The sequence below is a fragment of the Pteropus medius genome, unplaced genomic scaffold (genome assembly GCF_902729225.1).
Source record: "Pteropus medius unplaced genomic scaffold, Ma_sr-lr_union100, whole genome shotgun sequence".
Lineage (NCBI taxonomy): Eukaryota > Metazoa > Chordata > Mammalia > Chiroptera > Pteropodidae > Pteropus > Pteropus medius.
The window spans coordinates 2,145,528-2,289,706 of record NW_024351735.1 but is presented as its reverse complement, the minus strand read 5'-3'; the positions used below and the strand labels follow the sequence as shown (position 1 = coordinate 2,289,706).

Below are 144,179 nucleotides of genomic sequence, written 5' to 3'. Positions count from 1 at the left end.
CGTGATCGACAAAGAAATATATTTTTAAAAAGTTAACCGTGGCTTCAACAAATCCAGGCAAGCAACCCAAATTTCATAGGTTGTTCCACATGACAGGAGCCCAGGCTTCATTTATCTTGTTACTCCACCCGGTGGAGCCTTGAGCTCATGGTCCAAGATGGCAGCATCTTCCTTCCACGCAGCGAGATGAAGAAAGATTCTCAAATCTGCTGCACAATATTTCCACTTACATCCCTTTGACTAGAATTTAGTCACAAGACCATACCGGATGTGAAGGGAGATGGGGAATGCAGCATTTATCCTAAACAGCTATATACTGAGCTAAAAATCGAGAATTCTATTACCACCAAAAAAGGGAAGAACAAATATTGGGAGAAAATGAGCAGTTAGTGCCTTCCTCTCCTTGACCTTGCCATTATCCAGATGAAATAGGGAAGAGAGAACAGGGAATAAATGTATAGCAACATATGTACTAACTTTAGAAACATCAGTGCCCATGGTTAGAGGTTTGGTCCAATTAGCATCTGGAGTTTCATAGCTTAGGTAGACTGAGAACTGACCTTTTAGAAGAAATATGTCTTTTCGATGACCACAGTCATAGCAGCAGGAAAGGGGGTGCAGGGAGGGTGTAAACAGCAAGAGGACAGCAGGAGGGTTCAGGGACAGGTGTTAGGCTTCCAGGAGAGGGGGAGGAATGGAGATGGAGAAGGGAATACAAGCAGTCAAAAGCAATTATTATTGCCTCGTTTGTACCACCGTAATACCTGAATGTCTTGGTTTGCTGATACCCACCTAGTTCATTTTAGCTCCACCTCAGGCATCCTTACCTCCCAGAAACTGTGCCCCTTGGCCTCACATGCCAGACCCTGTCTTTGAGGCACACCAACAAAGGATGTTAGTCTGAGAACTGAAGAGCAAACCCAGCTTAACTGAGGCTGCCATGGCAGAAGACTGAGGGAGTAGACCTCAAACAACAAGGGTCTCAGACGAAGTCTTCCTCCTGTTTCTACTATTAACTTGTTGTAATCTTCAAAGAAATCTCCTGGTTTCTCTACCCTACATTTTCCTATTTATATAAATAGAAATAGTATTCCTGCCCTTTGGCCATGGTACTAAAGAACTTAAAGCTCCTTGGAGAGAGAAAGAGAGAACGAGAACTAGATCTATAGATAGATCCACCTATATATAAATAAAATATATAATACATAAGATATAATATTGTATAATTATAGAATACATAATATATACTTAAATAATTCTGTAATTATATAGCATATAATAATATAATATATACTTATAATGATATATAATTATATAATTATAATTAATATATAATTAGTAATTAATGATACAATATATAATATATTGATAATATAACTAATTTATAAAAGATGTACTTTATCTCTATGTATTATATATTATTATTTCTACTTACATAAATAGGAAAATATGGGAAATCTATATACCGTATATAATATACAGATTATTTACACATAATATAAAATAGTCTCAAATAATTGTCATGGTTTCAACTAATCTATAACATGAACTAAAGGTTCAATAGAAAAATTGGCGATAGAAGAGAAAACTTGAAGGAGTCCTACACCTGCCCTCTCCTTGAACCTTCACCATACTGAGGCCGGTTTCATGGGGCTTCGTTAACAGTTCGAGCGCTCTGGTTGCAATGCAGGCTTTCCTTAGCTTATGCTGAGCCACGAATGAATTCCCCTCCATACACATTCTCTCTGAGAGAAGTCATAAGTCACTGAAATAAGTTGTCCTGCAAAAATATATGGCTCCTACAACATTGCAGATGATTTGATGCTAGGAGTCCAAGGACATAGCACAGAGATATAGCACAAAATAAGTATCATAGATTACTTAGGGTTTTCATTGCACCAACCCATTGCAACTAAAGCTAATTAAAACTGTTTTCTATACTAGCCAATTCTGCTACTGCACCAGTCACCACTCTTAGCAAAACCAATTATTTAATTTCAAAAAGGAGAATCAAACACTAGAGAAGTGTTGTTCTGCCTGGAAAATCACAACACATTCTTTGATTTATAAAATAAATAAAAAGAAACAAACAAAAAACCCATTGTGTACCTTTGTAAACATTAGGCAAAAAATATATTTACCTTTTCTTTTGAGAAATTACTAAATTTCGTTGTTGTTGGATAAACTGAGTATTTTAGGCAGCTACTTTAGTTGGTATAAAAATTTGAATATTTTGAACTTATTCAGACTGTAAAACCCAAAAGTCCTGGTACTGCCCCTCCCCCACCATGTCTTCCTTATGACTTCAACCTTTCATCAGCGAGTTGTAGCTCAGCACTACCAAGGGGAAAACATTCAACTAAAAGAAAACCATAATTTGTTTTCTGTCTATATTTCCAACTCAAAATAGGGTCTCAGTAAGTGTTATTTACTATAATAATGAAAAAAAAATTACTCTAAGTTCCCCAAATTATATTTCTGTAACTGAGAGACATCTGAAAAGGGAATAAAACATGAGTTGTTTTAGAAAGATTAATATGAAATTTTCGATCGACACAAAAGGCAGAGGATACTCCTAGGTTCTTGTTATCTTGATCAATGTGTTCAGCTTCCAGGACTATCAACCCTGGAACCAGAAACACTTACTCCCCAAGACAAATCTGCTGTCTCCACACTCACCATGAAAAATTTGATGACCTCTTCTCAGTCATGAACATGCGAGCTCTTCCCAATCCCACTTTCCAGGAAAGAGCCATGCAAATCAAAAATGGAAGAGGCTGTGGTCATCGTTTCACCTTTTACAAAACTTCATTTTACAAGTAAAGAAATAAAGACCCAGAGATCCAAGGTCACAGAGCCAATGCCACCTCTCCTGGAAGTCAGATAGGAAGAGCCCTCAGGCCCCTACAGCCAAAACTTAGTCACTCCAATATTTCCCCTTTTGAAAAGATGATTACAGAAATGAGAGTGGATCTCTCTTGTCACCTAGCCTATGTGCTTTGAAATCATCCATGAATCCATTCCACAGCCTTGTGATGACAATAATTTTAGCCTGCTGAAGGCCCAATAAAATTTGTTTGCTAGTGGAAATGGTACTAAATGACTTCCAGTGAGTGAGAATGACTTGCCAAGGAGACAGAGGATGTCAGGCAAGAAACATGCGTTCATGGGGTCACAGTCTCCCTACACAGAACCCAGAACTAAAGAGCAAAGGGAAGGCACCCGCCCAAATAGGGTAGCAGGTTAGGCTTTGGTATAAGGTTTCCTTCACACAGGTTGTAGGGAAGGAGGAGCTCACGAAAAAAGAGGGGTTTGGGGATCTACCCCTCAAAGATCCGGCAGGGCTGAATTTGAGCTCACAGATCTTCCCAGCAGCCCAACGAACCCAGAGAAGGTCTGGGCAGGACTGGGAGGTTGGCCTGGCCTCCAGGTTCCAGTGCCAGAGGTGTGGGCAGGAAGAAAGGAGGAGGCTCCTTCCATCTGGCTCACCTCCTCCCCTTGCAGCTGCTCTCTCTCTCCCACCCTGCCCTGCTCCACTCCCACCTTTTTCCTGGTTTGGGTTCAAACCTTAGCAACTAACTCCAACAGCTAACAACACCTGCCTACTCAAAATCCCAGCATACAGTCAAGGGACTGGCATAGACTCGACTATTTTGATACAGCACCTTTTGTTGAAGCCAAGATGGTTGTGAGAAAGAGGGAGAACACAGCTCAGTGGACAGGCTCCTGGAGACATGGCCGCCTCCCAATCTCGCCTTTGCATTTGCTTCCTCAGGACCCCACCCACCGCCCCGGTCAGTGGAGCACACAGAAGCAGGTGGCAAACATGGACTCTGGTAGATGTGTGGTGTGCTCACAGCAGACTCAACGTCCTTGCAGGTTTCTTGGCACTTTACAGCCTTTTCTGAGCCAGCGCCTCACAGGAGCTTGCTTCCTAGTGCGGGATCCAGCCCCTTTGGCATAATTGTCCAGGATCTATCACTCCCCCCACGAGAACTAGGGGCCCTCATTTTCTAGGTCACAGAAGTCACTGCCTGCACACCTCACTGACAGCAACTCCGGTCAGGTCACAGAGGTGCAAAGTACAGAGAGAGGCCCAGAACAAGGAGGTCTGGAGGAGAAAAATCATCACCCTGACAATGGCAACAGCCAAAAGAAGGATTCTGGGCTCCTCTGGAAAAAAAGTCTCCAGATCTAATCACTTACTTGTTTCACCCAGGACAAGCCAAATGATACCCCATTTTCACGCAGCTCTCTCTACATTCAGGTTGGTCTTTTGGTGCTAAAAATAAAAAAGATATTTGTTGTTGTTATTGAAATGGCTACTGAATGTTGGATTTCAAATCACGAGAACTTTCTGTGATCAAGTTCCTGACCTCAAGGCATCTATGTTCTAATAGATAAAATAAGCAACTATAGGTAATATATACATAGCTGGTTCATGCAGCTTCTTGACACTGGGGATATAAGAAATGCCTATTTCTTACTTTTTTAGTCAAATTAAATATAATGAAACCCAACTTTCCAGAGGTGATGAAAAATCTAGTGTCTGTCATTTCAGAAGGCTCTTCCTCCTTCCCATGAGCATAAGTACCCATAGAACTTAAATGATCCAAAATTAAGGATACCGATTATTGCTCCAAGATAATATATACTGCTTTGCACCTAGTCCAGGATGTATGTTGTGTGTATTCAATGGCAGGCAGTTTTGTTCCCTCCGCCATGCCAAGTTCAAACATGAGGGAGAGTCCCTTAATTACTACTGTTTATGAAATTCGCAACCCTCTTTTTAGCCCTGAGGAACTTAGCCACTTCCTCCTCAAACTTCCAGCCCTCGGCTTAGCTCAAATCGCACCTCTTGGCCCTCTATGTCCCACAGCCCTCTCATAGCTTCTTCACAGCTCTGATCACTATCCGGAACTAATGAACTTATTGACCATCTATTGGTTTTCTGTGTTCTTCAGAAGAACATAGATTCCATGAGAGTAGAATCCTTGACAATCCTATTTGCTGGTATATACTCAATGCCTAGAAAAGTGCCTAGCACATGTTAGTGACAAATATCTATTGAATGAATAACTTAATATGCTAGGTCTCCAACCCCTTCCTTTTCTTATACTATCCAATGTTCTTCTGCTCTTCAAAAACAGCATAACTCAAAGATGAAAAATGGAAAAGTGTCTCATTCTTTCAAGCTGAGTCCATAGCAAAAGAAAACTCAAGTTAATTTTTTAATCAATTATATATATACAGATATATCTTATTACATACAGATATATCCATAACGTCAGTATTATTTTAAGGAAATAGATTTGACCACATTATGAAACCGAACTGAATTCAACAATTTTCAGAATGATGATTTGGACTTGGTTGCTTTCACTTCTTTTTGCTACCCGACCAGCCAACAAGCAGTGAAAAGAATATATAGAAGAATGAAGATACAAATGAGTAGAATACTTCTTGTCACCATCCTAATTTCTCACAGTAAAGCCCCTAGAATTGAATGGTTTCATCAGGTCAAGAGGAGTAAGGAATCTACCAAGACAGAAAGAGCCCAGAATCTCAGCTCATTGACTTTCGTAAGAACTTCCCAAACCACAAGGGGAAACTCCTGCTACGCAGACGTACATATGTCTATACTCTATTTCTAACAGCACCAATGGGCCAGCTTCAGTGTGGGGCCCTAGGCCTGGCCACAACTGACTATAGGGATTATGGTAGAGAATAGCTTGGTATCATAAAAAATAATAATAAAGTACTGATTATTCAAGTCTTGATGTATGATTGGAGAGTAATGTGTTATGGAAGACAGGAAGAAGAAGACACTTTCAAACTTATGAAGTGGTTAGTTTAGAGACTTAGAGAAGAGTAGAAGTTGAGTGTGCAGAGGGGAATAACCCTACAAAAGCGAGCCTCGGTCAAAAGGAGACTACGGGGAGGGGTTTACATCAAGAGACTGGAGCCGTCTGGTGGGGAATATTGAAAGCAACAAAGAATTATAGTAAAAATCAGTGAAAATCTGCTAATGAAATCAAATCCCAGAAGTGGTGATCGGAAGAGACCCTTTATTTTTACATATAATAAAATTAAGACCCAGAAAATTTAAGTGACTCGCTTAAACTGAAAGAACTAGAAAATGGCATGATTAAATTGGTCACCCCTGGATATGATTTAAGTCCAATATGAACCAAAAAGTGGAGAAACTGGTTTTGAAGGGCCTCATTTGTCAGGGGATTTGTTGTTCACCCTAAAACTTTTAACTGTTGCCTCTCCCTTAACCTGGTTAATCTCTGAGATTACACAGCCCGATTCTCAGCTATTCATTACAACTTCACTGCCTGGCTTGAAGGATTCCCAACAAGGAAGGAAGCAGAGGCAACAGCACCTATCCTAGAGTTAGGATTGTATTCTTGACCCCACCCCTTATCATTAGTGACAAAAATGAGTTCCAAATAAACTTCTCTTTAGTCATAGCTTAGATGAGACTATCCTACCTCCACTGCAGAAGAATTATTAATATTTACTTTGTTCTGATTTAGTTTAGGAAGAGCTGTCTATGGGCCTGAAATTTGCAGAACAGATCTTCTGTAGACATGCTTTTGTATACACGTGGGCATAAGTTTGTTTTAACACAAGTAGAGCATGCAGGCTATTATGCACAGAGGTGTAAACACCATTACTTATTTCAGTAGAGATAATCTCTGAGGCCCAATCTCAAAGGTAAATACAAATAACCAAAAGAAAAAGAAAAAAAAATAACTTAAAACACTCAGGATTCTTAGCTACAACCCATGAAATCCACTCAGGCTAGTCTAAGCAGAAAAGGAACTTGCTAAAGAATATTAAACAGCCAACAAATTTACTGGGAGAAGTAGAAGGCCAGGCACCAAGAATACAGGAGCAGAAACAGCACCCAACTACATTGTGGAGGCTTCCAGTGAACTACCCATGATGCATTGCTCAGTCCCTATGCCTCTTGAGACTAAACGTTAAAAAGTTCCACCATCGCTTTCCCCAAAACTCTAGCTGTCTGTCACCATGCTAGCCAAAAACTCCATTCCACCATGAAGCAGAACTACTATGCATTCACCAAAATTCATAACTAGATTAGATTTCTGTTACTGCTGGTTGTGGCATATGCCTGAGTTTTGGCCAACAGAATATAAGTAGAAGAAAAGTGTACCACCACTTCCACAAAGAGACTATAAAAACCTACAAATGGTCCTTTCTTGCCTCTTCTACTGCCTGAGTCCCTGAGAGACCAACTAGAAGGCTGCTCCACCAAGAAGTCCCACAGTGGACTTTGTATGGCTGAGAAGTAAATGTATATTGTGTGTTTCAGTGTTGAGAATGAAATTTATTTGCTATAGCAGCTACTGTTACCCTAAGGACACCACTCACATTGCTCACTTCTAAATTAAGTCTTAGATGGGCTCCATCAGATTGAAATAATCTAGGTTATATGCTGCACCCTAGCTGCAAGAGAGCCTGGAGATACAAGTTTTCTGACATCATTCTTGTGAAAGTAGGATTCTAAATGTGGACGGTACCAAAGCTTCGAGCAGTGATAAATGAAGCATAATCCCTATATAAAGGAACGGTTCACAGAAAGTGAAGCCCAAATGGCCCAAAAATCTATGAAAGGATTATCATTTCACTAGTCATAGTAGAAATGCAAGTTTATAACAAAAGACAGACCATTTTATAATCATTAAGTTGCAAAATTTTGTAAATTACTTACAAAGTGGGTAATGATGTGGAGAAATGGGCCCTTTCTTATCACCTTGGTCAAAGTATAAATTATGACAACCATTATGAAGTGCAAAACTGGAAATTATAGGATAAAGTTAAAGATTTACATGACATCACAACCCAACTAGTCTGCTTCTAGACATATATCTTAGCAATTGCGTGTCTTGCGCCAACAGATCAATGCTTTGTCTCAAAAGTGACACATATTGCTTTTGCTTGCATCTCATTGGCCAGACTAGTCATATGCAAGAGGCAAGGAAGAGTATTCCTCCTACGTGTCCAGAAAGAGGAAGAAAACTAGAGATCACTTAGTACTTGAAATCTCTACCTCATTTTTCAAAGAACATCAATGTTGAAGCCTTTCTTGCAGAAATCAGCAAAGAAAGCCTGACTATTATCTTCTCACAGTGCAGAGACTTATTGTCATTAAAGGATTACAAGAACTTCTTATTGAAACAGAACCCGTAATTGATGAAAAGAAAATTTTTGTAGAGCTAAATTTAAGGTACAAAGTAAATTTAAGTGATAAAATCAGAGTGATTCATCTCTTGCCCAACTTATACATTCAGATAATCTGTGATGACATTCTGCCATCTGTTGGATTTGACAGTCCCAGTACCAGCAGGTAAAACCACTTCCCAAGAACCCTTGATCAACAGTAACAGTACCTTCTTTATTTACTATGGCCCATTCCAGGAAAGCATTTTGATATCCGTGTGTTGGAAAGCAGCCAACAGGTAGCAATGATTAGGCCTATAATGGGTACAGATACAATCATCCAGATAGTCCAAGTTCAGACAGGTCTGCACTGTTGAATCCACGCAATCCTCTAGACAATTCAAGCAAATAAACAACAAAATATCTGCCATTTACTTCTATTATAATTCAAATTAAGGTGATGTTTTCATACCAATACCTAGCTTAATATCTGTCACATAGACGCTTGGTAAATGTTTGTTAAGTGAATGGTTAAATCCATCAATCAATGTGGATAATCATATGCATACCATTAGTATTTGGTTTGCAAAGTAAATTCCAGGATAAACATGCAGCCAATAAAATCACTACCAGAACTAAATGGTTGTATATGCAGAAGGAATTTTTGTCCAAATGCCAAGGGGAGATGGAGGAGGAAGATGGGAAGTTTCCCAGCTGGCATGACTCTATATATCCCACTGCCAAAGGAAGAACAGAGGCGGAAACGGATCTCTGTGCCAAGTCAATGAATCCAGAGGCTGAGATTTCATTCCAACTCTCCTCATGAATGACTAAGGGAAATCATTATTCTCTGTTCCTGTTTTGCCATCTTAAACAAGCAGGGTGAGACAGAAAGGGCTGAAGTTCTGATCAGCTTCTCAGATATGCAGAAAGGAAGAGCTTATCTTGCTGAATAATACTAGGATTCCAGCTATAAAGGCCCAATTTTTCTGCTTGACTTGGAAATTGAGGTAAAGATCCATGCAGAAAAGGAGTCACAAACTTACCCATGTAAAGTATATACACACCCCAAATATAAGTAATTTAAGTCAAAATCCATCTTGATCTTTGGAGGAAGTAGTCTCTGAAAAAATTTCAAGAGACTGTGGGAGGATCGCAGGCCAGTGGAACTATCTAGCTATTTATGAGTACCTGCACTAGGAAGGTGAGGGCAAGAAAATAAATAGACGTGGTTACTATGACAACAGCAAAGGCAAGAGTGGGAGGGCGAGGGGGAAGGGGAGTGGGAAGAGGAGTAAGAGAAAGAGGAGAGGAAGAAAGAAAGAAATGGAGTTGAATCTAAAGATCAGAAAGCAGGGGCAACCTTTCTAAAGAAGACGATATTTCACCCAAAGAAATTCCACCAACTATTCCATTCTTCTATTGAACTGCGACAAACTAATTCCTTTAAACCACTCTTTAACTATCTACTTCATCTAAGTTTGGCCTCTATCTTCATCATCACCACTATAAACTAGAATCTCACTGAGATGTACATCCTAACTCTATCAGTTCTGCACTGCCAAGAGGAGACAGAAGTCTACCCATTTGAGCCAATTCATCTCAAAAATAACACTAGTATCGATATGTAGGAAATGTCTACTAAGGCTCTGAATTGGCTGAGCACTTGCTGTCCACAGTGGACCCCCTCATCAGCGGGGGATACGTTCCAAAACCCCCAGTGCATGCCTGAAACCATAAGTATTACAGAACCCTACATATAGTGTTTTTTCCTATATCTACATACCTGTGATAAAGTTTAATTTATAAATTAGACACAGTAAGAGATTAACAACAATAACTAATAATAGAACAACTATAGCAATATAGTGTAATAAAGTTATGTGAATGTACTCTCTCTCCAAATTCTCTCAAAATATTTTATTGTACTGCACTCACCTTTTCACTTAAATGAAGCATTTTACGGCTTCCCTTTGGCATATCCAAATTGCCAATATCATTAATTTTGCACTTTGAGGCCATTATTAAGTAAAATAAATGTTTCTTGAATGCAAGTACTACAATACCGCAACAGCCTATCTGATAACCAAGGATACTAAGTGACTAATGAACAGGGAGCCTCTATAGTGTGGAAACGCCAGACCAAGGGGTAAGTGATGTCCTGAATGGGATGGAGCAGGACCTTGCAAGATTTCATCACACTGCTCAGAACAGCATGCAATTTAAAACACAAACTGTTTATTTCTGGAATTTTCCATCTAATATTTTCAGACTGCAGTTTGATCGCAGCTAACTGAAACTGCGGAAAGCAAAACCATGGATAAAAGAGGACTTCTGTATATATAAAGGCCAATAAATAATTTACCATGTATGAAGAACCTTGTTATTTAACTTCCTTCAGCAGCTAAAATTTATAAGTGACTTCTGGAGCCTTGATTTGACTTGAGGACCTCAGTAAGCAGCAGTTCCTAGAGAGTAGAACTGTTAAGTCAGTGTCTCCACTGCTGGTGACTCATGGCACCAGGTAGTGACCTTGTTTTCTGCCTCCAGTCCCACACGCTCTGGTCAACTCCTTTGTATGCAGTAGTGGTGGACTTTTGTATCAGGATGACTTGCCCTATCTGGCTTAGCTCCAAGGATTATTCATCTAAAGTGGAGTGGCTTAAAGACAAAATCAACTTTCGGAGTTTATTCATATTTGCTGGATTTTGAGGCTCATCTTGAGTTTAACCATATCTTCTGTTTTAGTCTGCTCAGGGTGGCATAACAAAATACCACAGATGAGGTAGTTTAAAAGGCGGAAACATATTTTTTCAAAGATCAGGAAGCTGAAAGTCCAAGATCAAGGTGCCAGCATGATTGGAGTCTGATGAGATCTCCTTTCCTGGCTTGCAGATGGTGGCCATCCTATCTGTGTCCTCTCAAGGTCTTCCCTCTGTGTGTGTGCAAAGAGAACTATAGGAATCCGCCCTTGTGACCTCATTTAACTTTAAATGCCCTATCTCCAAATACAGTCACATTGAGATTTAGGGCTCCGACATATGCATTTGGGAGCTTACAATTCAGCCTATAATATACTGAATTAAAAAATCATTGTTCCCCTCATCTTAGCACCCTCTTCCATACAGCCCACAATCTGACCCTAACCTATGCTTCCACTTCAGGATTCAACTCGTGGGTTACTTTCTCTGTAGAAATTACTCTGACTTCAATGCCATTCCTCTGTTCTCCCATAGCTCACTATGCTAAGCACTCAGAAGGGAGGGAATAGGACGCAAGGTCTGAGTGGCACAGGTGTGCAAGGCCTGCCAAGGCTTGCAGATAGAGCAGGAGTACCTGGAAGAGCCCATCCCTGCTCTAGGACATGAATGCATACAAAGCAGTAGTCAGCTGCCATGGTAGGCAGCAAAACCCATCCATACAACAGACCCTTCTTGGTTGATTTTTCTGGGTATTTGTTCTGTACTTCTATTTTGTGAGATGAAAGGTTCTATTTGTTCATGAACTTTATAAATATCAATATGATCAACCTAGCTATTAGTGCTAGAGCCCTTCTCTGGCACACAATGTGTTTTTCAATTAATTTTACAGACATTTCCAACCTTCTTCTAACTACATCTACTCTATAGACTAGAAAAGCTAATTTTTTTCCTTCTCAGCCTCCCTTGCAGGGGTGTAGCCAATGAAATGTAAATAGGTGCATGTTTAGGACTCTAAGATTGATGCCAGCCCATGATGGATTGCTTATATCAACTTCACAGTGTACCCATTTCTAGGGTTTTCTAGCATCACAAAGAAGAAAAAAGGAACTACATTTTTCAGAATTCCCTCTCTCCTATGGTTCTGAATTCAAGTTTGCCATGAGAGACATTCACCTGAAATTTAGAAGACAGAGGAGGAATGAGAAGCCATCATCTTTCAGAGACAGTAGCCAGCATGTCAATGGCAGATGTTGGTTTGAAGCAGCTTCCAGAGCCATTAAGAACAACTCACTTTGCTGATTCAGATGCAGATAGTTGGTAGGAATTTTGTAGAGGTTCTTGAGATTAGTAGTAGTTTGTAAGCTCTGAGCACCGCCCACTTTGGTGCTGTATGCTGAGATCATCAGTAGTAGATTTTTCTCACCTTCGTTTCCCCAGCCCTTCTCATGGCTATATAAACATCTAATTCCATGTATTAAAATGTTTCGTGTTTGTGATACATTTTGTTTTCCTGGCCAAATCCTAAATGACATTTGAACACAGATTTGATGCCTGGAGCTACAACAGTTCTCTTGTGATCATGAGGAAATAACCAATAGAATCACTGAGCTACTAAATCAATGCAAGAAGCCCCCTACCTCAAGACTTTCCCTTACTGAGAAAATTAAAGCCTGTTTGTTTAAACCACTCTTGGCTGGGTATTCTATTTGTAGCCTAATGCAATACTTCAAATCTTCCAATTTTTCAAAAGAAAAAGAGTTATAATTAAAGATATTCAATTACTTTCAAATCTAGATCTAGCATATGTTAGTGTTTATTAGCTTAATTTTCAGAATATGACATTTTTTTATTTTTAAAAAAATTTCCCTTGCTGGTAGCTTTCTAGGCAGGGTCCGAAAATATTTTTAAAAATCCATCTTCTATTGTTATAGGAAAGAAGAGAGTAGGTGAGACAGCTTTTAGGTTGAATACTTTCTTTTTCTGTGGTTAATTCCTTTCATCTGGGGAAAGATTATACTTAGCAGTACATTCCAGAGAATTTCACCCAAGAAACATGCAACTTTGGCTGAAAGATGAGAGGTCTCCCATTAGGGTGCACCTAGAGAGGAATGGTTGGTTCACTGGTGGCTATCTGGATCCTTCTAATGTCATGAAGGTCTCACTCTGAAAGTTAAACATGTTGTGGACATGTTGAAGGACAGTGAGTGAGCCCACTGCGAGTTCATTTTGTGAAGGCAGACATATCTCTCAGCAAAGAACTCATCCTTAGGGATGAAAAAGTCATGTGTATCTGCTTTCTTCAAAGACAGTGGACCAAAGTGGCGGAGAAGAAGAGATTCTGAATACAATCTGAGGAATGTTCTTTGACTTGCTCCCCTACACACCACCTTTCGCCAACCTCTTAGTCACATGATTAAATTCTGGGGAGATAGAACTGCAATAGAAAACCAAAAATAAACAAAAAGAGTGATTGTTTTCATCAGTGATCTTGGCAAGTTAAACAGCAACCTTGGGGCTCATTTTTCTCATGTGCAAAATGAAGGTGTAAAATTAAAACCCCTTGCAACTTCAACATTTTATGATTATATAATATAATTTATGAACATTCTCCCTCTATTGGTTTTCTTTGTTAAATTTCAGAGAGGGGGGTTCATCTCTTCTCTCTGCTCTTATACTCTCCACACACACCTTGCTAAGTGGATAGTTATCTTTTCCAGTGGGAGCAGAAAGCAGCAACAGTAGTCATCATTCTTCTTCTTACATTGGTCTTTACGTAAATTATTCTTTTCTACCCATCATCATTGTGTTATTTTGATGGGCCCTCATGGGAGACAAGCCTCACCTTTCAGCCAAAGTTATGTGTTCCTTGGGTGAAATTCTCTGCAATGTACTGATTAGTGTAAATGTTTTCCCAGATGAAAGGAATTAACCACAGAAAAAGAAAGTATTTAACCAAAAAGTTGTCTCACCTACTCTTTTTTTTCCTATAACAATAGAAGATGGATTTTTTAATATACTTTCAGACACTGCATAGAAAGCTACCAGCACACAAAATTTTTTTGAAAACCAGAAAACATCATATCTTGAAAATTAAGCTAACAAACATTAACATAAAATGGGTAATATTAGTTATCAACTGAAATATCCCAATCTTATAGATTACAAATATATTTGTTCCTTGGCCCTCAGAAGGGCACATATAAAGATAACTGAAGTATTCATCATGTACTAATGATGTGCATTTATCATTGGTTGAGTTGTAGTCTCTAAAACATCCAGAAAAAGGTGAAATATTAAAATGTATCTATCTTATTTTCAAGAAAAAGAGTTTCCTTTCTAGACTGTGGATCTATAAAATAAAGGAATAACCAAACTCTCACAATTCAGTAACAGAATCTCCCAAATCATCCAATTCCTTATTCTGACTCTATGGATCAAGTAAACATCTGGTATTAATTTAGTTTTATGAAAGAGGTAATATGCTATAAGATTCAATTACTGGGTGATATCAGTAAAAATGGCAGAGCAGGGAAATCTAAATGTTCATCTCTCCATAAAAGCAATAAATAAACTGGCAAAATTTGTCAGAATCAACTTTTTCGGAATGCTGGAATTCAATTAGCATACAGCAAATAGGGGACACTTAATCAAGAAAAAATAGCAAGTCTCAGGAGGAGAGCTTTGTGGCTTTTTTAACTTACTCTCATCCCATCCTCCCCCACAGCCTGGCAGTGACCCGGGAGAAATCAGCCCACTTTCACAGTACAGGTACCTAGTACTAGAAGCAGCAAAGCAGACCTTATCCTTAAAGATTGTAGTTGTTTGTTTGGACCTGTGTGGTGGTGCCCTGAAGAACTAGTTCAAGGGGTTTGCCTTTATTTCACATAATACAGAACTTTCCCAGGGATGGGGCAGCTATCTAGATGGGAAGGGCTGGGAGGAAGGTATGTCTGTTTAAAACAAAATATATTAGCTGATGCCACCTAAGGCAAGGGATAAAAGTTGTAATAAATAGTAGACAACTGAAACACTCGGAAAGAAATGCTTTAGAGAATAAGTCCTTTGAAAAGCTCCCACATACTCCTAGGAATCTAGAAGGCCACACACATACCCAGGGCTGGACACATGCTCAAAAAAGATCTGAGAAAGCGCTAAGCTCTCACAGGTGGGAAATAAAGGCTAAAACCGAGTTGTGAACTACCTGGGTAAATGTTGAAAGCATATGCCCCAACACACACAGCCCATCTCCAAAGAATGGGAGATTTTTGTTTCAGTTCCAGGCATTTAAAGACATTTCTGTCGAATCACTGGATGACCACTAAACTAAGAGAGCAGAAATTTCAGTAGCCATGCATGACAAAGAGTACAAACTTTATAAAATTAGTTCAGAAAAGTCACTAAATAAACAACTACTACAATAATCAGCAACAAAATACCCTAGGGTAATGGGGAGAATCTGATTAGCAGAGTTGCCACATTCTAATACCCAAAATGTTATGTTTCAATTAAAAAAAAAAAATGACAAGATGTGATAAGAAATAAGAAAGCCAATAAACAGGAAATTTTTAGAAAGTGATAGAAACTGTCCCTGAGGAAGCCCAGACATTGGACTTACTAGACGAATACTTTATAAATACTTTAACTCTTTTAAATGTTTAAACAGGCAAAGGAAACATGTACAAAGAACTAAAGGAAATCATAAGAATGATATCTTATGATCGGCATCAGATAGAGGATATCGATGAACAGCTAAAAATTATAAAAAGAAACCAAATGAAAATTCTGGATTTTAAAAACAAAATACAATTATGAAATGCAAATGAAAATTTCAATATCACTAGTATCATTAGGGAAATGCAAATCAAAACCACAATAAGATACTATTTCATACCCACTAAGATGGCTGTAAAAAAAAAAATAAAAAGGAAAATGACAAGTTTGGGCAAGAATATGGAGAAATTGGAACCTTCAGACATTGCTGATGGAAATGTAAAATGAAGCAGCCACTGTGAAAAATAGTTTGGTTGTTCTTCAAAGAGTTAAACATATAATTATCACACAACCCAGTAATTCCATTCTTAGGTATATACCTAAGAGAATTGAAGATGTATATTGAAATAAAAACTTTATAGAAGTGTTTATAGCATTACTCATTATTCATAAGTCAAAGGAGGAAACAATTCATATATCATTAAGTAATGAATGGATAAATGAAATATGGCATATTCATATAATGGAATATTATTTAGCCATAAAAAGTTTTGCCATATTGATACATGCTACAACATAAAGAACCTTGGAAACAAATGGAAGAAGCCAGACAGAAAAGGCCACATATTGTATGATTCCAGTTACGTGAAATGTCCAGAATAGGGGAATCTTCAGAGACAGAGAGCCAACTCGTGGTTGTTGGAGGTTGACAGGAAGAGAAAATGGGGAGTGGCACCATAATTGGTATGGAGTTTCTTTTTGGAGTGATGAAAATGTTCAGTCAGAGCTAGAGAGTAGTGAAGGTTGCAAATTCCTGGAACTCCTTGATCTTCTCCTTCCAAAGCAAAACCCTGACTATGCATGGATCCAATATCACCTACTTCTTCCGTGCCTCAACCAGAAACAGTAGTTATTGATAAAGAAAAACACCCAGTTAGGCATTAACAGGTCAAATTCATAGCGACCGATCTCAAATTTATACTCAACAATGCCAGAAATATTCCTAATTTTCTTCACTAAACTCCTCTCCCACTTGCCATTATTATTCCATACCTCACCTCTCCACTAAAACTCTAAATTCCTTCTTCCCTTTTACCCTCTGCTGCTAATCATTCTCATACTTCATAAAGAACACAGAGCCCACCATGCCAAGCCTCTCGTAGTGTAGCCGTCAATCCTCTGCTTACAACTACTTTCTTCTTTTTCCTTCTACACAGAGGAAGTGCCTTCCCCTTAATGAAAGTCATATTTCTACGTGTCTGCCCTGAGCTGAATAGTTTTTCCACTCAGAGTGTTACTTTACAACCAAGGTGTTAATTATGGCATTTTCTAAGTGATCTAGTTTTTTTTTTTCTTTTGTTTTCTTTATCACAGAAGTTATCGCAGATTACTTGTATAATTTTTTAAAGAAGAATTTTTTTAAAAATTACCACCCATGGTCATCTAAAAATTCTGACAGGCTTGGAGATGTGGTAATACACCCTTTGTCATTTAAGTCAACATTCAGCCACCATTTGGTTTTGGGGTAGGAAGAAAAACTAAATCCTGCCATCCAGGAAGCTAGATGAGCCAAAGTCTCCAGGAGATCATATTAAGTGCTACAGAATGTAATAACTATGTCTTGACAGGCCATATATCTCAAGCCTCTCCCATAGCCCACTTAATTGTTACTAATTTTCTAATTTACCTTAATCATAAAAAACTGAGTTGGAGAGATTACCCGATGATTGGACTCTAAAAGAGGAATGAATTCAAAAGGAGTCAGACAGCATTTGAGACGCTCGGGTGTGGGAGGGTTCACAGAGCCGCTTTTCTAGTCAGTGAATCACAAGTCAAATTATAGGAGAAAATGACAGGAATTTGGTTAAATTCCAAATCCCAGTGTCAGAGGTTATTCATCTACCCCAAAGCAGCAGCTCTCTGTTTGACAAGGGATGTTTCTTCTAATTATGTATTGTTCCCTGTGGGCCACCAGCAGGACCTTTATTTTTCTCCAGTGATTAATCAGCTATCCAGTGTTAACAAGATCAGATCTAGAAGTATGTAAATTTACTCTCAATTCTTTCTCTTAATCACTCAGCAGGACACCTTAGGAGCTCGCTAATGAGGTGCCCCAGCCAACTAACAAGCTAGCTGGCTCCTATTCTTAATGATCACTTCCAAAATGGGATTTTATATCTCAAATACATAGGCCTGTGCAATACACCGAAATATATAACTTTTCTGCAACTTACTGTTAAACTTTATCTAAATTAGGCAAAGTTAAAACTGAGTGACCAAATTACAATAAAACTAAATGCCCAGCTAATGGGAAATTCGACTGGGCACAAATTCAACACTTGGGGACTTTTCTATTTCCAGTAACTGAGGCCTCATCTGTACTTCCATTATCAAAATTTCATCCTTCTAATGTCTCTTCCTCTAACAACTTCAAAATAGGATTCTTACTCTAAAGCAAGTATTAGATTGAAACTTATGAAATTGCCAATATTTGATGATTTGTAACCTATAGTCATGGCAACGTCATACAGTTCAACCTAACACACAGGCCCTCAGAGGTTTTTTTGAATGGGTTTGAGCTTTTTGAGCATAAAATAAATAATTATAATAATTGCAATAGGTAATATATTATTGAGATCTTTCCATATCCCAAGCATTATGCAGATAGATAGATGATAGATAGATAGACAGATAGATAGATAGATAGATAGATAGATTGATAGATGATAGATTCACTCATTTAACACTTCACAACACTTAACACTCTCATTTCACAAATGTGAAAACTGAAGCATAAAAAGGTCAAGTAAGTTGCTCAAGGTCACAGACTGGCAAAGGCTAGATTCAAAGACAAGTTTGTCTGACTACACAGGTATTAACCACTGCACTGTATTTCCTGCAAAGTTTCTATAGATGTTAAGTGGGGAAATAAAGTAAAAAAACTCACTCTGGTTTCATATGCCTTAATAGCCATTCGAACTTCTACTTTTTCACTTAGACTCTATAAAAGATGAAGTTATGCATAGGTACTAATGATGAGTCGATTGTATGAAACAGGCCTCTTAAATTCAGGATTTACAATTTTGATAAGCTCAGCTACACTGTATTACTTTGAATTAAGAATCTACCCTAAGCTTTCCATAGGGTTAAGAGACTAGAAAATAGAAGCAGAGAGAGCACATATACAGGTACATGTGTGCTTATACACTATACATCTGTGTGTGTGATATGTATGTAAATCAGACTGTGATGACATGGTACAGACAAAGACCCTTGATAGATTAAATAGAACACTGAAGTTTTCTAGTTTTATTAATAGGATTCAATATTCTGAAAATATCTCCCACCATTAACACAGAGGAACACCAGGTAAAATATCTTTTTTAATGTATAACTAAGCTCACAAGAAAGTAATAGTAAGTAAATAGAAAGTAAATTTCCAAAGGCCAAAAATGAAGAAGTTACTGAAAACCAGATCATTATATGAGAGTGCTGATGTGGCAGCTAACCTGGATTGATGAGGTATATTTATACCAATCTAGGGAATTGGGTATCCCACCCTTTTTTTCAAATTTGTGATCATATATTTAATCGCTGTATTCCTTTATTATTCTAATAGTCATAGGATCTATAGTAATGTTCCTTCTATTCAACCACTTTTAAGCATCAGAATTCCCATTTATTAAATACAGACTGATCTAGAGAATTGGGTTTTGATGTGCATATGGTGCTAAATCAAAAAGCCTTGAGACTGTGACAAGTAGGGTCCTACCCACCTTCCCCTCCCTTGCCCCCAGATATAGCACAGTGAAAGAGTAAACTAAAAAGTATCTCTCTACCAGTATAAGGAGATGGTTGGAAGCTTGTCTCTTTTGGCCTAGATTCTGAGTAGGGGGGAAAAAAAAAAGGAGTTTCCACACTGGAAACTCAATTATAGGTCAATGTCGCAAGAGTCCAGGAACTTCCAAGCTAAAAAAAACAAACAAACAAAAAAAAAAACATGGTAAATAAAAAGCGCAAGAGGAAAATAGGAAGAAATCCAAATATGTTGTAATCACAAAAATATAAATGGATGACATTCATTGATTAATAGAGTATCAGCTTTTTACAAATGCAGGGACAAGCTACTTACCAGAGATACACTTGGAATACAGGAAGGTTGAAGCTAAATATGTAAAAATATATAGAAGGTAAATATTATCAAAAATGTTGATATAGCTACATTAATATTTTAAATAAAATTTTAAATCCAGAAGAATTCCTAGGGGAAAAAAGGGAGTCATCTCATAAAGATGAAACATATACCACCAAGAACATATAACAATTCTTAACTTGTACTCAACTAATAGCAGTCTCAGAATACAAAGTTAAAATAGGTAAAATTACAAGAAAAATATTTTTAATTTTTTCTGTCTGCCAAGAGAGATTTAATCAAAATACATCAGCAATTGATAAGTCAAATGGGCAAAATAAAATGATAAGGACATAGAAAATTTGAAAAATAAAAATGTAACTAACAAGCTTGATCTAATGAATGTGTATATCTAGATTATTATATATAATACAAATAATATATCCTTATATTGTAATTATCTATTTTAGGTGATTATTATATAAATAGATATCTATTAGATATAGGTATTATACAGATATAGATATTATATACATGTCTATTATATAAATAATAGATAACATAAGTATATAGATAATACCTATAATAGATACTATAATATGTAGTGAGAAAGATCTGAGATATAACAAAACTTTAAAATTTTATAAACCTGGGTAGTAGATACAAGGATATCTAATATACTCTTCTCCATACTTTCCTCATATTTAATATATTTTGTAATAAATTTTAAAATTATTTTCACAAGAAAATTTAAAACTTAGCACTGAGGCTGACTTCCCTGTTTTGGTCTCTACAGATGTCTGACACAGAAAAGAGAACTAGTCCAGATGTTTACTGCTTATTCCCTTCCACCAAATTTCCAACATAAGTGATATTACTACCAAGAAAATATTCAACTGGGATGGGGAGGAAATTAGACTAAGAATGTACTTAATAAGGTGTATATAGTGTAAATTAGGGCAGATATTCTCAACCCTGTTTCCTCTACAACATATTTTAGAAAAGTCACATTTGAGACACACTTCCAAAAGAGGTATTTTTTTATTAGTTAAGATTGGCTATGGGTTATGCACAGCATCATTATCTGCTGATCTGTCAGTGTAAGTCCATCTGAGACACACTTCCAAAAGAGGTATTTTTTTTAGTTAAGATTAACTATGGGTTATGCACAGCATCATGATCTGCTGATTTGTTAGTATAAGTCCATCTCTTTCTCTTCATCATAACAGGGAAAAACAAAACCCTTGACCTAAAGTTTGAAAATAACAAGCCATTGACTTTGGACATCTGACCTCCTGACCAGACTAGACTTGGAAACCAGTTCTATACCTGGCCTGGGGCATGATTTGTGAGTACTGGTGATGACTTCTGGATAGGTCCTGCTATCTCCTTTCTAATTCCTCATTCCCTCCTACAACTATAGTTTTGAGAGCATATCATTACCCCAAAGGGAGACATGATAAAAGGGCAAATTAAGGACTCAGAGAAAAGATTGAGAGAAAGAAAAGAGATGTGACCCCCTCACCCTAGAACCAGTACTTAACAGCAGTGGTTAGAAGTGGAAGGAGAGGTACCGCGAGAAAAGTTTACTATTCCATCTTTCCTCTGCCTCTCACTGCTACCTCCCGTGCTATACTACCAACCCCAATCATCTAAACTCCCCCGGACCTACCCCATAATAGTATGAATGAAGAAAGAGAAAGAGTAGCTCCAGGCAGGAATAAGAGAGAAGTGAGGGAAACAGGAATGATGGAAGGTGGGAGAGACAGGCAAGACAGTCCCATGAAAGTGGACCATTCCCAAGAGGCCGGACACATGTAGTACATAGTGGGCTGGGTCAGTGTAGGTAGTGGATTATCAGATGGGCCAAAACTAGTATAGGATAAGAAATTTACAGGATAATTATTTAAATACTGATGGAAGCTACTTTCACAAATGGAGATCGAAATTCATACTTTGCAATGTTCAGATTTTTTTTAAGACAAAAGAGATATCCTATTTTCTAATGGCTTGTCCTATTAGAACTCAAAATTTTAATGAGTGTTTCTGATGCTCTTGAACAAGTACACATTAATTTGAGGAAATATGGCCACTTAAGATCCTAATACTTGTTCCAATGGAGCTTTGTCTTAATTTGAACATAAACACACACAAACATGCACCCTGTATTCTTTCCTCCTAAGAAAAAGAGGTTTCTGTAAATTCTTTGAAATCAAAGTAACCATCAAACCTCTCCATTCCTAGACTATTCTTCCCTTGCATGCCCAAGCTTACATACAGGATGAAGCAGGAAAGAAAAGCAAGGAGATAAAACAATTTTTTTCAAGCTTCACATTATTATTTCTGGAAGGTAGTGTTGGAACGGAGGCTGGCAAGTCCCAATTAAGATCTACAGAGTGAGCTGACAAGCTGGAAACCCATGAGATCCAATGGTATAGTTCTAGTCCCAAGACTAGTAGACCCAGGAAGAGCTGATGTTTCGGTTCAAAGGCAGTCAAGGAGAACAACTTTAAAGCTTCACCCCTTCTTCTTTCCCGTGTGCCCCGCATCTGGACAAGCTGATAAAAGTCTGAGTGCCCCACCCCCAGCACCAAAGAGAGTTCTCACCCCAGCTCTACTTCCTAATCGCAATCAAAATCCATTTCAAATCTGTTTGAGAGGTCTGCCCTCCTCTCCCAAGAGACCTCAATTATGAAAATATTAATTTTAGACTCTCTTTTGCATGTAAGGCATCATTGGTTTCGACACCCAAATCAAACTTTGGATGATAGTCCATCTGCCTCTGCAAGGCCCATAACAGAATATATTTAAAATAAGTGATTGTTTACCACTATATTTGTGAATCCAACTGTAAAAATAATAAACAATATTATCAGTTTACTGATGCTTAAGGAGCTCCCAGGTTCAAAAGAAAAGTTCATCTTCCCAGTTAGACACCCTACTTTCAAAGACTTCCCTAACTATAGTTTTGAATAATCATAGAAAGTAATTTGTCTAATTCGTGCCATTGCCCCTTCCCTGGTTGCCAAAGCATATATGATGTGCTGTTGCAGAAGAACAAAACTGGCATATGATCAACTGCTTAATCATTCATTCATTCATTCATTATGTACTCATTGAATGCCTACTATGACAGTATTCTGAGCAGTGTGGATATAGTATAGAACAATATAGATAAATATCCCTGCCCTTGTGGGTTTTATATTCTGTTAAGAAGAGGTAGAAAAAATAATAAATTAGATGTTGGAAGATAATAAGTGCTATGGGAACACATGCAAGAGTAAGGAAGATGCAAAGTCCTAGGGCAGAAATGGGAAGTTATATATATTTTTTGACTACTTTCATTCATTTATTCAACATTTACTTAGCATCCTCTTTGTGTCTGAGAATAAAATCAGGGATGAGTTCACAATCTGGTGAGAGGGACAGGAAAATTAGCCAAAGAAGTACAGGGTGTTCAGTGTTAGGATGGATATAGAGCTGAGTACCATGGGAGCCCTTTTTTTTTTTTTAATTAATTAATTTTTTTATGGTGACATTGGTTAACAAAATCCAGTAAGTTTCAGCTGTCCATTTTAACAATAGGGAGTTATATTTTAAATAGTAGTTTGGTTTCACCTAACATATTTGGTTTTCCATTTGCAGGCCCAACCTAAGAATGTACTTCTCTACCATATTAAAGTTAGGAATAGTCATCTGACTTACTTTGGCCAGTGAAGAGCAGAAATAACACATATCATTTCCAGACAGAAGCTTTGAGTAGTGCACAATTCCCCACATGCCTTCTTCTGCTGCAGCAACTGCAGAACATGCCAAAAGGAGGCTTCAGATCAGCCAGAAACCCTGAGTAACTGTGATGAGCAGAAGCCCCAGACAATGTGTGTAAGACATTTTGCGTGAGCTACTTGTTGATTAAGTTAGCGAAATTTCGAGAGTTTGTTATGCAGAATAACCCAGCCCATCCTAACCTACCATCATGTAGGTAGTCAGAGTAGACCTAAGGTGACAGACAGATGATGGTGTGGTGGCTTCAATCTGAGTGGCAACGGTAGAAAAGATGAGAACTCAAAGATGAGAATCTGGATATATTTTTATGTATAGAAAAGAATTAAGTCTTATATGACTAAAAATGTGAGAATGGTGACAGCAGACCACATTGGTTCTAACAGTATGTCAGAAACATCTTGCGTAAATAACTCTAATATAAGCAAACCTTAAATTCTGGCAAGTCTTGGAAAAAATAATCTATCTAGTAGGTCTACAACAGCATATACAACCCACTAAGTAATAAAAGTAAAAAACGAGAGTTCCCTACCCATTTTGTATAGTGAAGCATTACTGCCCTCTAGTGATGAAAGAAAAAATTAATTTAGAAAAAGCTAGAAGTGGCAACCAATGTTGCAAAGAAATACATACCTTAAAGTTTTGGGTTCTCTGTGCCATGACAGGCTATTTTATAGCAATTTTTTATTAGAACATATCATGAGAAATTTTATATTAGATAAAATAAAATCTGACATTGCTCTTCAAAGTTATCCATCATTTTCAAGAAAGCAAGAATCCTCAATGGTTAAAGTACCATGATAATTGTAGGTATAAGAATTAGTAGTATTTCTAGTGATATCAACAAACTCAAATCTTTTCTCGTCATCCATAAATGATGATGAAGTTTAATGAATATAGCTGGACATTCTCGAATTTAGATTTTTGGTTGCTTTTTTTTTTAGTCCATTGTACAAATGCAAGATGGTGGCAAACTTCCAGGCTACAGAGTGGCATTTTTTTTAAGTCATCTTCCAAAGCTTAATGTGAAGTATTAGAGAGATGTAGCTGCCAAAAAAGACTGCAATAATAATGCATCCTCATCAAGGAACTAATGTATCCACTGAACTTTGTACTGGTATAACCAGTATGATTTAATCAGCTTGAGGAACAAATATGATTGCATCTATTTTTCTAATTAAACTGGGCCAGAACCCCAATATTTTAGATTAGTTGGAGGTATACTACCTCTCAAGGAACCTCACTTCTTACCCCCACTATCCAAGAACCCCAGGGACATTGTCCAGAGTAACTGAACATATTCTTTAAATGCCTTCTGGAAAGCGATTTGAAGATCTGATGCATCCACCAGAGACCAAATTTTCAGCTATCGCTGTTCTTGCCACATGCCGAAAACTGGTCTTGATGTATTTTCGCCGTTCCTTTCAGTCCCCATTCTTTCTTGTGCAGGTCATAGTGGTACCTTCCTCCTAGACTTCCCAGATTATAGCTCCCTGGTTTGAGACCCACACCATCAGCCATTCTTTCCAAAGCACACTCATTTCTCTGTGGTAAGATCTGCAGCAATTCCAGTTCCAGACAGCCACAAGCGTTATAAATCGGAACGATTTCCCTTAAGATCATAGAATCTGGTAATAATCCCAAGTCTAAACTCATCCTGCCCTCCCTCAGTAAGTGCTCTCTCTAATCCAAAAGGTACTATTCATGAGATACTCCAAGAGAAAGATGTTGATACATTGTCTTCCAATATCCATCTTGGTCTCCAAGAAAATTACTTAGTTCATCTTAAGCAACCTTTGATTTCTACACATTAAAAAGTATTAAAAGAACCAGAACCGGTGTTCATCAAGCCAGTTTTAAATGTCCTGTTATATACTTCCCAAGAGCAGTGGATGGCTACTTACCGTCTAGTTAAGAAGAGCCACAAAGATCTGCCTCAAGGGCTGTTTCCACCCACGTAGAAAAATGGAAGACCATGTTTAAATGGCAGCTCCTCCTATATCCACATCCTAATTTCATTCCAGGTGCCACATTTAAGCATGGATCTTATCACTCTTAAAATATATCCTACAAATCTAAATACATATATTAAAGATCTAAACTAATAGAGTGTGACTCTATTGCTTGGGTGGGGTTCCATCCTCTTTGTAGAGTGACATAAACACATGTACTAAAGACATCTTTGGATGTTCATTACTGCATTGTTGAAAATAGGAAATTTTAAAACATGGCAAACATCAGTAAATAAATAGGCAGATTATGCTATATCCATGTGATGGAACGTGATGCAGCTATTAAAAGAACAAATCTATTCTTTGTGAAAAAAATTGCTAGACATGATATTTCTAGTACAACTGCCAAAACAGAAGAGATTACTTCTAGGTAGAGAGACCACATTGAGGGGAGCAGAGGAATGGCCATAAGTAGTGCAGATAGACTTTTGTTTTTCTCTTTATATCTTTCTAAACTATTTAGATGTTTTACAAAGAACTTGTATTACTTTTATTTTTAATTATGGAATATGTATAATTATAACTTAAAATTATTAAAATACGCATAATTGCAAATCAGCTTAACTATATAATTTAAATAAATGTAATTTAATCTAAATAATTTAATATTCATAATCCTGAATGTTTTAATGTAAGGAGAAAAAAATGTCTTTTTCCCTCTAGTGTTATAAGAAAATAAAGATTGTGCTAGGGATAAAAAGATAATTACCAAACCCAGAATGATGACCAGATGATAGACCTAAAAACTAAAGAACTGATTGAAGATGTTTTGGATGTCTACCTTGGGCAAAAGACAGATCTATCTTCAAATATGTAAATTAGGAGAATTCCACTTTCAAGTAATTGAGGACTAGATGATTTGAACCAGTTCTATTACACAGGGAAATTAACGATACTGAACAAAATGTGAAGACATCTTCCTGAAGGCATCGGAAGCTCACCAAACCATGAAGATTTACTGTTCCTGGGCCCAGGGGAAAACCAGAGGTCCCTATAAAATACGTGGGGATAGTTCATTGCTGTACTTCATTCACTAAGAACTGAGTTTCTTAGACATAATGTAATGCACGATACTGTAATGCTTAATAAGGCATTCTGTAAGCCCACATATTGTGTATTTTACAAGAAGCATTTCAAGTGAGGACAAATCCAAACCTAGAGTAAATGTCTATCTTCATGACAATAAACCATAATAGAAGTGGTTTAATGTAATCAGGGGGACCAATTCCCTGGTTCCCTCAGGGAATGGAACCATAACCAGAGCTCAGTGTTAATCTCTGCTGTCAAAGACTAGGCACTCGGCAGTGGCTATACCCAGATCAATTTCTGTTGAGTGAAAACCTGTTGCTGAGTCTATGAATAACCTTCATTCCCTTTACCATTGAATTAAGAGTCAAAAGTGCCTTCCAATTTAATCAGATCGAAGAACATATTCTAGAAAACCAAGAACCAATTCAAAAAGCTCATCAAGATTCTATTTCTTTAGAATCACTTCTGATACCAAAAACTGTAACAGAGTTCAACCAGAGAAACAGAACCAGCAGCAGATATATATGGAGGGATTTATTGGAAGGAACTGGCTTACACAATTGTGGGGGCTAGCTAAGCAAGTCCAAATTCATAGGGTAGGCCATCAAGGGCAAGTGCTAACTCTTCAGTTGAAGCTACCGTCCATGGGCAGAATTTTTCTTCTTCCAGTAAACCTTAGTTCTGTTCCCCAGGCCTTTTAACTGATTGGATCAGGCGTACCCCAAATCATCAAGGATAATCTCCTTTAAGTAAACTGACTGTACCTGTTAATCACATCAACAAAATACCTTCACAGCAATACTTACAATAGTATTCGATTGAATAACTAGGGACTATAACCTAGCCAAGCTGACACATAATACTGGCCACTAAATCCTACTAAATCAGAAACTCTGGGGTAGTGCCAAGCAATGGGTATTCAAAGCCCTTCAAGTGATTCTGATGCTCCTTCAAGTTTGAGAACTTCAGGGCAGGAAGAAGTAATATTTGACCCTTTTCCCTAAGAAGCTCAGCATAGTAAAAAAGATTTACTTAAAAAGATAATTACAATGTAATGTACTAAGTAAATAGTAAAAGTGTGTACATCGTTTAAGGAAAAGCAATAGATAAATTTAAGCCAGTCTTGGAGGATAGGCGTCAGAATGTAAGAGATTTCTATTGAACCCTCATGTAAGTAAAACTGTAAAGCTGGTTTTTAGCTTCTTTCACCTCTTTCTCCTTTTTATGTTCTCTCTCAACAAGGCACACCAAACTCCCAGTCGAAGTAACCCACTTTCCTTAGGTACCAATCCCTATTGTGGGTCATCGACTTCCTAATGGGACCCAGTTCCACTGTCTTTTATTCTCTAAGTCTAATATTTTGGAGGCGATACCTCAGAATCATTTCCATAAATAAGAAATGTAAACATACAACAGATAAAGAAGGAACACTGTAGTGGGAGTGGGGTAAGTAGGTCTTAAGTCCTACACATTCAGCTTCTTTTCCTCCCTTCCCTCCAAGTAGCCTCTGAAAGAGCCTCAAAGAACACCCAGGATTCCTGAGCAGTCTGAAAGCTGCCAATTTAATCGACTTTACATTCTCATTAATTTTGCATAATTCCAATGACCTGCAATAATGTGTTCAAAAATAGAAATCTGAGCATACTGTTTTAAGAACATCAAATTTAATATGCAGATCAATATAATCAGCCCAATCTACAGTTTTAAATTAACATTTTTACTTTGCTTTCCATGTAAAACATACTCAATGCAAGATTATCAACTCCTGTAATAAAAATAAATAAATAAAACCCAAAATAAGCAAATAGGGGAAAGGCAATAAACTGATTTTCTTTCATTCCATATCTTTTTACTAAGGAGAAATGGGGTAAGGATTTAGTGCAACAAACCTAAGGAAAAATATGTTTCTTCTGTGACATAAATTAAAACGTCTACAAGTTTTACTGAAGAGGGATAGTTCTATTCACAGTACCCTTTTGACTACTCCCTAAATCACATTTTTAAATATAAATAAAAGTTTGTTTTTCAATGATTCCTAAAAGGTAAAAATGAGGCCCTTGGATTATAGCGCTTAACTAAAACAGATTATACAACCTTTGAAGATTAGGAGGCTTGGAGATTTAATTATTCTTTTTAAAAAGAAATTTTTTTAGCAGAGGCTTCCTCCCACATCATTTCTAAATTATTTTTTTGAAAACATTTACCAAATGACTGGTAGCTGAGGCAAGATTACCATGGGTAATTATTGTTTAGGGAAACAGAATTTCTGCATAAATTCCTTTTCCTTTGGGAAAAAAAGTTAAAAAGTAACATCAATTTGTGTCAAAGTGTGTAGAAAGAATAAGAATAAAATCTCTTGGGTTTTTTTTTCCATCATTTTAATGCAAGACTGAAAAAGACTGCTACAATATTTGAGATTCCAGAGAACTGCATGCTTTTGCTATTAAAAGACCTTTGATGAAGCATCTGAATTTACCTCTTAAGAAATGTATATGAGGATTTCAAGAATTTTTGTCAGCACACAATCATTCACAACGACTTTCTAGATATTTATTTTTTCTACCTTTTCCGTAAAAAGGTAATTTCCTCTTCTAGCACCCCAGTACCACTGAAGGATTCAAAGCTCCTGAGTTCAAAAGTGATCAAAACCCACAGGTTAGTTTAATTAGTAGTCCAAAGCTAATTCTTAAATGTTTGAAGAACAGCAAACACCAAATACCAAATAGATTATTATTGTTTCTATGAGATAATAGCTCATCAACTAAAATCAGATCGAAATTTTCTGTACTCAGTGTCTATTGGTCATTCTTAATGCTTTTCATGGCATCACGGGTTTTAGAAATTAACACATTTTCAGCATTCTATAGTAATTATCACTTTCAAAAACTGTAATAAACATCTGCATGTTACACTAAGATACAATTTTCCACATAAGCATTTTGTCATATTATCAACTCTTATTAGTCTCCAATAATAGAATACAAAAATCTATACAGGACAAAACACCACAGAACTTTTGACTTTCCCCCAGCTGTCAGCAGGTAGCACTTTTTTTTTAAGAGAAAGTAATGAAAAATCAGAAAATTTGCATTCGATGTTTGACTTCAACTTTTTGCTTTCTTATCGTCTTCTGGTACCACCATATCCTAAATGAAAAGAGTAAAATTTATATTAGTTTTTAAAAATGCACTAGAATTGTTTATAAAATTATAATGGTAATACATTTTATTGTTAGCAAATGAATGAGAGAAACATGAGGGAAAGAGAGAATGAGCACCTTGGTGGAACTGGGCTATGCAGGACACAGTGTATTGCTTCCCCACAACAGCCCTTACCCATCATCCAACCATCAAGTCTACTAAACTCACATATCCTTGAAGCAAATAACTGTCAGTGAGGAAACCAAAGATGTGTTCTATGGTGGCACCAGTGTGGTACAGGCAACGAGCAAAGTCTAAGCCAAAAAAAAGCAGGGAGGCCAGTGGAGCCTAAGTCATGTCCTATCACCTCTCACAACTCCAACAGTAAACACAAGTAACCTGAGGAAGAGTTATCAACTTTCAAAGGCACACACAGGTGCACGTCCTAACATAAAGGTTACAAAATGACAGTGTTCCCAACTGGAAAGTTTTTTTTTTTCAGGTTTTTCTTTAGGTTATTTGGTAGTTTCATGATTTTCTTTATGTAAGTCCCATATATTTCTAGTTAATATTTATGGTTTTTTACAATTTTTGTTTCCACTGAGAATGAATTTTCATTTGTCATGTTGTGCCCTATGTAAGTTATAGTTTTATATATTCTCTCAATCACTACACCTCACCTTTTCTCCCCAAAAGTAACCGCTATCTTAGCATATACCACCACAGATTAGTTTTACTTATTTTTAAACATGTATATTTATAAAATATAAATGCTGTAGTTATATTGTATATATTCTTTTGTTTGGTGTTTATTGGTGGACCTATGCACATTATTGCACATAACTGTTTACTTACTCTCACTGTTGTGTAGTATTCCACAGCATAAATATAACTCAATTTACTCACACATCTACTGCTGATGGATATTCCTGTTGGAGGCTATTATGAATAGGGATGCTATGAACACTCTTCTACTTACCTTTTGGTGTAGAACCATATGCATTTCCATTGCTATACATCTGAGAGTGAAACTGCTGTGTCTTGGGTATGTTTATGTTCAATTTTAGTAGGTAATACCAAACAGTTTTTCAAAGTAGTTGTATCAATTTATATTCACACTTACATTTCAAAACATGTAAGTATATTCTATCCATTTTAAGAATTAATCATTATTCTATAATTTCCCCCTGCTGAAGACAAACTCAGTCCATAGCAGTATATTACTGTCTCATTACCCACTACCTCCCATTCCTTGCTAATTGGCTAGATGTTTAACTCCAAATTGTTGTTTTTTAATATCATTTCTTTGTGTTTTGCAAAATGTCCTCTTAACAACTACAATAAACATTATAATCAAATTTTTGACAATTACTTAAAGTATGGCTCAATACACTTTTTATAGAGTTTTACTGAATTTAAAAAGTTCAAACTTCTACCTAGAAAAATCTATTTGAAAACTTAAGGGATCCCTAGGTATTATAGAATTAAACATACATAGAAAAATCCAGGAAAGTTTTAATTAAAACCTTGGTTAGTGGTAGAAATAAGTATAAACCAAACAAGTTGTATATTTTTTTAAAGAATATTCAGAGGAGAGATAAAATAATAATTTCAAATTATATTTTAATCTCATTATTTCTGCTATTAATATTTCTTATGAGAATACCAAATAAAACCACAATTGCTAAATATATAATCATCTTCTCAAGTTCCAGAACTACTTCTATATTTTACTGCTATGTAATAGAAACTTTTGTATTTTTGCTCTTACCTGATGCCGTTCTTGTTCTTGTCTCTGAGCTTGAACATGCCGAATAGCTAGCTGAGCCTCCACGAAGCGGTGAGTTCCACATGCTGGAGTATGAGGAATAAGATGGGTAGTGCCATGAGTCTGAAAAGGGTGTTGCTGCTCTATAAAGACATAAGTGTGTCAAGTATTTTTCTTGTGCCTTTAATTTTTAAATATCTTCCTATTCCAAAATTATTAAGAAGAAAAAGTCCTTATCAAATGTTTTTCCTTAATATTCTAGTATATTAGAGTTAACATGAAATAAATACTATCTTATATTTCTGATATTGTTATGGTCATTGCCACAGGAAAAGATAGGGATAAGGACAAAAGTCTTTTTCTGTATTTGCACTCAAATAAAATCTAAATTAAACTACCAATAATATTGAAGATATTCCAAAATCTGGCTCTAAGTCTTTCTAGCCTTGCTTCTATCATTCTCCTACCAAAGAAAACTAACCATTCTCCAAAGGTTGTATTCTTTCTTGCCTTCTTATTTTCTCATATATCAAATAAGCAGTCTTTTTCCTATCTCATATTATCTATAAGGATGACACAGGAGGAAACGCAATAAAAGAAAATAACATACACAATATTGATCAAAGCACATAAAGTGTATACCTTCTTCATTCCCAGAGAATCTAATAGGGTAATGTCACTGTAATTTATTTTCCTTAGCAAATCCAGTCAAATTGTAAACAAAACAAAGAACTCTGAAGAAAAGTTGAATTAAAGACCAAGTGAGATAAATGCAAAGCCTACCTATTGCTGCCAAACAAATATCCTAATATTCCTCCAGTTCCCAAGCCAGTCCAGAATCCTGGTCCTGAACTTTCATATCCTTGTTGTCCTGTGAAAGCACTGCCAAAACCAGAAGTTGCACCATACGGTCCTAGAAATAAAAATGATTTATTATGTATCCTCATTTAAACAAAACAGCCTACAAAACCAGAGATAATATGACATTTCAATTATTTCATCTGTACTATTTAAGAATACTCAGTTCTCAACTTATAAACAAGTTGTATTCAAAAAATCTAACTAAGTAGCACTTTTCCCACAGACATAAAACAAGAGGGATATATTTTATGATTGCAGGATCTTCCTAAAAGGGCACATTTGCTCCTTAAGATCAGCTAGTAGGTGACATTCCCACTTGTCAGAGTTACTTTCTGCATTGTGAACATCTCTAAAAGCTTCAGGTGATAGCTATACTTGAGTGTCTAATGGAAGAATCCAAGTGGAGGCAGCCAGATATTTGTATCATTTGAGAAGTCAGGTCTTAAAGGGACCAAAAAAGTATCTTCTTCTCAGAGGAAGTTTTATAAAATTTACGTATAATATACAGAAAGGAAAGTGTGCTAACCTTACATGTACAGCAAAATAAATGTGTATCTATGTACACACGCATGTAACTACACACATCGATAAAACATTTCTAGCACCTGGAAGCTCCCTCATGACAATTCCCAAATACTCACCCACATCAGAGGTAAGCATTACTCTGATTTCTCTCACCATATTTTAGTTTTATCCATCCCTGAACTCTACAGAATCACACAGTAGGTACCCTTTTATGTCTATGAGAATCAACACCACTATTGTATATTTTGGGTTTTGGGGTTTTTTAACTGATGTATGGTATTCCATTGTGTGAAATCACAATTTGTCTCATTCTAATGTTTAGGGACATTGTATTGCCAGTTTTTGGCTATTGTGAAGAAAACTGCTATGAACATTCTTGTGCATGTTTTTTTAATGTACATATGCATGTATTTCTCTTAGATGTGTATCAAAGAATAGAACTGTTGGGCCATAGGGCAGGCATTTGTTTAGTAGGTATTGACAGTTTCCAAAGCATTTTACCATTTTAACTCCTACCAACAAGTTCCAGTTGACTACACCTTGCTATTACTTAGTACTCTTTTTAATGTTAGCCATTACAGTGGTTATATGCTGGTAAATGAATTCAGCATTGTTTTAATCTTCATTTTCCTCAAGACTAATTATGCTGAGCACCTTTTCATATTTTTATTGGATATCTGGATATCTTCTTTTATTATAAAATAGCTGTTCAAGATCTCTGTCCATTTTTAAAATTCAGTTGTCTGTCTTTTCTCAGATTTGTGGGAGTTCTTTATATGTTCTAGATACACATACTTTATTAGCTACATGTTGGATATTTTTTCCAAATCTGTAGCTTGCCTTTTCACTCTCTCAAGGTTGTCTTTTGAAGACTAGATGTTCTTAATTTAAATAAAGACTAATTTATCCCTCTTTTATGTCTGGTACCTTGTGTGTTCTAAGAAATTTTTGCCTATCCCAATGCCATGACAAATATTTTCCTACATTTTTATCTAGAAACTTAATTGTTTTACCTTTTATGTTGAAATCTATAATACTTACTAAATAAATTTTTGTGTATGGTGTGAGAAAGAGTACAAAGTAAATGTCTATTACCAAATCTAATCATGTTTTTCTGATTTAGATTATTTACAATTTAATCATGCATCCTTAAAATAGTAATCACAACTCTCCTTACGGAGAAACAGAACAGAAAAGATAAAAGAAGTTGAAAGTAAAAAATAAAATGAGAAGACAAATCTGCTTTGGTTTTCCAATGCAACCATTTTCTATTTCAGAAACCGCACGGTATTCATTCCTCTTATCTACCCTACCTGTTGCCACTGCCTAGGCAAACGTACCTGTGAACTCTGACTTAAAGCCTGGGGGAGGTCCTGCTGAGTTGGTGAATCTCTGATAACGATGAGAATATGGAGGATACTCAGAATATGGTGGAGGAGAATCTTGACCATCACTAAGGAACAACTTATAAACTCCAAATGCAATAGCAAGTAGCACCACAATGGTAATCAATCCACTGATGCCACCAGAATTTGAGGAATAAAACTTATTATAATAATTAGAGAAAGAGTTAAAGCCATGGTTTTTTCCAGACTCTCTCAATTTCTTCAGGCCAACGTCTGTGTAATCTAAGTCATATTCCAAGCCACAGGAACCTCTTAGTACATACTGATCTTCAGAGGATTCATAGCCTTCACAGCTCACCACAGTTTTTCCAAATTTGTACGCAACATCTAAATCAGTCTTACATTCCCACTGTGAAGAAAAGTAGAAATAGGTTATTAGAACCAAAAGATTTTTTTTTCACTTAATATGTATCATTTGGACTACCCAGCTGTCATAAACCAGCAAAACTGATAACAAAATTCAGGACAATGAGTATTTCTGTGCTGGGAGGAGGGCAAGCTAGGGGCCTCGAAGATCTTGGTAACATTAATGTTCGACTTCTTAAGCTACGTGGTGGGTACATGGAGTGTTCATTTTATTACTATTCCTTATTGTTTACATATAGATGTAAGAAATTATTTTGTACATATTAAGTACTCCCTAATGTATAAATTTTAAGCAAATTTTCTATATGTCAACTTTCTACCACTGTTTTCCAAGATGTTTCCTTTAAAAATAGAGGTTTTTAAATTGTTAAGGCTCAAATACCAGCATCATATATGAAGACCTGATTGCTATATATAGCATCAGAGACATCATATAATCTTCTGAGAAAAACTTTCCACACAAATTTTTAAAAACCATTGATTAACTTTTCCAGGGTCCAATCCTATAAGTAATTCTCTTAAGATTTTTAATAAGATATTTCAAAAACTGCAAAAAGAATTGATGCTGGCCTCAAACTTTCCACCTTAAAAAAAAAAGCCTAGGCTTAGTTTAAATTCTGTAACTATCGTCTGAGCTGAATAGGTAATATGCTTCTTTAACAGCATTTAAAGAGACACAAGCCAAAGTAGACTTGATTGGTTCTATTGTTTTTCTGTAAGTTTTTCTGCAGAAGACAAATTTCTTCTTCTCTCCAATTTCAAATATGCTATTTTAATTTTTATAACAGCTTTGAGATATAATTCATATACCATAAATTCACCCATTTCAATGGTTTTTAATATATTCACAGAATTGTGCGACCATTACCACAATTTTAGGATCATTTCATTGCGCCTAAAAGAAATCTCGTATCCATTAGCAGTCGCTCTCTATATTCCCCCAAATCTCCTAGCTCTAGGCAACCACCAATCTGTATCTATGGATTTCCCTATTCTGGATATTTCATGTAAATGGAATCATATAATATGTGGTCCTAAGCGACTGGCTTCTTTCCCGTTGGTATTAAAGCTTTGAGGAATGGCAGAAAAAAGACAACTAGAAATCCTCTAATGCCCCTTTCCCCAAGCATATGAAAAGTTATGAAAATTTACTACTGTCTTAGAAACAAGCTATAGTATAAAAATTACAATGAATATTTCCAGGCCTTAAAAGCAGATCGTTTCTTTTGGAGGATGTTTCTTCCAGAGAATGAATAACTGATATATATTTCTATGTTTTAGGTTAACCTGAGATTTTCTATATATGCTTCCTCAAAACAATGAAAAATGCCCCAATAAACACTTTATTGAATAAAAATCCCATTTAGACTGTCACCAACATAATGAATATTACCTGTACATCATAACCATCCCAGCCTTTGTTCTGACACTGAATGACTTTTGGGGTATAAGAATCACATCCTGCTGTGCCTCCAACACATTTCAACTGTGGGACAGGATCCAGCCTACGGGAGGTGGTATAGCGGTCATAGTGGAGGGTAAGAGCTTTTATATCCCGCAACAATATTCTGTCTGAAACAGCGAAAACACAGATGAAGATAGTAAATATTTTGTCAAACACAGAAAGTCATCCACTATTTCATATGAAATACTTTTCAAAAGTATTTTTCTCATCTTCTGAGAATGACTAATAAAGAAAAGATGAAACAATCTCCCAAAGCCATTCTAACAACATTCAGGCTTTTTGCCCCAAATTCAGGTGGTCACACCTTTAAGGCCTCCCTTCATTTCAGTCTGGATGGCCCCCAAAACTGTTTCTATATCACAAGTTCTACATAATTTTTGCAAAATCAGAAAAGTCCATTAACCTTAAACATACTATTATACAACATTAATGGTTAACTAAAAATGGCAAAAAATATACAGCAATGTTCCTGAAACACATTTAATGTCAACAACAAGCAAATGGATTAATAAAATTCTGGCTCAATCATACTGTGGAATATTCTACAGCAGGTAAAATGAGTGAACTAGAACTCATGTATCAGACTAGAAATAGCAAAAACATTTTAAGTAAAAGGCAAGACACAGCATGTTTAGTGTGGTAACTTTACATAAACCTTGAAAACCAGCAAAACAGTGCTACATATGAATGTCTGTGTGTATATATAATGACAATATGAAAACATGCACAGGAATGATTCCACACCAAATTCAGATGAGTATCTCTGAGGACAGATGGAGAGATGATACTATTTAGCTCTCTATCTCTAATGTTTTATTACTTTTTTTTGGCCAGGGCGGGGAGGGGGGCAGATTTCCTGCAAGTACTATAAAATGTGAAGATTCAATAAAACTGTGAGGTGAATATATGGGTGTTCACTGTATACATGTTTAGACATTTCACAATTTTAAAAGTTAAAAATATTTAAACTATTTTATAATTTTAAAATCGTATTGACAAAAAAGTTTTAAGTGTAATAAGTCAAAACAAAGAAATTATGTCTGGCATTCACATATATAAATGAATTTTAAAGTGAAAATTAAGTCTCGACAGGATAGAACAGGGGTCTGCAACCGCCCCTCTTCCACCCCAGGCCGTACAGCAGGAGTTGAGCAGTGGGTGAGCAAGCGAAGCTTTATCTGTATTTGCAGCCGCTCTCCAGTGCTACTAGCATCACTGCCTCAGCTCCACCTCAGATCATCAGGCATTAGAATCTCATAGGACCACCGGTCGGTCCCTGGTGGCAAAAAGGTTGGGGACTGCTGGCAATAGAAGAAAAAAATGGAGAAATGTCTTCAAAAACTCTAAAGGAAAAGTTTGGCTGGGTATAGAATTTTAGATTGTCACTCAAATTTTCAGGCATATTGGTATGGTACCAAGTAACATTACAGAGGGCTTTGTAGTCACTAATGTGACAAATTTAACTTCACGAGAAAGATAAAAATCACTTTACTCCACCAATTTTGGTATCATTAATGGTAGAACAAATTGATATTATAATACCATCTGTAATATAATCCTCAAAGGTATTTAATATGAATCTAATCAATTCTTTGATCTAATCTAATTAACTTAAAATACATAGAAGAAAGGCCTTTTGAGCCACACCTCTCTTGCTCAGGCCCACTTCAACGTCTGGAAGTGTACTTTCCCTTCTAATAAAGCTTTTCTACTGTAAAAAATATATAAATAAATAAATAGATAGATAGATAGATAAATGAATGAATGAATGAATGAATGAATAAAATGCATGGAAGGAAAAAAAAAACAAGCTAAAACACCACCAAGAGAAAACGGAATCCAGAAGGTAGGATATTCTAAAGGAAAACTGGCCCAAACTCTTCAGCAAAAGAGTAGCATGAAAAAAGAAACTGTTCTACATTTAAAAGATGTAAGGGATAATTCAATTAAATGCAATGCATAGTCCTGGATTGGGTCCTGGTTCGAGCAAACTAGCATGGACATGTTAGAGACAAGTGTGATATCTGAATATAGAATGAGTAATTAGTCGATATTAAGAAATTAGGATTAATTTTAAGTGTAATGTTATTTTTACTACATGATGAAAAGTTCCTTTAAAAAAAAGATAAATACTGAAGGATTTAGGGGTGGCTTGTTATGATGCCTATGCTTTATATTATATTTCAACATTAAAAAAAAGAGTTGAAAGAAAACCAAGAATATACAAAGACTGATAACTTTCCAATAAAATTTAAAACACCTTTCTCAAATTCCTCCAGTAGATGAAATGAGTATTTGGCTTTTCCAGTATTTACATGGAGGTAGACAAGAAGGTAGAGAATGGCTTCTGAGTAAACATCAGTCTGATACACTTGGTACAAACAAGAGGGGGAAAAAAGCATTTCATTTAGAGTTTTTGGAACTACAAAATTCAAGAGAATTTTCTAAAAGACAACTTTGTTATAGTAAGAGAATTAGATAAAACAGCTGGATGTTTTATCAATTACCAAGTCAACAGCTTTTTCTATACCTGTAATATACTATCAGAATTGAAAAATGTAAAGCCTATTTCAAATTAATGACAAATTAAATACATACATAAAATATCTAGAAATAAACTTAAGGTCAAGATGTGATCTTTATATATAAGACCTAATAAATTTAATGCACTTCCAACCAAGACCCCAGTTGGGTTTTGTTTGGTTTTGTTTGCAAGTGGAAAGAAATTATGTTAAAGGCCCTATAGAAAAATTAATGTTTGTAAATACCAAAAGTTTTTTGAAAAAGAACACATTGCTTTACCAGATAATAAAGCTTACTATAAAATTACTATAATCAAAATAGTATGGAATTGGAACAGAAATAGACAAGGGAACTGAGAAACAAAAGTCTAGTAATAAATATTGAATTCCCACATATATGTAGGAGTTCAATATAAGATAAAGTAGGCTATTTAATATAGTAGAAAAAGAATGCCTTCTTTAATAAACGACACTGGCATAACTGACTATACACAGTTAGAAGAAAATCCACCTAAAGCTATATAAAAACTTAATTCCACATGCGCTAAAAATCTAGAATTTCAACTATATTAAAATAAAATGTGCTATATTAAACCCAAACTCCTCATAAATAAAACAATAACAATGAAATGTTCAATGACTTAAAAAGTCAGAAAGTATTATTAAACTAATTAACAGGAATAATTATAACTTGAATTTATTGTAGCAGGGTTGAGATAATGCAAAGAACACTGCAGTCAACTCTCATCACGACTGCTTATATGACTGGCCAAGTCACTTAATTGATCTGTATAAAAGTTTACTCGCCTATAAAATTAAGACAATAAATCAACCTTAAAATTGGTTGAGCAGCTTAGATATGATTACTAAAATTATCTAGCAGAATATTTGAAACCTGATAGGTAATAAAGTATGATATTACTTTATTAAATATTACTAAGAACATTTATGGAACTATATACACATGGGATATTATTACCATAACCCTACAGCATCTTTCCTCCCTAGAGGTCCTAAAGGTCATTATGTTTTGTGTCCCTCAAAATTCACTTGTTGAAGCCCTGATCACCCATGTGATAGTGTCTGGAGGCAGGGCCTTTGGGAGGTGATTAGTTTTAGATGAGGTCAAGAAGATAGAGCCCCCATGATGGGATTACTGCCCTTATAAGAGGAGGAGACCAGAGCGCTCTTCCCTCCCCCTTTTCCTCCCTCTCCCTCTTTTTCTGCTGTGTGAAGACAATAACAAAAAGATGGCCATCTCCAAACCAGGAGCAAGCCCTCACCAGACACCCAATATACTGGCACCTTGATTATTAGACTTCCCAATCTCCAGGATGTGAGAAATAAATGCTTGTGGTTGTTTAAGCCTCCCTAAGACCATGTTTCTAAGAACCAAATGCTTATACCCATATCCCACTAGTTACATCAATCAAGAGTCACATGAAGTTCCCTGAAGTCCCAACTCATAAATCGAAATCCACTTGAAGTACCAAACTTGATAAATAAAACCAAACTCCCCCAAACCTGATTATCTCAGTCTTCCTACCTCAGGAAATGGTAACTCCACACTTCTGGTCACTCAGGCCAAAAACCTTGGCATCATCTTTGTTTTCTTCCCCCGTCTAACCCTATATTGAATCCATCAGTGTATCATGTCGGTTCCACCTTCAAAACAAGTGAGAAGCCAACCACTCTCACCAACTCCACTGCTCTCTCCTGGCCCAATCCATCACCACTCTTGGAACTTACTGTACCAGCAGCCTCTTCACTGGCCTCCCGGCATTTCCCCAACCCCCTACAATATGTTTTCCACAGAGCAGACAGAATGAGTCTTTAAAATACAAGTCATAGCAGGTCATTCATGCTACCTCTCCCTTCAGGTTTCTGATCAAATGTCACCTTAACAGTGACATCTTCCCTGACCAACATGTATTTTGAAAGTTCCCACTTCTGCCTGCACTGCCTGTCCTCCTTATCCAGTTTTATTGTCCATACCACCATTCACAATACTTATGTAAATAGATAAACATGCTATTTGTCTACTGTCTATTTCTCAATAGATGCAAACTCCTTGGGGGACAAAACACTCAATTTTGTTCACTGCTATATTCCCAACATGCAGAAGAGTGACTTAAATACAAACTAATTCAATAAAAAATTTTGAAAGTTTTAGGTAATCTCTTTCGAACTGGTACAATTTTTTTCCCCACACAAATTACTGCTCTGTTAGCTAAAGATAAAGAAGTACATTCAAAATCAAACAAAAGACAAATTAGAAAGTGATTATTGCTTCACTAAAGGACTTGATAAAAGTTAACCCAATAAAATACTTTCATAAAACAGTTAAAGTAAATGTAAGGTAAGGCAGAATTTATAAAAATCAGTTGTATCTACTCTGCAAATATTTTGGTGTTTTTTGTTCCAGAACAATAGTTTCATAGAGTATGCAGACAAAGAGCTACCAGGAAGCTGTTCACCATTAAGTTTGGTTCTCTTTTTTTTATTCCCTGACTCTTCATCTGTAAACTTCTTTTTTTTATTGAAGAACTCATTGAGGAGTCAACTTCATGTTTCATTCCAGTTTTTAAATTACAATTCTTATCAAAGTCTCCTTTTTATATACAACTTTCTAAGGAATATGTAAGAAAATGTACATTTAAAATCCAACTGTTTTTTTAGTAATAATAAAACATCCACATCAAATGCATTACTCAAAGTCAAAAACTTGCAAGTAGCACCTTCTCTCTCATTTCAGCATTTAGGAATACAATAGTAAATTACAGAAATAAATCTGTTACTTAAGTTCAAAAACATAGGCATTTCCTATTACCAAATCACAAATACAATATTGGTACACTTTACATCATTATTCTTAACATCTTTACTCTTCAGAACAAAAATGAAATTTTAATTGTTTAAAAGTCATTTTTTAATTCCAATTTAACAGCACGTGTCATTCATTAAAAGGAAATCTGTATGTATGTGATATATACATATACGCATATTACAAGGAATATTACTGATCTCATAAAAAAATCTTGAGATAATTCTAATAACAGTATTATAAAAGAAATTTTTCCCTAAAAATCACTTATCATGTCTCATCACAAAAAATAATACCAGTATTTTTTTTAATTCTAGACCACGGTAAAAAAAATAAAATGAGAAAAGCTGGCGTAGCACAATGTACTTCACTGTAATGGTCAGAATAAACAGCATGAGTTCTGCTTGCATAAATATATGATTCTGCTAACCTACCTACAAGATTTAATGCCCTGTCCACTAAGTGTGACTCAGAGACTGCTGGTGTCAGGGCAACTGCCAGCCATAGCAACAGGCAGCCATAACAACAGTCAGCGACGGTCATGACAACAAAGAGATGCGCTAGTGAGTGTCGTGAGTGTCGAACTTTCCAGCCAGACTCTGGGTTGAGGGCTGTAGCCCAAGAAAGGAGAAGGTGGACAATTCTGGGAGTCCAGGGAAGGGAGAAAGGAGATGTAAAGAATACTGTCACCCCGCCCCGCCCACTCTCCAACAGTTCCCACTCTCCTGTAGGACGTCTGGGAAGAGGAAAGGAACCAAGCAGGGCACAGACGAATAATTACGGGAATGAAAAGGAATCAGGGCTGAAAGGCTCAAGGGGCAGCGAACGGAAATGGTCGCCTGCGGAGCCTCTCAAGAGCAGGCTGAAGGCAGCAGAAACAGGAGAGTAAGGACAGCACTCACCGGCGTCGTTCCAGCCCAGGGTAGGGCCCGCGATCAGCAGAAGCAAAAGGAGGCCGAGGAGAGGACTGCGGCGGTCCGTTCCAGGCCCACAGGCCGCGGCCATGGCGCTCGGCTAAGATGGCGCGCCGCGGCCAGATATTCGCAGGCCGGAGCCGGGGCTGCGGAAATCCGCGCGCTGCGGCTTTGCGACACAGCGAGCTCCGGCAGCTGAGCAGGAAACGTCTCTAATCACAGCCGCAGCCGCTACGAAGGTCACTGCGCGGGTCTCGCGTCACCGCTTCTGCGGCGCGTGGGGGAACATGAGTGGACACTGCCGGCCCCGCCCCTGGAGCGTCGCGCGGTCGTGGGCGGAGCGCCACTCGGGGCGGAGCCAATGGCGGGACGCAGAGGCTGTGGGCGGGGCTGAGGACCGCCCTCAGGAGATTGTTTGTGTAGGTGCTGCGGTTGGAGTGAAACCATCACAACGCGAAATCTAAGACGTGTAGTAAGGTTATTTATTTCCAAAACCTCAATATCCGTCCCCAGGAAAATTACAATGCCTTATTCAACTTTATGTCTTCAGCACCTACCATAGCGCCTGGCACATTATTCATGTTCTGTTACTATTTGCTAAATACAGAGACGATTCAAGAGAAAGGTAGCATGGAAATACATTGTCTGGTTTCAGAAGCTCAGAACCTTTACATAGTTCCTTATAGGCGGTAGCAGTAAGACTTACAAAGTATCAGAAGGAAAAACTACTGCCTAAATAAAGAACCAGCTAGAGCAAACAGTTCTAAGAGTGCAAAGACATTATCCCTGAGGTATGATATGCTTGGGTTTCTCTCATTCATTCAACATAAATAGGTTGAATGCCTAATATATATCAGGTACTTCTTTAGGCATGGAGGATACAGCCAAGGTTCCTGTACTCATGGAGCTTACTATATTGAAGTGGGATAAGACACACAAAACTAATAAATAAAGATAATAGGTAGTGATAAGTGCATTGATGAAAATAAAACAGGGTGATGCAATAGAGCCGGGGAGGTGACTTCAAAGAGGACCTTGCTGAGGAAGGGATTTCAAAAATTTGAGACTTGAATCATGAGAAAGAACCAGCCATAAAAATATCAGGGAAAGAGCCTTCAACACCTGGTGAAGAGTGGATGCCAAAGCTCCAGCTTTGTGTTTTGAGGAACATCATTCACTAATTTGACCAATACCTTTATATAGTGAGTACCTAGTAGTATCCACCAGACATTATTATAGGCACTGGGGATACAGTAGTGAATAAAACAAAATTGGAGGGTGGGAGTGCGGAGACAGGGGAGAGGCAAACAAGGCCAGTATAACTTCAGTTAGCTGAAGCAAAGTAAGTTAGGGGAAGAGTGGAATAAGAGAAGGTAGAACAGTGGTGGCTCGTAGTGGGAATAAGCAAGACTGGAATAAAGATTATAGAGAATTCTATTCTCGACATGTTAAGTTTGAGGTAGGCATCCAGGTAGACATATCGAATAGACTCTTGGATATATAAGTCTGAATTTCGAAGCTAAAGTAAACTTGGTAGTCATGGTATCAAAATAAAGACGATATTTAATGCCACAGGAGAGATACAATGCATAGGGAAGAATTTAGATATGGCGGTAGCAATTTGTGAACCTTTGTTGGATTCTGATTCAAACTTTAAATGACACTTATAAAACAATTTGAAATTTGAACACTGACTTGATATAAGTGACATTAAAGAATCATTTTTCAGGTGTGATAAATGTCCTGTGACTATATTTTTAGAAACATGAAATATTAAAGATGAAAAATTATATCTGGAATGTCCTTCAAAATAATATGGACAACATAATATGGAAGTTGGGGGGAAGAGGATGAGGAGTATAGATAAAACAAAATTGACCATGTGTTAATTGTAGAGGGTAGCTGACGGTACATGGAAGTTCATTATACTATTTGACTACTTTTTTATTTATTTAAATTTTTCCATAATAAAAAGGTTTCTTTAAACTAAAACTAAAATCTTCTTTGAGGTTTCTTTGACCTGATCTGTAAGAGTAATTCCCAATTAACAAAATTGTGAGGAGGATTAAATCAGGTAAATATTTAAAGCACCAGACACATAGCAGCTGCTCAATAAACAATGGCTCTCTCACTCTTTCTCTCACCCCCATCCTCATCTGAACAGGAAGCCATCTGAATGAAAAGTTTTGAAACTATGAAAGATCAACTATTGAGTAAGAATATTTAGAGAACGTTTAAAGGATATAACATTAACTAATGTTTAGGATTCACTTGGCAAAACTGAAGAAAACTGACATTTTCAGTTATTTTCAAGCTTTAGTTTGCATAGGAAATCTTTCGGGGTGCTTGTTAAAATTTCAGATACCTGGGCTCTACCCACAAAAGTTCTGATTCAAAAGACCTGGAGTGGGACCCAGAACTTTGCATTTTTAGGAAGCATTCCAAAGAATTTTGTTGCAGGTGGTCTTTGAAATACATTTGGAAACACTGTTTTTAAGGTCTCAAGTGACTCTAGACAACCTCTTTAGACCAAAAACAGTCCTTAGGGTAGTGAGTATTTTCTTCCCAGAAATACTGTGAATCTTGTGGAAAAGTCAAAGGAGCACAATCTCTTAGGATTCCATGACCATGGAAACAAAAGAATATAGAACCCCCTAACTCAAAGAATAATCCCAGCTGCCCAGAAATGTCATCAAGGATGAATGTCTGTAATCCCAACCCATTGTATTCACAAGGGGAAATTAAATGGCTGGCAGTTAACTCTGACATTTGGGCTTGTGGAAGCTCCCAAAGGCTTCCTAAAATGGGATCTCTTCCCAGAAACTGAGCTATGAGCCTATGAGATGAGAAGCTAACACTTCCCAATACCACCACCAGTGATTTGCTCTCTCTGCTATGTTACCTCAACCATTCCTGCTTTCAGGGATGGAATACTGTGAAACAAAATAGTGGTCACTACTTAGGATTGAATCATTATACTTCACCAGGAATTCTACCTCCTCCTGTCAAGATGATTGGGGAGAAGAATGCATACGCCTGCTTCATTTTAAGAGAAGATAGCTGGTTGTTCACAGACTGTCTGAACAGCAACATTTCCACAGCATATGTTCAAGTCTGTCTTATGGTTTTGCTACCACGATGCTTCAGTGGAAACTCTTCATAGTACAGAAGACAGCAGAACTTTTTACACTAACTTGAATATAAAAAACTTCTACTCCACAAGACACCTATAGATTTATTTGGGACATTAAACCTCAAGAAGTGACCTGTTTAAAAAAATGTAACTCAACCCTAGAAGTAGTGGAGGGAGGCAGGGTGGACAATGCCTTTAGCTTTCCAGTAGCTCTTTAAGGCATATTGGAAACATCTCTTCTAACCATTCACTCAAGGTTTTATATGCCCTTTTTAGTCTGATGGCAGAAAAAAAAGTAAAAATTCAAACCTTATGTCACCTATCTCTACCTTTATCTTTTTAAAACTCTTCAAAAGATTCTCATTTCTCAGAAGTGGGGAAGGGGCTCTTTATATAGGACTCTGCTGTACAATCATGATGTCCACCGCAAACTCTAACAATCTCACTGGCCTCCTCTCTCCAGCAGACCAAGATCTTGGCTCCAAGTCTGCCGCCAAAACTCACTACCCTCTACTCCTCCACAAACACACTATTCCCTCCCTGCGATGGCTTTTGCCTCTTCTCTAGTTTAATATACTTATTCATCCATCTTTGTCCCTCCCTCTGGGAAATCTTTTCTGACTGAAGTAAATCGAAGGCTTTCATAGGGCTATTTACCCACTTTCCTAGCAATTATTGTTGCAACTTCACTTTCTTGTGTCTGTCTCTCTCACTAAACTGCAAGCTTCTGGAGGACAGAAACTGTTCCTAGTTTTGCTCACCCCAACGCATAATGTGTTCAATAAATTTCTACGATGACCGAAATAAATGTATTTATACCTCTGCTTTCTCCTTTTTTCCTAACGCTGTTACCACCAAAACAATTTTAAAACCCAGTGATTCTCACAGACTTCTAAGAGGTCGGATTTGTATTAAACCCACCCTTTACTGGGTCTCGCTGCTCCCTTTTCTGGAAGAAGGGAGATCTCACCAGAACATTAGTTCTGTGTCGGAAACCGAGGAACCTAGTGCGGACCACCCAACTAGCTGTACTTCTATTTTATTACAAGGCTGGGAAAAGAGAAATGGGTATGCTTGGAAGATCGCAAAATAATCCCCCAAAGACATCACCATGCCTCTCAAAGCTACTCGCGCTCCCTCTTTCTCAAAGGATGCGGGATGTGGCGGGATACCGGAGAGAAGCTTCAGAATAGAGCTTCCACCAACTCCGAGGGGAATCTGGGGGCTGCTGTCCGCACGCCCCAAATGCGAGGCTGGGAGGAAAGCCTCCGAGGGCGCTGCAAGGAAGAAAGAAAGAGTTCGGCCCGACAGTCCCATGCCCGCGCGCCTTCCGCGCCCCTCGCGCCGCCGCGCTAGCGCGAGCCGCCGGCGGAAGTGCTGCGTCGCGCACTTCCGGGTGTTGTCTGGTCGGTGTCGCCGCGCATCTGTGGTCTCCCGGCTGCCGCCGCCGCCGCCGCTGCCGCCTCGGATCCTGGAGTCAGGAGCGACGTCACCGCCATGGCTGGCATCAAAGGTGGGCCTGGGGCGCTGGGCGCCGGAGGGCTGGGTGACCGCCGGGAGGGAGGGAGAAGGGGGTCCCATGCGGCCCACGCGCGCTGCCGCCCCAGCTCTGGCGCGCGCCACGGGGTCCCTGCTCCGGAGACGGACCCCGGGCCCCCGCCTCCGCCCTCGCAGCTTGGGAGCGGAGGTGGGCGCGGCGCCCTCTTTGAAAGGGCAGCCAGGACGGCGGTTTCTCCATCAGCCTACACTTTCTGCTGATTTCTGCAGCCTCTCTCCCACCCATCGCCCCCCGTACAAGGGATGAAGTCCGCGGTCTGTTAAAAGTCCCGCTGCGACTCCGGCTATCAGACACGTTTTGCAGGAGTTTGCATCCGAGAGAGAGGACGGCGGAGTGTGGGTTTGAGGGGGTTAGGCCACTAGAAGATGCCAATTATGGAAAATCAGTGTCGTTTCCCATTTAAAGGCGCAAGTGCGATCTTCGGGTGCTGAGCCGAACGAATCCCTCAGGAACGCCCTGGAAGGGTTTAGGGACGGTTTCGAAACCTCGGCGATCACATCCACTCTCATGACCTGTATACGCTCCTAAAACTGATGCATTTTCATTTGTTGTGTTTGTCGGATATACTAGACCCTGTAATCGACTCCCAAGAGCTCCTGTTCTCTACCCTCTCCACAGTTGCACATTGAGGCTTTTTCACATTTCAAAGTTTTTATTTAGTTAGGGTTTTGTTTGTTTGTTTGTTTGTTTTAAGATAAAATAGTGTTAAAACTTAAGGGAAAATTACTTGTTCGCATATGTTCTTTAGAAATGGGAATGTTGCATTCTTTCCATCTGTTTAGAAGTTTTGTAGTGTGAATGAAGCAGATAACCATTAACAGCATTCTTAACTCTTTCTACATTGATTTCCTGACCTGCGGCTTTGTAAATGGGCAGCGAAGCAGGAAGTGAAGAACTTTGATAGCGGTGTTTTTTTCTATAATTTCTTTTCTTTAAGGACAGCTTTTGCTGAGCCTCTTTCGCAGAGTCACATTTTTACTGTTTAGTTTTTAATGTCTGAAAACATTTTATTTCCCATATAAAACGTCTTTTGAGCAACTGAGATACTTTTTAATCTTCTTTTGAACTGTAATAGCCCTTTTCAAATCCTTCTGTGAAAGGCAGTTATGATAGAATGCTGTGGTTTTTAGAATGTTGCCAGGTTCTCTGTTCTTCCCTATTTCCTCGTGTTGTTAGTGCAGGAGTCTCTCTCTTAAAATAACTAATTTCTTTCTGTAAACCTAGGTCAATGTAATTAGGTGAAAGTGTCTCAGATGGAATTGTACTTACACTTTTGGTTTCAGTAAGATTTTCTGATATGATTATGATTCTTTACAAGGATGTTTCTTCCTAATGGCCTCTCTTTATATTAACGAGGAATATTACTATAATTGGAGTCCATTACTTATTTCTTGAGCCATTTGTTTGTTTCTTTGTTATATATTGGGTTTTTCTGGTAACTCCCAGGTTAGGGTACAAGTCCCCTCTTCTACTCTAATTTCTTTGTAATCACAGAACTGCACTCTGTCTTTAGAGTTTAGATAATTGGGCTGTTCGGTCCCTAGCATAGAAGTTTTGGGAAGAGAAACCAGACTCATCTAAGTTTTGCTTCCAAATGTTGCATCACTCATTTACAGTATAAATTCTTGTTTTGTCGATGTGTCATCTAGGACAACCATTTATACATAAATGATGAAATTTGTATATAAGTCAGCCTAGTTGCTGATTTCATAAGACTGAGAAACTATAAGTTTTGGGAACACTTGAGAGCAATTTAACGCCATTGGCTTTTATCTTATCCAATATGACTGGGAAGTGAGATATCACATAAAATAATTTTTTGATATCTGAATCTTATCTCATTTTACTTCCTTGATTTTTTTCCAAAAGTTATCCTTCATTAATTTTTTAAGAGTACAATAAAAAAATTTATAGATTTTTTTTGATAAGAACATTAATTGTTCTCTGTTGCAGAACAGAGTTATCCTCAGAAACTGAGTCCTAAGGCTCCTGGCCTCTTAGCCAAGATTATCAAAAACTGGTATGCTTTTTGAGAGTTTTTCTGCCTGATTTAAAATTTTTTTCAGTCTCCTCCCTCCTTTCAGAGCAGATCTTGCTTATATGCAATTCTACCTCCTCTTTCTTGTTTGTTTCAATATGGAAAACAAGATCATCAAACTTACAAAATGTTATGTTACAAGATAAGGTAACAGTGATCTTTTCTGGGAAAGGAAAGTTAATTTTCACTTAATTTTATTCTGAGTACATGAATCGCTGTTGAAAAAATATAAATGAGCATAGACTATCCTTTAAGAATTTTTTGTTCTGAAATTTGCAAACAACAATAGCATTACAAAACATGAATAAATAACCTCTGAATAAGAGCCTAAGGGTCTGTTTATATAGAATGCTAACTTTAGTGTATGGGCTTTGTGACATCTCTTTCGTCTCTTTCACAACCTTTGTGTCTTCCAGGATTCTTAGTTATATTTTGGATAAATGGCTCCTGAAAAAATAAGGTGTTACCATATAGTATTTATGTACTTAGCTGTTTGGCAACTACATTAAACAAGTAAAGATGGTTTTTTACTTCTTCAGCCTGTCTTATAACAGATATCTTTGGTGTTCAGAGAATTTGCATTTTAGATCTAGTTCAACTCTCATTTTATGGAAGAAGGAACCGCACCAGCACCTGATGAATTATTTAGAGCAGCTAATATGTGACTTGGTGAGTAGGGAGGCAGGCAGGACCCAGGCAGCATCCTCCTGGACTCTTCTTGTGCAGTTAAGTAATTGCTCAAGGCTTTTTTGTTACATAAGGCCATCTTTCCTTCTCTCCCACCTTCCTCTCTCTCTCTCTCTCTCTCTCTTTTTTTTTTTTTTTAACGTTTTGGTTCCCTTCATTCATTCTACAGATATTTATTATTAAAGAGCTGGGGCATGAGCATCAACAACAGAACTTTTCCCTTGTAGAGAGAACAGTTTAGAAGGAAAGACAAATATAAATCAGTATAAGGTTACAGCTGCATGTCTATAACCATGCCACCGTGAATGGGCCCAATCTCATCTGATCTCGGAAGCTAAGCAGTGTCGGGCCTGGTTAGTACTTGGATGGGAGACCACCTGGGAATAACAGGTGCTGTAGGCATTGTAAAAAAAAAAAAATGAAGAGGTATATATATATATATATATACACACACACACACACACACACATATATATATATCACAGCTGTGATAACTGCAGAGGGCAGGGGTGTACAGTGCAAGGAGAACATCTGCACATGTATGAACCTCTGCCTGAAATGCTCCCTGCAAATATCCATATGATTCACTGCCTGATTTCATATAGATCTCTGCTCAGATACCACCTCATTGGAGATGACTTCCCAGGTCACTGTGTCTAGAATAGCACTCCCTCCCTTTACCTGATTTTTTTTTTCATAGCACTTGAAATTTGCTTACTTTTTTATCATTGTATTCTCCCACTAGTAATGTAAGCTTCATGAGAGCAAGAGCTTTGATTATATTTATTGCTCTTATCTCCAGTATTAAGAACAGTGTGTGACACACATTAGGTGCTCAATAGATACTTGTTGAATTAATTAATTAATATAATAAGGGAAATTGGTCTAGTCAGGAGATTTAGAAAAACTTCACCAAAGAAAAAAGGATTGAGCTAAAATCTGAAGGAAAAGTAGGAGATAACTTGAAGGAAAGAAGGAGTTGGATAAGAATGCAACCTCCGTGAGTGTGAACAGGCCTTATCTCATTTATTAACATATCCCCAGCACCTGTTACATATTTGGTATTCAGTAGACATTTTTTCAATGAAACATGAATAAAAAGGTGTCTGAGGTAGAAGAGACAACATGCAGTGGCCATATGGGTGAGGAAACGCTGATTTCCAGGAAAGCAGAGAGAGCCAGTGTCACTGGAGTACAGAGGGCAAAGACAAGTAGCCTGATGTGATTGATACATGTCAGGAGAAGTAAGCAGGGAAGATTATAAGGACCTATTTTGAACTGACCAAAGCAAATGATAAACTCAGTATTTTTCTCATCATTTACATTGCATTCCCTTTGTAAATTTAAAGTTCCCCATTTGCTGTAAAATAAAAGTGCAAATTTTCTTTCTGTAACTAGCATTAAGGACTAAGTAAATGCATTCAGAGTTGACATGACCTATGTCAACGATCTGAATGGAAACTACATCTGCCAAGCTACCATGTCAGTGGGTGTCCTTGATTATGACTTTTAATTCACAGAAGTATATCAGTAGTATAGCAGCATTTAACTCTTTTACTGTTAATTTTGGTACGTACATGTTAGATTTTGTCTTGGTGACTTTTAGACCTACAACTCTCGAATTTTAACTACATCATTGGAAAAAAAAAAAGACGTTATTCTCTTAGCCACTGTAGTTGCAGAAATATGGGTCATATAGAACTCAAAATAAATTGATCATTTATTTCTTTGCTTAATTCTAGGCCATTGATTAACTATCTCTATTCAAGAAAGTTGTTTCTACTCACTGATGTATGTGAAAATACTTTGTAAAATATAATGCTTTGTATGTGTGTGTAACTTTAGAAACTATTTCACCTGTAGAATGCATCTGTTGCTTGTGATAATGTCTTAAAAATAGTAATACCACAGAATGATTGTATCCATTGTCCTGCACATTTTCTAGTGTATAGGAGATTTGAGGAGGAAACCTTGCTATAGTTTTACCAACTATTTAAAGCCCGCTAATAAAATTAAATTGGTTAAATTAATTGACAACTCAGTAAAATTGATTGATTAAAATTATTAACTACAGATATTCTTAGACACTTTTTCTCACTAGTTTCATGTGTGTTGGGGTGTACTTACATACAAAGAAACAGGAGCTGAGCCAGAGAGATTTTCCCAAACGATGAGGCTTCTGAAGTCCAGTAAAGCTGACAGTGTAGAGTTCCTCCACATACTGCTTTTCAAAGCTGTAATGATCTGTGGAGTAAATATAATACTAACATCTGAAGGAGCATTGATCTTGCAGGCTGGGATACTCATTAGAAATGAAACCAGTAATTAGGGAATGCAGCGATGTGCTAGTGATACATCAGGGCTTTGAAAATCAATATTGCTTTACTTTGCCTTGAAGATGCTACAGAAGACTTATTCTGAGACTAGATAACTTACACTTCAGAAAATACTCACTTTCAATACACTTTTGGAGGGTGTGTGTGTGTTGTTTTGCTTTTTGCTTCTGGAATCATAAGTAATGTTCAGACTTAATAAAAATAATACTAATTTAATATTTCTATTTGACTTTTTATCTACTTTGCAGCTTTGATTAGTTTGTCCTTTGGAGGAGCAATTGGGTTGATGTTTTTGATGCTTGGATGTGCCCTTCCTATATACAAGTATGTAAAATTTTTATCTTTTTGAGTGTATAACAAAGGTTTTCTACTTTTATAGCTTAATTTTATTTTATTTTATTTTTTTACTGCTGTAGAAGTAATCCTAAGAAATGTTCATTTGCCACAGACAAAAAGTTTTCACTTAAAATTTGTTTGTAAATATTTTAGGACACCAAAGTGCAAAAGAGACTTTCAGCTATTGTTCCTAAACTACTGCTAAGTTTGTAATGGTAAGATAGCAATCAATGGAATAGTCCAGCACCACAGCTCATTTTGGAGCCCCTACTGATGAAATTAAATACAAGAAAATTAAAAATGTCTTTTTCAGTAAAAAAATACCATAAGCAGAGTCAACAGACAGTTAACTAAGAAAAAAGTCATGTAAGCAATTACTTACCTTAGAATAGAAAGAACTTTTAAAAATTAATAGGATAAATTAGAAAAATATAGACAACTCAGTAGAAAAATAAGACATATGAACAACAAAAACGTTTTCAACAAATATGAAAAAGAACTGCATATTGCATGTAACACATGAAAATATACTTAATCTCACTCAAAACTAAATGAAATCCATTGGCAAAAATAAAAGATACGAGCAAATAGGCATTGTCATGTACTGTGAGTAGAGTATAAATAAGGGGAGTTTTGGAGGCCAGTTTGCTTGCAGCTCTCAAAACGTATCTATTCTTTGAACTAGCTCTTCCACTTCTTAGAATTTCTCATAAGAATCTGCTGCAGAAGTTTGCAAAGATATGTGTAGTTGGATGAGAGTGTGGATGTTCATGGCCCTTGTTTATAAAAAAAAAAAAAAGCTGGAAGCCTCCTAAAGGTCTATCAAAAGGAAATGTTTAAATTATGGCACATCCACCAATGGAAATATGAAGCAGTCTTAAAAAGAATGAGGAAGAGCTGTAAGTGCTAATATATAAAGTTCAAGATATATTGTTAAATGAAAAAGTGCAGTGATTCATTCATATATTTTAAAGTTTATCTGTATGGAAATATGAAAGGATCCACAAGAAGCTCAATAGAAGAGTGGGTAGGGGAGATGTCGGCAACTTTGAGGTTCCACCATTTTGTGCTTTTGTAGTGTTTGAATTTTTTTCTTTCTTTTTTTTTTTAATTTACTGAAGTGACATTGGATAATAAAATTACAGGTTTCAAGTGGAGTTTGTTCCTTAGCATTTGTTCATTTATAATTTTTTCTATTACCATGTTTAGGAAAAGATTTTTAGTAAAAACATAGATAAATCTTTGCTTATCATAAGCCTGTAAGTATAAGCAAATCTCCACTATTATGTGTAGTTCATTTTACAGTAGTTTTAAAGATTGTTTTTAACTTTTTATTTTGAAATAATTATGGACTCTCTAGAATTTGCAAAACTAGTACATGGTGGTCCCCTGTACCTTTCACACAGCTTCCCCCAGTGGTACTGTCTTACATAACTATAGTTATGTTAGCAAAACCAGGAAATGACATTGGCACAATACAATAGCCAGACTGTAGACTAAAAGCCATCTATTTTTATTGTGATAAATTTTGAGTTCTGGCTGAAAGCCTTCAATATTACTTTCAGTTCATTTTCCGTATTTTGATTTCAGTATTTTGGGAATTCCTGGTGACCTAAGAAAAGTTTGAAGGTGTTCCAGCTTAATGCTAAGATAGGATATCATTGAAGTCAAGGGCATGCATCTGGACTTTTAAAAATTATTGTGTTAATATTCTCATTTTTTGTATGCCTATTTATTGATAACCTAAAATGAAAAATATTTTTAATTTTGGGCCTTGATTCCAGGTGTTATAATTTATAAAGCATTTTCTTTTGTGATATAAGAAATATTTCATTATTGTGTCATAATTGACATTAAGAATACTGTGACTAAATGTTTCTGTTTTCAGTGTTCAAGTTATAGCTTATTTTTAAACTATCATGTTTTTAAACTACTTTGCAATGTTTCTTTGGTCTTTATTTTTTAAAGTATATTTTATATGTAAGAAAACGACATAGCAAAAACTATATTAACTTATTTTTCTTTTTCTAGCCAATACTGGCCTCTCTTTGTTCTGTTTTTTTACATCCTTTCACCTATTCCATACTGCATAGCAAGAAGATTAGTGGATGATACAGATGCTATGAGTAACGCTTGTAAGGAACTTGCCATATTTCTTACAACAGGCATTGTCGTCTCAGCTTTTGGACTCCCTATTGTATTTGCCAGAGCACATCTGGTAAGTGAATGCATTCTTCACTAATGAAAGTTTCTCGGAGCAAAAAGTTTTTGTTAAATAACATGAAAAAGAAAGAGACATAGCAACCTATAGGATAGAGATAAAAATCTTTTATTGTTGTTAACTGATAAATATTATATTGGAGAGTATGGCTGGGGTCTGCAGCAGCGGTTGGCTTTGCCAATCCTTTGATCTGAGAGTTGGGCACAACTAACCAAACCAGTGCTGAACAGCCACAGGCCTGCCCTGTACAGCTTAAAACACGGAAGATCCAAGGAGATTTTGTGTTCTTTGCAAGTGAGAAAGTGCAAAAGAGGAGAAGGGGCTGGGCTACATATACTCTGTTCTTCCTCCCACATTCCCCAGTCCCTCCACCTCTGGGAAGGTACAGAAGGCAGAGAAGACAGGAACTGGCCACCTTTCTACATGGAGGGGGCAATTACTCTTCCTGCCCCTTTAAAAGAATGTACATGAGTTTGTTTTCACCTCTGATAATTTAAATTTAATCTGTTTTCTAGATAAAATATTAGATTCACTAAGGAAGAGTTGGAGCAAATTTTTTTATAAACAGAAAATTGTGGCATTCTGTGCTGCTTTTTCCTAGCCCAGAAGTCAAGTTGCTTTTGAATAGCTAATCATCTTTCCATGACTTTGTCTTTCTTAAGGAACCAGAGATAAATAAAAGTAGCAATATAGAAGTACTATTAAGTGTTCAGTAGTGTAAAAGTTATTATTACAAATCATACTTGTTTTAGATCATGACTGACATGACTAGAGCCTTGATTCGCTTTTCATTATCTTTTTGCTCTTTGTGTGTCTATTAACTGAGTGTTTATATCTTATTTCCATAGATTGAGTGGGGAGCTTGTGCACTTGTTCTCACAGGAAACACAGTCATCTTTGCAACTATACTGGGCTTTTTCTTGGTCTTTGGAAGCAATGATGACTTCAGTTGGCAGCAGTGGTGAAGAAATTACTGAACTCTTGTTAAATGGACTTCTTGTCATTTGTTGGCCATCCATGCACACAGGAGAGGGGGCAGCAATGCTGAATGGTATAGCAAGCCTCTTGGGGGTATTTTAGGTGCTCCCTTCTCACTTTTATTGTAAGCATACTATTTTCACAGAGACTTGCTAAAGGATTAAAAGTATTTTCTCTTTTAGAAAAGCTTGACTGATTTCCCACTTACCTGTAGTATGCTTTTTGTGGTGTCCTGCTGACTTCAAATATTTATGTGTTTTCCCTGTTCAGTTTTTCAGTTTTTGGGGGGGTTTTTTTGGATCAATATGCAACATTAAACATTTTTTAAATGTAATAACCATTCACGTTGGTTAGCAGTTAGATTTCTGCTGTTACTGGGCTAAAGTGTATCCTTTCTTTTAAAATTATTTAACCTTTGTTATTACAAAAAGTTATAAAAGTACTTTTTCAATCAGTCAGGATGACATCACTCCCAATTTTATGCAAACATGCAGACTGTTGGCATACCTTATAGACTATATACTCAGTGCAAATATAGCTGCATTTATACCTCAGAGGGGCCAAGTATTAATGCCCATGCCCTCTATAAGTGTTGCTGGTTTTGCCAGTAAGCAGGTGTTTTGTGAATTGAAAATTATTTTATGGAATTGCTACAAAGGAGTGCTTTTCTTTTCAACTGTTAGAAGAATTTTTTGTTAAATTTTAAGGTAAAAGTGTAAAAAACAGATTTTGACATATGATTTTTATTTATGGCTACAATAGTTAAAGTAGGATGAGTTGCATTGTGGGAAGAAGCGATGTTGAAATTCCATTTTTTGAATCCTGTTTCTATTTATAAATGAAATTTTTGGTGTTCTATCAGCCTTTCATGTTTTACCATGGGTAAAATGGACATTCATGGAACTACTACTGATAAGGGAAAGTTGTATGTTTGCATCATATATACCAGAAAACCTTTCCTTGCTCCCTCCTTTTAAATTATTTTGTACAATGTATATATTAAGTAAAATTACTTTTCATATATAGTTTAATAACACTTTAAATTGGAGATGTGTAACTCACCTAGAAAGGAATTGCTATGCCATGCATTCAGAGTGCCCCCTGTGTCCCACAAGGCCTTGACACGATTAACAAGTGACTTGTTAGTATCGCAGATAATTCATACATCAACAATTTAAGATTTAGACCATGGTAATTTTAGTTCTTATTCTCTAAGATTATATCATATGTAATTTAAAAATATTTAAGACAAGTTTCCTGTATACCTCTCAATTATTTTGATTTTTATTTCATCATGATAGATCTGCTGTTTCCTTTTAATGGCATTTATTGTGTGAATTAATGCAAAGAAGCTAAATCCAGCTGTATAGCAGCTTCAGACACAAACCTGACCGAAAACTTCCCAGTAACCAGGCATGATCAAATCGTAGTGGTTATTTGCAGCTCACAATTGTCAGTACTTTTTTCAGGAGCTAATTATGAAAATGTTCAAGTTGATCTGCCAGTATTTTGTTAAGGATATTTGTTTGTATGTTTATTCAGTATACTTACATAAAAATTGTTTTGCCTTCAGACAAAACTGAGTAATCATGACAGCTATCTCTTGTTTTTATAAAGTTTATTTCTCAAGAAAATGGGAACAAATTTTGGGTTTGTTTATCTTTTTACTAAAGATGCCTAAAGGCCACAGGTTTTATAGCTGAACTCAAGTTGTTAACTTTTAGCTGTGAGATGGGAAGCAGAATGAAATATCTGCATGTGGTTGTCCCATTACACGTTAGGCTGAAAACGGTTTGCAGTGTTATAATGTAGACTTAAAGAAGGTACAGGTACACATGAATTAGCTGGTAAAACAGTTGGAAACTCAGTGCCTGTGATGTACTCGATTTTTTTGGCAGGAAGTACATTCTCTGGTCCTTCCCCATTTTCTCTTCTAGAATGTTAGTGCAGTGCACTACAACTGTTTCATTCGCTGGCCCATAGACTTTTTCTAACAGCTGCATATTCTTTCTGTATACTAACTGCTTTGGCAGCATTGTGTCTTTGATCTTGCATACTAGCTTGACATAGTGCTGTCTCAGATTTCTAGTCTAGTTACTTGAGGTATGAATTTTCCATAGAATATGCACTGATACTGCATTGCCATTCTTCTATGGAAAGAAGATTTTGATGATGAAACAATAAAGATTTTAAATATCTATTTTTAGTTTGTGGGTGTTTTTGAAATGAAAATGTGCTACACACTTCAGTTCCTGAAGTGCATTATCCATTTTAATAGTGTGATATAAAGCAACTGTGACATTAGTTATAACATTAGACTTGCAGAAGTTTAGCTTCCCAATAAAATTGAAACCATAGTAATAAATATTACAATGGAGCCCTATGATTTTGAGCTATAGAAAAGGATTGGCAATCTGGGGAAGTAGAATTTCACCCAACCTTTTATAAAAACAGCCATAGAGGTTTTGTTGACATAATAAATTTGACTACTGATAATCTAAAATCAAGGTTGTACTAGTTCTTAAATTTCAGAACTTTTTTGACTGCATGTTTTAATATATTTGTTAACATTTATTATTAGAGTATTTTGCTTTTGCAAACATTTCAAACAAAGGTAAAAAATTAATCTGGTACAATGTAAACAGAGAAAAGTACTCTTTTATCAGACATGATTCTTGTCCCAAATTGTCCTAATTATAGCTCATATACTTTGTAAAGTTCAGATTATAGATTCTTTGCATCTGCTTTAATATGACTTTGCGAGGCATTGTCAAAATAATCCAGATTTCTAGTGTAACTCTAGAGTATATTAAACGTGAATGGATTCATAAATTTTAGATAACTCTTAATAAGCCTATCAAATTTAGCAAGCAGCCATGATGCAGCATTACTGTTAAGTGAAATGTACATTTTAGATCTCAGGATGCTTTATGATGTATAAAATTGGTGGGAAATCAAATTCATATTTTCTCCACATAAACCTGTATTGTCCTTTCTCTCAGTGAAGATTAGGAAGCTCTTATTTTACTACAGGCCTCCTAATTTTCTGGCAGAACATATCCTGTAAAATAAATATTCCAGATAACTGAAGCCTAACTCAAAAAGACCTAACATTTGCTAATTGGAAACCTGAATGAAAGCAAAAGATACCATCTGCCAGCAGTGGTGTGCAGACTTTGGCAGATGTAAGTTCGGCAGATGTAAGTTTTTCAGTTTTTCAGGGGCTGACAAGATTCTGCATTCCGCTGCTTCTACCAGAGGCAGATTTGTGACTTTGGCAGTGGTTTCGTGACCTCGGTGGTACTAGAAAACTTCCTGACATCTGGATTACAGGAGTGGGGCACATCTAGTGGAGATCTCTTTAACTTTTGCCCTTCCAAGCAGTCCAGTGATTCTTTTTTTCTTATCTTTTGAAAAAAAAAAGCAAATGCCAGTGGGGAAAGGTTAATGTTTTCAACAAATGTTGCTGGGACAACTGGATATCCACATGGTGAAGAATGAAGTTGGACCCCTGCCTCACACTGTATTCAAGAATTAACTCAAAATGGATCATAGATCTAAATGTAAAAGCTAAACTATGGAAGTCTGAGATTTATATAAGTGTAAATCCTCGTGATCTTGGACTAGGCAATGGTTTCTTAAATATGGCAAGCAATGAGCAACCAAAGCAAAAATAAATTGTGCTTCATCAAAATTTTTAAGCCATTGTGCTTCAAAGGACACTATCAAGAAAGTGAAAAGACAACCTATGGAATGGGAGAAGATATTTACAAGTTATATATCTTATAAGGATTAAATATCCAAAATATATAAATAACGGTGCGAAGACAACACAATTAAGAGATGGGCAAAGCATATGAATAGACATCTCTCCAAAGATACAAATATCAATACATGAAAAGATGCTCTACATAATTCATTAGAGAAATGCAAATCCAAACCACAATGAGATACCACTTCATACCCATTAGGATGGCTAGAATAAAAGATAAGATGGCAAGGATGTAAAATTGGAACCTTCATATATTGCTAGTGGGAATTTAAAATGGGGCAACTGTTGTGGAAAACATTTTGCAATTTAAAAAGTTGAACAGTTGCCACATGACCCAGCAATTCCACTCCAAAAGAATTGAAAACATCTATACAAAAACGTGTACATGAGTATTCGTAATATCTAAAAAGTATCTGTTCTTTTGTGAAATGTCCGAATTTTTTGCACATTTTTATTGTATCGCTTATTACTGAGTTGTAAAGTCCTGTGTCAGATATATGTATCATCTCTCCCATTCTAAGATTTGTGTTTTGCTTTCTTGATGTCTTTCAAAAATAAATTTTTTATTATGATGAAGTTATCAACTTTTGCTTTTAAAAATGGTTAGTACTTTTTATGAGTTTTAAGCATTCCTCAACTACCTCTAAAGTCATGAAGTTATTTCCTTCCAGAAGTGTTACAGTCTTACCTCTCATATTAAGGCCTATGATTCATCTCAAGTTATGTTTTGTGTATGGTATGAAATAAGAAATGAGGTTAATTTTTTTCCATATTAATACTCACTTCCAGCACTGCTTATTGTTAAGACTATCCTCTCCCCTTTGAAGTACTTTGACACTTTTGTAAAAAATTGACCATATAAAGTGTGACTAGCTTTATAGTAAGCCTACTTACTTTTCCTTTTCTTTAAAATTGTTTGTCTATGTTAAGTTCTTAGTACATTCATATAAACTTTAGAATTAGCTTGTCAATTTCTGTTTTTAAAAAGCCTCTGCAATTTTTATTGGGATTGCATTGAATCTATAGGTCAATTTGGAGGAGAATTGAAATTTTATTGTGTGAATTATCTATTGCTGCATAACAAACCACCCCAAAACTTGTTAACTTTAAACCAACAATCATTTATTTAGCTCACAAATCTGCAATTTGTGCAGGGCTTAACAATGATAGTTCATCTCTGCTCCACATGGTGTCAACTGAGGTGACTCAACTGGGGGCTGGTAGATCATCTCCCAAGATGGCTTATTTAATGGCAGGCAAATCGATGTTGGCTGTCAGCTGGGAGCTCAGCCAGGATGAAGCCCAAGGGCCTCTGTTTCTGTCCATGTGAGTCTCTGCCTCTCCATGGAAATTTGGCTTCCTTACTACCTGATGGCCTGACTCAAGAGCAAATGTCTCAAGAAAACCAGTCAGAAGCATATGGCAATTTTATGACCAACCTTGGGAGTCACATAGCATCACTTCTGCCATACTCTATTGGTCAAGCCAGTCAAAAAGGTACCTTCCCCACACTCAGGTTCAAGAGAAATGGCCATAGACCACTTACTGGGAAAAGTGTCAATGTTATTTTGTAAGAAACGCATACGGAAAGAATATAGTATGATGTCCATCTTTAGAAAATGTAAACCGCCACAATATTAAATGTTTCAATCATTGAACAGAGTGTATCTCTCGATTTATTTTATTATTTTTTTTTATTTTTCTCAGCAAATGTTTTGTAGTTTTTAGTGTGCAGGTCTTATTTTACTATATCCCTAAATATTTCAGATTTTCTGATGTCATACTAGCACATTCTCAGATCTGGAGTATAAGGTATGTTTCCATATCTCGTTCCTGTTTAGGAAACTCTATCCAGGTTTTTAATTTATTTAATAATAGGTAAATCATACAACTTCACTTCATGAAAAGTAATATGAAGCAAATAAAGCAGGGCGAGCAGGTGGGAATGATGTGGAGAGGGGGTTTATTTTAGTCAAGGTGGTTCTTCCTGGTGTATCATTTGAGGAGAGATAAGTGATGTGAAGGAGCCACCATATGTAGATCTGAGTGAGAATATTCTCAATGGAGGATAGAGCAATTTCGAAAGCTCAGAAACTTATTGGTTTAGGCAGATAGAGGTCAATATAGCTGTACTGCAGTGAAGAAAATGCCAAAAGGCGAAGTTGGCAACCGATAAGCAGATAAACTTCATTGTCTTTTGTAAACTAATCTTAGAGGTGACATACCATCACCCCGTCATAATATTTGTCACACAGACCAACCTCGATTAAATGAGGGAAAATGTGAATACCAGGAAGAGAGGAGGGATCATTGGGGATGATCTTAGAGGCTATTTACCACAGTGATTTTTACAGTTTTTGTTCTTTTCATAAAATATTGGGGAAGAGAAATTTCTTAATCTGGCTGCTTCACTCGGCTATATTTACCAGTAGTCTTTTGCATACTGGTTTTCATGTAAATTTTTAAATTTACACAAAAGTAGAGAAAAGAACATATTTGACTCCCATGTCCCCATCATGCCACTTCAATTTTCAACATGTGTCCAATCTGTTTCATATATATGTCCCCCATTTCCCCTACTCCAGATTATTTTAAAGCAAATCAAATACATCATTTTGTCTGTGGGTATCTCTAAAATGTGACCCTTTTTTTTTGACATAACCATAATATTACACCCGAGAAAATTAGAAATAACGCTTTAATATACAGTTAGTGTTCAAATTTCCCCTATAAAGATCCTTTTACAGTTGGTTCATTTGACTCTGCACATTTACATAAGCATATAAATAGAAAAATTATAAAAATGTGTTTAGGGTTAGTTATATATTTAAGAAACGGGGAGGAAATTATCTTTCTTCTTCTATCCTGAACATGTTCCCTTGAATTCAGATCATTACAGTGTCACCCATTAGGAATGAACACACTGTTCTTTCTATAGGAAAATACCATCTAATTTCTAAAATAAATTATAAGCAAAGTTGAGAAAATCTCCCTTTAGTAAGGTGAAGATACCAGGAAACGCCACCCATATGCCTTCACACTAGTGGATCACTAAGGCACTCCGTATTCTCAGATTGGCCATGCAACTAAACCAAGGTAACAACTGCATTATACGAACTGCAAATTCCTTGCAAGTGAAAAAATATATAAATACATAATTATCTCAATTGTAGCTTAAAAGGTGTTTCTAAGATAACTGCAGCAAAAAACAAGCAAGACAGAGACACTTCATTAGAAATAATATGGCATTCCTAGCTATTGTTATAATTGTTCCAGGACATGAGGCCCAAAGGAGATTAATATTGCAACTATTTGACAATTACCAGCTGCCAAATATAGAGTGAGAAATTAAAACCATTATTAAGGAAAGGGGGAGTCAGGGAAGTTAATAGTGTTCTATTAGTACTAGGAAAATATTGTTTTCTCTCAGTTTTTTAACGAGCCACAAAAATATCACTTTGTTCTTTTAATGGGTGGGAAACAAGTGGAAGAAATATATGCCAGTTGTTTGTAAAACTTTAGACACCAGATTTTTTTTATTTCTTCCTGCAAAATTCTTGCTGGATGAATAGAGGCAGGTTGGGAGAAAGCTGCTTTACTTTCTCCTGTGTTGAAAAATTAACAAAGCACACAGTCATAATGCCTTCAGGTTTAAAAGTAAGGGATATTTTACCTACATCTTGCTTTGGCACACTAGGGAACCTGGGCCTACAGAGGGAATGGCTCGGGTCACACAGCTGGTTAGTGCTAGCACTGAGACTAAAACAGACTCCCTGCCTCCTGGAGAGGTGCTCTGGCCACTTCACCACAGAGTAGCCTTGCTAACATCAGAATCAGCAGAGATTAGGAACTGAATGCTAAAGTATTAATACCCATTTTACTAGATCATTTCTTTCAAAAGGCTTTGGAAATAGGTGCAGTTCAGAAATGTCACAAAATGTAATCACTACCTTCTCTGTGCTGAACCATGAGATAACAAGGAACCAAGTTTCCTGCACCATCTGCTATGTTATAAATATGTAAAGAAGAATCTGTTGGAAGCGACTTGAATCTGCAGTCTTAATAGCTGGCATTTTAATCAGGACAATTACCCATGATTGCCACTTATTCTTTTATAGCAACTGGTCATTGCAATGCCCATCATTCATTGGTCTCTGCAGTGTCCTATGATTACAGTGGTCATCTGTAATCTGCTTCACCGTCAACCTGCTCCTCATTGTTAGATCTCTTCTCCTTCACCCAGGTTTGGCAGCCTGGCTGCCAGGGCCTCTCAGGTGACTGCAGAGACATCTCTGCCTCCAGGAGGTCGGTCACATGAGCTGAGTAGCATCCCTTGGGCAGAGGAGTAGAACTGGACCTCATGGCACTTTTCTTGTTGGAAAGATCTCCTAATCCTTGCCGGGACAAATTATTCAAAAGTATCTGGGCTTTCTTTACCATGTTCTTATGGAACTGATGAACAAGGATTGATGAATCAACAGACTGGATGTGTATTAGTGAACGCTCCCTGCGTCTGCATGGGTAGAAAAAAACGAGATTGGACTGTCTTCTTTGGAGAAGTTTAACAATTGGGCGGATCGCTAAACCTAGGTTACCCATCTAAAGCCACTGGCTGCCTGTTGGTCATGACAGCTGCCAGCAGAGTAAAATCAGCAAGGGGGAGTGGCTGCCTATGCATAAGAGAGACAGGGCTGCCCTGTGAGCCTAGCTTATTCAAAACAGTAGGTCAGGAGGTGACCTGAAGTTTTCACAGAACATTTTCTAGGCAATGCCATTTTAATAGACAATGGTATCCATAATTCCTTGGTCCTCTTAGGAAGGTGAATTTTGTGGCTTTATGTTAAATATTTTCTAATTAAGCTTTGTCGGCATTCTGAACTTTTCAGTTATCATGGCTTATCCCATTTTCAGAGATTTCTTAATCACCAGAATTTTACACAACGATGTTTTCAAACAACGGGATGAGGCCCCCTTCTACCAAATCTCGAAAAAATGTTACAGAAAGAGCTCCTACCAAGCCCTTCAGAGTAATTTGACTGATAAAAAGTGGGAGGCCAGAGATCAGAATGTATACACCCAGTGGGCACCATTTCCATGAGTCACTTAGCTCTAGTACTTTTGGCCTACAGAACCTAATTCACTTGTCCAGTGCTACTGCCTACAGGACAGAAGCTGCTGGCCCCTTCCATGCATTTGTAGAGGATAAGCATGATATGTTCAAATAATATTCTGGTTGGGCGAACAAATGGGCCAGAACGAGACAGAAAGCAGGCGTGTCATGGGGACCACTTCTAGATCAAACAAAAGGAGAAAAATATCAATCCAGTTCTGGAAGCAAGGTTAGAGCCATTAGATTAGTAGTAAGAGAGACGAATAAGCAGATGCTATCAGTCATGTGTCTGAGGGAATTGGGGAGGTGATGGGCAGGGTCTTAGGAGTGGCAGAATCAGTAACTGAAGGACAGAGAAACTAAAGTTGCCAGTTGCTGAGGGAGCATCTCGGGCAGCAGTCTGGAACAGAAAGAATTAAGTCCTAACAAAGGGAATGAGGACTGGAAGACAACAGTCTATTCTCTAGCCTTTTTAGATCCCAGAGTCCCCTTTGTGCAGACGGATGACCCTTGCTGGCTTTGATGGGTTTTCCTTAGAGTCATTCTCTCAAATCACATTGTTCTTTATACTGCACAGTCACATGAAACTCTTCCTACAGGATGCAAATAGAAGGGAAGGAAGTAGATGTCCTGGTTTAACTAGAGGAGCAGAAATTATCCCTGACCATTGACAGAGATCAAAGGGCCATAGATCTGGAGGCCAAATTGCACTTTAAAAGCCTCCTTATGCAACTAATTTTAAAGATTGAACATTCTCTTTTAAGCATTTCCCTAATCATTAAAATCATCACTTTAAAAAATTATTGAAGTGTAATGTACATACAGAAACTTATATATATCTTAAGTGCACAGTTCAAAGGATTTTCATAAACTGAATACATACATCTGTGTAGCCAGCTCCCCAAAAATGCCTCTCTAAAAAGCACCCATTTTAACAGTTCTGTAATAGTCTACCATAATTTACCTATTCTCTTAATGTTGACATTATTTTCTGTAATAAATAATGCTGCAATGATTATTTAAATTTTCTCCCAACTTATATACACCACCACCACTACCCCATTTGCCTTTCTGGGTTGAAATCTAAGGATCACTATTTTAGTGACATGTTTGTAATGATCTTAGAGTCGTTTAACATTTCCTTGGCTATCTATTGTTTCCCCCTTGACTGTTCCCAACCCTGGGAAATCCCATTTGTCCATGTTGTCTCCTTTGAGCTATTGAATGTGGTGTGAGGAAGTACAGAACTGTGATGGTTAAGACCACCCCAAATTCATGCCATGTGTTCATCAGGGCCCTCGCTGCTTGTTGTATTATGTTCTGTGTGCTAAGACTGGGCAGTTTGCTTGCCTTAATGTTAGTGAGTGATATTGACCTATAACTTTCTAAGTGACCTGTAACTTCTAATATTGATTCACTGGTTTTTAAATATTAAAAGCTTGCAATTTTATATTTTGAGAAGGATGGAAATGATTGGTTTTGGAAGCTTAGATACTTACACAATGCTTCTTATGGTAACGTAGATATAATCCTGGATAAGCAGATGATTTTAAGCAATACACAAATAAACATCTTTCATTTAAACAAGTATGTGTTTATTTTAGTGAGTACTGGAATAAAACGTAATTAGTACACTACGCCCAATTTTCACCAATGCAATTTCTTAAGAGGGAAGGTTTTTAAAAGTAAGTTGAGTTAAAGTTGATTTAAAGAAAACTAGGAATTATATAACAGTCCAGGTGACCTGCAGATGTGGTAGTGCCGTGAAAGTACAAGTTAAATGACATTGCTTCACTATAACTCTCAGGTGCTGACGACTTCCTCTCGGTGTATTTTAAACCCTAACAGACGAAGAAAAACAGGGAGGTATTTAGGATATGCCAAGAAAAAGGAACCAGACCCTAAAAGTTGTATTAAAATAGTGTTTACTTCTGGTATTGGTCTCTTCATGTGACATATTTCATAAATAACTTTTTTTTTTAACGATTTGTAAGTTGTTATCTAGTCTTATCTGGATTTTAAGTTTATTAACATAGCTCTGAGATAATATCAGCCTTTTCAGTTTTAGACCAAATTTATCAGATTAGTAGGGATGAGTATCTAGATCATGTAACAGAGCAACATAATACGATTTAGGTATTGTTTTGTTGTTGTTGTTGTTGTTGTTGTTGTCTTGCTAAACTCACATTCCAGGATCAAGTGAACCAATCAATCAGACACTCAATTTTTAGATGCCCATGTACATACCATTTGCCATTTGGTTCACAGTACCTTATATTTTTATTTATTACTTTACTTAAACTTTGTTTCCACAGTGAAACTGTCAACTCTAAGGGAAGAAACCATTGTCTTTTTCTTTTGCGGATCCTTAATACCAGTATAATAGCTTGTTAAAGTATATACACAAATTTCCACAGCAAGAAATCAGGTATATTCATTCAATACTCAAAAAAAACTTTTGTTATGGAAAAAGTTAAACATATGCACCATCGACACACCATCTGCCACTTTCTAAATTTTGTTTCATGGATGTATAAGATGAAGGCTGGGGAAAGATGTCAGTTAAATTTATACTTTCTCTTCGCTAATAGAAGAAGCAAAATACAGTATATCATGGGAAAGATACTGTTGTAAGAATTACACAGCAGCCAGAGAAAGGAGAGGCTCCTGGCTTCCACAGCCAGCATTATATAGGCAATGATGAGCTGGGTGTGGGCCCAGGTGAGAGTTCTATAGAGCAGCCGTAGTGGCCAGGATCTGATAAACACATTGGCAAAGGTATGAATCAGGTAGTCAGCTTCCACCATCACAGCCCAGCAAAGAAACCCAAACACCTGTCCGGGATGGAGTCCATGCCACCAGGCAGAGAAGGCGAAGGTCTGCAGCAATGGCCAGGCCTTGCTGTGCTGGAATATGAGGCGTCTGAGCCACCGAGCTGTGCTTTGGTTCCACCTCCTTGTGAACAGGGATATCCTGTGGGTTGTTTCCAGTGTCCAAATGTCCGCATCAGGGATGTATCCCTCCTCACCAGGGCTCTGACCAAGCTCAAATCCAAAGCCTGCTGCACAGAGGAGGGAGTCATCCAGGAGCCAGTGAGAGTAGTAGGTGAGTTTGAAGAGCCCGGCAGTGGACCACATGACATAGATGCACTGGAGTTGCTGGCAGTCAGCCAGTCCCACGCCTGCACTCACCACCCCTGTCAAAACCGCCTTCAGACCCTCTAGTCCTAGAATCTGCAGACCCCTCCAGGTCAGAGCCCAGAAAGAGTGCCTGGGATACAAAGAGCTGGACCCTTGAACACGAGCCTGAAACCTCTGGAAAGAACACAGAGGACCCCCTAGGAGAGCAGGGAAAAAGAGCAAATAACTGAAATAGGGCAGTGCCTTACACAGATGCTCAGGCAAAAAGCTCCTGCTCCTGATGCCTCCTGATGCTGCGTCCACTTTCCCCTCACAAATGTCCAGCGAGAGGGATGTGACCCTCTGGGTCAAGAGCATAAGGGAAGAAAGAGTGATGTAGAACCTGAAAGAGATTTTTTTTTTAATGTAAAAACACTCCATATTTCTTTTATCCTATCCAGTCCCTCACACATGACCCCACAGCAAATGGGGGTCTCTGAATGATTAAGACCAATCTCATGACTTGCAGTGTCTCCACAAAGACTCTTGGAATAATTCAGAACCACAGGCTACTCTGGGCAGGATCAAAAGGTACATGGGGAAGTTAATCATTAGTCAGAGAGGCAAATAAAAGAATGACAAGGAATATTGTAGGGAAACATTGATTACAATATTTCTAAAAATGGCTTGTAAAGATTAGGATCATGGACCTGGGAGAAGTTTGCCATAGAAGAAACAAAAACTTAGTAGCGAAGAGATGATGGGAAGTTGAAGATTTTAAACATGAACCAGTCCCTAACGGTAAGAGTCTGCAGGCTTTGGGGTTTGAGCTGAGGAAAGGTGAGTCAAGCTAGAGGTTCAGGGCATGCACTGAGTCATTGGCCATTTGATGTGTGTTCTTAACCAACTGCCTGAACTGTTCCTACTGTACCATCACAGATAGAGAAGATGGTGCTGGCAGGATTATTGTGGAGAAAATTAATGAAAATTACAGTGACATGCTCTACAATCAGGAATGCTGTCCTGCAGAGAGAAAACAGCGCTGTTTCCCAGTCACTGCTGTTTCTATCTGTGTCTGGGACTTAAGGACACCTGACCTCCTCATTTGACTTATCCTGACGGTAAGCAAAGTAGCCTCCAATGCCACTCTGTTCACTCACCTTCTGCTAAGGACTGAACATGTTCCCCACAAATCAATATGTTGAAGTCTTAACCCCTAGCACCTCAGAATGTGACTGTATTTGGAAATATGGTCTTTAAAGAAGTAATTATGTTAAACTGAGTCATTAGGATGGGCTCTAATTCAATATGACTGGTGTCCTGAATAGAAGAAGAGATTAGGACACAAACACACACAGAAGGAAGATCATATGAAGACACAGGGAGATGATGACCATCTACAGACCAAGGAGAAAGGCCTCAGAAGAAGCCGAACCTATCAATACCTTGATCTTGGACTTGCAGCCTTCGGAAGAAATAAATTTCTGTTGTTTAGGCCATCTGGTCTGTGGTACTTTGTTATGAAAACCCAAGAAAACAAATGCAGCTTCCCACCTCAGCTCTGGCTCAGCCTTCCTCCTGTCCAGCTAGATCCTGTCAACTTGTTCCTCCAGACCTTATCGGGTCCTGGCTTCCTACTAGAATTCTAATTCCACATTCCCGTTAGTATTCTCTACTTCCTACCCACCTGCCTTCTTCCCTTTTCTTCAGAGAAGCAAACCCTGAAGCTTTGGTGAAACAGTCAGGATAAAGAAAAGGATTCTGGGTTTGGTAGCAATGGCAAAGTGAGTAAGTCAATGGCAGGCTAGAATCAGAGAGGTGGCCCACCTCAACAGAGCAAAGCCCTGGTTCTCTGAGTGACCATGGACAATAGGCTTCAAGATTGCAGAGATGTTTCCCCCTAATCTTGGTGATCTCACTGACTCATGAAGACACTTCTCTACACTGTAATTGATTTTTTCCCTTAGATTGGGTGACTTTCCTTCTTCTGGGAGGATGGAACAGCTGGGCCTCAATTAAAGTAAAACTCTTACACAGCCAGTGCCATGGGAAGGCAACAAAGGTTTACAGTGGATTTATACCTTACCTGTACTGCTAAAGGGGAGGGCAGGCTGCTGGCTGTGAGTCTAAACCACCCATGTGAGGTGAGCAAACTGTGTTTAGTCACTGCCAGGCAGGCCTCATCTGTGGGCCATGGGACTCCCGGGTCAACCTCCTTCTCAGGCACAATGATAATTACAGCTAAGTGCCAGACACTGCTTCGTAGGTAACACATTGTAGTTATTAGTAGTCATATAATTACATTAATTCATTATCTCTAAAATAAGAGTCTTGCAAGACAGATTTTATTAACCCTTCCCCACCCCCCACATATACAAACACACTTTTTCTTTTTTTCCAGAAAAAGAAATCGAGGTCAAGAGAGGTTAAATGATTTGCTCAAGGCCACACTGCTCAAATGTGGAAGAATTCACTTTCAAACACCACACCCAATTTTCTGCATTACCACCATGGTGCAAGCTAACTTTTGATCAGCTCAGTACAATCAAATGAACAAATTGCTTTACCTTGTGGAAGGAGGTTCTTGCAGATAATACTCAGTGTAGTGCAGACCCAGGTGACACAGTGTCTGCCAGGTCATTTGAAAGAAGAAAGTCCGCCTGTGGACTTCCTGTGGGCCGAGTGAATAGATCAGAACCACGGCACACAGAGCAGGAATGAAGACAAGCACAGCGAAGGAACCCATAGCTGTCAAGGCCAGAGCACCTCCTCCAGCCAAGAGAAAGAGGTATCTGAAACAACAAGGACAACCTGTGAAACTCACTTAGAACAGTACGACAGTAGGTCACTTCAGATGCCATCTAGGTAACCCAATTGAAGTGGGCCTCACATAATACCTAAAGCAGTTATATTGTTATCCCTCCAAAATCTTCCTTTTGTTCTTCTAAAGGAAAGAACCATGTGGGGAAAGAGCCAGGGTCAAATTGTGAGTCACTACCTCAAGATAAAAACCTTGATTCCTGCCTTAGCAACCCTCTCTTTGATGTTTGTCATTCAAGTGGGAACAATACCTGCCCTAACAATCCTGTGGGTGACAGGTCTGGAAGGCTTCCTAGTAAAAACATCTTCAGAATCTAGTGGTATGAAAAGTGATGTCAATCTGGTGTTGAGGATCTAGGGAAGCTCTCTAGGCAGCATCTCATTGAGATGTATCTCTTCACTTTCCATGGGGTTGCACTGCCCTCGACCTTACAGGAAGGAGAGGGAGAGGGAGAGGGAGAGGGAGAGGGAGAGGGAGAAGCTCAGTGCATCCCTTTGATAAATGTTTGAAAACTCTAATAGAAAATCTTTATACCTGCCTTAATCCTCCCTGGGCCATTCCTATGCTTCTCTTAGAGCCTATGCTTGGGGTGACTCCTCCCCACAATCACTCCTGTTAACATTGTGGTCCAAGCCTTTACTTCCCTGCTGTGGGAAAATAAGGGGAACACTTAATCCTTACACAGCGAAGTGGAAGCGGAAGCAACACTCTATGCAGAAGCAACTGCCCTAGGGATTCGTAAACATTAAAATGTCTATACATGTACAATGTAGGATGCATGATTTTTTTGAGTGCTTATTTTATTCTAGGCATTGTGCTAAGAATTCCTTTATAAGAAATATCTTTATTTAACACTTAAAATAACCACATGAGATAGCCTTTATTATTTCCATTTTACACATAAACCCAAGAGAGTTTATTCACATGTACAAGGACACCCAGTAAGTGAGGGGGCCAGAATGCACCAGATGACCCCAAGCCAGCATTCTTAATCCTATGGGAACTAACCCTTATCTTGCACTTGTTTTGCTTTATTGTTTGTGATTCTTTCTCAATTAAAAAATTTTTTACAATTGCCTTCCCTATCTCCTAAATGAAGGTAGGGGTTGGCAATCAGTTGTGAACATGTAATAATACTCCATAGTTTAACCAAACTCAGCAATCCTAACTAATTGTTAGATACAGCTAGATTTTACTTAAGAAGCCCCCAAATATAAGTATCCTAATTTCCAAAGTAACAAATTATTGGGATGTAATCCTTTGGCAAGGGATTTTCACTTTTCAAAAGGATATTCCACAAATCTTTTTTAAAAATAGAAACTCTCTCTAATGTATTGAGTTTATTAGCTATAAAAGATCATTTCAATCAAGTTATCAAATATTTAGTAACAATAATTTTTGAACCCCAGACTTAGAGCTAATCTAACACAATTTGTTTCGATTTATTTCACTTTTATAAAAAATTATACAAAAATGTTTTAAATCACATTTAAGTTATATATTTAATAAAATTTAATTTTATTGAAAATGATAGAATTTCATGAAATTAAAACCATTCCAGAACATCTGGGGCATATGGTTGGTGCATAGATGCAGGCGTTTACGTCATTCCTGTATCACCTCAACATCCATCTCCCCAGTTTATTTGCATCCTTTTTCCATTTAATGTGAACTTATCAAACTTTGGCTGAGTCAGTGCAGACGTGATGTCAATTTTCAGTTCAGTTTTACTCTATTAGACACATTCATGATCAAGTAATCGATAATCGGTGGCAGTAAAAACTTAAAAACGACCAGTGTAATTAATATTTAATCTCTACATCTGCACTCTGATCTGTGCTTTTTGACCTATTATAGTATTCACAGATGTAAGAGAAAAATTAGCCATCAAACCTACCTGGCATTAGTGGAAAACGAATCCATATTGCAGAGATAATTAAACAGAAGTGCAAAAGGAAAAGCAGCCCCTTGATAAAGTGAGATGGGATGGAGGAAAAACAGCTGAAGCCAACCCATTATGAATTGGAACAAAAGATACTGTCCTTTCCAGAATCCTTAACTGGTGCCTTCCTGCAATGGGAACCTCAACAAGCTCTCTTTGATCTTTTTATATGGTTCAGGAGGGCCTGGGTGAGCAAAAGGCAAACAAAAGCACTGGTGATAGCAGCATAAAAGTCAGTTTTCTGATTAAGGGAACTGCACTATAGAAACCAAAACGCATTTGGGGTTATATTACTTAATAACAACATGTACTTAAAACATTGCTTTCAGAAGTTCTGGTTTTGTTTAGTTTACATATCACAATATTTGCCTTTCCAGCCATCTGACTGTCATATTTTCTTCACTAAGTTAATGGAAAAAATCTCATTTTCTAGTTGTGACAGACAATTCCTCAGCCTGGGGATGGGGAACAAGAATGTGAGTGTGAGGAAGGGATGTGGATTCTCAAAGGTAAGAAGACCCCTCCTCCAACCTCCACCGTCCTCCTTATGCTATTTCTTCCCTTTCCCCTTCCTCTCCCCCCTCCTCCTCCTCCTAGAATACCTGTCAGTACAGAAGAATTCAGTTGCAATCAATTTGTTATGGAAAAAAATTATGCGTTTTGTCATTGCATTAAATATTTATTATTCTTACTTGTACTTTTCTTTTTCTATTTTGGAATCAGTACATTTTATTTTCAGGTCTCAAACATTTTGTAGATTCCTAAAAAGCCTATAGGCCCTAAACACTGTAACTAATGTTGATAAAATGGTCGGTCCTTCTTATAAACATGCTGTGATGGTTAATTTTGTGTCAACTCGGTTAGGCTATGCTGCCCAATTGTTTGGTCAAACACCAGTCTAGACGTAGCTACGAATTCATTTTTTTAGATGAGATTAACATTTAAATGAGAAGACTGTGAGTAAAACAGATTACCATCCAAATGTAGGTGGGCCTCATCCAATCAGTTTAAGGCCTTAAGAGGAAAGACAGGTTTCTCAAAGTGATTATGCCTCAAGACTGTAATATAGAAACCCTGTCTGAGTTTCCAGCCTGCAAATTTTGGACTTGATACCTCACCATCAACTCTTCCTAAATTTCCAGCCTGTGGGTCTACCTCAGACTTCAGACTTGCAAGCCCGTGTGTGTGTGTGTGTGTGTGTGTGTGTCCACTGGTTCTGATTCTCTGGAGAACCCTGACTAATATACATGACATGGAAGTTTTTCAAATTAATTTAAATAGACATTGCTTGAAAATGGATATATGCTTGGGGAGAATAGAATGTTCTAAATTCATCCTGCAAGATAATGGAAAATGTATATATTGGTCTCTGACCCCAGTTCCTGACACAGAGTTCCTAAAATCCTTGTAAATTCCTAAATGATAAGAGCACTAGGAGCATCTTCTGTTTAAATGAGACACTTCTGGGTGGGCTCTTGGATGGGGGCTGGTCACCAGAAAGACAGAGCCATGATTAGAAGCATGGAACTTTCAGCCCTACCCCTCACAATGACTACCTTCTTGGTAACCAGAGGCCTTAGGAGTACTTTCTGTTTTTCTGACATAATTTTTCTCTTTATGGGCAGCACTGAGGCTAGTGGCCAATGCTCAGATATGTCTAAATCTGAGCTTGGTTTAGCATCAAGTTTGAATTCGGAGCTTTCTTTCATTTTAGTTATTACAGATAACAATAATGAAGGGATTGTATGTTCAGCATGCTGCTTATTATTTGCATGTCCATACAAATCCAATGAGCCAACTCTTCAGGAGTCAGGTTTACCCCCATCTCTAAATTCCAAGGGTAACTTTAACCTTTAGTAACTAATCACAGGGAAACTACAGTTTCATACCATGGGTGACTAGGTATCCATCTAGGGATCAAAGTTTCCTCATATCCCACCCTCTTATCCTTTCTCTTCCTAAACTACATGAGCCAAGGTCGTTCTAACAAATACCACTTCATTCACATCAACTGTTAATGAAAAATCTGATACACTGAGTATGTGACATCTGAGACTTAAGGGGGAGCAGGGGCGGAGTTAGGCACCCGACAGGTGAAAGAAAGCCTTTTGGGATGGAGAGTCAGCTTGGCTTCTTGAAGAATGAAAGAGTGATTAGAGAAAGAGGAAGAGAAATATGAAATTAAAGAAGAGAAGTAGGCAGGGGCTGGATCTAGCCCGGAGATAGGTTATGGAAAGGAGTTCGGATTTTTAAAGGAACGGGAAGTAAAAACCAAACTGGATTTGGTTTTTAAAGGATGATTTTTAACTACAGGCTTGGATGAGGGTGAGGTGAAGGGATGGCCGAGTGACTTTAGAGGTCGAGGGTAGAAGGAACAAACTATAGGGGAGAGATGGCGGATCGGATTAGATTGGAGAGGTGGTAGAGTAAGTGATGCCAAGTGAAGAATGCGACTCCAGATGTAGGACCAGCAGAACTTGCCGGTGAATGATATGTGGAGAGATGAAGAATGCCTAGGATGACTTGCATTTCTGACTTGAGCAACTTGGTGAATGGTGGATTCCTTTACTGACATGGAGATCAAAAGACCAACTGGTTGGAGAGAGGAGAAGGGCGTAAATTGAAAGCTCTGTTCCGGACCGTTTAGGTTTGATAAAACTTTGAGGCAGTAGGCGATCGAATAACTAGGTGTGAAGTTCGGCAAAGAAGACAGAACTATAGATGTTAACCTTAGAAAGCCAGTAGATAGAAGTACTTAAATTATAGATATAATGAGCTCATCCAGGAAGAGATGAGCTCACTCACTGAACAGGAAAAGGGCCCAGGGCCGAGCAGAAGGAACTTTAAGACCGGGAAGGAGAACGAAAATGAACGGTGGGGCATAATGAGGTCATAATGATGTGCGTTGGATTGGACTAAACGGCTATTTTAAATCCGAATCTATTGTCCCTGGACTGCGCTAAAATTAGCATTGTCCACCAACCTCCGCCTGGCACAATGCGGCTCACTCAGACAGAGGCGGCTCCGCCCCGCCCCCGCGAACAGGTCCCGCCCTGGCCCCGCCCCCACGGGCAGGCCTCGCCCCCGCCCTCTTCCAATCCTGCCAGGCTCTCCAATCGCTTGCAGAGATCATCGCTTTACTCAGGCGGTTGTGTCGATCTCGGCTCCAACTGGAGACCCGGGCCAAACCATGGCGGAGAAGATTCAAAAGAGGTGGGTCAGCTGTTTGAAAAAAGCCTATTCTCAACTCTGCAGAGGTGGAACCTGTTCTTGGTCGCCAGTGGTCAGGACTGAGATGGTGTCTTATCTCTGGCACTCGGCCTAAATGGTTCCTTAAGTCCCGGTCTGGCTTCTGCTGAGGCAGGAGGCGACAAAATGGGGGTGGGGAGGCCTGAGAAGGGATGCGGAACCAGTGCCGGAGGGTTTTTGTTCTTTCATCCCAGTCCCACTTTGCCGTCCCCCCGCAGCGCGCCTGCGCGTAAGGGGGTCTCACGATGTTGCTGGGAGGTGAGAGTGCATCGCCCCTTCCATTCTGCTGCGCTGGGTGCGGCTGTTCGCCGATGGCTCATAGCTGCATTCTCTGCTGTATGTTCCCAGACACTCACTTTAGTGTTTGCCTCACCCCTGTCCCTTCCTACCTGTTGTCGGTGGTGTCTATTTGTGTAAACTGTTTTACAGTCGCTTGTCAAGAAGGAGGCCGCACCTGGACTAGAACTGTTTTGATACATTCTGCCCAGCGTGGACACGCTCCTTTGTAAATGTGTGAGGACAGGAATTGTGGTTTCTTCTCCAGCAGTCTTCATTGTTTAGGAACTGTCGTCGGTGGACAGGAACGGCTTGGATGAGAGAAATGCTTGTTAAACTATTTCCAAAAGCAGTAGTATTGAGCACCCCCTGCTGATACTTTTTGAAAAAGAAAACCGACATTGTTTCGGGTGCCATAAAATAAAATTTAGATATTTATTCTGCTTAGGCAGGTATCTGTAATCTTTTTTCACAAGCTACAGAGTAATGGATCTACTATGAATATCATGTACAGTATATAGTAGTGTACAGTAGAGATGAATATACTGTTGACTTGATATTTTTAACTCAGGTCTTCTGCTAAGCCTTCTCCCAGCTGCCTGCTCCCCCATCCACCTACCACTCCGAGGTGCAGTGGAGTCCAGGGGATGTTTGGACCACGTTTTAATTGTTCTAGTGGTGAATTCAGTTATTTCCTGCCTCGCGGAGAAGCTTGCCGATTGGGACACAAACTCTATCTGGGGCCTCTCCCTTAGGCATAAAACTGAAGACTGAGAGGCACTGTGAATCGTTCCTATTCTTGTTTATTCAGGACAAGTTAAATGTTAGATAATACTCTTTTCATAAAAAATCATAGTGAGAGAGGAAGACTGAGGGAATGGAAAGTTGGAATATGAAATAAGATCTAAAACAAGGGGTATTTTATAAAACCTAATTTAGTCGACCGGGGCTTAATAAAATTGCATATTTTCACACAAAGCCCCCACTCTAAATGAGAAGCGTTTGAGAAATTGCATTTACAAATGGTGATACGTTCAAGGACAGCATTGATCTGTCACAGGAAAAATATCCAGAGTGACAGAATATTTCCAGGAAACTTTCAACTAACAGAAAAGGGATGATTGGTGTTAGGGTAATGATGTCCCAGGAACAAACTTTGCTTCAAGACATTTCTAGTCTCAGGGCTTCAGTTTTCTCACCTATAAAATGAGAGGGTTGGATCATTTTCTGCTTTCTGTTTCATGTTACTGAAGTTTTCTTTCTTCTACTCAGTAGAAACGTTATATATTTTCTGTGATTTCAGCAGTCAAGTGACACATATTCTCTGCTGTATGTTCCCAGACACCCACTTTAGTGTTTGCCTCACCCCCGTCCCTTCCTACCTGTTGTCGGTAGGAATGGTGTCTAAAAATGACCAGATGGGTCATTTTTAGAATTTCATTAACTTAAGCTTTGTGGTTAACTTCATTAACTTCAGTGCATGTCAAAACGATGGAAACACATGTAGTTGTGTCTAATCTCACAAACATTTCTTGAAGATAAACCTAGGTATTATTAGTTTTTTATTTGAGGTATATTCTTTTGGGTTAAAGCTTTAAAAATACTTCATGGTAGGAAGTTTCATTCACTGAAATTTGTAGAAGAAAATTTTGTGTATGTATTCTTTCTTTAGTTGATGCAATTTAAAAAGTATTTTTGGTATTACTTTGCCTTTATATGAGGGAATATTTGGGGGGATTCTGTTATTTTTTTCTTTTTTCTTATTTTTTGGGGGGATTCTAGAATATGAAAAATGGAGAGATATTTTAAAGAGTTTGAATCCTGCTGACTGCTATATTTCTGGTGTAGAGCTCTCTCATGAGATCCAGATTGGTGTTTTCAATTGCTTGCTAGGTCTTTCTCCTGAATTTTCCATGGACTCCTCAAACTGAATTCTTCTAAAATTTAACAGAATAACTTCATTTATTTCCTTCCTTTTCTATGAACTGATTGATATTTTTTCAGATCTTCCAACAGATATGTCAAATGCTTCCAACAGATCATTTTTCAAATGATCCTCACATAATCTTTCTTTTTTCCCCTTGGAGATCTTCCTCTTGAAGCCCTCTATCATCTTTGCTCTCTAAGGTTGATGCACGGCTAATGTTCTGATGTTTCCCTCTGTCTTCGCAGGCTAGAGCCTCTGTTTCTAGAATCTGTCTTTTCTGTTGGTTTATTTTTGTTTAGCTAGGTATGTCCTTTGGCATCTTCCTAATGTGCATAGGAGATTATTTTTCTTGAAGTCCTTGCAAGTCTGAAAACGCCTTTATTTTCCTTCTGTACTTGATTGCTAGTTTTGCTAGATAAATAGCTCTAGTTTGAACATAGTTTTCCCTAAGAATTCTGTAGGATTTGTCTTCGGGTCTTTTAGCATCCAGTATTGCTATTGAGAAATCTGATGCCATTCTGATTATTTTTTCCCTCAATGTGTAACTTTTTTGTGGGAGTCTGAAACTTTAAGGATCTTTTCCATAGTGTTTACAAATCTCTAGATGATGTTACTTGGCATGGGTCTTTTGCATTCACTGAACTCTTTCAGAATTGAGATTGATACCTGTCCTGGGAAATTTTCTTGTATTATTCTCTGATAGTTTTCACCATGAATAGTTCTCTTTTTCTCCTTTTGAGATTTCTTTTATTTGAATTTGAAACCTCATGTATTGGTCCTCTAATTTTCTCACATTTTCTCTCCTATTTTCCCTTTTTTTTTGCATTTTGTTCTACTTTCTAGGTCAAACATTGTGAATATTTTTATGCTTCCTGATGCACATTGGTACAGTGTTTTCAAAAAGGTGTCTGGACAGTGCCACCAGAAGTGTCCAAGTGTCTCAGTTAAATTATAGCTGTATGATCATGGATAGCTTTCATAAGTAGTAAAACAAGAATTCCTCATCACCCCAGACAAACTAATATAAGAAACGGGCCAGAATAGAATCATATTAAATAATCTAAGTATTCACATTTATTTCATAACCCATCCTTTCATTTCTTACTTATACTGACTTGTGTCATGTTTCTGCTAGTACAGTATCAAGCATCCTAGGTATATTATGACAGAACATTTATGAACACTGGTCAAAAAATACTATAATCAATGCCACTGTGAATAAGGCATAATAGGGTTTTATTTGTGATAGGAGGTCATTTATTTGAAGATTGAAATTAATCAGAAGTGATACTAATGAATAATAATAATTTTATCCTTGACTAAAGAGGATTGTTGCTGAAGCAATGGGAAAAAATGATTTAAAGAATAAAAAAAAATGATTTAAAGGGAAACCAAGGAGTCTAATTTTCATTAAAGGATACTTAAGATCTTGTTACAAGAAAGTATTTTTTAGATAAATAAAATCAAAGGGAGAAGACGCTTGGGATCATTATTTGAGGGAGACATTTTAAGAAAAATGGATAAAAGTTCACCCTGCTTATGAGAATGTGTCCAGGACCTCTTTGGCACTTGGTCTTAAGACAATTTTATTGATCTTTTTGTTTGTTTTATTTATTTATTGAAGAGGGGATGTATTTGTGTTATTCAAAATGCAAATGATTAAAAAATAGTATTTAATGAAAAAAAAAATCTATCCACCCTTTTTCCCTGTTGTCCAGCTCCTCTCTCTGAAGGCAGTGAATATCATTACTTTCTTAACAGTTCTTTCTGCGATAATTTGGAAATATTTAAACAAAAAACAGATATTCAGCAGTTACAAACTAGTACAGCTATACTCATTGCTCTCGTTGCAAATGATGCTCAAAAGTTAGAAAAACTGAATGTGCTAAACTCTTTATTTTATTAGAATGGCAAGCGTGTCTTATGTAAGTTCATATTACATATAATGAAAATTTGCAATCATTGAGGACATTTTAAAAACATATGAATCTTTCACAGTAAAACATTTAAAAAAATAAGACCTTGCAATAACAATTTTTTAAGTCAAAGGAGTATCCAAAAAAGACATGGAAAACAAATAGAAAATATCTTTAAATTTTTTATACTGTCTGCTATAAGTTAAAAATAAGCATGCACTTTCATACATGAATATTTATATAAATTAAATAATATTAATATGAGTGAATCATTGTACTCTAGATTTCTGGTCCTTTCCGGTTGTAAAACATATTTGGTGAAATGAGAAAAAACTTTTTGGAAAATTTATAAATCAAGAGAGTAACATTTGTGTCAACAAAGCTTCAACTGTTTCACATACACATTTTAATAATTTATTTAAATGCTAAATTCATGGCTTAGAAGATAATTTGATAGGTTTTGTTGATCTTACAAAGCTCTTAGAACAAGGCAAGGTTGTCTGGCTTCATCACTCTTATGTAATATTGTATTGGAAATCATCCAGAGCAATAAAACAAGAAATAATATGTATACAAATTGGAAAAGAAGAAATAAAACTGTCTTTAGTCACAGACAACAAAATTGTTGACATGGAAAATTCCAGAAAATCTAGAAATATTTTACTTGAACAAAGTGGATTGCTTAGCAAGGTCACTGGATACAAGGTCAATATTACAAAATTGTTGTGTTTCTATATACTAGCAATGAACAATGAGAAATCAAAAATTTGAAAAGTCCAAATAGAATTATAGTCAAAATATCTAAAATGGTATTGTTATTTCATGGAAGTTAATACCATCACTATAATATCATTACTACTAAGAAAAATTCTTTACTTAATGAGAACAAGTTACATAATGACTGTCAATTTAATGGGGAAGTCATTTGTTGCAGTTCATGTTGTCTCATGGCTCAGCATTTAGCTAGATTCAGCTGCGTTTGACAAAAGATCACAGTGGAATATCAAAAAGCATCAATAAATTTAGGAATTATTGATGTTTTGAACAATTTGCATTAATTTATATCACTTGATAAGCAGTTTTATATATAGTTAGAAAATAAATAGGAACTTTTGTGATTTTATTATATTGCCTCATTAGTTTATCAGATAGAAGTTTAAATATAGACTCCATCACATTACATTCTGATTTCTGTTTTAATGTTACCTTGCTGGTTGTTAAATAATTTGAATGTACATTCTTTTCCTTCCATTCTACAAAACTAGTGGCATATTATATACTGTTCATTTTCCAGCTTTGCTTTTCTGACTTCGTTTAGCCTGGAGATCATTCTAAATCGCTACTAAAGGATTATTCATTCTCTTTATAGTATATTATAACTCATTAAACAGTACCCTACTAATGGATTTTCTGCTTTTTGGTATTTAGAAACAATGCTGATGTTAAAAGTAAAGGATCCAAAACCTCTTTTCTTCCCCCAATAATTGTAATAAGGCATCATATATGATTTTAGCCCAATGGAGAGTATACCACTTGAGATGTTTATATTAAACCTTACCCTCTTACAGTTTACTTTGCATTTTTCCATCAATTTTTTTTCTTAGCCTTTTTTTTCATTGCAGTGTCAGAATAGCTTCTGTAACAATATTTTTTAAACTTTACCCATGATAAATGTTACGTTTTTCTTCCTACAGTGTGAAGATTGCTCCTGGAGCAGTTGTGTGTGTAGAAAGTGAAATCAAAGGTGATGTAACTATAGGTAAGAAAATAGTTTATTAGTGTTGTTTCTCAAGAGTTGATGTGATTTAATTTCTGTGCTTTACAGCAATTAGCTATTACATTTGCCTGTTCCACTGATGTCCTAATTTTATTGACAAAACAATGTATTTTCTCCTATACGTGTTTAATATTTCTAAAAGAATGTAATGTGATGGAGTCTATATTTAAACTTCTATCTGATAAACTAATGATATAATAAAATCATTCATTTGTTCGAGGAACATCTATTGTATACCTACTGTATACCAGGCACTGTGCTAACACTAGGAACACAGGAGTGAATGTAGCAGAAAAATGTACTGCCTTTGAGGAGCTTGCATTCTACTGGGTATTTATTAAGTCTGGACCATAAAGTCTGATAGACTTGAGTTAGCATCCTTGTTCTTTACCTGCTGGTTTACTTTGGCTACATTACTTAACTTCACTGACCTTCCTTTTCTCCATCTATGTAAATGTGGGCATCAGGAATCGGTTCAGCTACAAATAAGAGTGGCTTAACCACGCAAAGGTTTATTTTCTTATATAAAAAGTCTGGAGCTAGGCAATTCAGGGATGATCAGTTGACTGTTCAGGAGTTCCAGCCTTGATGTGATGGCTAGAGCATCAGGTGTGACCTTGGATAAGAAAAGGAAGGAGTGGAAACAAAAAGATGTACCTCCCAGCTGAGTGAGCTCCCTTTAAGTAGTCTTCCTGAAAGTTCCATACAGCCCTTTTTTGTCTGATTACTTCAGCTTAGTCTCATGGACACATATAGCTGCAGGGAAGGCTGGGAAATGTTTCCTTAACTGAGCACATTTTTGCCACCAATAAAATAATATTTTGTTACAAGAATAAAGGAAAAATGAATATGCAGTGGCAGTTAGTTACTGTCACATATAAAATATGAATGCCTGCCTCCTAAGTTTTTAAGGATTAAATAAGAATATTTGTGAAAGTGATTGCCTAAAACCTAACACATAATAAGCATTCAATAAAAGTTAGCTAATCATACTTTTAAATCTTATCAGAATAGCCTTGCTAGAGGTCAAGTCCAACATTTAAAAAAAAAAAAGGAACAATTCAACACGTGGCACTTTGTTTATATGAATGTGATTAAGTTCCCCCAAATTCACATTTTACCCAGTTCTTTTACATACGATTTCACTGGATATAGTCCCCTTATAGTTTTATTAATGTAAGCCTATCCTTATAAGCAGCTGTATGTTACCAGAGTAGAGCTTTCAGTGAACTAAGTACACTTTCAGTGAGAAAATATGCCTTGCTCCCTTACACTAACAGTGTCTTTAATAGAAAAAAAAAATTTGTATATTTTAGTTAAGTCTTAGCTTTCAACCACTTTAGGCATCATGTCTTATAAAACCAGTGATGATTGTGCCAGTATTACGGAACATCATTAGGAATCTGCCAGGTTGGATTTATTTAATTATTTTATATTGACAGACTTTTAAAGTTTAGAAGGTGACCCTATTTCTTTTCAGTGCTGTGTTAACTCTCTGTTAACTCTTCAACCACTTGCAAACTTTTTATGAGGAAAAATTATCATGGCCACATATTTATCAAAATGCTCTTCTGCATTATTTTTATTCTGGTATTTTTATAGTTTTCATCATGATCCAAGGAATAACATCTAAGATTAGCTCACAAGATATTCTATAATTAGAAGGAAAGCAACACTAAAGTAATATAGCTGACTAAACTTTTCATTTCTTTCTACTTCTCCATTTTAAATGATAAGTATATAATGTCTACTATGTAATAGTATAGATACCTCTACAGGCATAAATGTACACACAGTTATACCTATGTGTGTTTGTGTGTGTATCTCAGATTTGAAATAACTCCTGTTACTTGCAGAAGCTTTTCTAGAGTAGCAGTAAAGGCTTATCCTGTGAAAAGAAAACCTCAATCGCTGGACCACTGTGTAGGATTGGGGCGCGAGGGTATCAGGAGTCAGCACTCTGTTTTCCTGTTTCTCCCTTTGTCTTTCACTACTTTGTGCTCCTCCCCCTTTCTTTATCCCTGTTATCCTCATACTTTCCCTAAATGTCGAAATTATGTAAGTCAATACAGTGATTAAATCTTTTCATACAGTATTTGACCACTAGCTGATAAGGTTACAGCTCTGATAGTTAAGATATAAAATGACAGTTCAACACATATTTTCAGTGATGGATTATAACATAAGAAGTAACAATTTTTAAAAAATGGATCTAAGTATTTGTTGCGCTTATCTTTGACCCAGTTTTTTAAAACAAGAAAATTTGCTCAAATACTTTACAGAAACATCTCAACTTTGAAAATTAAGGAAAAGATTCAGAAGTGACACAGTTACCCAGTGTTCTGTCTTCCACAATTCTTATCTCATTTTTATTATACATTTTTTTAAAATCTCTAATTGTATATATAAATATGGAAACGTTCTAGGACTGATATTTAGGTAGTCATTTCTATCATTGTTATATTCGGTATAAAATATCTCTCACCTTTTGGCTACTATTAATGCATTTTCCTGATGTACCAGATAAAAAAGCTCCTGGGAGATATAAAGTTAAATCAAAGCATGGAGTAGAGATAAGTTATCTAATTAAAACTTGCTCTCCCCACCGTGTTTTATTTTTCACTTTATGACTTTTATTGTTTTTGTTTTTTTATTAATTTACCAGAATAATTAATTTAAGCTTTTCTCTGTTATGCTATGAATATGAAGATTTGATCACTTAATAAGCTGTTTTCTGGGTTAAGTAGCAGTAAATTTAAGTGTAGTTTAAATATTAGATTTTCCAGGATGTCATGCATAATTTTTCATCCCCTAGTTGGTTATACTTTTACCCAACTATTCATTCTGAAATATTTTGGGAAGAAAGTAATTTTTTCCTTTGCTATGTTTCAGTGTAGTAGAACTTTGTGGGTAAACCCTACCTTCTATCTTCCTAGAAAACCAGGTATTTGATTTAACAAAGAAACTAGTCCGAAGCTTTGAACTATTTTTCTTAACCAGGAACCACATGACTTGAGGTTCTGCTGGAGCCCCTTCATTAGAAGCTGCTAAGAAACAGATCTCGGGAAAAATAACAGCTCTCTTGTTAATTATAATTTGGGTAAATAAGCTTTCATTGTATCAAGCCTGTTTTTACTTAGGCTGCCTTGATTCATGGGTCATGTATTGTTTCCTATTAATTCTGTTTTGAATGCTGAAACTAATTCAGAAAGGTACCTTTAAGCACAGTCCTGTAGTCCCATAATAGGGTGAAAGGCAGTCAGTTTCCTGGTGTTAGGACTGGGCTTGGTTGGTACATCGTAATATGAAGGCAGAACTTGGCGCAATGAAAAAGCTTTGTGATGGAAGCTCTTTGTCCCACTTATTCTGTCTTTCTGTCCATTAGGGTTTTTAATATAGATCAAAAGCTTCCCTTTTGTCGTGGAAAATTTTTTTCAGTAGGGCAGAATAGTGGCTTTGACTTGAAAAATTCATGGCCTATGAAGCAGTTCTTACAGGTACTTCAGCTTACAGGTCAGAGGAGTTGTTTTAATTTTCAAGAGAGCTTGTGGCTTTTTGAACTATTTATTGATATATGAAAATGTACACAAAGATTGCTTTCTGTGGCAAAGATAGAGAGGAAAAAGGTCCTTTACCAAATGAGAGGAATGGAAATTTGATACAAGGAATGTCTTTCTGGCTATGTTGCATCAAGCCCAGCCAACCCGTTAGAAAAATAATTCATCAGCCAGTAAGCCAGCTCCAACTCTAGACACATTTATCCAAACAAGGAGATAAGCCAAATAGGGTTTCAGCACATTTGGTAAGAAAATATTCAAATTGCTGTGCCAGAAAGAGCCCCAAGAAGGTTCACAACAGCCTTTAAAAAAAACTTTCCATGGTGACAGATTTTAGTTTTTAAAGCATTTTAACCTCAAGCCCCTTAAACTTGGTTTGAATTTAGACCCATTCTAGGTAAAAGTGCTTCTTGCATTTAGAAAAGCATGGAGCACACTGCGCCCACATTTCAGGGTGCTGTTTGCTGCCTCGGGCTTGGAGTAGTGCTCTGGTGCTAACCTCTTGCACGCAAGCGTGCGGAGACAGAAAGTTCACCAAACCAAAATTTTAGCAGTCACCTTTACTGAAGTACATGGATTTTGACCTCTTTAATCTCTCTTCATAAAAGACCTACAAGAGGTTTAGGGGAACTATGCAGTTTGTTGTCGCTCATGACATTTGCTCTTACTTCACAGCTCAAAGTTGATAGTTTCACCTGTTTTTCAGTCCCGAAACGCCAGGACTTGTAGTTTGGCCGCGCTGCCACCAGGTGGAGGTGGTGTCTCAAGCACAAGTCTCTCGTAAATTGTTGATAACGCTTTAACCTCCCAGGACAAGGCCCTCAGATTTGTAACTAGGAGTTTTCCAATTATTTACTAAATACGTATTAATAATGATAAAAATAATGATAACAACAAGAAAACTCCTGGTTAGAATAGCTCAGGCATTATTTTTAAATAGAGTGTAAGAAGATATGAGATTCGAGATTTTTTAAAATTTGTATTTATGTATTTATGTTTATTTTCCTTTAATTAACATATTGTATCATTTTTGAAAGGCAAAAATGAAAATATCAATTGTTTTGAAAGAGATATTTTCGAGCAACTTTTAAAGAAACACAGGTCTCAGTGCTACCTTTGTCTTATTGGTCCATTCTGAGGTAGCTTTTTGCAAGTTTGCTTGTCAAAAACTACAGCTTTGGGACCACTAAATATGTAGTGCCTCTGGCTACTTATCTAGCAGTGGCAAAGTATCTGTTTTTATCACAGCCATTATGATCTCTTTGTCCTAAGATTTTTAATTCTAGTGTGGACGTTACCTTTATTAATTTTTTTTTTTTTTTTGCTTTTTTTTACAAAAAGGGGCGGAAATTTCCCCCTGATTAAAAGGTGATAATACCCTGATAACCTGAGTAGAGGAGTAAAACACCCTTTCTTCTATATCTCAGACCAGAAGGAGTTATTTTGCTTACTATGATGAAGTTATTTGTTAGCTCTTCATGGCAGATAGTGATGAACCTCCATTTTTAAGAATTATAGGCCAGACCCCATTATCGCCCTTTCAGACATTATTTCCTATAATCCACACTTCAACCCAATGAGGTAGATTGTTATAGATCTCATCTTTTTATAGATGAGAAAGCAGTCTTTTGCGAGGTTAAGCACATAGACTTTAAGTGATAGAGGCCAGAGTCTAGACTTTCTAGAAAAATGGCAAGGTGCTAGCTGGGACTTTAATTACAAAGAACCTAATATAGAAAGATTGTGTCCCTTTATCATAGAAGGTTTTGTAGTAAAATGTAAACCTAGTGTGCAAACCTCAGATTTAAATTGGGTCACACAGCTGGAAGACCTGTAAGAAATACCTCATTTCAAAGGAATCCAGTGTTTGTTTCAGCATTGTTTAGCGCCTCTCCCGGCAAAGTGGTTACATCTAAATGGCTATTATTAAAGGATTGGTTAAATAAATTATGATATATTAATATGATGTGAAATATTATTCAGCCATTAAAAAGAATATCTACTTAGATGTGTTTATATGGAAAAATGACCGTGACTTATTAGGTGAAAAAAGCAAATTACAGAAAAATAAGTACTATTCCTTAGTTTTAAAAAAAGTGTTTGTAATCCAGTTTTTTCTCCTTCAAGTTAAATTTATTTTTTAAACTATTAGTGAAATAAAGTTTATATACAGTAGTACTTAAGTCTGGAATAATATACTTCAGACTTTTAAGAATAGTTACCTCTTGGGAATGAGATTAGCATGACAGGATCTTCGTACTTTTTGCTTCGTTTGAAGTTGTTGTAACGAGCGTGTATTTATTTTGTAAATTATGTGTCTGTGTATTATTTTAACAAAGGAAAAAAGGCACATTTGTTCACACTCATGGTCAAGTTGAGAAACTTCCCAAGGAACTGAGAGATCCTGTCTTCTATCCTGAGATCTGCTATCCTGAATAGGAGAATTTGCTGGGGAAATTTTACGTTAGCAGCTGAAGGTTTGGGGAGCCAGATGTGACAGAAACAACACAGCCACTCTCATGTTATTTCTTACCAAACTGTATGTCCTTTGACTATGCATCCTGCTTAAGCCTCCCCACCCCATCCCCAGCCCCGTATCAGTACTCAGCTCTTCATTGTTAGGAAAAAATAAGCTTCACTGAGGTTCCTTCCAGTTCTCTGGGCACCAGGAAAATCTCCTTATTATTTTAGTCACTTGCGAGTGAGTGTGTGAAGTAGTCCCAGTTTTTAAGACAACAAGTTCAAAGAGCAAAAATAGCATGTATGTCTTTTTGTTTCTCATAACATACAGTGCTGCATCTTGCCTGTCAGAAGCAGATAATGATTACTGAATAAATTAACAACTTATACAATTGAATTTAATGGTCAATGTCATCTTCCTGATTCCTTCCCCACCTCCTGTCAACACTTCTGCCCACCCTCTCTTACTTTCGGAGCCAGTTACTTCCTGTCTTCTGGTTTACTAGTAAAAATAGCCTTGCTGTTGGGGTGGGTGGAGTGCGTGTTGGAGGGAGAGGCTAAAATGAGGTTATGTTTTCTCATCAGTGGTTTCATTATCACCAGAATTCTAGGACTATGGGTAAATAAAAGCTGGGAGAGGGAATGTGTTAGCATTCCAGAATCTATGTTTAGGCAATGCAGCGCCTTTACCAGTCTGATCATGAAATGGATGTGATGAGACCCCTTTCCTGTTCCCTTCAATTTGAGATTGGAGTCATTGTGTCAAGTCCCCCTATATCAGAGTCTCAGGACTCCAGTGATCACACTTAGCTCCTTCCACTGTGTCTCTTTCACCTTTTTCTACCTTTAACTGGTTAAATATCACATCCTTCTCCAGATAACAGAAGGTCTGCCTCCTCCCATGGGTAAGCTTATAACAGTGATAGTAACAAAGTAACAAAGCTAAGGTTAGTTTTCCATATTTTCTGACTTTGGCCCACCCATATTCCTCTCTTAATCATTTAATAAAAAGACTAATCCTGTAGTACACTAGCATAAGAAAGTGTTAGGTGGTTCACTAGCGTAAGAAAGCACCGGAATTATAAGCAAAGACACCTTACCTTTATATGAAAGAAAGGAAGGGAGTTAATTTTTATTGCCAACTATGTGCCAGAATACTGGGCCTACAAACATTATCTCATCTGATCCTTACAGCAACCCTGCAAGACTGGTATTATCACCATCTCCATTTCACTGCTGAGATAACAGAGGCTTCAAAATAGAGGGTGAGCCAGGGCTGTCTGGCTCCTAAGCCTGTGCTGTCTGTCTCCACTCACCTTGGTTTGAGATTTGGCACTAACTGCTAATGATAACAGCTGAGGAGATAACATTTGTGAAGTGCCTTGTGTGGTGCCTGGCACATACTTTAGAAAACGTTCCTCCCAACAGCCTTGGCGCCCCCCTTGGTCACCTCCTGCCCTCCTGTGGGAAGCTTAGCCTCAACCAATAATTTCTTTTCACCATACTTTTAACAGGACCTAGAACAGTGGTCCACCCTAAAGCACGAATTATTGCGGAAGCCGGGCCAATAGTGATTGGTGAAGGTAACCTGATAGAAGAACAGGCGCTTATCATAAATGCGTGAGTAAGACTCTTACAACTACTCTGAACTGAGTGCCACAGATAGTGTTTTTATTAATTACTTCTAACTATAGGAACCTTTTATAACTGACATCTGCAAAGCCCACTGTTTTAGAACTGGAGAAACATTAGGGATCTTTTTCAACACAAGTAACTAGTAAATGAGGAAACCAAAGACCAGCTGAGTGGAGAGTCCAAGGTGAGGTAGCTCGTTGGTGGCTGACTAGACTTTCCGACACTCAATCGGGTAATCTTCCCCTTATATAGTTCTACCTTCTTTGTTCCTTAAGCAAACATTTCCCTAGTACCCGAAATGTCCAAGTGCTGTGCCGACAACCCTGAAGAGTCTTTTGGTTGGATTTCTTGGTTCTGGCTGAAATGCTATTATGCATGCTTAGACTCATGAACTTTACTTTGACCTATATCTTCATATGCTTTGTAGGGATAACACCCAGAATTATATTTGAAAAATTTGGGGCCCTAGAGGCAATTTTTAATCTTTAAAGATTAAAATAATAATAAAATATCAGAACCATGTACGTGATGTTAGTGAACTAGAATGTAATACTTATGAACTTTTCATAAGCATTTTTAAAGCTCTCTAGATAAAATTTTGGCAGGAAGTTCAAGCTTATACCTAATTTATAGCAACCATGTATGGAATTTTTTAACAAAGACCTGGGAAAATATTTAACTGATAAAGAGATTTTTTTATCTTAATGCTTACTTAGGATTAGGGAGTTTCTTACTATATTAAGCAGTTTCTTATAAAAATATATTTTGGCACTGTTAGCATAAGTCAATTAACAACAGTTATATCCTGCTGTAACTCAACTGTCAGAGGTAAATCACCATTTTAAAATGGCTTCTTCTTCTTAGACCACAAACATTTATTTTCCAAATATTTCAACTAACTACCTAACAGCATAAAATAATTATTTTATGTAAATATCTGTTTATGTTTTATAATCTCAAATGATTATTAAGAATGGAAAATTTGCAATTTAGGCGTGATTTTGATTCCAGTTCAGCAAGCTAAAAGTCATAGCCAGTATCTTTTTTACCTTGTCCTGGAGAAGTTCTCTGGATTTTGAATATAAAAGATAAATGAAGGCTGTCTTTCTGTACATACTTATGACTTTTTTATATTTCAGTAGTTCTTTTTAAAGTCAGAATCAAGTCTTCTTTAGCATACAGGATAAATTGCTTGGATTAAGAAATTACTGACATAGTTATATATTTTAAGCTTGATGTAGGTAAAATTGAGAGAACGAACTCAAATGTTAAAACAAGATAATTGTCTCTTGCATTAACTTTTCGTTTATTTGTCTCTTCTTTTTATAGTCACCCTGATAATATCACCCCTGACGCTGAAGATCCAGAACCCAAAACTATGATCATTGGCACCAATAATGTTTTTGAAGTTGGCTGTTGTATCCTTTACAATAATTTTAGATAAATCATTCCCAGCTATCTTTTAGTACCCAAATCTCCTTGGTAGAAATTGTCATAATTTATCTATCAAATACATTACATATATATAAATTACATTTTTAAGAGTTGGCCATCCAGCTCTTTGACTTGCAGTGTATCAAAAAAATTTTTTTTCTTCTCTTCCACTGAATAACCCAATAGATTAAAGGAAGTATGCCATTTTCAGACACACTTGCACACACACAAACAACACACACATACACACACACACACATACACCTTTAGCTCACCATTTTGAACGTACCACTTTGGTCCTGTTGGTACAACTTACTGACAGGTAGCAATGACTAAGTGGCAATGGACACAGAAATAGTAATCCTGGCTTCTGTCCTGATTTAAGAACCACAGCTCTGTCCATTTGATTTCTCTATAGTTTTAGGTTGACAATATGTTGTTGGCTACAAGGAAATGATGAAAATATTTTATTCTTTGTTTTTTTTTTCCCTCCAGAGTATCATCAGTTCTTTTGTTTCATTTTGTACTCTAAAAAGATAGTAAAATCTTTATATGGTGTTAGCAAAACATTATTATAATAGAAAATACTTAGAGGAAAAGAATCTAAATGGTTACAATAGCAAGATATTTAAATAAAACATAAAATGGACTATTAGGACCATTAAGCAGTCATTTAAAATTATGTTTTTAATGATTTTAATGGTACAGAATAATGCTTGCACATATAAAGGAACCAAATAAAGTGAACTGCTAAAGTTTATATAGTTTGATTCCCAGTTATATAAAGGGTATTATACATATTTATGTAAAGATATTTCAGACCATTTACAGTCTTTAAGTGATTGTGTGATAGCTAGTTTTAGTTTTCTTAAAACAATTATGAAAATATGTTGCTCATAGAATTGGGGTATAAGGTACTTATTTCTTTAAAAAACATAGAAGTCATTTATTTATACTTAAAGGTATTTATATTTAAAGATTAAAACGTTCCGACTCCCCTGAACAAGGAGTTCTGGCCAGGCTGAGCTTGCACGGCCCTTCTCGCACCTCTGCCCTCTGTCCCAGTGCAGGGTAAGGACATAGTGAATTAGCAGAGAGAGAAGAGGAACATATTTACAATGTTTACTTAACTCTGGCTCACAGATTCCCAAGCCATGAAAATGGGAGATAATAATGTTATTGAATCAAAAGGTAAGCTACGTTCCGAGTTTTATTGTGAAAAGTGATTGCCTCCTTTCTCTGTGGTGTCTGGGAAACGAACAACCTAAGTACAGGCATGCTTCGTTTTGTTGTGCTTCGCTTTCTAACACTTCACAGAGAGTGCGTTTTCATCAACATCAAGGCAAGACCCTCAACAAAAAGATTACAATTTGCTGAAGGCTCAGATGATGGTTAGCAATTTTAGTAATAAAGTTTTTTAATTAAGGTTGATACATTGTTATTTAGACATAATGCTATTGCACACTTAATAGACTATGGTATTATGTAAACATGACTTTTATATGCATTGGGAAAGTAAAAATTCGTGTGACTTGCTTAATTGCAATAATCGCTTTATTGCAATGGCATGGAACCAAATCTGCAATATTTCCGAGGGTATGTCTGTACCAACTATGGCTAAGTGATGTGCTTGGAAAGAAGTTGTGGTTGGAAGTGGACTAAAGTAGACTAATTCTTTACCTTTAAGGAATCCAATCTGGTAATGTGTCTAATATATTAAATTAAAAATTCAACTGCGTATGTTTAAATCAGGATTGAATTAAGTCATAAAGTTCAAATGAAAGTTTCGGAAAGGACTTCTACTAAATACTAGTGTCAATGATCATTTAGTTGATTAATGTTATTGTAAAATTAAAGAAGAAAATCAGTTTCTCTAGTAGTTTGCTTTCTTTAATTTCAGATCTACTACCCTAGCCAATCAGAAACAAATGTAAGCCATTTATCATAAATGGGACCAGGCAGGGGGTCATGTAAAGTCATCACCAGTACTAGGAAGCAACTGTGAGAGCTTGTCCCACAAAGGTCCAGAAAGAACCTGAACAGTGACACCTCTGTAGCATAATGCTTTATCTTTCTTGGTTCTGACTGGCATGGAAGAAAATGCTTCTCTTTAAACAATAAAATTAGACTTTTGTTAATCACTTAATGGTTTTTATTTTAATTTGGAATACCAATTATGATTACCATCATCATTGTCATTTTCTATTTATTATGTACTTACTATTTGTCCAAGATATGCTCAACACTATACATTTACTATCCCATTTATTACTTACAGCAAACTGTGAAGTAGAGTGGACTTTATTTCATAGATTAACTTGCTTCAAGAATTTATAGTGACTTGCCCAAGGTCACACAACTAATCAGCAGCAGGGTCTTGTTTTGAATACCAGTTTGGACCTGCCATTATGCTATACAAACTCTGAAATGAAGTATTTTCGTTAATTTTTTTTCTTAAGGCCAGTTTGCATTTTTATACCTAAATCATCTTAGAAAAAAATGATGTTCTAATTATTTGATGTCTTAAATTGTAATTCTTCCTATTTTTTACTGCAGCATATGTAGGCAGAAACGTAATATTGACAAGCGGTTGCATCATTGGGGCTTGTTGCAACCTAAATACGTTTGAAGTTATCCCTGAGAATACAGTGATCTATGGTGTAGACTGCCTTCGTCGGGTGCAGACTGAGCGACCACAGGTACTAGAACTTCTCTTTAAAAAGAGTTCTTTCTAGGGCTGCCAATTTTCCCCAAATACTACATAATTGTTTTAATGGGACAGTGAGTTCACTATTTAAAAAGCAAATGGTTAAAATAAAACATCAGAGAAACATTCCTAAAACTAGAATTTATTTGCAGTGGAGTTGTTCAAGTCTTTAAGTTAATATCAAAAAATATGTACAAAGATGTACATATGCTACCAGCCATGCTACCCTGAACACGCCCAATCCCGTCTGATCTCAGAAGCTAAGCAGGGTCAGGCCTGGTTGGTACTTGGATGGGAGACCACCTAGGAAGACCGGGTGCTGTGAGCGTAAAAAAAAAAAATGTACAAAGATGACAATGATAAATGAATTATGAGAAAAGAAAATTCAGAGATGTTATTCCTGGTCTTATGCATTTTCGCTGAAGATGCATCACCAAACCTTAAAAACATATTTAAGGTTTGGTGATGCATCTTCAGCGAAAATGCATCTTAAAATATCACTTAGAGGGTAAGAAGTGACCATACTAAATTTATACTGGACAAGCTACCTTGAGTCCATCTATTAGTTTACTAACATAGTTAGCTTGAAAATAAATACAGCTTGTGGATATTTTCCTGGCTTACGATAAATTATCTCCTCCTAATAACCAAGAGTAATGAAGAGTACATATTTGGAGTTTCTTGTTAGAGTAGGAGACGAATAAGAAAAGGGCATTTGGGGCTTCTTTTGGACAGAAGACATTCTGATTGAAATTTGGAGCCTCAGTGGTTGGCACACTCAATATATTTCTTTAGTTACTCAGTGTCCTCCTATTCCTCCCAAAGAAAATATTTTCAAGACATTTATCACTTTGCCTCTGATTCTTAGCTATATTTTATCAAAAATTTAAATTCCAGTTCTTTCTGGATTATTCTATTTCTGTAATGTTTAGCTTTTATTATTACTATAATCATAAGCAAGTATTACTTCTGTATCTAAAAAGGAAATAAGAACCAATCCAGTATTTTTTCACTATCTTTGTGCATAACAATAAAAATAATTAAAGAGGGATAAATAGCTAAAGTTGAGAAAAGGAGAATTAAGTAAGCAAGAATACCTGAAGTTTAATACACAATGGTATGCAATACTATTTTCCATTTTTCAGTGATCACAGGATCATGTAGAGGTCGTTATTAAAAAAAAGGGTTCCTGGGACCTTTTGAATCAGGGTATCTAGGGCAAGGACCTAAACAAATCCATATTTTCACAGGTACCCTCCAGGTAAGTTTTATAATGAGGAGAGTTTGAGCAAAGCTGGTATATGAAAATGAAGATCAGTTGAGTATCGCAGATGTGTGCTGTGTAGGTCTTGTGGAAAGCAATGTACTCTGGGTATTTTACTTATGTTGTCTTCTATAATTGGAATTTTTACCATTTTAGAGGCCAGGGTGAAATGTATAAAAGCAAGGTTTAAAATAGGATCACATATATATTTTTATATATAAAATCTCTTGGCTTTTCTTATTACCAAACAATGTATATTTGTTGTAAATTAAAAAAAAAAACAGGTAAGCAAAAATAAGTCATGGGTGATAATCACCTGGAATTCCATGATCTACTGATAATCATTTCTGCCTGGTACTCTTGACTTTGCTTTCTGTTGGTCAGTTCTTAATTATCTTATCTTTTTAGCCCCAGACACTACAGCTGGATTTCCTGATGAAAATCTTGCCAAACTACCACCACCTAAAGAAGACTATGAAAGGAAGCTCTACTCCAGTTAAGAACTAAGAACAATATATGACATCAAGATAACATTGTCTTTGACCTCTGTCTTTTGAAAGGGCCAAAAGCAGTTCACAGAATAATACATGTTAACTTTATTTAGTAAAATTGAGTTAGAGAGGAAAGTAATGGATTTTCATTGTAACTATCCTCTGTAATTTATAGAAAACATATTGTTTTCCTATATCTTTGTTCCTTTTCTGATAATTTACAGTTTTATTTAGTTTTATTTTATAAAATGTTGGCCATAAATTTTAGTTATGCAGACTATCTGTGATAAGAAAGGGTGCATTGTTATGTATTTATATTCTAACATATACTAAATAAAAATATTGATGACAGGACTTTTAGTGAGCATACCTTAATCAATTTTTCTACTTACATTAGCTTTCCCAAAATAGCTCTTTTCATTTCTGTTATGTACTAGCTGTATTAAAGCTAATGTGTTTTCCTTTTGGGGATTTGTAGCTATTTAAAATTTCAGGTGACATTTCACCAACTATTGAGTTAACTGAGACTTCATTTTGTTTCCAAGAAAAATATTTTTTTCTTTTTAGTTAAACAGAAATGGTCAGGGAAAGATATATTCAGTAGGATTCAAAGTCAAAAAGAATGGTGTCTGATAAAAATGAAAAGTGAAGTGACCATTAATTGAGTGGTTTTTCCTGGATTTCTAAGGACAATGAAACTAAAAGATTTTAGTTTTAGTGTATAAATTTATGAAATTATTTTGGCATATTAATCACTAATTATTGAGCTCATTATAATTCTATTTATCTAATTACAAAATGAGCAACAGATGATTTTATTATAATTCAAAGTATTTATAATTCAAGTGCATACATTTAAATGCAACATACTTTTCAACTTCTGAATCATTAGATATTGATTAATACCAAGACATTAAATACGAAGATATTTTTCTCTTGAAATTTAATTTTAAATTGTAGATAGTAAAAACTATTTTGAATTTCTGAAACTGACAGGTACAAATTAGCGTAATTGTTCCAAATGTGAATGAGTTGGTTTTGGTAAGAATACTCACGACTCAAGTTAGAAAACCATACTACTACATACAGTGGACTGAAAAAAGAGAACGTTACATAAATACCCTATTTTTGATAACTGGTTAATATATTTGTTTTTCAACTCCTTGTGATCAACTTATGATTTTGTTGATTATGAAAATTTTTAGATGAGCAATCAGAAATTACAAAACTGCCTTTGAAATGCTATGCCAGTTCTAAAATATTATCTCTGGACAAGCTCTGATACACTAATAATCGGCTTCTGATCCAAACTATACAGGTAGTGGTGAGGGCACCAGTGAAATACCTCCCAAGGACTTGGTAATAAGATACGCCCAGAGAATTAAACAGTAAGTCAATGTGTAGTGAGAAGAGCCTCCATGTTTCCTAGGTACATTGTGGTCTTTAAATGATATTAATTCATTTGAGAAAAAAGAAAATGTGAACAGAAATAATTTACCAAGAACAAGGTTTGGAGGAAACAAAATGTAACAGTGTGTATACAATGTTATCCATAGAGGGGAGGCACTGAATCCAAGAGATGTGAGCAACTTGTGACCAGAAGTATCCTCCACTTCAGTAGGATCAGTTGGCCAAGACTTGCTGTGGCTTGGGACGAACATACCTCGAGACTTGCCATTTCTTTTGGCTCTAATTGCAAGCTTAACTGAACCACCTCCTGATTGCTAATATGGCCTTGAATCTACCATTCAGGAAAAGAGGAACTCTGGATGAAGGCACCAGAATTCCATTCTGCACATAGTAAATTTAGAGACACTTTCCGACTTCTACATCAGTCTCGTGAATTTAGTTTCTGTAGTTCTGCCCCCAAGTCTGTCAATTTAGTCTATGAGTTCTGAATATTCTTATAAAATACAGTTTATGATGCTTCAGGGCAATGAACCAAAGCTGTTTATTATAAACTTCTCTCTTTGGGGCTCTTCCATAGCCAGGTTACCAGCCTTCTCCTAGTAACTGAGATTGTACTCAAATTTTATCAGAGATATTCTAGGCAATTATGCTAAATAATAGGACAAATCCTGACAGCTTGTGACATAAAAAGTAGCAACTGGGCAGGGAGAAGAAAGAAACCATTTTATCGCAGCTTCTTACTGCAATTTGGTGATAGCTTTTGGGTCAAGATGATGGATTTTCACTGGTTGAATAGTATCAGGTCTAGAAAGGGTACTCTAACACTGCTTTCTTTTTCACTTCATCTATAAACACACTATCATAGTTATCTATGCTCTGTAGAAAATTATCCCAAATATATAGCAGCTTAAAACAACGAACACTTATTATCTTACATGGTTCCTTCAGGTCAGGAATCTAGAAGTGGCTCAGCGGGTGGTCTGGCTCAGTGTCCTTCATGGAGTTTCATTCAAGCAGTTAGCCAGACCTGCAGTCATCTGAAGACTTGATGGGCTGGAAGATCTGCTTCCAAGATGACAGCTTCCCATGGCTGTTGGCAGGAGGCTCAGTTCCGTAGCACGTGAGCCTCTCCACAGGGTTGCTGAGTATCCTCATGACACAGCATGGCTTCCTTCAGCTTCCTTTAGATCCAAGTGAGGAAAGACCTAGTCTCTAAAGTTGCACACCATCACTTCTACTTCCTTTTTATTTGTTAAAAGCAGGTCACTAAGTCCATCTCACACTCAAGGGGAGTAGATTAGGCTCCACCTTTTGAAGGGAGGAGCATCCAAGAATTCATATTCTAAAACCACTAGCATATACACCCATCCATTTAAAAGTGTTCCTCTCAGTGCACTGTCAGCATCTCTTAGGGGTCTCTACACTGGGGAAGATGGCTTTAGGAAGGACTGTGGTTTATTAATGGGCACAGCGTCAAAGGTCTTTATAACCTGTAAATCCTATCTTAGATATTTAGATTACTTGTCCCTAAATATATCATACATTTCATTAAGCATTAAGCATCAGTTTAACTTATCTAGGCTTAGTAGAAATTATTAATAAAAATCTTGAAGGATAAGAATGTTGAAAAGGATACAGAGACTATTCTTAACACTAACATATACTTAGTGAACTCACTGATTTTTTTTAAATTTGCATTTCTTTACCAAACTTCTATAGAACTTTCTACATGCCAAGCACTGTTAAAAGCAGTTTATACATAACATTAATTACACATTAATTCATTTGATTCTCTTAAGAATCAAGTATCACTATTTTACAGGTGTGGAAATTGAGTCACAGAGAGGTTAAGTAACTGTCCAAGGTCACTCAGCATTTTGGCTCCAGAGTTCGTGATCTTAACCCCATTCAGTGCTGCCTTTTGGAAGACTTATTAAACCTTTTAAGATAGAGATTCCATAATTCAGTGGGCTTCCTAAATTTAGCTAGCTAGGAAAACAGATGTGGATTTACTTTGCTTAGTCTTCGTTTCTTTTAAAGTTCTTAAACTGCATGAGGCAGAATAGGAAAATTGTAAATTGTTTTGTGTTCTCACTGAATTCAATAAGAATTACCCAAAGAAGAGGATCCTCTGTTGAGGCTACAGCTCATTCTGTCCAAAACTTTAAACTGGTCTGCCTATTATTACTAACTAGCTGTGGTGGTAAATTATGGTAGTGTTTTTATTGTCATTTTTACTTATAAAAGTAATATAATTTCATTTTAGACAATTTAGGGGGTGGGGAGGAAGTACTTCTAATTCCACGGCCCACCCTCGGTCACCACCACTTATCATTTTGGTGGCCAACTCTTGGTGTGCAGTGTAATCCAACCATAATGAAGGTAAATGAAGATCTCTTTCAGATACTTTAATTTTAGAGCTTCATAATCCCCACTGTAAACCTACTGTTTTATCACAAGAGAGCATGAGGAAACAGGATTGTTTTTCCCCTACTGGTTAGCAAATGGGTTCTTTTGGAGAATTTTATTATCCTTAGTAATCTGACCCATATTAAGGCTACTTTAGACTTCAGTATTTTATTAAACATAAACTAGGAACAGCTCCTTTCCTGCCTCCTTCAAAGGGAGATATATTTTAATATTTTAGAGCATTTACCAGGAATAGACCCAGTGACACTAATCACATCCACATGGAGGCTCAGGCATTATGCCCTCCTACAGAGAAACCCAGCAAAGAAAGGTTCATTCAAATCTTCTTTGTTAACTTTCCACTAAAAAGAATTTCAGCACTAACTTCATGTGAGTTTGAGTGGTAAGTCTCTGAATTTAGATTTTTCATTTCTTAAATGAACTCAGCTTTCCTATGGTTCAGACCTTTGAACCAGTCTCTGTTCTCTGTGAAACATATGCCTGACGACTCAAGGCCCACCCAGTTTTTACAACTAGTAAGTTGGCTAGTCCCTGATGGGCTAATCACTTCTCTCCCTAATTTAGTTGTATGCTTTCCAAAATGCAGTCATTTGTTCTCAGACTTGTTTATGTAAGTTGTACTTGGTAATTGCATAATTTAATTGAATGTTACCAAAATCATACAAATATGAGTGTAAAGAGGGTGGTAATCTCTATGAAAATAAGTTGAATGCTTAGATAAAACCTGATAAAGACAGGTCTTTCTCAAGAAAAAAAATGTGGAATTAGGTGTGGGTAAAGCAAATGTGAAAGTTTGGAGAGAGGAAAGGGTTATCAAAATCTAGAATTCTGCCCTCAGTTTCCTCCACAAGTATCCTGAGACCTCACCTCACTGAAACTAAAATCAACAATGCTATTTGCTGTGTTAATGGAAGTCTTATATGCAGCCCCAGGTGGTGGACCCCACTCAAAGAAAAGGCCTTAATTAGCCTGATACCAAAAGGAATGATGAACGAATGGACTTCTTTATGTTTTAAATTAAAAATAAAGTTTTAAGGATATTTTTTATAATTTCGTGATTCTCTCCTTTAACTAACCTTCTTCTTTAACTGACCAACTATAGATCCTGACTACCTAGGAAAAAAGTGCTTCTTACAGTTCAATTTCAGGAGCTGCCAACCATACATAAGTATAAGGAAAGGAATTGCCTAGACCTCAGCACTTGCTAATGACTCGTGTAATTTTTTAAATGAATAATCTCATATTTATAAAGATTATATATAGAGTCCCTTATCTCTGGGTTCGATGTGCTTGATTTTTAATACAGCAAATTTTTAGAACATAATCACCTATAACATGTCTAAGCCTATTAGATGAAAGAATGGTTTCAGGTCTTTCAACTTATCCTATAACTGTGATTAAAATGTTTCCCTTTTACTTACAGCTGGCTGGCACAATTGTAGATGTGTGATATATATTATATTGCTTGAATGCTTAGAGCCCGAAAGAGAAGACTGACTTTGTGTTTATCCTTGTTGTTAGTGAACCTCTGCCATCATGCTCAATATATTTTGGAATTGGAAAAAGAATGAGCCACACCTAAACCTAATAAATAGTCTTTACATTTTAACTTTATCATAATGCAAGAAGAAAAATTGGAAAACTCTGTACTGAATTAAAGATAAATTATTACATTTTGCTTTTAACAGATGACAGAAAAGTGCATTTGAGTTTTGAATACTAAAATATGAAGGGAAGGGGGAATACTCATGCCGTAAATGATATTTTGTAAAGTTACCTTCCTTTTTCTGAAATATATGAGGGCCCATTATATGTCATAAAATAAGAACTATATTAGATCAAGGCAACATCTATCGCCCTCTTCTCCCTTCTCCACAGTTCCTCAAATTTTGTTCAGCTGTCCACCCAATCCACAGGTAAACCTTAATCAGTCCGTGCCAACGAGTGTTCGGCCTTTCCCTGGTCCACGGGTTCACATATAACTTAAATCTGCCTAATACAAGTTAAAGGAAGAACATATGGTTGGGAGAGGAGCTTTTCCTTCTCCCACCATATGTTCAGGAGCTGCCAACCATACATAAGTATGAATAGGGGAACAGGATGCGTGTTTGCTGCTGGCAGCCACCTTACTACCATGAAGGGAGATAGCCAAATGGAAAGAGAAAAAATTAGGTGCTTCAAGACGTGGCTGAGCTTAACTTTAGAGCCTACCTGTGTCTGAATTTGTTAGGTGAGATAATACATTTTCTCACTAGGTCAGAAAGTGCTGAGTTTTCTGTTACTTAGCAGAAATTTTGTATCCTGATATAAAATATCAAAAATATCCAAGAAATTTTGCCTCCGTGTTTTGGTGCCCTACTCTGTTGTAGTTGTGTGCACCTGGTCTGTCTGTGGAGTGATCCAGTGCTCCCAGCTGCTGCACGGATGGCAGATTGAAGAAGGGCAAGAGTGTATGGGTAAGGAGGCTGGGTAAGAAGCTTGTTAACAAGAGGTGATGTTGGCTTTGGGATGTAGCAATAAACATATGGACAAATTGAAAAATTAAAGAGATATTCAGGAAGTAAAATTGATAAGATTCAGGATGGGTTAAATATTAACCCATCCCATGACCTAGGAGTTTCTATTCTGTGTAATTAGTTGGCATCGTCCACTCATTAAGCTCTGGAGAGCACAGGAAGAGGATAAAAGTTGACATAAAGAACAAGAATTTTATATTGGACACACTGAGTTCGAGATGCCTTTGAGATATCCATAGCATTTTGAGACATAATTTATCCTTTTAAAGTATACAATTCTGTGGTTTTTAATATATTCACAGAGTTATACGTAATCATTACTAATTTTTTTAAAAAACATATTTTATCACTCCATAAAGAAAACCCCATGCCCATTAGCAGTCTTCCTCATTCCTCCTAATTCTTGGCAACCACTAATCTACTTTCAGTCTCCATGGATTTGCCTATTCTGAATGTTTTATAAAAATGGAATCATACAATATGTGCCTTTTGTGACTGTGTTCAAATTTTCCCTTTTTAGAAGGGCACAAGTCTTATTGGAGTAAAGCTTATTCTAATGACCTCACTTTAACTTTATGACCTCATTTTAACTTTATTACCTGTGTAAAGACCCTATCTACACCTAGCACAATGTTTTCAAGCTTCATACATGTTGTAGCATTTATCAGTACTTATTTATTTTAATGGCCTGATTATATTCCATTATATGGAATTTTGTTTATCCATTCATTGGTTGGTGGACATAGGAGTTTTTTCCACTTTTTTGCTATTATGAAAAATGCTGGTATGAACATTCATGTACAAGTTTTTTGTGTGAACAGGTTTTTATTTCTCTTTCCTAATCCATTACCTAATCCAAGGTCTCAAAGATTTACCTTTCCTTCTAAGGAAGTTTTAGTTTTAGCTCTTCCATTTAAGTCTATTATCCATTTTGAATTAATTTTTGTATATGGTGTGAAGTAGGAGTCCAGTTACATTTTTTTTGCATGTGGACATCTAGTTGTACCAGTACCTTTGTTGAAAATATTATCCTTTCCCCCACTAAGTGGTCTTGGCACTATTGTCAAAAGTCAATTGATCTTAGATATATGAGTTTATTTCTGGACTCTCAATTCTATTCCATTAATCTAATCTATACGTTTATCCACATGCCAGTACCACACTGTCTTGGATTACTGTAGCTTTGTAGTAAAATTTGAAATTGAGAAATGTGACTCCACTAAATTTGTTCCAAACCAGATTTTGATGTAGGCAATGAAATATATGTGTCTGGAACTCAGAGGAAAAAATCCTATCCCTGAGCTTGGTTTCTGAAACTTGTCTATTAGCACTAACATCATCTCTGATAAGTGTATTATAGTGCATTAGTATTCTGGCTCTTCGATCAATTATAAATAAATTCAACTTCTCTCCCTACCCTGCTTTATTGATACATGTCTACAGCTTGAAAATTCCTACACTGGTTATAGTCAAAGAAACAGGAAATCTTACTGGAAGAATCCTTGTTCAAATCGTCTTGGATTTATAAAATAAAATCATGTATTTATAGAGTTAGGAAGTGGATTACTGGTTGACAGAGGATGAAGAGAAGGGGCAATTAGGAAGTACAGAGTTTTATATTCTGTAATTAAATAGGGATGATGGTTGCACAGTGTGAATTTACTAAAAATCACTGATTGTACATTCTAATGTTTAAAATAATGAATTTTGTTACATGCAGTTTATCTCAATACAAAAAACATTTCTATGTCAGAATTGTCAAAGAATGATGAGACTATCACTCGATATCTGAAATAAAAGAATAAAATTGAATTTATTACTTGCTTTAATAAGGGAGAACTCTGCTAGTCCGGCATGGTCTCTGAGAACAGAACAGACTGATGATATCAAGTAGGGTTTTTGAGAAATGTGGAATTTATGGACTGGTGGACTTTCAGGGTTGTAAGTGGGTTGACATCATCTGGAGAGGTGTGGTTGCTCAGGTGAGATGTACTGATTGGCTGGCACAGGAGATATTTTTGTTGGAGTGGGTTTATTCTTATTGGCTGATTTTCATAAGCAAGAGCTGACACCGACTGGTATTTTTGCAAAAGCAAGGTCACTTCACCCAGCTGTCACCAATAGATTGAACAGATTTAAAAACAGTTCTGGTGTCTCCTTGTTACCATGGCTACAGAACAGTCTTTTTCTAAGTTTGTAGGATCCTTTTATTCTCATACCAACCTCTTCCACTTCTATAGCCTCTTCTAATCTCTCCCTTAGGATTCCGTCAATGAGAGAGGAAGGGTAGGAATCTCCTTTGACTACTGGCTCTGTGCTTCCTCATTCATGTATTTATTCAACAAATTGTGTTATGGGATACAAAGGAGGATTATGCGGTCCCTATCCCAGAGAGGGAGCTCAACGACGCAGTTGTTTCCAATTCAGTTTGGAGGAATACCCAGGGAACCCTGAAGATGCCACTCACTTTGGGATAGAGAGGGAGGTTCAAAGGAGAAAAGCCTTGAATGGACCTTGACCCTGACTCAATCCTGGCCCTTACTCTATGAGTGTAAGTATGTAGGACAAGTCAGGAGACAAGGCCTTTCAAGAGAAGCAAGTTAACAATATAGTATGACTAATTTTCTACTTCAATTAATCTAGATAATAAATTCATATTTATTGATGACCTACCTTGTCCTAGGCATTTTGCTAAGTGCTTTGAATGGAATATGTTACTAAAACCTCACAAAAGCTTTAGGATTAGCTACCACTATTGACCTCATTTGCCAAAGAAGAAATTTAACCTCAAAGGACTGAATAACTTGCCCAAGGTTATGTGGTGAGTAGTAGAGACTGGATTCAAATACAGACAGTCTGACTTTGATAGCTACTTAGGCCCTTTGATAAATCACAAGTAGCCTCTAGAAGACAGTATTCAGTTTAAATGTTTGGAATACAGATCATGATTTGCATTCATAATGTATTTTAATAATAAAAAATGTTTTAAATATTATAAAGAGTATTTTGATAAAATAAATATTCCATAATTTAACAAATAATAACTTCATTGACTAATACTAATTGAGCCATCAGTAAAGGAATTAAAATAAATTTACAGAGATACAATGGTCTTATCTTTTAGAAAGAAGCTTATAATCTAAATGGGAGTATAATGAGAATAACAGGTACATATGTACATTTATTAAGGCTCAAATCAAAAGACTAATTACCTAAAGTACTTATCCTGTGGTCCATGGATTAAATACAAAATGTAGGGGGGGCGTGTTTTGTTTTGTTTTGTTTTACCAATTTTGTTTACATAAAATACCACTGTTTAAAAAGAAAACATTAGTAGAATAATTTAACAAGAATGGTTGGTTTCTTCCTTTTGGTAAACCATCAATTCTTTAGATTTTAAGACAAACTAAAGCCTTCACAATTAACCACTCTTTAGAAAACCATCCTGAAAATGTATTTTATTAATCAGAATGCTACCTTTCCAAAAGAAATTTTAAGTGGGTTAAGATGAAGAATGTGTATGCATTAACATTAATAAAGTAGAAATGAATATTGCAAGTAGGAAAATGAGGAACAGCAAATGTGCTCACCTGAGAATGAGCTAACCACATGACCGAGCATCAGGTTTGGCTTCGAGAGCAGGCATACAAGGCAATTAGTGGAAAACCTGGAACATGGTAAGCATTAATAAATGGTGGCTAATATTATCCTAATTTATAAGCCCCATTACATTTCTCTTCTCAATTACCCATATTATTTCACCACATGAAATTGAAGCTACATCCACGTTTAAGGCTTTCAAATAATTTTGAAACTAGATGCCATCAGATCAGAATCTTCCAGTGCAGCCCAGCACCGAGCTCCACTGGGCTGTGTGTGAACTCACTTTTCTTCTAACTCAGGATCATTTGATTCTTGTGTTTCAGGAAATAAAAAAAAGAATGATTGAACTGGCAATGTGCTTTAGCCATATGTTTAGCTCTTTCATCTCTGAATGGAAAATGTGGAGGCAATAAGGTCCCCAATATTTTGGTCTGAAAAACATCCCTGTGACTCTTGGTAGCCAAAAAGGGTAAGTTAACATTGTTCTCATCATACAATGGAAGATTTCAATTAGAAGACTCAAAAAATATTTCTAGTGCAAGTCATAGAGACTGGAGAATCTAAACATGATTTTCCTCTTATCCCTCAGCTGGACCTGAGATAGATGCCCTCAAAAACCAACTTGTGTGTCCTAAGACCCGATGCAGTCCCTGAGAGTCTCCCAGAAATGCCACAGGTGTGGGGGTCTGTAGTGAGGGTCCCACTTTATATAGCTGACACGGTTGGTACCAATGGCACAAATGCAGACCTTAGAAATTTGAGCAGGATTCCATCTGGACACAAAGGCCAAGTTTCTCTTTATATGTCCTCCTTTAGCTCTTCCTTTTTGCCTTCTGTCAAACCCTTAGGCAATTTCTTTTTTAGATTCACCTGAGATGATACCAGAAGGCAGTTCATAAAAACATTACCTCCCCTTGGCTATCCTAGCACAGTACATGGTGGGCACTTAATAAGTGAATGAATGAGAACCAAAAGGCATCCAGAACAAAAATGACCCTAATGGTTCAAGTTCAGTTCAGAAATTATCTTTTAAGAGAGGAATGGGTTGTCAAAATAAAATTCTCAAAATGACACCCCCACAGATTTCTCTATATGCAGCCTCCTCCTCCGATTATACCTGTTGGGTATCAATCTTTACAATTATCCAATTTCTTCACCTTATCAAAAACTATTATCAACTATTATTATTTAGCAATTCTATCTTAATGATATTAAGAAGACACAGAGTGAAGAGAGGAACAGCGGATGGAATATATTCTATATTCTCAATTGATAAGAAAAGAAAAGAAGGAATGTGGACATGATCAATTTACACCATTAATTAAGCAGAAAATACTAACTTTATAAAAAGAAAATTTGTGGGTTAAATGCCTCTTTCTTTTTCTTGAAAAATCTGCATTTGGTCCCAATCCACCAAAATGAATATAATTTTCATCAATTTATCTCAGGCTAATAACTACCCTATTTTGCATTATTCATGTCTAAGAACCTCTAAAATTTATCTCCTTTCCATTGAAATTTTTACATAAGCATTATTACTAATGTCTGTATCATTACACTGTGATTATGAAAAGTAGTAGAAGTGAGAAAACATGACTCGTAGAGCCTATACGTCACTGTTAAATTCTCCAACCCCATCCCATCCCCATATTAAAAATCTTCAGAGACGATTATGAAACTTCATACATGTATTAAAAAGTCTATGCGTCTGCACATAGGATAGAATTTTAAGACATGATTTTGCTTGCTATGTGCACATAGGTACAAAAACTCTTTATGGCACTATAACATATTGTTGTTTATTTCTTTGGTTAAGTAAAATCTCCAGCTGACACATGGTAGTTGTTAGAGGTGCTTAACCATGAAGATAGCAGCTGGCTTGCCAGGATTAGAGCATGCCGTCTGATAGGGAGAAGAGTGCTTTTTTCCCCTAACTGCTGAGTGTCGTGACCTTCATCAATCAGCCCAACACCCAATCTCTCAACCAACAAGCACCAGATTCTTAAGAAGTTTTTTCTTCTTTTTCTCCTGGAATGCTCCTACACAAGATCAAAGCCACTCACAGAAATATCTCTGCATGGTATCAATGCCGATATTTTTTTTATCAGTGCAAAACAAGAAAGAACAGCATCGGCCCAATGGTCCAGAAGCTCTTATCCCAGAGATGAGTGAAGGGAGGTTATGAGACTCTTCTTGCTTTTCCTCTGATCCCAGTGGCCTGAACCTCAAAAGGTCAAGATGGCAGCTTTCCTTAGAGCCATGAATTATGGACCAAGAGCAAAGTAAGTTGGGCCTGGATTGGGAGAAGTTAGTACACAGGGGCGTAACAGTCCAGCTGTGAGCGCCCCACGTGCAATGTGCCCTGGCATTGCTCAGGCCGACACACACCTCCCTGCCCTGACCAGCTCCTCTTGCTCACACTGGACCTGGTTTCCCCACAGACTTTACTGGATTTACTTGCCCCTTAACCAGCCTGATCCATCATATGGAACATTCCCAGCCTCTGCTCTCTTCCTGTCCTCTTTACACCTCAGTTTCTACTGCCACTCTCCTCGGCTGCTCCATAAATGTGGATATTACTTGGGTTTCTGTCCTGGGCCCTCATCGGGTGATTTCACCCATGCCCCTGGTTTCAACTGCCTCCAGCATTATTTGCAGGCCAGGTTTCCTACCCTAGCTATCTCCTGATATCCAAGTTCCGGCTGCCTTCTAGAGAGTTCCACCTTGATGCCCTGTTAGCACAGTGAGTCCAGAAAACGCCTCATGCGTCAGGGTCAGGAGTGAGAGTGCCACTATATACAGCAGTCAGGGGTTGACATCAACGGCACAATTGCAGCAGACCTTAGAAAAACTGGCAGATTCCATCTGAACGTAAAGAACAAGTCTCTTCACATGCCCTCCTTCGGCTCTTTTTGTTTTCTGCCAAAACTTTAGGTAATTCCATTCTTAGGTGCACCTGAGACGATACCAGAAGACAGTTTGTAAAAGTGTTAACCTCTCCTCAGATATCCTAGCACAGTGCGTGGCAGATGCCTATTTTCCAAACTAGCAAACTTTCTATCATGCTTTATACTCTTTCCTATACCATCGGTACCGAGCTCAGCTCAATTCTGTATCCCAAATGTCTCTTGACACTGTCGCTTTCTCTCCATCCCACTGCCTAAAGCAGGATTCATCATCTTTCTCCTCTAACAGCTTCCAGATTGATTTTTATTGCTTCCATCTCTCTAGTCCATCTAGTTATCTTCCTGAAGCACAAAATGCATCATGCCTACACACATTCGATGGCTTCTATTTGCTATAAGTAAAGCCCAACTCTGGTCAGGGCCTTTGCAGTCAGCCCTCAGGGGACTTGACCATCTGCCTCCTCCAGCACTCCCCAGGCACCCAGGACTCCAGCCATACCTAACTCCTTCCCTGCCCAGCACACCATTCCCTCCCACACCACTGGTCATTCTATCTCCGCAGCTTGGAATGCTCTTGTCTTTGCCCGTCAAACATCTACTTACCATTTAAAAATCCAGTTAGACACAAGTGCCCCCGACTCCCTTGAGCAGAGAGTTTTCTCATGGGTCATGGACCCACCTCTGGGAGTATGGGGCTGGGCTATTCTCTGCCTCATCGGAGTACCAACCTCATCGGAGCACTCCCTGGTGCGATGCATTGACAGGGCAGGTGCTCAAAAACACCTCTTGGTTTCGATTTCACCGGAATAAGAAAGCTGAAAAGTCACAGATCTGATTCCTAACGGTCTCATTGCATTTTAATTATCTTATCTCCCCACAACAGACACTATTCAAATGAGAGTCTAACGTGATGGATATTTATTGAAATGACTTCTAGAAGCAAAGAATAAGTTCTTTCAAGGAAACACTCACAGTGGAAGTCTGTTTCTAAGGTAAGAGAAATCTCCGCTGAAGTAGTCACAGGGCCTTCACTGGGACAACATGGAGTATGGCGGGGAAGGTGATGGGAGGAAGGGGAAACTTTGTTTCCATTAAATGGAAAAAAGAAGTGCTATAAAACCTCCCAGAGCTAGAACCCCATCCCCCTAACAGCATAAGTTAACCCCCTCATATGAGTCTAAGTGTACAATTCAATTAAACTGATTGAGAAGTAACTGGACTTAATAAGCTGCAAAGAGCAAATGAAACTATACAGCGATCAGATAAGGACTCTTGGAATGGGGAAGCACTGGCTGGCTCTGTTTCTGCCAGCTCTCTGGTGTGGTCCCTTCCCTTCTGCAGACTTCCTCCTAAGTTGTTTGAGGAGAGCCTTTCAGAAGGCTGAATCATTTGAAAGGCTGAGGGGCTGCTAGAGAGAAGGTTGGCAAGGGGAGGAGATGGAAGAAGGCTGTGAAGAGGAGATGGAAATATCAGCTGGGTTTTGGGAAGCCGGATGATGTGGAACCTTCTCCTCTTTATCACTTTCTTCCCTGCTGGAATCCAGGCCCCGATTGCCTCTTTCCTGCATTGTTTTCCGTGGTTACTAACCTCAGCATCCCACTGCCATCATCGTGCCCACCATCACTCTGGTCTCCAGACTGCTGCCAGAACAGTGTCTCTAGAGGGCTAATCTAACCATGTTCCCCTGCTTCCCAAGGCCCCATTCTGTTACAGGATTAACCCAAGTGCCTCAGCCAACGTCCATGGTCCTTAAGGTCCTAACCCTGCCTGCTTCTTTGGTCTTGTCTCCTTACCTCCCCACCTCACATCCCAGTTTATGGGTCTTTGCGTGTCATCTGTACCTCAGTGGACTTCTTCATGCCCTTCTCTTTGCTGGGAATCTCCTTTTAAGATTTAGGTCAGGGGTCTTGTCTTCAAGAAAGATATATGCAATCACACACACACACACACACACACACACACTCTACCATAATCCAACACTGGGCAAAATCCCTTCTCTGTGTTCTCATGGCACCTTATCCAGACCTCTGCCGCAGAACTGACCAGCTTTTACTGACAAACCTGTCCTCCTATCTCAGTGATAAATCCTTCAAGATGAGAGCCCAGGCCCTCTGCTAATTTAAATGCCCCAGCTCCCCTTGCACACTCTCTAATTCACAGTGGGCCATCAATAAAGATTTGCTAAACTGAACCCAGCAATAACTCCAAGGTAGGCCAGAAGGACTGGGAAATGGAATGGCTTCCACAGTGACCAAATCTAAAATTTATTCTCCTCTCCAAGTTCTTAGGCAAGGACAGATTACAGCCTTTCATGGCAATTGACAGTCACCGCATCACCCCACCCTTCAAGTCTTAGCCTTGCCCCTAAAAACACACAAAAACAACTGTACTCCTAAAACTTAGCTGTTGGCTCTTACATTCAAGGCCTTTCTCCAATTTGAGATACTCAGCAAAATAAACTGAGTTGATGCCACGTCTAGGCAGCCAAAAGGAAACAACAAAGACTTGCTCAAAGTTTCATCCCCCATTTATCTCCTATATTACGACCTTCAAAGGCAGAAGCTATGTCTGATTATTATTTATATTCCCCACAGCTCCTAGCAGAACACTTTCAGTATAACAGCAAAACATTGTAGAAGAAGATGGGACAGAATGGACACATGCCCTTCGAGTTTTCCCGAGCAAAAAAATAACATCTAACTTGGAAATTTAATAAAACCTTTGAGAGTACGTGACGCTACTTTATGTAATTTGTATGCAGTTTACTTAATGTGATTAAGTATTAATTTAAGCATTGAATTAATTTAATTATTTATTTTTGTTTTAGCGAATTCCATGTTAATTAATTAATTTTTATTTCAGTTATTTTATGTTTTAATAATTTAATTGTTTTAATTATTTTTAGTTAATTACTAATTAAGTATTAAGTAATTAAGTATGTACTTTACTTAATGTAAGTTTTGAGAACCCACCTGTGTTTCTATTTGTTCCACAGCAGTCTACACAGCTGTGTAGTTCACTCACCTGTGTCACGCAGTCAGGAACATAGGCTTTGGGCCCAGAAAGCTCTGGTCGGAATCCCAATTCTGTCACACACCAGCTGTTCATCCTGGGTTAGCCTCTTGACTCTCAGTGTCCTCACCTGTAAAGAGGAAAATAACACAGACCTCAGCAAGAGGGTGTCCAGCACGTAGCTCACTGCTGGGCACACAGGACGTGGTCTGGAAACAGTTGCTATTTTATTATCGTCGTTGTTCTTGTTACGTGGGTCCTTGGTCCTCGGTAGATTTGAAAGGAGAGCAGAGATTCTAAATTAGAGCAAAACACTACTAAAATATTGGTGGGTTTGGCAATTTGAAGAGGTATAATGAGAGAGATCACATCTAAATATTTGTATAGACAAAAACAAATTAGTAAAGCAACTTGTTAAAACCCAAGGCACGCAGGCAGGACATTTCCTTGGCAAAACAGGGCAGGTGGAGAGGGTGGTGTCTAGGCCTTCCCCAAATCTGCCCACAAATGCTCCATCCTTCACCCCAGTTTGACTTGGTTCATTTCCAGCTTCTGGTTTCAGCAACTGGCCTCTTGGTCAGTCAGGAGGGGCCTTTGAAATCACCCCAGGCCTTGACCCGCAAGGACTCCGAAATCCAATGGGAAGTTCCAGGCTGATCTCCTCATTGTCCCGCATCCCACCTCTATGCTCCAGCCCGCCCTGGTGGCTGCTCTGCAGGTCCGAAGCATGCTTACTCATTTCTTCTATCTGATCAATTTCTTTCATCAGAACACTTGATTTGGGTCTTGAAGGATGAATAGAAGTTTGCCAATCATAATCGAAAGATTGCTTTCTCTGCAAGTTATAGTCATTTGCCCCATTATATGAATGCCAACCCAACTGTCCAGACATTTTACTGCTGGACCAAGAGCTCGGGTGACATACTGGTTCTAGTAGAACCTTTTCGTGGGACCAGTGCCCTGGATTCGCGTGTGACCTACAATCTTAGTTTCAGTGTAACATCTTCCAAAGCAATTGAATTCCCTTCTCTGCACCCAATTAAAAAACAATAATAACAGCCTTATTAGATCTAGAATAAGCCCTGAATAGAAACAGCCTGTTTAAAAATCAATAAACTTTTCTTAATCCCTGTAGTGAAAAAAGAGAGAGGCTCCTCTCTGTCTTCCCTAAAAAGTCAGTATTTATACAAAGCATTATGTTGCCGGATTCAGAGACGCGGAGGTGCCTGAGCTTCCCCTCGGCTGCCTGAGCTCTCCGAATCCTGCATGACTTATTTGGCTATAACTAATCTCAGCTCCAGGCTTGCTTACATTTTTGGGTTACCCTTTCGCCTGGAATGTATCTCAATGTTCTCATTAGCACTGTCTTCCCAGCCCGGGCCTTTGCTTTCCTTTTGTTGCTGTTACTTTCTGTCCTGCCATTAGTAATCTTGACTGCTCCCAGCACGCAGCCAGGCCTGGGTGTGTTCCCCATCATGCTGACACTCTCTGTTCCTGTGCCAGGCCAAGACTCAGACTCCGTACCCCCTCCCCTGTCCCCACAGCCATGGCCACTGTAGCCCTTGCTGGATATTTATAGTAGGAATTTTAAAATTTCTTTTTCTAAATATATTTTATGCTTTTTATAGAAGACTATAAAGAAAAATATTGAGAAAACTCTCATAATCCACACTCAGAGTTAAACTCTCATAATCCACACTTTTCTAGCATAATCCTTGTTAATATATAATTATTACGATTAATGTACAATATATAAATAAAATATATTTCATTGTACGTTTTATTTAAAAAGTAATATATCTCTTGATATGATATTATGAGAATGGCACTTAACTTCTGTGATCTCTTTCCCAAAAACTCATAACCCCAGTCTAATCACAAGAAAAATATCAGACAAACCCAAATTAAGGGACATTCTACAAAATACCTGACAGGAACTCCTCAAAACTGTCAAAGGCATTAAAAACAAAGAAAATCTGAGAAAATGTCACAGTCTAAAGGCCCTTAAGGAGACACAATCACTGTTTATAATGTGGTATCCTGGATGGGATCCTAGAAGAGAAAAAAGAAAGTAGATTAAAAATTTCAAAAATGTCGTTAAAGAATGGACATTAGCTAATAAGATATCTATTGGTTCATTAGTTGTGACAAATATAAGATGTTAACAATAGGGGAAACTGAATAGCGGCTATGTGGAAATGCTCTGTATTATCTTTGTAACTTTTCTGTAAATCTAAAACTATTTTCAAATGTGAAGTTTATTTTTTAAAAGGGCTACATGATCAATTGGGGAAAAAATTCAGACAATACGGAAGTATGTAAAATGAAAAGCAATAGTCCTCTGCTTCCATCTCCCCACCTCACAGTTGGCACCGGCCTTATTTTCTGGGAATGTTTCCTCTTTATTGCACAGTTGAGCTCATGCTGCAAATGCAATTTTGAATCCTGGCTTTTCTGTTTAGGCCTTCCGGCAAAAGCATTTTCCCATGTCCTTAAGAACTTCTTAAGGACAATTTTATAGGTTGTGTAATATTCATTGCACTGTTTTCTTGCCTAAATTAGCTGTGATCCAGCCCTGACGTTTCCATGAGATTTGCTTTCATTACCCGTGTCTTAGAATGTTTCCTCCTACAAAGAACTGCTCCTCTGCTTTCTCCAAGCAACAAGGAAGACAGCAAAGTCTTCGTCCATGCTCTCCTGGGACCGGCAGAAAACTTGTTTAGTTCTACGTGTTTCAGCAGAGTTCTGTGTTACGGCCTTTCTTTCCTTGATTTCTTCCTTTGTCTTTATTTCTCATCATGTAGGAATTTTATAATCCATTGCAATAACCCAGGTGCTGTCATTGCTGACGGCTAAAATGTGGAATGTTCAAACTTTGATATACTGGACTGAATAGGGTCTCCCTGGCTCTCCACCAAATTCATATCCACTTGGAACCTCAGAACGAGACCTTATTTCAAAATAAGATCCTTGCAGATGTAATTCTGTAAGAGGAGGCCATACTAGATTACTGTGGGCCCTAAATCCAGGGACTGGTGTCCTTCTAAAAAGGCCATGTGGAGACACAGGGACATACAGAGAGGAGAAGGCCATGTGAAGACGGAGACAGAAATTGAGGTCAAGTATCTATAAGCAGAAGGACACCAAGGGTCGCTGGCAGCCACCAGAAGTTGGGGGAGGACATGGACCAGATTATTTTTCAGAGCCCTAAGAGGAAACCACTCCTGCCGACACCTGGATTTTGGACTTCTGGTCTCTAGAACTGTGAGAGAACAAATTTCTGTTATTTTAAGCCGCCCAGCTTGTGGTACATTAGTACCTCCTTATCCATTTATTCACTTTCCACAGTTTGTTACCCTTGGCCAAACTCTGTTCAAAAATATTAAATGGAAATAACAAATTCCTAAGCTTTAAATTGCTTGCAGTTCCAAGCAGTGTGATGAAATTTCGCACAGTCTCATCCGGTGCTGCCGGGGCGTGACTCAGCCCTTTGTCCAGCGTCTTCACACTGTGGACGCTCCCCGCACCCCATAGTCACGTAGCAGCACTCTCGGTTATCAGATCGGCTGTCGCGGTATCCCAGGGCTTGTGTTCAAGTCACCCTTATTTTACTTAATAACGGCCCAAAGCGCAAAAGTAGTGATGCTGGCAACTTGGACATGCCAAAGAGAAGCCATCAAGTGCTGCCTTGAAGTGAAAAGGTGAAAGGTCTCAACTTAATAAGGCATTTTATCATCTCACATCTTCACAAGAAGGGTGAGTACACTACAATAAGATATTTTGAGAGAGACCACATTCATATAACTTTTATTACAGCATTATAATTGTTCTATTTTATTATTAGTTATTATTGTTAATCTCTTACTGTGCCTAACATAAACTTTATCATAGATATGTATATATAGAAAAAACATAGTATATATAGGGTTCAGTATTATCCGTGGTTTCATGCATCCACTGGGGGTCTTGGAACACATCCACCAAGGATAAGAGGGGACTACTGTATTTTGTTACAGCAGCCCTTGCAAACTACATACAGTGGCCTGTAGACTCTGGCACTTGTGTGGGGAAAGGGGCAATGTTTTTCACTGTGAGGGATCCGCAGAGATCACAGGTACCAGGCATTGAGCAAAGGTTCAGAGTGCAGGTGTTTGTCGTTTCTCTCTCTTCGATCCTCGTCACCTAGTGGCCATTCTTTTTATGGTCAGACAGAAAGAAAACCACTAAGATCATTTTTCCCCTTTTATCTGTGTCCATAGTATTTCTAGAAGATTTAAGTTGTCGATTGCCAGAATATGCATTCCCAGGAAAGTGTTCAGATTGAAAATATGTTAATTTCAAAGCTTTGGCTATGACAAAATAAATTACTTCATCCCTTCATTTCTTTTAAATTATTAATAGTGAATTTGCTTTAAGAACACATGTATGCACATAGACGAAAACCTTAACAGTGATTGCTATATGTATTTTCCAATTTCTCTAATATGAGCTTGTATTACTTTTACAAAGAAAACATTTTTATAAAATTTCCTTTAAAAGAGGGGTGTTGAGTCCTTTACATTTTTCTTTAAAAGACTAATTTTGGATGGAAAGATTCTCCTCAGAAAAGAAGATTGAGATTGTTGGGGAAAATGCAAGTGGGATGTTGGCAATAACTTTTTAATGTGTGAAATCTGAGGACCTCTCAAGTCCAAGGAGTAATTGTCTTTATGGTGCTATGAGGTACCATGAGGTCCTGAGGGATCGATTCCTCTTGTGGGGCTTGGGGTGGAAGTTGCATGGGAATGGTGCTGAAGATCAAAGTCTTGAAGGACTTTAATGACTTTTATAGTACAACTACTGGATCGTAAAGGCAAAAAAAAGCAAACAACAATAAAAAACCCCACGTCTCAGCCTCTCCTTGAGCTACTGCAAATGAAACCTACTGAGAAAGGAGGGTGAGGTTTGTGGGCAGAAGAGAAAGCTCCTCTGGTTCACCACAGGACGGGAGGCCACACCTACCAAGATACACCTTCGTGTCCTCTGAAGATCCCAGCATCACTTTCTGTATGTTATCTATCACTGTGTAATCTCAAAACCTAGTGGCTTAACACAATGATAAACATTTATTACCTCATAGTTTTTGTGAGTAAGGAATTCAGGAGTGAATTAGCAGGATAAATCTTGTTTGGGATGTCTCATGAGGTTGCAGTCAAGATGTCAGCCAAGGCTGCAGTCATGCGAAGGATTTACTGGGACTAGAGAATCACTTCCTAAAAGCAGGCTGTTGGCAGGAGGCCTCAGTTCCTTGCCAAGTGAACTCCTCCATAAGGTTGGCTTCTTCCAGAGCAAGTGATTCAAGAGAGAGCAGGACAGATGCTACAGTGTCTTTTATGGCCCAGTCTCAGAAGTCACACACTTTGTCATATCCTGGCTACATAGGTTGGTTGGCCCTACTCGGTGTGCGAGCGGGCTACGAAACCAGGAGGTGAGGATCACTGGGCGCCATCTGGAGCCTGGCTGCCCCACTCTGCACAGCTAAGCCGGGAGTGTAGCTGCATCGTTGGATCCATGGCTGACTCAGTGCCTGGAAAATTAACTCTGGTATTCTTAATGCTCAAAGTGATGCTTTCAAAATATGACCAGCCATATTGAGAACTTGGGAAAGATCCTGAGAATTATCCCAAAGAGTCAGAAATCCAAGACAAACCTTACTCTACCCTTACTCAACATTTTTTCCCAACTCTTTTTTAACCAGTTTTTTTCTTTGATGTGAATTTTACATACATTAAATGTACAAATCCTAGATGTACATATGTTCGGTTTTGAATAATGCCTCATATCTTCATAAACCAATCCCCTATAGAAGTTTTTTCATGATCCTTCCAGTTAGCCCACCCACCACTCACCACACACACACACACGCAAGAGACACACACACACATGCACGCATATACAGAAGACACTCCCCCCTCAGACATTAACACACGCATGACATCTATCTATACACACGCGACGATGACACGACATAATACACACACACACACACACACACATGTGCACTCAGGCAACCACTGTTCTGATATCCTTCCACTGTAGAGTTTTCTGTGTTTTAGAATTTCAAATAAATGAAATCATAAAGTATGTATTTTTTTGTGTTTTTAGTTGTCATGCACCAATTTGTTTCCCCTAACATTATTTTTTAAAATTTCAAGCTACAAAAGAACTGAAAGGTAGTACAATGAACCCTCATATATCCTTGACCTAGATTTACCAATAGTTAAAATATTGCCGCATTTGTTTTCTTTCAGTTTCTTTCTCTTTATCGAACCCCTTGAAAGTTGTAGATACCAAGATACTTCATCCTTAAATACTTCGGCATGTGCTCCTAAGAACAAAGACATTCTCATTATAACCACAATACCGTTATCATGTCCAAGACATTTGATATTGATACAATATTATCCAATATAGTCCATATTCGATTTCTCCAAGAGTTCTTTAGAGAAAGGCAGGCATACATTGTAAGAAGTATGTTCTGTGAGTACAGGGGCAGCTGTTCTGACCTTGACCCCTTCCTCTTCTCTCTCTCTCCCCCACTGTCTCCCCATCCCCACTCCATGGCCACCCGGTGTGCACTCTGCCCTGACTTGTGTAGCCACCCAGTTTTCTTAAACCTGCTTAACTCCTCCTGGGCAGTTTATTTCAGCTCTATTTATAGGAATTTTCCTTCTCTTTCTTCAGTGGCCAACCCTTCCACAGTGGACCCCACATACTCACATGCCCCCTTCCCCAGGGATCATTTGGATGAAACTCTGATGGATAGGAAAGAGTTTTTGTCCATTCCTCGAGGTACCATAGATACTGAGAAATAATCCCTCCTCCTCATTTTGTGTGTGTGTGTGTGTGTGTGTGTGTATGTTCATGTCTAATTGCTTACGTAAACCTCCCTCCTCTCAGTCTTTTCCCCCAACAACAAGGTACAGGAAAGTTTTCTTGGGCTACGAATAAACGCATCTTTCTAATGCACACACATGCACACAAATACTACACCAGCAGCCTCATTGCTCAGGTCCGATTCTCTCCCACCACTAGCCTGACCTTTTGAGTCTCCATTAGGGTGAGGCAGGAGCGATGGACTCCCAGCCCAGGTAAATGTCATATTTAGATGCAGATTCATAGCCCTCTCAGCTTTGCAGCCTCATTGCTCTGGGGCCTGGGTAAGCCAACGGGGCCTTCTGCTAAACCCCAGATGCCCAGCTATCCCTCCCAACCTCAATGATAACTTGGTTTCAGAGCAGAAATATACACTTTGCTCCAGTAATTGGTCATTCTCATTATTGGTCCTTCTAAATTTTTATACTTGATGCTGCCACAGTTCCGTGCATCAGGGCATTGCCAACATGCAATGATGAACATCTCACTGCAGCTGGGAGGGACGGGAAAGATGGGCCCAGGCGTGGTATTCACAGAGCCAGCAATGGGCTGAAGGCCTGGCTCATGTGGTGGACCAGCTTCAGACCCCAGCGAGCCCTGCCCACCTGCCTGCCCAAGATCAGCCTGGGACTGTGCAATAAATAGGAGCTGCACATTTACTTTGAAAACTTCATTCTAGACCTAGTTACTGCCCACGTCTGAAAGCCTGGCCTCATGAACAGGTGGCAGCAGTTCCTTCTGCTTCCTTGCCTAGTGGAAGCAAGGAATCAGAGAAGTACCTTTTCAATGCAAAGAAGTATGTGGCTATCAAAGCAGACTTCAGTGCTCTGGCAGAAAATTCCGGCCTTCACCTGGTGCACCTGCTAATTGAACTTCATTCGCTGTAGGAGTCCCTCCCTCAAAAAGAGCTGCACCAGCCATGCAGGGAAGGCGGCCCTCTTGCTTCCAGCAGTGCTGAGTGCTTTTCTCTAAGACATTTGTGTAGCTGGGCTTCCTGATGGCGTTAGCCCTGGAGAAGGAATGCTGGTGCCCTGTTAGACTGAGCTGGGTTGGAGGCTGCGGGGGGTAGCTAGCTCCCCCAAAATTACAAAAGGCATTTTAAAAGCCAACTCAAAAAAATAGTCCTTTTGTCATTTCTAGAGGCCAGGAGAAGAATTATAAGGAAAGGGTGACAGAATTGATAGGAATAGCAACAAGACCACCTTGCACTGTTCACTCTCCAAGGCTTAATCAAGCCCCTACCTCTTTTCCATATACAGACCTTTTCTTAAGGGACTTTGCTCCCTTTTAGATCTCCACTTTCTTTGATCCCCTGGGCACTTTCAAATCTGGGTGATTCATTCTAGTGTTTAGTCATGTGCTGTATTAGAGATCTAAGGTGGCTTACAAAAACATAAAATAAAGATAAAAGCACGATCTTATATAGCTGCTAAGAGGTGGCCAGAAATTTTCTCTCAGTCTCATGGAGGCCAAAGCTAAACGGCAAACCATCCTTGCACAGGGGACACACAGGATCCTTAGGAGTGATCAGGCTGGTTTTTAGGGATAGAACATCTCTCAAAACTGAGAAAAATCTCCCCAGTGGGCCCAGCCAAAGAGCTCACTGCACTATCTCATCTGAAGAGTCTGGTAATTATTCATAATTTGGGGGTTTTGTTTTGTTTGGTTTGGTTTGGTTGTTTTGTTTTGTTTTTAATCAAAATCAGAAGTTAGCTCAAATAACTTAACATTGCCATGGTGACTAATTACTTTGGTAGAAATGAAAAAAGCATAAGTTAGTGTGAATGGACAAGAAGAATCATGAGAAGAGGGAACGAGTAGGAGAGGCATCTTACAGCTTATCAAGATCAAAGGACAGAACGCATCTGTAAAAAACACCAAAATCTGAACTCCCAGGCCAGGAACCATGTCTAAAGTTTACTACAGCCCCACTACAGCACCCATCACAGTGACTGGCCCAAAGTAGTTTCAGATTGTTGTTATTTATCACATTGGGTTAGCCCTCCTATTTGTAACTTACGCTCTGTATTTAACAACTGCTCTCTTATCTGCTTGACTGAGGAATTACGAATAGCCGGGGTTAGGCTGCAATGTTTCAATTTGCCAGCAGGTGCCCTCAGCTAACACGATTCAGAGAAGCCTGAAAATGCAGTTCTTTTTCCCTACTTTAAAAATTTCCATGGAACCTAAATGTGGGCAAAGTTCAAATTCCTAACTAGGACATCCCAGGCCCTTCAGATTAGATCTAACTCCCTTTTTATAGCCTTAGTTCTTACTAATTCAGGCACTTATTCAGTCAGCAGAGGTTTATTGAACATTTATTTTTTATAGGGTGCTATGCTGGGTGCAGGAGATAAAAAGAGAGCAGAGACTTCATCTCTGCTCTGGAGAAGCTCACCGCCTACTCTGCCTAGGAAAGGGCTAAGTTACTATGTTAAAGAGCTATCTACACACACACACACACACACACACACACACACACACACACACTGGCTTAAAGATGATTCCATTTATTTATTCCTCACGCAATAAACCAGAGATGAATGGTCCGGACTGATGGGGCTGGTCAGCTTCATTAGGTGAGTTGTGCATCTGACTTCTTCCCATCTTGTTGCATGTCATCATCCGTAGGATGATGTCCTTGGTTGCATAGGCAAAGCTAGGTCATGACCATATCTGTGCTTCAGCTTGGGAAATAGGAACATGAAAAATGGAAGGCAAGCAAGTTCCTTTTCAGCAAGAAACACAGAAGGTGCACCTACCCTTTTATTCACATTCTGGGACGTGGACCTAGTCATGTGGCCACATTTAGCTGCAAGGAAGGTTGGGGAATGTAGTTTTTACTTAAGCGGTCTGGTCAGAACATCTCTTTTTCACACAACCTAACTTTTAATTGATTCACGAAACAATTTTGTATCTTCTAGCTTTGCTATCAATTGTAATTGCACTGTCAGGATTTAGAAATGCCAGTTCATAGAAATTTGTGGTGAGTAGAATGTCCTGTAGCAGTTTACTGTGCACATTTCATATTCCTGAGATATATATTACTGCCCATCAGAGATGGCAAGTATTATCACAAGGACAATTGAGTTGCTAAAATTCCAGCGAAATGAAACTTAGAATCAAGTTCATTTTCTATTCATGAGAATATGACATTTGAGTTGGCTTCTTTAGACATGAATAATAAGCTGCCCAGGTGGAAAAGGAGAAATATTACACAGTGAACAGCATGCAGAGGTCTGGAGTCATGGCAGGACCATTATTCCATTTGTTACAGAGACTGGGTATGTGTATGGGGAAGGAAGGCAGGAGAGAAACTAGAAAAATTGAGTGAAATCAGTTTGCGCTAAGCTTTCTACTCCAAGCTAAGGAACTTGGATTTTACCCTGCAGAGCAGATGCTTTGGGGCACCTTCCCAGCCCAAGAGCCCCACCCAGGTCTCAAAACTTTCTGTCACATTATGTGGGTGGAGTCTAGTCAGTCGGTGTATAGTTTTTGACCTCACTGTCTTGCTCATGAGAATCATGAGCTGGCAGCTCTAGGGTTAAACACCTGACCCAGGACAGGCCAATCAGATCTTCTCTCCTAGGAATTTGAAAGTGGGACTGAAACTGCCAGTCAATCCCTTCCTGTGGCTAGAACTATAACAAATACATGTGGAAGCTGTGGGGAAGCCCTAAGAGCTATATAAATGCAAAATCGAACGAAGCTGGTCTGTGGAGTCCAGAAGGCCAAAGCAGGTATACAGAACAAAGCAGAGATGAGAGTCAGTAAAGGCACTTCTTGGATTTCCATTCAGTGTCCAATTCCTAGTTCCAGTTCCTTCCTGAGGCTTGCTACATTTTCCACTACTTAGGTTCTATAATATCCTCTTCATAATAACTCTTTGTTTTTTTTTTTCCTGAAAATAGCTGAGTAATAAGTTATTTAAGGTACAGGATAAGCTGTTGCTGCTGCTACTGCTGCAAAAGAGATCCACAAATATAACTCAGATGAGATATTTTCTCAGTGGGCAGGCTTCCTAGGGAAGCCAGGGGGCTTTGCTGTGCTAGGACATCCAGGAAATAGGCTCCTTCTGTCTTGTTTCTCAGCCTCATCTAGAGGGTTGCCCTTCTTTGCAAGATCAAAGCCTGCTCCCAACACTATGCTTGCATTCCAGCCACCAGGAGGGAGGATAATACTGTTGCAGAAAAGATCCAAAATCAGACCGGTAAGAAACCAAACAGCACTCAGAGAGTTAAAGAACTCAGGTTTACTACACTGGCGGTCCCAGAGGAGCTAGTAGTGCTCTGAAGATCTGGGTTGGGAGCTCAGTTGCAACATTCCTTATGTAAATCCTTTTTGGCATGGCCTGATTGGGTAATTTGAACTCAGGCTGCTACAAAGCAGCGGGAGTTGCTATGGTTGCAGGTAGTTACACTGAGGTACAAGGGCAGGAGTTGCTATGGGGTACAAATAGGTTCTGAGGGCGCAGAGGAAAGAATGGCACAGACCAATGAAGAGCTGAGCAGGCCCTCGAGGGAATGAATTATCAGACTGAAATCCTCTGTCTCAAGGCGAGCCTGGACAGTCTCCTCTGACTCAGGTGCTCTATTCCAGAAGAGGCTTGTGACCATCAGGGATCACACTGGGAGAGTGGCTAGAGAGGAGGTGGAAGGGAGAGTCACTAACAGAAAGGAGGCCCTAACTCATTTCACATTTTGCTCTGGTTTGATTCTGAAAATATTTATGTTGCAGACATGCTGTCTCCGCATCAGGGACACCTAATCAGAGCTGGACAAGTAAATTTACACAGGTCAGGAGCATCCACGCTCCTCAGGGGTAATGGTGATATGCTAACCCTGGAATATCAATATGCTAATTAGCAGCAGCTTCCTCCCAGCCTTTCCCACCACCCAATTGCAAAGGGCCACCAAGATAGGGTTGATGAGAGAGGCAGTTCTGTGTAGAAGAGAGTGTTTCTCTTCACAGTTTAGGTTGCGTTGGTGAAGAGGAGGGAGAAGAGGATAGGGCTAGGTTTGCCCCACGTTGCTTCAATTTATGGAGGATTTCATTTCTGGAGCCAGAGATTCCACTCACATATTGAGTCCAGAAGCCAAACTTCCCTCGTTAGGCCTCTAGCAAGATGTGTTTTAGATCTTTAAAAATGATTGATAATATTACATATATTCATTTTATTGAGTAAAAACCCTCACATATGTTATACAATTTGAGACAGGAAACAACTCAGTGAGGTGTGAAAGGACTATCTCTTGAAGAAGGTGGGTGATTTGGCTGAGGTCGCATGCTTGGTTGGTTAACTGGCAGAGCTAGGATGGAAATTCCTGTATGCCTGACTTCAAAATAACTGCTCTATTTTTTTACCCAGAGAAAGGGAATAACAACACCTGCCTTATGGGGTGGTTGTGATAATGTATTGAGAAAATCTACACAAGATACCCAGGAAAGCTCCCTGTCCCCAATACTGTTTTCGTACACTCAGAAACTCTTCATTCCTGCAGCCAAGAGTGACCTGCCTCTGATAAACCACAATACAGAGAACATGGCCTGGTCCTGGGCCTCAGTGGCCTCTGCTCTCTCTCTGTGATCTCATGGTGTCTACCTGATGCTCAAAGATGGCATCGGCATCCTCTAGCCATCCATGCTCCTTGTCTTGCTTCTTTCCCAGTAAAAACACAAAAGCTTCATGAATAAGAAACTGCAAGGGCAAGGGCTGCTAAAACCATCATCAGTTATTATCAAAAAATACTTAATCATTCCATTTTAATGTGGTGGCGATCTAGGCACAATACCAGAGACTACTGTGGTCTGGGACAGGGCATGGGAATAAGCAAAGGGAAGAAAAGCATCTCCTGATAACCTCTAATCTACCAGCCAGAGAAAGTCTTACTAGACACAGTGGTTTTCAACCTCATTAGATCCGACTCCCCCTTTTTATAATAAATATACTGTATTTATTATTATCATGAAATAAATTTTAAATCAATATAACTTGCCTTTAGTGGGATACTGACTGGAAAGGGACACAAGGGAGTCTATTAGGGTGTTAAAAATGTTCTGTATATTGATGTGAGTGGTGGATACATGACTATATTTACATATAAACATGAATTTAACAGTGACTCTGTATTTTTTTACAACTTTATGTGACTCTACAATTATCTCTATAAAATTTTTAATTAAAAAATGAGAGCCAAGTAAATTTTATTTTGTATGTTTTACCACAATTTTAAAAAATGAAATGTTTTTCATACCCCTCAGAGTGGCAGAAATTGAGAAATTTAACAATTTCAACTTGACGAGGATGTGACGAAAAGGGAAATTCTTAAACACTGGTAGGAGCATAAACTAGTACAATGACTACGGAGAACAATTCAGTATTACCTAGGAAGCTTGGAAATGTAAATGCCCTAGGAAACAGCAATTCGAGTTCCAGTTACGCTGAGGAACACTCTCACACATGAACAAGAATATATGCATGAGGCATTCTTTGGAATGTGGTTAGTAATGGTACAAAATTGAAAACAAAGTGCTCATTGGTTTTTTTCTTTTATTTAATAATAAAAAGCAAGTACTGTGCAAAAGTTAACATGGAACAGGAAATATGGATGGGACTGTCTAATTTGATTCCATGGTATGAGGAATCGGTGCAGTGCTCAACATGCACACACATACCATTAGTAAGAGATTGTGGTTATTTAAGAACAGAATTAAAATATTATTTTTTCTTTTAAAAAGTCACATTTTCATGCTACCTGCCAAAACTATAACCAATAAATAATGACCCTTGAAGTTAGTTCAGGAGTGGGATGACCCTTGAAGTTAGTTCAGGAGTGGGAGTTACTACTTAGCTAGTTATAAACAGTGTTCTCAGAACTCTTGAAAACATTTTAAAAAGCACAGCCCTGAGGAGCCAGGAGTGACTGTTGAATATTACCACTGCAACACTCAAGACACAGGAAATTAAGAGGTGATGACACTGGAACATTTGTGGACTCAGGAATTAACTCTATCCATGGAGCAATGTAGTAGCCATGCTCCAGTAATCCTAGCCTCTTGGAATTCACGTCCTTGTGTGATCTCCTCCCACAGTGAATCATAACTGGTCCTGTGTGACCAATAGAATATGGTAGAAATGATGACATGTGGCTTTCATGTAGTTAAAAATGGATATATTATGTTTTGTTTATTCATTCATTATTCGGTGGACATTTAGGTTGTCTCTACTTTTTAGCTATTATAAGTAATGCTGGTTTGAACATATGCAGGTAGGTTTTTGTGTGGACATATGTTTTGACTCTCATAGATATATACCTAGGAGTGGAATTGCTGAGTCATATGGTAACTATGTTTATCTTTTTGAGGAATTGCCAAACTGTTTTTACAATGTGTATGTACCATTTTATAATCCCATCAACGATGAATGAGGGTTCCAATTTCTCCATATCCTCACCAACACTCATTATTTTCTGTCCTTTTTATTTTCCTGCTCTTTTAATTAATGCTTGTGTAATATATCATGTTGATCTTTTATTTTTAAACTACTATATCATTATATTCAAAGTTTGTTTCTTGTAGACACTATAGAGTTCAACATTTTTTATGCTATCTGCTAATTTCTGTCTTTTAATGGGTGAATTTATAACATTTACATTTAATGTAATTATTGATCTATTAGGATTTAAGTCTGTTATTTTGTCTTTTATTTTCTTTTTTCTCCGTTTCACTTTTTCTGTTTTCTTTTTCTTACGTTCCTGTACTTGAAAATATTTCAGAATTCCATTTCTATTTATTATTGTGTTTTTTAAAGTATCTCTTTGATTAGCTTTTTTAGTGATTGCTCTAGGTATTATATTAGATATATAGATCTGGTCACAGCTTTATCATATTGGTATACATAAAAACAATTATATTCAGAAACCATTTTCAAAAATAAAAATACTTTCTTAAAAAATAATAGATATTCAGGACAAATGCTACACTAGGTCACGTGTTGAAAAAAAAATCCAGGCATTAAGAGGACTTTCTTGGACATTCTTAGTCCTTTGCTTGTTGTTTCTCAGCTCCAAATCCCTCCTTGAATACTATGCTGCCTTTGGGATTCTGCAATGTACCTTTCATACTCTTCTTTGTTCACTGGCTTCTTGCTGGGTCCTGCCAAGAGCAGGCAGTAGAGGGATATTGGAAGGTAGTAGGAGGGGGAGAAGGGACTTTCTTCTTCCTAACTTTCTGTCACAGCCAACACTGCTCCAATAGCAACATTTTGCTTCAAGAACTGCTGTTGTTTCCAGCTTCTATCTACTTTGGGTGTTCCTTGAGAACCAACCTTATTAAACCCCCTCGGAAATATCAATAGCAGCTGAGTGATGCTTTGTCTCCATAAGCCCCTTCTCCACATTTCTATATTCCGATAACTCTCAATCCCTTTCCTTTAGCTATTCTAGCACTAGAAGTGTTGCTTCTTGCAGCCCTCAGTATTCCTTTTTGCTCTTTCATCCTTCCAACACCTATAACAAATTTTCTATATTAAATCCCCACTGTTGATATATCTCATGTGATGTCTATTTTCCTGACTGGAGCCTGACCGATAATAATGGTGACACGTGAAGAGAAAGGGCAGAGAACTAATATATATTTAGCTCCTACTATGTACCAAGCACATAAATAATCTTAAAATATCAATCAACATTTTTATATGTCAGTTAATAATAACTATCTCTTATTGAGGACCTATTACATAATTCTTCACAAGGCTATTTCCTTCTCGTTTTTTAAATTTCTACTGGAAATTCATTCCAGGAAGGTTTTTGCTGTTCACCTTATCAAACGCAGATATCATTCTCTGTTATCCTCTGCCTCACCTCCTAATTTTTGTCCTTCATAGTACAGAAAACAGTGTCTGTCTTCCCCTTTAGAATGTGTGCTCCATAGGAGGAAGGCCCGTATCAGTCTCATTCACTATGGTATCCCTAAAGCTCAGCTGAAGGTTTGGCTCACAGTAAGTAGACAAAAGTATTTTTAAAATATGAGCATGAGATTGTGATATAATGACAAATATATATTTGGTTTTGGTCCCTTGTTTCTTGCACAAGGACTTCTAAAACCCTCGGAATTTCCTGAGTGATAGGTGTGAGAGAAGTATCTTTTATTATTCATAATAAGCCCTTTTCAAACATACCTGAATTTATGCTATGAGGTGACTCTTGGTGGGGCCCTAACAGCTTCAGGATGTGGATGATTGCCAGAGGGACCAACCATGGGGTCAGAGGGTTGGAACTTTCAGCCCTACCTGCTGACTCTGGTGAGATTGAGTTAATCACAAATGACCAATGATTTAATCAGTTATGCTTATGTAATGTAATGGAATCTCTATAAAACCATACAGGGTTTGAAATGCTTCTGGGCTGGTGAGCACATCAAGGTGCTGGGGGGGTGGCGTGCCCAGAGAGGGCATGGAAACTCCACACTGTGCCCTCTCTTCAATCCTTGCCCTATGATTCTCTTCCATTTGGCTCTTCCTGAGTTGTATCCTTTATAGTAAACAGGTAATAGTAAGTAAACCAGTCTTCCTGAGTTCTGTGAGTGAATCTTGTGACTTTATAGTTGGTTGGTCAGAAATATGGGAGGCCTAGACTTGCAATTGGTTTTTGAAATGGAGGCAGTTTTGTGGGACAGAGCCCTTAATCTGTGGGGTCTGCAGTAACTCCAGGTAATTCATATCTCTGGGTAGTTCTCCAACTCTCTAGACACAGTAGGTGTCTAAAACTTAGTGGCTTAAAACAAAACCATGTATTATTTTTGATGATTTTATGGTTTGGCTGGTGGTTCTTTTGCTAGTCTCGCTTGGTCTCACTCAAGAAGCTGCGTTCAGCTGGCGGGATGGCTGGAGCTGGAAGGTCTAAGATGGCTTCACTTGGCAGAGATAACTGGAAAACAGAGACCTTTCTTTTTCCATAGGGTAAACTTCTTTACATGGCATCTGGATTCAGTAGCATAAACCCCAATGTATACATGCTTATCAGGCTTCTGCTTGTGTCATAGTTATGTCTCATTAGCCAAGCAAGTCATAAGGCCAAGGCCAGAGTCAATGTGGAGGAGATTCCCCAAAGGCATGAATACCATGAATACCAGTGGGCCTGATTCAGTAGGAGCCCTCAGTGTAACCGGCTGTAATTTTAAATTCATTATCTTGAATACCCACAGCAGCCTGCCACATAGTTGTTATTGTCATCCCTTTACACAGATGAGGAAACTTAGGTCCAAAGAGGTCAAGATCCATTGCAATTAAGTGGTGGGAAATTCTGATTTTGAATTCCAAAAGTCTGTGACTTTCCTCAATATCACAGGCTCTTTCTGGGAGGACCTGGGATATGAAAAAAGAATTGTTTTTTCATTAGAGAACTCTAACCCATATTTTATCTTAATGGGAATCACAATAGGCTTTAATTTTTGTTTGCATATAATAGAGAAGATGAACGAGTCAGATAATATGGTTGGAGGAGATTTTAAAATAGTTCAGTTATCATCTCAATAGCCAAACCCTTCAATGCTCTCACTGGAAGTTGTATAGTTCCTCAGCTGTAGTCACACAATATTTCATATATAATTCTCTGCCATAGCTTTTACTTGTGTACTATTTGTTGTTCACCATTTATTACAAGTTCTTCCTGGTCTAGGTCCACACTACTTTGTATATTGTCTGAAGCACAGCAGACTCCAACAAATGGTTGCTGAATGAATGAATGAATGAATGAATGAATGAATTAGCAGGCAGAGGTCAGGGAGGCCAATGATGAACTTCTTCACAATTTGCTGGGGACCCTGAAGAGAATCAATAAATAACAGGAAGTGAAATAGTATGTGTGATGAACAATGAATTGTGTGTTATTTGAAGAATGAGGAGTTCATAGAAGCAGATGTTTTGGTTAAACAAATAGGTCAAAAATTTGTGAACTAAAAAACTAAACTTAAAATTGATTTATGCTTACAAGTATTTTTGTTAAATTTTTCACTTAGAAAATTGCTCATTCATTTTAGCCTGGTCTGCTTGTTTTTGTTGGTTGATTGGTCTATTGGTTGGTTGTTTAGTTGGTTGGTTGGTTGGTTGGTTGGTTGGTTTTGTTGGTTTTTCCATAGCTTTTTTAATGAACAATTTTGTAAGTACACAGGGAAGAGTCCCTCTCCTCAGCATAACCTTCTATCCTCTTGCTTGTTCTACATCTTTCAGCCCTGATTTCAAGAATTTAAATTTTCTTCTTCACTTTGAAGTAAGTTGTCCCAAGAAATTTTGTTAAAAACTGCAGGAGATGGGAGGTGTTCTCTCTAGAGATATTAAATGGTAAAGGATTGCGATTCTTGTGATACTGTGCACAGTGGAGGACAAAGGTGAAGTAGAACTTAAATTTAAAAAATTGACTTAAAAAAAATAAGTAGAAGTCCACACACTAAATGTAGTACCCCCTACTATTTTTGGATGGCATATTTAAGCAGTGTTAATGAAGTTTTCTACAAAGGGAGAGACTCTTCAGCAGAAAAAAAAAAAAGGACACATCTTTCACGGACTATTTCTGAAAATAACACCAAGATTTAAAGTGGTAATTTTACATTCATATGAAATATCCAGAGGTAACAATTGTATTTAGAACCATTTTTCATTAATTCAGTGTTACAGAAATCACTGGCAATACTATAAAATTCATATGCTGATTCACAAGTGGACAATGCTATTTCCTTAGTTGCCCCTGTCTTTCAAAGTATAGCCAGCAAGGGCTGCCCACAGTCCCCTGATCACTTGCAGGCTGTGACTGGCAGCAGGCTCCTGGAGCTACTCCTAGTTCCTTATTTTTCTGGCTTTTTTTTTTCTTTTTTAAAAAGAGTCTGCAGCTACTGTAGACTTTGTCCCCTGGAAACTTGTAGGTAGTTAGACAAACCAGCTGATAAAGGCTGGGCTGAATGGTAGCAAATTCTGAGGCCTGGACAGAGCTTGAGGAAGCTGATACGAATTTCGGATTAGTTCCAGGCTGTGCCTTAACCCAAAGAAATGTCTCATAGCACAATTTCTGGCAATAGTCAGGGATAAAGGCAGATACTTTCCATATTGACAACTGGTAACTGACTGACAATACACTTAGTTTAAAAGAGTCTCTATAGGTTCATCTCAACTGAGCAAGTAAGGCAGGTATACTTGACCCCAAGTTACAGAAAAGCAAACTTGGACTTTATGAAGGTAATACTGGAGGCAGATGGCAAAACCGAGATTAGAACCCAGGTCTTCAAATTAAATATCCGGGCAGGAACACAGGGCTCTCTGGGGCCCAGCTTACGAGGCCAGGTGGGCCTTGGAACCACCAGATCAGCCAGGTGACTTCAGTCCATTGCTGGCTCTGTGAACTTCATATCTGGGCTGGTCTCTCATCTCCTTCCCTTGGAGGATGGGGAGAGAATCGCCATTCATTATGAACCCTGAACCACTCCCCACTCTTCTCTGATAGGATTCATGGTGGGACAGTGATTGTAGCAGAGCCAGTTCTACCACTCTTTAATAAACTCTGGGAGGATGTTTCTGGTCCCAGTTATTGGCAAATCGTTTCAGGATTAGCTCTTCTTGTCCTCAGCTTTCAGCCTTAGCCACAGTTTCAGTCTAGCAGCAAAAGTCTAGCCTTACATCCCATTTTATATTCTCCCTTGGAGCTTCCTAGACCTTAAAACTCCTACTGTTAGGGACCTTTTGGAAGTACATGCTTTTTAGCTAAGAAGGAGATATGGAGAAAAACAGATGAGTTTACTGCCTGGCTATCCTCCATCATCTGTCATCTCAAAGCAGTGGACAAACAACAAGAGAACTGGGTGTCTAAAGCAGGTACACTTAAAGGGAGATAAAGAAAGGAATGAAGCAGCTTGAGGCTTTTACTCAATGAACTAGAATCATTTGGGCTTTCTGGTTGCTAGAAGGCAGAAATAGGACCATGGATAAGCAAAGGGAACAACTATCACCGAGCTCCTACTGTGGACAATTCTTCATCTGTCTTGATCCTCACAAATACGCCATGTTGGAGAAAGTCAGTCCCAGTTAAAGGTGAAGAAACTGAAACTCAGGGAGGTTAAGTATTGCGGTGGTCGACTTTATGTGTCAACTTGACGAGGCTAAGGTATGCACAGATAGCTGGTAAAACATTATTTTGGGGTGTGTCTGTGAGGGTGTTTCCCCATTAGCCTATGGGGATGAAAGGAATAAGGCTGAGGATGAGCTAAGTAGAAGGAAAGGCACCGTCATAGCATCTTATGAGAAAAACTTGTATTACATGTAGAGAAATGAGTCCAGTAAGAAGCCAATGAGTCCTCTACATGTGTTTGGGTCAGGGGAAGATGAACTGAATTAAAAACATGGTCCTTTCTTCTGATAAGATTATGGAGGAAGAAAAGCAGAAAGCTTTCTAATTAGATATTTATAGGAACAACTCAAGATCCTAAGACAAGGTCATCTCTAGCCAAGTGCTATGGAGATGTTATGCTTATGGAAAGGGGAAGTCCATATTCTATTAAACTGGAATCTCAAGTAGTTAGACACCTCAATTTATTGTAAATCAAAACTAAATGCCTAGAGCCAAATAGGTTCTAGTGAGGAAACATAGCATAGAGAGAGTATAAAGAAAATTACTTATACTATTAGCAAGAAATGACCTGATTATAATTTTGATTGTAAAAATTAAGGGTTTGAAAAATAGAGAAGAAAAACAATACCTACCATCCTAGCATTACCATATCATTATTTTTGAGCATTATTTCCAAAGACTTGGTTTTGACCCCACTTTGATCTCATTACTCTGCTTAGAAGCCTTGAGTGGCTTCCCATTGCCTGTAACTAAAATTCAAATTCCTTAGCCAGGTATCCAAATTCCTTTAAAATCTGATGCCAACATAACCTGTCAATCTTACCTTCCACGGTACCCCTAATGAACTTTATGCTCTGGTCAAACCATTTTATTCGCCACCTCTGAAATCTATATTGATCTTTCCTAGATTTATGTATACCTTCTTGGAACATCCTCCCTGTCTTCTCTTCTCCTTTCTAACTTATAACTGTCTTATAAGGTCCATGTGAAATCTTGTTTACTCTGGGCTTTCCCTTGCCAGCTTAGCTCGCAGTGGTCTATCCTCCCTTGGAAAGACTTTACTTACTAAAGTCCACTACTTATAATTTAGTGGACGGTTAACCATTGGCTGCTTTATGTCTTTTATTATTGTCTTCAACATTTGTGTAAATCTTTATAAGTACAATTTTTTGTGTGTTTATGTATTATCTCAATTAAATTATAAGTTCTGCGAAAGGAGGAACTAGATATTACAGCTTAAAAATTACAAACAGTGAAAGCATTACATAAAGGTATAACTTGGTAACTCCATTATAAATAAGAATAAAGATGTTCATTCCATCTCAATAGTCAAACAAATAGTAAATGCCTGCTAGTTTTCTAGTAGGTGTTGATTTCCAGAGAGGAGACTCCCGCAAAATCCTATTTTTGCCCCTTTATGTACCCCTCCCCACCTCTGCTTTACACAAAGGGAGGGGAAATTTCTGACTCATTATGAAACATTTTAGAAGCTGTCATTTCCACCTTACAGGTCGGCAGCAGCATGGTGCTTCCCCTCACCCGTTCTGGTCCCCCCACATTGAGCACCCACTGCAGACACTTTATCCTTCAGGCAACTTCATGCCCTTTCTGCCTTCTGCATCCCAAGATAATAAGCAGAAAGGGTCAAAGTCAGTTTCCCTGGGCAGTCAAGCCTGGCCAAGTCTCTGTTCTTACTCCTCTCTGCCTGTGATGGGGTGAGTCAATTAGCTTGAGGTTGCTCTGCAACCGATCATCTTGGATTCAAGAAAGCAGAGAGCAGGAAGTCCTATGGTATCTTCTTGGCCTAAGCCACATTCTTCAATCCATTTCCACCAAGACGACTCACATTTAGGTGTATGGAGGCTTGGCCGACTAACCATCCAGATCATGGTTTGTTTTCCATGTGACTCTTCTTCCCTGCATATAAACCATTTGGAGATGTGGGTCACAGGCTTGAAGAAGTGCTATGCTTCCGACCATAATGCAAACACTGACAAAATCTCACTTCTAACTTTTAATACTGCCTTTGCTTAAGTAACATGGAGTTTATAACAGTTTATAAAGACCAGATCATTTTTATCTTAAATTTATTTATGAATGAAATAGCCTCTGAGTTGTTAAAAAACATTTTAAAATTTTAGTTAAAAAAATAGCATGTAATTGAACAGAAAACATCCTAGAATATCCTTTTCATATCCATGATCCCTCTGCCCCCAATCCTGTAAAAAAGCCACTGCAGAAAAAAAGGTAAACTGGGTCAGTGGTAGTCTGGTGCACAATACAAGTTTAGAGACACAGGAAATTTTGTGTTATATTTGAGGACACGAAGCTTTCCGGGCTTGGACGACCTCTTATAAGCAAGAGCACATAGCAGGAGGCAGCAACAGTGGGACTTTTTTTTCAGCCTTATGCTGTTTCTGTTACTGAGAGAGTCTCTATGCCTATGGGATTTCTGTATTATTATTGGCAAAACATTATTCCAATTTTGAAAAATTGTCCACAATTTTCTAAGGCATCCTAAACTTTGCTTAGGTGCAAACAGACATAGCTTTAAGGCCATTGGAATTGAAAGAGGCATGGATAACAGCTGGCTTACAGAGCAGCTTGAGCTGCTGATGCTGCTGATGCTAGTGACAAATTTGCCGAGTCCCACAGCACTGAAAAGAATTCTATGCGGAGAGGTCGCAGAACAGACCGAAGCTGGAGGGGCTGAGGGCCAAGGGAAGGCTGAGGACAAGGGAAGCCACAGATCTTTGTCTTCAAGGAGCTGGCAGTGGTGCCCTGTGAGAACGATTTGGCAATGACATAATCTGAGGAGAGAAACCTCAAATCCTCAAACTCTTGGAGATGAATAGGGGGACTGTGAAACCGAGAAGCTGCCAGAAGAAGGAAGTGGGAAGTAACACCCCTCTCTGCTGCTCTGTCTTGCAAGCAAACATTCTGAATGCTGTTCACTGGATGATGTAATGATTGTTGTACTTTTTGACTTAAGTGAAATTTGAGTTATGCATTCTAGAATAGAATGTTTGCTTAACATAGGAAGAATAAATGTTAGCAGAGGCAGTCTCTAAGTGGAAGGATTATAGATGTTGTCTTCTTGCTTTACGGTATTGACCAAACTCTCTATGATGAGCATGTACTAATTTTACCATTTAAAAAAAACACTAGATTAAAAAAAAAGTTTTGTAATTGCTCAAAGCTTTATTTAGACATTATATTTGAGACTAAGGGAAGGGGACGTGCAGCCTGAGGAAGTGTTATAGGGCCGAATAGCAGAGAATAAAAAGTCTGTGAGGATGTTTGACTGGAAAGAGTATGATTGGATGATTCTAGGTTGATTGAACCAGTAGCCCAATGATGTTGTCAAAGAGCCAATTTCTTTCTCCTTCTGTTCTGCCTTCTTCAGTTTCAGCTTCATCCAAAGCTGACTTTCCTCATTCTGGCAAAAATTCCTACAGTAGCTCCAGGCCTCATATCTATTTATGATACCATCTAGAATAGCACTGTCCCATTTTTAAAAAGCAAGAAGAAAAGGGTGAAATTAATCCTAATAATATATTCTATTTAATTCAATACATGCAGAACATCATCTCAATGTGTAATCATTTAGAAATTAATAACATATTTTGCATTAATTTTCTTTTGTACTAAGTCTCCAAAATTCAGTGTGTTTTACATTTACAGAACATCTCAAGTCACAGTACCCACATTTCAAGTGCTCAAGAGCCAAACACGGCTAGTGACCACTGTACTGAACAGAACAGGTCTAGAAGAAGAAGGAGAGTCCTTCTGTCCCAACAGTCCTAGCTAGAGTTGACATTCACTCTGATTGGACTGGATTAGGCTGTATGCCAATGACTATACCGATGATCGTAGCCCGGGGAGTGGATTGTGCTAACTGTCCAAAGTTAGGCATGGCTGTGGTAGGCAGAATGATGCCTTCCCCCCAGGATGTGCACGTCCTAATTCCTGGAACCTGCGACCATGTTATATTATATGGCAAAGGGGAAGTAAAGGTACGGATGGAATCAAGTTTGCTAATGGATTGATCTTAAGATGAGATTATCCTGGTGGGCCCAATGTAATCACAAGGATCCTTATAAGTGGAAGAAAGAGGCAGAAGAGAGAGCTAGAAAGACGACAGTTGTGAGCAGGACTCAGCTATTCCCCTATAGAAGAGGACTTGCCTCTCTCCTATTTCCCTATAACCTCTATTCTACTTTCTCTGTCTCTATGAATTTCCCTATTTCAGGAACCTCATATGAATGGAATCATATGATAGTCATCCTTTTCTGTATGCCTTATTTCACTTAGCATAATGTTTTCAAGATTCAACTATGTGGTTAGCATGTGTCAGAATTTAATCCCTTTTTAGGGCTAAATATTTGCCATTGTATGGCTATACCACATTTTGTTTATCCATTCATCTGTTGATGGATACTTGGGTTGCTGCTATCTTTGGCTTTTGTGAAGAATGCTAATTTGCAGGAATCTGAGTCCCCGCTTTCAATTATTTTGAGTATATACCTAGGACTAGAATTGACAAAGCCTATAGTAATTTTATGTTTAACTTTTTGAGGAATCACCAAACTGTTTCCCACAGGGACTGCAACATTTTGCATTGCCACAAGCAAAAAATGAGGATTCCAATTTCTCCACATCTTCAACACTTGCTATTTCCCAATTTTTAGATAATAGCCATCCTAACGGGTGTGAAGTGGTATTTCATCGTGGTTTTGATTTGCATTTTCCTAATAACTAATTATGTTTAGCATCTTTTCATGTGCTAATTGACCATTTGTATATCTTTCTTTGGAGAAATATATATTCAAGCCCTTTTCCTATTTTTGAATCTTTTTGTTCTGTTTGTTTTTTTGTTGTTGAGTTATAGGAATTCTTTATATATTCTGGATATTAATCCTTTATGATGTATGATTTGCAAGTATTTCTCCCATTCTGTTGGTTGTCTTTTCACTCTCTTGATACTGTTCTTTAGTGCACAAAAGTTTTTAATTTTGATAAACTCCAATTTGTCTTTCTTTTGTTGCTTGTGCTTTTGATGTTGTATCTAAGAAATCACTCCAAATTCGATGTCATGAAGACTTATAGCTGTCGAGGGGGTCATAATTTTAAACATTCATTCTCATGTCCTAGAGGAATGTCTGCATCTTTTCTGCTTCTTTTCAAGAGGGGTTCTAGAAGACCAACCTGAGATCTTCCATAGACACCCTGGTCTCTGGCAAAATGTCAGCTCAGCCAGCTTTCCACCTCTCCTCTCAGATGTTTCTAGTCTGTTCTCACTCCACGCCTCGTTTTACATTGTCTGTAGTCTGTGAGCACTGAAATCTTAAAGACTTCATAATATTTCCTTGTTCGCAGCCTGGTGAAAATCTAGCTTCTTTTCCTTTCTAGATTCACAACGAACTTTTGTCTCTCTTAATTTCTCATACAAGGGATAAATACAAGGGAAGAGGCTTCCTGCTGCCTCTTCCTTAAACTCTGCAGTGACTCTGCCAACCCCCTGCGCAACTGTGGGATCCTCAGAATTCTGGCCCTAGGATGCTTCTTGGAGGTTGTAAAAGTAGGTTTGTGGAGAAAAAAGTATTTGCACATATGTGTGTATATATATATATATATATATATACATATATATATAGAGAGAGAGAGAGAGAGGGAGAGAGAGAGAGAGAGAGGAAGAGGCAGGGAAGAGAATATAGCTATGGTAAAATGTATTAATCTTAGGGAAATTTTAATATGTTTTTATATAGATTTAATATATATTTTATCTTAGTATTTGTATGCTCTTAAGTATTTATATGTTCTGTAGGATATATTTTAAAATATATTTTATACGTATAGTATATCTATTTTTTCAGCCTCCTAAACGGTTTCCTCTTGCCCCCTCCCAACCAATGGCTCTTTCAAAGAGTTATTGCTGGGAGCTCTATCACCAGAGATTAGTTCTGCCTTTTTCTGAAGCTTATAAGAATAGAACCATACACAATGTGCTCCTCTGTGTCTGGCTTTTTTGATCCAGCACTATGTTTATCGCTTCATCTATGTAGTCTATAATCTACTACTTTCTCTCAGGAGTCAAAATATTGCAAAAACTCCAAATTATTAAAAGTGTGATGTTTTAGGATCTGGATAATCAATATTTATATTTATCAGATTTGGTCCTAAATAGGAACAATTGCCTTAAGGATATGAACAGAAAATTCACAGACAACTAATGTATGTTTACCTAATTAAATGCAACTAATTAGCAGGCACATAAAAATACGTTCAGTTTCACTCGTCTAAGAGATACAAGTTAAAAGAAAATGTCATATTTATTTTTCAAATAATTGAAATTGGTTTTAAATGCTAATCTCTGATGCTAGGAAGAGTTTAATAAAATGGGAACACTCTCAGTGAGACTATAAATTAGTATAACTCTTAGGGGATAAAATTCAAGAGTCTTTCAAAATCTTCATTTCTCTTTAATATTTCTCTATAGTGACTAACATAAGGAAATAATCTTAAATATGGAAAAAGGCTTATCCAGCATCATAAATAATGTAAAGTAAGAAACAATCTAAATATCCAGCACTTGGGAAACGATTATGAAACTGCGACAGCTTCATTCAGGAGAATATTATGTTATCTTAAAGGACTGGCAGCCAGCACATCCAATTGGCTGTAGGACAAAGAGAGAGGGTTGGAGAAGGTCAGCAACTCTCATTTACAGCTTGTTTGGGCAGCACCGGCTCTGTCGTTTTTCACACATTATAAAGCTGGAAGCTCTGGAATCCAGGGATTTGTTTATAATCAAACAATGAATTTATTAAACTATTTTTAATTAATTAAAAGATGAAAAAAAGAGAACACAATGTAAATTGATCACAGTTTCCAGCACATTTCCTGTTCAAAGCAGGTAATAATGATTATTATCGTGGTAATATTTTATTGAGTACTGACTAGATACCAGGGGCTTTATTAAGTGCTTTATACTATCTCATTTTCTTCTCGTTTTATACATTTTTACAAGGCCTGCCCATACAGTGTTGCATTTTTGTTTTTCTCTGAGGCTTTATGCCTGCCCCTACCGGATGATAGGATGATCGCTTCTGAGTTATGGTCTGGGAATTCTAGCCGCCAGGGGCCGGGTTTTAAAGTGCTTCTACTCATTAAAGGAAAAGACTGCGTGGTTCACCCCCAGCCCCGCAAGCCAAGATCCCCAGACACTCTGGGAAAAAGGCGTGTGGAGTCCTCACTGAGACTCAGAGCCACCTTGGCCCTACCCACTGAAGCTGGCCGGGTGTCGGCTAATCAGCCACACAGTGCCCTCTTCAGGTGCAGGCTGAGCCCCACAAGTGTAGACGCGGTGGTAGAGGGTGGTGGTGGAAGGGAGGAGGGGGGGTACAGACGAGGGGGGAGGAATCACCGGAAGGCCAGGTCTGCCTGGTGTGTGGAGTCCTAGAACATGGAAGATAGGAAGATTGGAAAGCAAAGAAGATGCGAATTCTAACACTGGAACTGGCTCTCTTTCTCCCTAACTCCCCCAGACCTGTAGCTTAGAGTCCATAGAGTCACCGAGGTTTGGCATCCTTTCAAGCCAAACAGGGACAATGGAGAATTCTGTCTTCTGTCATACTTCTTGAGAAAAACACTAGCAGGGCTTTCTGCTCTCCTCTCCAGGGTGTGGTGATGAAAATTCAACCCACTCAGCCTCTGAATGGCTCAGGCTTTTACAACAACCCAGCTGAGCCTGTCCTGGATAGAAACCTGAAATCAGAAGCATTTCTCTTTTATTCCTTCTCATTTCTTTCATATTTTTAGATTTGAATTTTTTTTTTATGAAAAAACATTACATAAGTCAAAACCAACTGCTAGAATTTGAAAAGAAAACAAAAGTCCTTGCCGCGTTCCTCTACTTCTAATTCCTCCTCTTTTAAGCTGTTTCTGGTCTTTACTTGGTATTTCTAAAATACAAGGCCTGCTCAGCTACTTCTCGATTTTCAGTTTCAGGTATAGGCTATTACCGTTCTTGTATGGAAGATAGAGGTCTAGAGCTCTTCGTCTGCACCACCTGCCCCACACATTTCCTCTCCTCAGACTCACATTTGATTGAATCAGCATCGAGGGTTTTCATTATCATGACCTTTAATTTTATTCACAGCTGAGGTAAAGACATGCACTTTCACCTCTGGGCTCTCTTCTGTTAACCGTGTTCTCGTGGTGTATGTCCTTTTCCATTCCTTTGCTTTATTTTAGTGGATGTGGGAGAGTGGTTGGTCTTTCTGTGTCACCCATCAGCCCTCTTTTTCCAAAGATTTGACTTGTGCCCATTCTTCAGTCTGTGAGCTGACAAAAGAAAAACTTAAGTAATTTTTCCCCAAGGGTCTTTTCATAATTTTATTAGGAAACATTGAATGATCAAAAATATTGAGGCTCCAAGAAAAAAGTTTGTACAGCAGAATTTCAGGCTGCCAAGTTTCCGACCTGCGCACTTGGGTGGCGTCCCTTGTATTCTGTCTGTTCTAGTTTGAGGCTGGCGTTGGAATGAAAGGGTTAAGAGTCAGTCAGTAGGAAGGAATAGGAGGGGACGCAAGGGGTGGGGGGGCCGAGGACAAAAGGATCCAGGTCTCTGAAGGAAGGCTAGTTTACTGCAACTGGCTAGTCCCTTCCCTGGCTTGCTAAATACAACTGTTAAGTAATCTGCAGTAGCTGGGGTCATTCTAATAGGAGGAGCAAAGCGGGGAAATAAAGTGTTGTTTGCAGTTCCAGGTCAAAGGTATTCTGGAGCAAGCACCATTGGCACATTCTTTTCCTATGATTCAGTTCCATGAGTTCATGTCATTTTTTTCAGGTTTCACACTGAGTGGTTTGGGTAGTACATCTGCCCTTGCCCACCACATGATATAGATCTTGGGTAACTTTGAGGGCCTGCATTCCTCTCAGTTTTTTATCTGAGGAACATTCCTGACTGAAACAGGACAGAGCCCAGAGGAGTGCTGATGGACAGGGGATCTCTGCTGACAGCACAGTGGGCCTGCACACCACCACTTGCTTCCTGGAGTGGGAGTCGGACAGACCTGCACCACCTCCAGCGGCATTCGGGAGCACCCAGGCTGGGGTAGCACTGCTGCTGGAACACTCTGGAACATTTTGTTTACAGGGGCAGCCAGAGGCCTGTGTCACTTGTGTAATGTTGTGTGAAGAAGCTGAGTGTGGACTCTGTCAACTGAAAACTCATGTTCTCTGTTAAAAAATAACAACACAAAGAAAATCTGTCGGGGACAAGACAAAGAAAAACGGAGAACTGGTCCAATAACCAGTTATATTTCACAGGAAAGAAAAATCCCCTACATATTTTTGGAGAGGGGTTTTTGTACCCTCAGAAGAGGTCTTAATAAAATAGTATTCCCTTTTATGAAGGTACATTGGTTCTGTTTATGAAAGCAGACATTTTTCCTGAGCATGCGTTTTATGAGAGAGGATTGTTTACACACACGCACATACACACGCGCACACAGGCATGCACACGTGTGAGTATGGCACTAGGCATTTTGCGAACGCAGCCTGAATGGGGCTGACCTAGGCTATGATTCCTTTGCTCTTGGCACTTCCTTAATTTGCTTCTTTTAAAGTGTTTCAACTGCTTTTCTGAAGCGTCAAATCACCAGGCACTGCTGAGTGTTCAAAAAAGTCTGTCCCCCTCTTTTTCCATGTTAATGGCCTTCTCAAAGAGGGGCCAGTGAAATGTAATTGAGTAGGTTGCAGCGCCCTAGAGGTTTCTTCTCTGACCATCACCTACTCTCATTTGCTCCCCCAAGCAACGTGAGGGTTGTGAGCACTCCCCACCATTGTTGGAGAGTTGTGCTGATTAAGTATATTGAGTCAGCTGAGCACCTCAGCTCCCAACAGCAGAGCTTCTTGATTCTTGAGGCCCCTGAGGGGCTGAGAATCCGCATTTCTAACTGGCTTCCAGGAAATGCCAGTGCTCTGGTTCAGACAACACTTTGAGTAGCGAGGTCCCAGGAGACCTTGTAATACACAACCCAGGGCACCCTGAAGACTTTGTCCTCCAGACCCTCGGTTTGTGAAGCTCCTCCTCCTCTCCAAGGACTTGGGCTCTCACAGACACCCTGGTGCTCCCAGTCTACGTCCCTGTCCTCGTACTACTCAAGGACTGTGTGACACCACACACACTGCCTTCCTTCTTCTTCCCACTGAAAGCTTATTGAATCTATAATAATATTAGCAACCCGCTCAACTCTGTGGCAGGTGCCATGCTAATCTCATACTCCATGTCTGTGAATCATCACAAATGAGGTATATGACCATCATACCCATGATCAGAATGAGGACACCAAGGGTCCGAGAACTCAAATAAATTGCCAAAGGTCACACAGCCAATGAATGGGTGATTGGGACTGGAGACTCTGGTCATTGCACTGTGCTGCTGCCCCATTAGTGGCACAGATAACAAATGCCAGGAGGGATCTGAAGCATGGAACACCTTCTTGGGCTCTGGGTACAACTCTGAGACCCAGGCCTAATTCCCCTAACTGCAGGACTCACCAAAAGGGCTCTCTGCATCTGGCGCACTGGAGCAGGGGCTACCCCAAAGCACTGCCAGGAGGGTTTGAAAATGAGTGGAGCAGGGTTATCTTAGATCCATGCTGTAAGGAGAAGCCAAAAGGGGTGATAACCTTTAGATCACGAGGCTTTGGGAAAAAAGAAGCCATAAAGGGAAAATGGGCTTTATCTCACAAGGTGGCCCTCAGATAACCTTTGTTTCCACTTTCTGCTTAGACCTGACATTCCTTTTTTTTTTTTTTTTTTTGAAAAGACTGAATAGGAGTGCCAGGGAAGCATGTATTTGCTCTGGAATCCTTTACACTCAACTGTCTACTGTGGTGATCAAAAAGCGGGGCACAAGTCCCTTATCTCCAAAAGTAGCAAAAGTCCAGTGAGCCCTTCTTATCTGGCATGCACGCACACGTGGAGACACACACACACACACACACACACACACTATACACACACATATACATGCATATGTACCCATAAGCATGATTTACCAAGCAAGTAAAGGACTCAGGAGTGGGAGGAAGGATATATGCACACTTGTGAAAACAATCTTTTAAAAGTAATTTTAGGAGAATCCATCTTCCTATATCTGCTTCCTTATCATTATTGTCTTGAGCTGCCCCTCATTTCATTAAACTTACTATGGACAATTATCAATTGTACTCATCTTTCTTCTGCATTCTTGTTTCTCTACGGGTCAGTCTGAGCTCCCCTCAGGGCATTTGGGGAAACCAGTCATGTCTTGAAAATAAACCTTCCCATATGCTTAATCTTAACTTCAAATGTTCCCTTCATCGCCTTCCTCCAATCAAAATCTGACTTTATCTGCAGGATGACACTTCTCTCTTCTTCTTGCATAGCATTCCACACACATACCTCCTATCCCTTACCTTCCCCATTCCAAACCGATGTACCATTCAGGGCCTCTCCTTCTTCCTTGTTCCCAAGTTCCTTCTTCGACTATTTTTTCCATCATTAGCTCTCAACAACTTCTATGGAAGTCCTTACCATTCTGTTTCCACACCTTTCTCAACCCTTTCTCTTTCTGCCTACCACTCTCAAAGGATATTCTTCAGATGTTCTAGTCTCTTGTTCATCTCTATTCTAGAAACATCCATAGATAACCTTTTATTATAGGTCTTCAGCTGCCTCAGATCTAGAGACCTTTATCTCCACTGATTTTATGTCATTAAGACACAAGCAGATAATACGGAACCACTCTAGGTCCACACTCTGGAGCCCTAAAATTCTCCTTTCATCTCTGCGGGATCTCACATTCCCTTGACCCTACTGAACCAATGATTTCATCACTTCCCTTATTGCTGTTTTCTGAGTGTCCTGCTGGCTTCGCTTGCATTCTTATCCAGGCTACAGACTTCTCACTTTCAAACCATGCAGTCCCTTGAGTAGGCTGTTCCTGGCCATTTCTATAAGGTTCTCCCTCCAGCTTGTTCTCTTTCACAGACTTCATGAGGTCCCCATTCTGGGTCACCTGCAACTTCTACTTTCTCTTCTCTGCTTTGAGGCCACCAACTGAAGAGCCTGGTTGCTGGTTTTACTTCTTATTATTTAACCTCAAGGAAGCCTTCAGTGGCCTTTGGCAGGGCCTTAGTCACTTCTGACCGCTTCTCATACCCTCTTCCCCACAGAACCTATCATAGTCTTTATTTCACTCCTTGAGTTTGCAGCCCATCTCTGCCTCCTGCTCTTCAGATATCCTTCTTTACTGAAAATTATCTGAAGTAAGGAGTTTCCTCATTTTCTTTTCACTCCCTGTCGGCCTTCTCTTAGTTAGAACATTTATTATTTTCATCTTAGAACCTCCTAACTACACAACCCTATTCTCTCTTCCATTCCAATCCACTGTTAGATTTATTATTCCAAAGACATTTCTTTCTTGCTTAAAAATCTTCAGGTCTCCCCATTGCTGCTAAATGATTTGATCTGTTAGGCATGGCTATTTTCCACACATACCTCATGTTGTCTGCTGCTAAATCTTTGCTCATGTTATTTTCTCTGTCTTGAAGGGCTTGTCTCCCTTATCACCACATGATCAAATCTTATCTTACCTTAGTAAGCTCAAAAGCTGTTTCAGACAAGAAGTTGTCCCGAAACCCTCTTACTAGAAGTTATTGTTCCCATCTTTGCTTTCTTACAGCTCTTGAATTCTCTTGCAGCATTTATTACTTTCCACCCTATATTATAGTTGATACAGAAAACTGTAACATCCTTAAGGATAAAAGCCCTATTCTATACATCTCCATATGCCCCAAGAAGCAGCACAGCACATGACACACAATGCTATGTTATTTAGGGTGTTTTTATTACAAATGACAGGAATATAGTAAACATAGGCAAAAAAAAGAGAATTTGTTAGATAAACACACACAGCAGTTCACATGGTAGTGGGAGGTAGAGGGGAACAGCTGGGCCTTGTGGACAACTGGAACTAGGGACTGGAATTAACAGGACACATGCTCTATGTCTTTGTTTCTCTCTACATGTTAGATTCGTTCTACTGCAGTTAGGATTCCTCAACATGGTACTACGATCTCCCAAGACTCATCACCTCCAAAGAGGGCTTGGATTCAAGTTTCAGTT

The 144,179-nt window shown here is 38.0% G+C and overlaps 4 protein-coding genes, 1 long non-coding RNA gene and 2 pseudogenes across 5 annotated transcripts; 5 read left to right on the top strand and 2 right to left on the bottom strand.

Moving 5' to 3' along the window:
- Window positions 1-28,206: 28,206 nt before the first annotated feature.
- SARAF (store-operated calcium entry associated regulatory factor) lies at window positions 28,207-42,605 on the bottom strand. The gene is made up of 6 exons (XM_039846459.1): window positions 42,341-42,605; window positions 36,021-36,199; window positions 34,196-34,610; window positions 32,253-32,382; window positions 31,473-31,612; window positions 28,207-29,707 (listed from the first exon to the last, which is right to left on the bottom strand). The coding sequence occupies exons 1-6, from the start codon at window positions 42,441-42,443 to the stop codon at window positions 29,682-29,684; spliced, it is 993 nt and encodes a 330-aa protein (XP_039702393.1). The 5' UTR covers window positions 42,444-42,605; the 3' UTR covers window positions 28,207-29,681.
- Window positions 42,606-46,863: 4,258 nt separating this feature from the next.
- On the top strand, window positions 46,864-57,839 carry LEPROTL1 (leptin receptor overlapping transcript like 1). The gene is made up of 4 exons (XM_039846460.1): window positions 46,864-46,998; window positions 52,353-52,428; window positions 54,472-54,658; window positions 55,510-57,839. Exons 1-4 carry the CDS (start codon window positions 46,983-46,985, stop codon window positions 55,624-55,626), a joined length of 396 nt encoding a protein of 131 aa, XP_039702394.1. The 5' UTR covers window positions 46,864-46,982; the 3' UTR covers window positions 55,627-57,839.
- Window positions 50,052-50,170, top strand: LOC120589103 (uncharacterized; annotated as a pseudogene).
- A 9,109-nt stretch (window positions 57,840-66,948) lies between the features above and the next one.
- MBOAT4 (membrane bound ghrelin O-acyltransferase MBOAT4) lies at window positions 66,949-72,477 on the bottom strand. Its single transcript, XM_039846521.1, has 3 exons — window positions 72,359-72,477; window positions 70,208-70,432; window positions 66,949-68,043 (listed from the first exon to the last, which is right to left on the bottom strand). Exons 1-3 carry the CDS (start codon window positions 72,475-72,477, stop codon window positions 67,080-67,082), a joined length of 1,308 nt encoding a protein of 435 aa, XP_039702455.1. The 3' UTR covers window positions 66,949-67,079.
- Window positions 72,478-75,491: 3,014 nt separating this feature from the next.
- Window positions 75,492-95,450, top strand: DCTN6 (dynactin subunit 6). Its single transcript, XM_039846455.1, has 7 exons — window positions 75,492-75,616; window positions 81,466-81,530; window positions 89,080-89,185; window positions 90,530-90,618; window positions 91,778-91,825; window positions 93,191-93,333; window positions 95,014-95,450. Exons 1-7 carry the CDS (start codon window positions 75,594-75,596, stop codon window positions 95,110-95,112), a joined length of 573 nt encoding a protein of 190 aa, XP_039702389.1. The 5' UTR covers window positions 75,492-75,593; the 3' UTR covers window positions 95,113-95,450.
- LOC120589099 (uncharacterized) lies at window positions 93,551-93,669 on the top strand (annotated as a pseudogene).
- An 8,913-nt stretch (window positions 95,451-104,363) lies between the features above and the next one.
- On the top strand, window positions 104,364-108,950 carry LOC120589060 (uncharacterized). Its single transcript, XR_005649372.1, has 4 exons — window positions 104,364-105,524; window positions 105,645-105,731; window positions 107,164-107,337; window positions 108,845-108,950. It is a non-coding gene; the product is annotated as an uncharacterized LOC120589060 (long non-coding RNA).
- Window positions 108,951-144,179: the final 35,229 nt, after the last annotated feature.

Excerpts from the sequence above, each read along its gene's own strand:
- MBOAT4 (XM_039846521.1), bottom strand. The coding sequence starts at position 72,477 with ATGGGTTGGCTTCAGCTGTTTTTCCTCCATCCCATCTCACTTTATCAA. Across the intron at positions 70,433-72,358 it reads TCGTTTTCCACTAATGCCAG|ATACCTCTTTCTCTTGGCTG; the intron begins GTAGGTTTGATG and ends TTGTTGTTTCAG. Across the intron at positions 68,044-70,207 it reads CAAGAACCTCCTTCCACAAG|GTTCTACATCACTCTTTCTT; the intron begins GTAAAGCAATTT and ends AATCTCTTTCAG.
- DCTN6 (XM_039846455.1), top strand. The coding sequence starts at position 75,594 with ATGGCGGAGAAGATTCAAAAGAG. Across the intron at positions 89,186-90,529 it reads CAGGCGCTTATCATAAATGC|TCACCCTGATAATATCACCC; the intron begins GTGAGTAAGACT and ends TTCTTTTTATAG. Across the intron at positions 91,826-93,190 it reads TAATGTTATTGAATCAAAAG|CATATGTAGGCAGAAACGTA; the intron begins GTAAGCTACGTT and ends TTTTTACTGCAG.
- SARAF (XM_039846459.1), bottom strand. The coding sequence starts at position 42,443 with ATGGCCGCGGCCTGTGGGCCTGGAACGGACCGCCGCAGTCCTCTCCTC. Across the intron at positions 34,611-36,020 it reads GGGATGGTTATGATGTACAG|TGGGAATGTAAGACTGATTT; the intron begins GTAATATTCATT and ends TTTTCTTCACAG. Across the intron at positions 32,383-34,195 it reads CTTTAAGTCAGAGTTCACAG|GACCGTATGGTGCAACTTCT; the intron begins GTACGTTTGCCT and ends TTTTATTTCTAG.
- LEPROTL1 (XM_039846460.1), top strand. Across the intron at positions 52,429-54,471 it reads TGTGCCCTTCCTATATACAA|CCAATACTGGCCTCTCTTTG; the intron begins GTATGTAAAATT and ends TTCTTTTTCTAG. Across the intron at positions 54,659-55,509 it reads TATTTGCCAGAGCACATCTG|ATTGAGTGGGGAGCTTGTGC; the intron begins GTAAGTGAATGC and ends TTATTTCCATAG.